At 46.9% G+C, this 140,549-nt stretch overlaps 6 protein-coding genes across 19 annotated transcripts in view; 5 read left to right on the forward strand and 1 right to left on the reverse strand.

Moving 5' to 3' along the window:
* Positions 1–14,752: 14,752 nt before the first annotated feature.
* Positions 14,753–23,306, forward strand: Tmem150b (transmembrane protein 150B). Of its 5 annotated transcripts, none has more exons than XM_087909587.1 (7): positions 14,753–14,836; positions 15,462–15,537; positions 15,706–15,824; positions 15,914–15,981; positions 16,241–16,368; positions 19,402–19,585; positions 22,868–23,306. In XM_087909587.1, exons 2-7 carry the CDS (start codon positions 15,511–15,513, stop codon positions 23,074–23,076), a joined length of 735 nt encoding a protein of 244 aa, XP_087765713.1. In that variant the 5' UTR covers positions 14,753–14,836; positions 15,462–15,510; the 3' UTR covers positions 23,077–23,306. The 5 variants fall into 5 exon arrangements, with proteins under 5 accessions (XP_087765713.1, XP_087765710.1, XP_087765711.1 ...); XM_087909584.1 differs by having other exon boundaries at positions 14,755–14,836; positions 15,765–15,824; XM_087909585.1 differs by lacking the exon at positions 14,753–14,836 and adding an exon at positions 15,022–15,219.
* Positions 23,283–50,420, reverse strand: Brsk1 (BR serine/threonine kinase 1). Of its 2 annotated transcripts, XM_048426835.3 has the most exons (19): positions 49,962–50,420; positions 48,354–48,448; positions 48,154–48,239; positions 46,323–46,463; positions 42,168–42,284; positions 42,026–42,059; positions 41,873–41,941; positions 35,833–35,979; positions 35,327–35,358; positions 34,712–34,882; positions 33,905–34,002; positions 33,339–33,498; positions 33,065–33,125; positions 32,293–32,662; positions 31,845–31,893; positions 31,626–31,749; positions 30,808–31,006; positions 28,669–28,758; positions 23,283–23,967 (listed from the first exon to the last, which is right to left on the reverse strand). In XM_048426835.3, exons 1-19 carry the CDS (start codon positions 50,089–50,091, stop codon positions 23,810–23,812), a joined length of 2,331 nt encoding a protein of 776 aa, XP_048282792.2. In that variant the 5' UTR covers positions 50,092–50,420; the 3' UTR covers positions 23,283–23,809. The 2 variants fall into 2 exon arrangements, with proteins under 2 accessions (XP_048282792.2, XP_048282793.2); XM_048426836.3 differs by lacking the exon at positions 49,962–50,420 and having other exon boundaries at positions 48,150–48,239.
* Positions 50,421–56,691: 6,271 nt separating this feature from the next.
* On the forward strand, positions 56,692–79,314 carry Hspbp1 (HSPA (Hsp70) binding protein 1). Of its 4 annotated transcripts, none has more exons than XM_048426851.3 (8): positions 56,692–56,793; positions 57,197–57,492; positions 60,201–60,405; positions 63,017–63,241; positions 75,244–75,399; positions 75,480–75,576; positions 76,214–76,325; positions 78,987–79,314. In XM_048426851.3, the coding sequence occupies exons 2-8, from the start codon at positions 57,289–57,291 to the stop codon at positions 79,059–79,061; spliced, it is 1,074 nt and encodes a 357-aa protein (XP_048282808.1). In that variant the 5' UTR covers positions 56,692–56,793; positions 57,197–57,288; the 3' UTR covers positions 79,062–79,314. The 4 variants fall into 4 exon arrangements, with proteins under 4 accessions (XP_048282808.1, XP_048282807.1, XP_048282806.1 ...); XM_048426850.2 differs by having other exon boundaries at positions 56,715–56,872; positions 57,200–57,492; XM_048426849.2 differs by having other exon boundaries at positions 56,716–56,872.
* Positions 79,315–80,891: 1,577 nt separating this feature from the next.
* Positions 80,892–106,465, forward strand: Ppp6r1 (protein phosphatase 6 regulatory subunit 1). 3 transcript variants are annotated; one of them, XM_085692560.2, is made up of 24 exons: positions 80,892–81,448; positions 90,943–91,175; positions 94,241–94,427; positions 94,513–94,650; positions 94,731–94,796; positions 95,351–95,463; positions 95,559–95,672; positions 95,925–96,087; positions 96,178–96,330; positions 96,415–96,549; positions 97,271–97,335; positions 97,451–97,566; positions 97,661–97,746; positions 97,859–97,948; positions 98,026–98,123; positions 100,953–101,010; positions 101,098–101,270; positions 104,118–104,248; positions 104,341–104,473; positions 104,601–104,671; positions 104,800–104,881; positions 105,399–105,509; positions 105,599–105,661; positions 105,740–106,465. In XM_085692560.2, exons 2-24 carry the CDS (start codon positions 90,949–90,951, stop codon positions 105,741–105,743), a joined length of 2,577 nt encoding a protein of 858 aa, XP_085548686.2. In that variant the 5' UTR covers positions 80,892–81,448; positions 90,943–90,948; the 3' UTR covers positions 105,744–106,465. The 3 variants fall into 3 exon arrangements, with proteins under 3 accessions (XP_085548686.2, XP_085548684.2, XP_085548685.2); XM_085692558.2 differs by lacking the exon at positions 80,892–81,448 and adding an exon at positions 82,224–82,298; XM_085692559.2 differs by lacking the exons at positions 80,892–81,448; positions 105,740–106,465 and adding an exon at positions 82,224–82,298 and having other exon boundaries at positions 105,599–105,665.
* Positions 106,466–106,650: 185 nt separating this feature from the next.
* Positions 106,651–110,367, forward strand: Tmem86b (transmembrane protein 86B). The gene is made up of 3 exons (XM_048426864.3): positions 106,651–108,145; positions 108,526–108,772; positions 109,667–110,367. The coding sequence occupies exons 1-3, from the start codon at positions 108,095–108,097 to the stop codon at positions 110,047–110,049; spliced, it is 681 nt and encodes a 226-aa protein (XP_048282821.3). The 5' UTR covers positions 106,651–108,094; the 3' UTR covers positions 110,050–110,367.
* A 25,097-nt stretch (positions 110,368–135,464) lies between these two features.
* Positions 135,465–140,549, forward strand: part of Ptprh (protein tyrosine phosphatase receptor type H) — a 31,847-nt gene continuing 26,762 nt past the window's right edge. For 3 of the 4 annotated variants that reach the window (XM_087909611.1, XM_087909612.1, XM_087909615.1), the window contains exons 1-5: positions 135,465–135,622; positions 136,325–136,358; positions 136,547–136,813; positions 138,565–138,831; positions 140,270–140,536. In XM_087909611.1, the coding sequence (XP_087765737.1) occupies positions 135,572–135,622; positions 136,325–136,358; positions 136,547–136,813; positions 138,565–138,831; positions 140,270–140,536 (886 nt within the window). In that variant the 5' untranslated portion in view covers positions 135,465–135,571. Of the gene's footprint in view, positions 135,623–136,324; positions 136,428–136,546; positions 136,814–138,564; positions 138,832–140,269; positions 140,537–140,549 lie in introns of those variants that run through there. The other variant, XM_087909614.1, reaches the window with a different exon arrangement.

The following is a 140,549-nucleotide window of genomic DNA, read 5'->3' on the forward strand; positions in this document are numbered from 1 at the left end:
TCAAGATGTAAAACTCTCATCTCTTTCTTCAGCATCCTATCTGCCTGCACACTGCCATGTCTTCGCATGATGATAAACCTCTGAAACTGTAAGCCAGCCCCAATTAAATGTTTTCCTTTATAAGATTTACCGTGGTCATGGTGTCTCTTCACAACGCTAGAAACCCAAACTAAGACTGTGACGTGTGGAAGTGGGAAGATCAGGAGTTCAAGGTTATACTTGACTACACAGTGAGTCTGGGAGACCCTTTGGCTAAAAAAAAAAAAAATTAAAAACAAATGGATAACTAGGAGAGAAGCAAAGAAGGGCAGCTGCATTCAGAACGTTTTTTTGTTTGCTTGTGTTTTATTTTTCGAGACAGGATTTCTCTGTATAACAGTCCTCCTTGTCCTAGAGCTCACTTTATAGGCTAGGCTGACCTCGAACTCACTGAGATCCACTTGCCTCTGCCACCATTGCCCGGCTGCATTTAGAATTCTTAAAAATGTGTAATTTGCCGGGCAGTTGTGGCTCGTGCCTTTAATCCCAGCACTTGAGAATCAGAGTTTGAGGCTACCGTGGGCTACAGGCTCCAAAGCTACATAGAGAAACCCTGTCTTGAAAAACAAAACAAAACAACAACAACAAAAAAGTAACTTGCCAAAGGTGGAGGTGCTCACCTTTAATTTCAGTGCTCATGAGTCAGAGGCAGATAAATCTGAGTTTGAGGCCAGCCTGATCTACAGAATAAGTTCTTTTTTGTTTGTTTGTTTTTTGTTTTTTTTCAAGACAGGGTTTCTCTGTCGCTTTAGAGTCTATTCTGGAACTAGCTCTTGTATTGTAGACCAGGCTGGCTTCGAACTCGCAGAGATCCGCCTGGCTCTGATTAAAGGCGTGTGCCACCACCGCCTGGCCAGAATAAGTTCTGTGACAACCAGGACTACACAAATAAAACTTGTCTCAGAAAAAACAAAGACAAAACAACAACAAAAGTGGGGCTCTTCAAAGTACAGCTCTCACATACGATAGCAACACCCTAGAGAAACGGTCACGGGCTCCCAGCTCTCACATACGATAGCAACACCCTAGAGAAACGGTCACGTGCTCCCAGCTCTCACATACGACAGCAACACCCTAGAGAAACGGTCACGTGCTCCAAAAATATGAGTGGGAGAATACTTGCTACAACAACTGAAAACCTGAATTGTCCCCCAATATCTATCACTTGAAGAGTTAGACAGATGGGCCGTTGTACACTCCCACAAAACAGCACCACCAGGCAGTGGATACAGGTGAGTCAAGGAGCATTTATCCACATGAAGACCTATATAGCACAACCTGTCCCGAGATCTATGTAGGTCAATGACACTCACAAATGTTCCTGTTATGCCCAAATCCACGAAGTCCCCCAAAGCCAACAAGGAGACCGAGTCCCGTATGTAAAAGCAAAGAGCTTTTATTTTATGCAAGTTTGCAAACTCGGTCTCTCTACACATCCAACATATTGGAATAAACGGAGAGCCCCAAACTCAGTTAGAGTTGTGTTTTTAATAGTAAAGGTGGGGGTGAAGGGTTTCTGAGGTTCAGGACTCTTGATTGGCTGACATCTGTCTAGGGGTGTCCTGGTGAGTGTGTGTGCTGGCAGGTGATTCTATCTAAAACGGTTGGAACGTTAGGCATTTCCTTTGGATGGTCTGTTCTTGGGTGGTGCTCGAATAATCTCAGTTTGTGGTTCTTCCTGCAACCAGGTATTGCTTCAGGGTAAACTACTGAGACTTATCAACAGCTGAGTCCTACTCTGGCAGGTGGCAATGGTTGGAAGTAAAGAACTTCCTTTGGGTGATCTGTTCGTATTTAGCTTATCCTGGCTGGCTCCTACAGTTCCAAACTCATGAAATAATTCTGAGGTTGAGCATTCACACTGCAAGAATGAAGACCACAGATAGAACCTGTGTCCATATGGACAAATCCCAGGGTTCAGGAAGTGAAGACGGGATTTCCAAGCAAGCTGGCTAGCTAGTCTTCAAATCCACAAGCTCCAGGTTCAAGTGGAAAACCCTGCCTTGATGAACAAGGTGGAGAGGACACAGCTCTTCGGATCAAGGCGTTTTACTGTCCCTGCAGATCTAAGTTCTGACAAAGGTGTTGTAAGCTTATATTGGAGAAAAGACAGCATCTCCAATAAATTGTGTTGGGAAAGACTTGATTTACACAAGTAAATGAATGAAATTAGATCCAGGGAGGGAGAAATGGTTTCATGGGTAAAGGTGCTGGCTTCCAAGCCTGAGGACCTAGTTGGATTCCTCAGACTCACAGGATGGAAGGAGAGAACCCAATCCTGAAAATTGTCCTGTCATTTCCACACACATTCTTTCCCCCACCTAAATAAATAAATGTAATAAAAGTGTATTTAAAAAAAAAAAAGAAAGGTGACTTATAGAATCCCAGAACACTTGGTGTTAAGACAGGAAATTACCTGCAGTTCAAGGCCAGCCTGGGCTGCATGATTGTGAAGCCAGTCTATGCTACTACATGTGGTTTTGCCTCAGAAAAACAAACAGATAAACAATCAAAAAAAGCCACATATAGTGGCTCATAACAGTAACCCTGGGTGCTAAAGCGGAAGGATCGTGGTCCCTCAGTCTGAGGCCAGTTTGGGTCACATAGCAAATGTAAGGCCAGTCCTGGTTACATGAGACCCTCTCTCAAATATACTCACACATACAATATCAGATAGCAGACTAAGGATATAGCTCAATGGTAGAAGGTAGAATACACAAGGTCCTAGGTTCAATCCCTAGTTCTGAGAAGAAGAAGAAGGAGGAGGAGGAGGAAGAAGAAGAGAAGAAGAAGGTGATGACGACACGACAATGACGGTGACTCAGTGGCTGGAGAGATGGCTCAGCAGTTAAGAGCACTGACTGCTCTTCTAGAGGTTCAATTTCCAGGGCCCACATGACAGCTCACAACTGTCTGAAGCAGGCAAAATACCAATGAACATAAAACAAACAAACAAAAGCCCTAATGATCTCAGGACCTAGGTTCAAATCCCAGAATCCACATGGCAGCTCACAATGGTCTGTAACTCTAGCTCCAGGGAATCCAGGGCCTTCTTCTGGCCTCCACAGGCACCAGGTATGCAAACGATACTCATACAAACATGTAGCCAAAGCACGTATACATTTAAAATAAAAGTAGAAATAACTTGCTGGGTGGTGGTGGCACACACCTTTAAGCCCAGCACTTGGGAGCAGAGGCAGGTGGAACTCAGTGAGTTAGAGACCAGCTTGATCGACAAAGGAAGTTTCAGGACAGCCAAGGTAGTTACACAGAGAAACTCTGTCTCAAAAGAACCACAAATAAATAAATAAGCAAAAAAAGAAAAAGAAATAATTTAAAGAAATCATTGTAGGGGATTTTTCAAATAACTACTAAGAATACATTTAAGAAAAAAAAAAGGAAAAAAAGCACAAAGTCACTTCCAGAATGTTGTTGAAGCAGATTCCAGGATAAGGGTGTAGCTTGTGGTTACAGAACAGGCACCAAGGGTGAGGCTTGTGGTTGATCTTTGGTGTGCATGGCAAACAACTGAGGCCTTGTGCCATCAGTGGGAGAGGAAGAGCCCAGGTTCACTCCCTTGAGAAGGAGTTGGGACAGGATCTCACGTGTCCAAGGCTGGTCTCTACGACCCTGAATTCCTGACCATTGGCCTCCTTCATAGTGCGGGTATCACTGTCCTCACCGCACCCATCTTACTTGGTGCTGGGTTAAACCTAGGGATTCATATGGGCTAGGAAGGGCTCTACCAACCCAATTATATCCTGGAGTTTTTGTTTGTTTCTTTTCTCTGTGTAGCTCTGGCTGTCCTGGAACTCACTCCGTAGACCAGGCTGGCCTCAAAACTAGAGACCCACCTGCCTCTGCCTCTACAGTGCTGGGATCAAATGAGTGCACCCCCCAACCCCTGTCCCTGGCACTTTTTGGGATTTTGAGAGAGGGTTTCTTAGAGCTCCAGCTGTCCTGGAAGTCACTATGTAGCTTAAATCCAAGAGATGCTTCTGCCTCAGACTCCAGAGTGCTGGAATTACAGGCTTGTCCCATTGCACCTGACGTTCGTGTACATGCTGACTATCACCCCAGAAGCAGAAATAAGCTGTTGCAGGCCCCCAGACCTTAGCACAGCCTGTGCCGTGATGGAAAGTACCATTCAGGCCTTAGAACCTAGCACATAGGTAGCAACACCTGCCAAAATGAGAACAAAGCTCCAAAATTCGCTGAAGTCCACAGTTAGGGGAAAGTCTCTAAACGTATTAACCTTGCTTTTCGACTTCTGTAGTTCTGCTTCTGGGGAACTGTTCTTGTTAACCGAAGTATGTCAAACCAGGATAGGGTTTTTGTGCTTAAAAGTTCATCCTGAGAAAAGCTTAGTGCTACACTGGGATCCCAGCCACACAGTGTAGTCCCTGACAGGCTTTTGAAGACTTTCCGGGGACTGGAAAAAAGGCTCCATGGTTATGAGCACTGACTGCTCTTCCAGAGGATCCAGGTTTGATTCCCAGCAGCCACACAGAAGCTCACAATTATCTAAGTTCTAGGGGATCTGACACCCTCTTACAGACGTTTGTGCAGGTCAAACACCAGTGCACACACCAATATCTCACAACAAAGTCAGGACAATGTAGCAAATCCCCTCTTAAATGCAGAAATGTGGGCCAGGCGGAGGCACACACATTTAATCCCTGCACTCTCAGGAGGCAGAGACAGTCTAGGAGTTTGAGGTCAGCCTGGTCTACAAAGAGAGTTCCAGGACAGCCAGAGCTGTTACACAGAGAAACCCTGTCTTAAAAAGAAAAAAAAAATGCAGAAATTTTGGCGATGCTAAGTACTTCTTGGGTCTGATGTTGTTCTAGTTAATATGTTCCTAGATTAAAATCTGACTTTCTAACAAAGCACACCCCCCCCAGCCACTCCAGTCTTTGAAGTTGTTTGTTTTCCATGATTTTTGAGACCTCATCCATATCTATTCTCTCATCAGTTCAGTGTGTAACAATCTGGTCAACCTCCCTGAGAAATGTTGAATCTGGCTTGTTTTTTTGATTTGTTTGTTTGAGATAGTGTCTCCTATCACAGGTAGTATCCTCTAATTTGTACACAAGCTGTCCTTGAAGTGGCCCTCTTACCCCTACCTTCCCAGTGCTGGGATCACAGGTGTCCATCATTGTCCTTTGCTAAAGATTTGCCGGGGTTGGTAAGATGGCTCACTAGGTAAAGGCACTTGCAGCCAAGTCTGACACACACATAAAACAAATAAGCATAAAGTTTTCTTTTAAAGATTTGCTGAAGGATGTAGTAATAAGCAATGTCAACCACATAAGAAACAAGGGAGAGGACTGGAGAGATGGCTCAGTGGTTAAGAGTACTGACTGTTCTTCCAGAGGACCCAGGTTCAATTCCTAGCACCCACATGGCAGCTCACGACGGTCTGTAACTCCAGTTCTATGGGACCCAACACCCTCACACAGACATACATGCAGGTAAAATACGAATGCACATAAAATAAAATTTGAAAATTAAAGGAAATTGAAATAAGGGAAAAAATATAGGTTAAAAGAAAACTGTTAAGCCGGGCGGTGGTGGCGCACACCTTTAATCCCAGCACTCGGCAGGCAGAGGCAGGCAGATCCCTGTGAGTTTGAGGCCAACCTGGTCTATAAGAGCTAGTTCCAGGATAGGCTTGATAGCTACAGTGAAACCCTGTCTCCCCCCCCCAAAAAAAAAAAGAAAAGAAAGGAAAAAAACTGTTATTCAGCTGTTCTTCTGGTCTCCATATGCAGGCCACGATCCCAGCGTGTTCACAGACATACACAGATAAAAGCATTTGCACAGGTGCGCACACACACACACACACACACACACACAAACATGGCCTCCATATGCACACCATGATCCCAGCGTGCTCACAGACATACACAGATAAAAGCATTTGCGTATGCACATACACACAAACATGGCCTCCACATGCACACCGTGATCCCAGTGTGTTTACACACATACACAGATAAAAGCGTTTGCACACGCACATACACACAACATGGAATAAATACAAAACAAAAAAATTAAGGTGGGGTCATTTTCTTCCTATTTTCTTTTTCCTTTCCTTTGCTGATCAATTTGAAGATAGGCTACAGGAGCCTCTGTCTCACACAGTCAACTGAGCAATAAAGTATACAGTTCAGTGACAATACGACTCTCACCTCTAACTAGTGCTAAAGCATTCCTGTCACTCCCAAAGGAAACCTCGAACCCACTACGCAATTACTATATTTCTCCTCTCCCCCCACCCCTTGACGCCTCTCACCTGCCTCCTAGCTCCTTGTGTTTGCATATGGGCAATCTCTGTGCCTCATTACCCACTGGAGCATCAGGTTCTCTCAGAAGGTCTCTGGGCTCTGAGGGTCTCTCTGCCTCCCTCCTTTCCTTTCTCCAGGGTTGGATCCACCTACACCACAGCGCCCATCTTTCCTGGCTCTTTTCTCACTTTTTTTTTTCACCCGTCATGTATGAGTCTCTTGTGTTGTCTGTAAGAACCGAACCACACAGCCATCTACTGTTCAAGGCTACCATTTACCAAGGCTGCAAAACCAGAGTTTTGGAAAGATATAAAGAATGGGCCACCAGAAGACAAAGGTGTTGAAGACACAAGACAGGCGCAGAGGGATCTGAGAGGGAAGGGCGTGCAATTGATCAGGGACATAGAGGCAGAAGTATGTCTTGAGAGGCAATGTAGGATCCCTGCACCCCAAGACAGGAGCAGGGTTTATATGCTAAGCTAGACAGAGGGCTACAGCTAAAGAGGATATCCCTGGGCTTTCTCTAAACCTATTAGCCAGTCATTAGTTAAGAAACATCCTGGAAGCTGGGTGTGGTAGTTAATACCTGTAATTCCTGAATTTGGGGGTATTGAGGCTGAGGCAGGAGCATCAAAAGGTCAAGAGTAGGCTGGGCTACATAACACTGTCTCAAAATAAATAGAGGGGGAGAGAGAGAGATTAATACCTAGCACAGCCAAAAGTGGAGAGGAATGGAGATAAAGGAAGGAAAGAACAGAGGGAGGGAGGGAGTGGTGGTGGGGTGGAAGGAGAGAGAAAGAGAGAGAGAGAGAGAGAGAGAGAGAGAGAGAGAGAGAGGAACTGACATAAAAATGCTCATCTGACTTGTTTTTGTTTTTGCTTTTATTTTGTTTTTCAAGACAGGGTTTCTCTGTGTAGCCCAGGTTGTCTTGGAACTCACTCTGTAGACTAAGCTGGCCTAGAATGCAAGAAATCTGCCTGCCTCTGCCTCCTCAATGCTGAGATTAAAGGCATTCGCCACTGCCTGGCTTGTATGTATGTATGTATGTATGTATGTATGTATGTATGTATTTATTTATTTTTGAGACAGGGTTTCTCTGTGTAGCCCTGGCTGTCCTGGAACTCACTCTGTAGACCAGGCTGGCCTCAAACTCATAAAAATCCACCTGCCTCTGCCTCTTGAGTGCTGGGATTAAATGTGTGTGACACCACTGCTAGGTTAATTTTTTGTATTTTTATTTTATTTTGTGTTTAGCCTGTATGTGTATATATATATATATATATACATATATATGTATATATGTGTGTACATATACACACACGTGTGTGTGTGTGTACACGCGCATAGTTTTAGTGGAAGCCAGAGAATGTCTCAGCTGTTGTGAAGGTACTGGGAACCCAGGTTCTGTGCAAGAGAAGCAAGTGTTCTTAACTTCTGGACCATCTCTCCAGCCCTATTTATTTTTAACATGGACACAGGAGATCAAACTCAGACATTTATGTTGAGAAAACAATTACTTTACCAACTGAGCCCCATATTCCCAAGGATCAGAAACAGAGGAGGGCAGAAGATACTGGTGTGAGTCAGAAGATGAACTTGAGGGAGGGAGAGAGAAGGAGGGAAGGGAGGAAGGAGGGAGAGGTCACAAGCCTCACAGAGATAACAAGGCAATGCATGATGGCGAATGAGTATTTGTAACCTGAGCCTTCTGGAGAAGTTCATAGTCATCTTTGGTAACATAGGTAATTGAGACCAGACAGGCCTACTTGAGACTCTATCTCTGCAGGGCTCAGTGGTTAAAGGTGCTGCTGCCAAGTCTAACAACCCGGGTTCAGTCTCCAGAACCCATATGGTAGAAGGAGAAAACTGACTCCTAATTTTCTCAGGTACAATGTGTTATGCACATCAACACACACATATACACACACAGAGAGACAGACAGATACAAACACACACAGAGATACAGAGAGATACATGAACATACACAAAGACACACACACAAACACACACAAAGAGACACACAGAGACACACAGAGATACATATACAAACACACATAAATGCACACAGAGACACACACAGACACACAGACAGATACACAGACACACACGCATAAACACAGACATACAAAACACACACAGACACACACACATATACACATACAGACACACAGACACACAAACACACAGATACAGACACATAAACACACAGAGACACACAAACACACACAGAGTCACACATACAGGGACATACACAAACACAGAGAGACACAGAGAGACACACATACAGACACACATAAATATATACAGAGACACACAAACACACACACAGACACACATAGAAACACAGACACACACAGACATATACAGACACACATACACACACAGACACACACATGCACAGACACACAAACACATGCACACAATAAAAATGTAATAATTTTTTAAATGTCAGCAAGTGGATTGTGGTTTAGAGCCTCTGAGAAGGAACCAAACAAGTCAAGACAGGACCTTAGCTTAATGAGCCCTTCTTCAGGTTGTAGGGCTCTAGTCCGTGTTGTCAGTGGTCTTCCCTGCTGGAACCACAGACAACCGCTCCTACTATTTCTGCATTAGAGATGACATCTGAACTCAGATCTTTATGAGCTGAAATTGTAAGTTTTGGGGGATCATAGTGTTTTTCTCTTTCAGTGTTAAGACAGGACCCAGCGTTGTGCCAGGCAACTCTACCACGGTACCCACTGCCTTCCACAATCTCTTGAATCTGTGCAGTTTGAGATAGTTCCAGGTATTCTGTTGTCAGGGTCACTGGGCTGTGCGTGTGTGTGAGTCACACAGAAATGAGTCAAGGAATTGAGTCTTCCCAGGGTGTGGTGCATGCCTGTAATCCCAGCCATTGGGAGGATGAGGCAGGAGGATGGATGCAAGTATGAGGCCAGGTAAGTCACACAGTAAGAGCCTGAAAACAGTGTGTGTGGGGGGGAGACAGAGAAAAGGACAGAGAGAAAGAGAGACATAGACACAGAATATTAATGTCAGACACTATGGACATTTTCATAATTCCCCCCTCCCTCCCTTCCTTTCCCCTTTTCTCTCTATTTCTACATTTCTTTCTTTCTTTCTTTTTTCTTTTCTTTTCTTTTTTTAATGTGCGCTGGTGTTTTGCCTGCATGTATATGCATGAAAGTGTCGAATCCCCTGGAACTGGAGTTACAGACAGTTGTCAGCTGCCATATGGGTACTGGGAATTGAACTCAAGTCCTCCAGAAGAGCAGCCCGCACTCTTAACCCCTGAGCCATCTCTCCAGCCCCTCTTTCTCCATTTCTTTGAGATAGGGTCTCATGTATCCCAGGATGGGCTCAAAATCCCTTGAATTCCTTCTCCTCCTGTGCCAGCTCCCCAGGTGTGCAAATATCACATCTGAAGGTGGTGCTGGGGGTAGAAACCCGGGCTTTATGAATACTAGGCCAGCACGCTACCAACTGAGCTACATCTTTAGGCCTGTTATTTGTGATTTTTTTTTTTTTGAGACAGAGTTTCTATGTGTAGCCTTGGTTGTCCTGGAAGCACTCTGCAGACCAGGCTGGCCTTGAACTCAGAGATCCACGTGCCTCTGCCTCCCAAGTGCTGGGATTAAAGGTGTGTACCACCACTGCCTGGCATGATTTTATTTTTTGAAACAGAGTCTCACTACTGAGCCCCAACAGGCCTAGCTAGAACTTTCCGTATACACTGAGCTAGCCTTAAACTTACATCTATCCTCTTGCCTCTGCTTCCTGCTTCCTGAGAGCTGGGGCTGGGATGACAGGCATGCACCAACATAGCCGTCATTCATTCCGTGTGTGTGTGTGTGTGTGTGTGTGTGTTTGCCTGCCTGTGTGTCTCTGTATGTGTGTCTGTCTGGTCTCTATGTGTATGCACGTGTATGTGTGTCTCTGTGTGCGAGTATGCGTCTATGTGTCTGTCTTTCTCTGTGTGTGTGTTTCTCCATGTCTGTCTGTCTGTGTGTCTCTCTGTGTGTTTTTCTGTGTATATGTGTGTGTCTATGTGTGTACAAGTATGCGAGTATGTGTCTGTCTTTCTGTGTGTATGTGTCTGTCTGCCTGTCTGTCTGTGTGTGTGTGTTTGTGTGTCTCTGTATGTGAGTGTCTGTCTTTCTGTGTGTGTCTGTCTGTCTGTCTGTGTGTGTATGTGTCTCTGTGTGTCCACATGTGTGTCTGTGTGTATATGAGCATGTGAATATGTTCTGTGTGTATGTCTGTCTTTCTGTGTGAGTGTGTCTCTCTCGTTCTCTTTCTTAGGTCTCACTATGCAGCCCTGGCTGGTCTGGAGCTCACTACCTACACCAGGGTGACCTCAAATTCAGAGATCCACCTGCCTCTGTCGCCTTTGTGCTGAGGTTAAAGGCGTGCGCCACCACCAGCACCAGGCACACCCAGGCTTTATTATTTGTTTCCTGGTATTCAGTATCTTTCCTCTTATTCTTCCTGGTTCAAAGATCTCAGTAGACTTCCCAATACCACAAGGAACCATGCCAAGCCTTCATGGCATCCTAGAATTTGGGTTTACTGTCTTTTCTACCGACTGCTGCCCTTTGACCTGACAGTGGCATCGCGCTTCCACGTGCCAGATTTTGGGACGGCCCCAACTCTGCAAATTCTCACACATCCTCTTTCTAAGTGTGGCTGGTAAGGTTTCTCTGTGAGCTTTTGTCTTCCTTCCTCACTTCCCTTAAACACGGGCTATAGCTACGAGTTGACAATCTCCTCTTGTGGGGCCACTGTATCCCTTATTACAACATGGTTGCTCCTCCCACCCTCCACATGTATTTATGTGTTCTTGTTTTGGGGGAGGTGCACTTATGTGTGCTAGAGTGTGTGCCACTATATGTGCATGCATGTGGAAGTCAGAGGATACCTTCAGATGTCCTTTCTCAGGTATCATCCACCTTGAATTTTGATATAGGGTCTGTAACTAGCCTGGAACTCGTGAAGCAGACCGTGGCTGGCTGGCCAGTGAGTTCCATCAGATTCTCTGGCACTGGGATTACCGGCAAGGCACCATGGTCAGTTTTTAATTTTACTTTATTATTATTTTAATTACATTTATGGGCCAGAAACATTTTTAGTTTCAGATCTAGGGAGGCAGAAGCAGGTGATTTCGAGGTCAGCCTGGTCTACAAAGTCAGTTCCAGACCAGCGAGAGAGCCTGTCAAAAAAAAATTTTAAAAATTAAATATAAATATTTAAAAATGTACATTTCTAGCCAAGCAGGGCTCATGCCCTTAATCCCAGCACTTGTGAAGCAGAGACAGGTGAATCTCCGTGAGTCTGAGGCCAGCCTGGTCTACAGAGCTAGTTCCAGGACAGCTAGGGCTGTTACACATATTTGTTATTATTGTCTGTGTAAATGTGCAAGTCTTGCATGTGTAGGACCTGTCAGAAGACAGACAGCACATGTGAGCCCCAGAGATCTAACCCAGGCTGTCAGGTTTGGTGGCAGCATCCTTACATGGTGAACCATCTCTCCAACATCCTCCAGCTTCCCCCAGCCTCTGCATGGAGTCCAGGGACCAAACTCCCGTTCTCAGGTTTACACGGCAAGGGCCTAACCCACTGATCTGGGGTTCATGGATTAAACCCGATAGCCAGGTGTGCTCAGCAAACGCTTTTACTCCTTGATCCATCTCATCGGTCCCTTAATTTTTTTTTTTTTTAAGATAGTCTCATGAAGCCCAGGCTGACTTTGAACTCATGATGCTGACCTGAAGCTTCTGAAATGCCTGATTCCAGTCCCCACAGTGCCAGCTATCTCGGCTTCTCTTCTTTCTTCCTCTGAGGGGAAGGAGCTGTTGTAGAGTGGTTTCCTCCCAAACGAAAACACTCCTTCCAGGAAGGAGGTAAACACATTTCACATGTCTAGGGAAGATGAAAGAATCAAGACTCTTCCTAAGGAAAAGTCTCACACAGCAAAGCCTAAAGTCCTAGTGCCGACACACCGGAAATCTAGCAGAGCATGACACGGCCATAAGAAGGATGCTGTGTGTGTCTCAGTCTGTGTTCTACTGCTGCAAACATGAGAGAGCATCCGAGGCCAAGAAATTACATCTGATGTCGGCCTTCTTGTTGACCAAGTCCAGAGATGGTTCTGGCAGCAGGTGGCAGGACACAGAAGGCTCCAAGAGACTCAGTTAAACTAGCACATAATTAAGAGAATCCACTAACCCAATGAGTTACTAATTTATTATATGGCTTTTTTACTTTCCTTTAAAACATTTTGAACTAGCCAGACGGTGGTGCATGCCTCCAGCACTTGGAGGACAGAAGCAGGCAGATCTTTGTGAGTTCGAGGCCAGTCTGGTCTACAGAGTGAGTTCCAGGACAGGCTCCAAAACTACAGAGAAAACCTGTCCTTGAAAAACAAAAACAAAAAACAAAAAACAAAAACAAAAAAACAAAAAAACAATATATTTTTTTTTTCAATACAATATATATTTCCCCTCCCTCAACTCCTCCCAGATCCTTCCCACTTTGTTACCCACTCAACTTCATATTTTTTCTCTCTCTCAGAAAAAAATAGGAAAAACAACAAAAATCAAAAACATGGAAATCAAAACAAACATAAAAAAGAAACAAAACAAAACAAAAATTACCCAACACACACACATATTAAAATCATGGGCCAGGTAGTGATAGCAAACGCCTTTAATCCCAGCACTCAGGAGGAAGAGGCAGGTGGATCTCTGAATTTTGGTCCAGTCAGGTATACATGGCAAATTTCCATGGTTATTCAGGGCTACATGGTGAGACCTTGCCTTTAAAAAAAGTGAATAAATGTAATTTTTATGTTTTATTTTTATTTCAAATACATTGGTGGTTTGCCTGCATGTATGTCTATATGAGGGCATCTTTTCCCTGGAACTGGAGTTGCAGACAGTTGTGAGCTGCCATGTGGGTGCTGGGAATTGAACTCGGGTCCTCTGGAAGAGCAGTCATGCTCTTAACCACTGAGCCATCTCTCCAGCCATGAACAAATGTAATTTTAAAAAATTAAAGAAGAAATGGGATGTTAAGGATACAGCTTAGGTGGTAAGGTAATGGCCTTGCACACGTGAAGCCCTGTGCTCCATCACCAGCCCTGAACTAGGCATAGTGATGTACATCTGCAATTTCAGAGACAAGAGAATCAAGAGTTCATGGTCATCCTAAGCTACATGGTGAATTTGAGGACAGCCTGGGCTACATGAGACCCTGTCTTGAGAAAAAAAATAAAGAGAAAGAAAGAAAGAAAGACAGAAAGACAGAAAGAAAGAAAGAAAGCCAGGCAGTGGTGGTGTACACCTTTCACCCCAGCACCCAGGAATCAGAGGCAGAAGAATCTCTGAGTTTGAGGCCAGCCTGGTCTCTAGAGTGAGTTCCGGGACAGGGTTACACAGAGAAACCCACTCTAGAAAAATAAACAAACAAAACCAAAAATTAAAAATAAATAAGAAAAAGAAAGGAAAAAAAGAGGTTGCCGAGGGAGATATGACCCATGAGGGTACTAAGAGGGAGCAAGACTGGGAAGGAAAATGACAGCTGGCTTTAATAAAATTTAACACAAATTAATACTAATTTATTAATAATAATTTTATTATTGTTATTAGTTATTGTTTTCATTCATTTTGCATGTGCCATGACATAAGTGAGGGCCTCAGAGGACAACTTGTGGAAGTCAGTTCTCTGTATCACGTGTCCCAGAGACTGAACTCGGGACTCAGCTTCTCCCTCAGGAGTCTTTATGCACTGCCTTCTAGCTAACCATTTATTACTTTTATCATTACCATTATTTCACTGGGGTGTGTGTGTGTGTGGCCGCGTACCATCATATGAGTGCATGCATGCAAGCTGAAGCCAAGGGAGATGTCCTGTGTCTTCTTTTCCCCTTCAGGGTATGTTTATTGGAAGGGAAGCTTGTTATCCTTTAGGCTAGGCTGGCTCTTGGGATCTGTCTGACTCTTAATGCAAGAGATTGGCACAAAAAGCCATGCCTGTGTGGTGGGTGCTGAGGATTCCAATCCAAATTCTCATGCTTACATAAAAGTTCTTTTATCCATTGATAGGCCTTTGGGCACTAGGAAGGCTGAGGCAGGGCGGTCTTGCTTTCAAGGCAGCCTCGGCTATGTGATAAGATCCTGTCTCAGAAAACAAAGAAATGAAGAATAGGTGACTGCTTGTTGGGGTAGGGACTTCAGAGGGAACTCTCATCACCACTATCCCCTTTCCCACCCACATTCTGCCTGTTTTGGGGAACTCTGTTCAAATAGAAAAAGAAAGGGTAAGGGGAGGACATCGGGTGGGGTCATCAGGATGTCACATCAAGCAACCCAAACAAACCTACAGCACCCAGGAAGCAGAAACCCAGAACCAACAACTGGCCTGATGGTGCAGGACTGTACCTCCAGCTGGGGGAGCAGAAGATCACAAATTCAAATAGCAGAATCCAGAACCAAGAAACCTGGATTCGCAGGTAGGTAAAGGTGGCTCGACTCCAGAAGAAACACATATACATGCAATTCAGCAGGCTGTGCCTAGTTTGTGGGGAGAATAACGTGCTGGGGAATTCGGATGTTGAACCCACAAAGCTGTAGGAAGGAAGTTAGGGGCTCCCTGAAGCTAGGGTGACGCTTTTGCACATCTGAGACAGGAAGTGGTGGTTTGGGTGTCCTACAGAAAGTGACTGATTAGACCCAGGGCCCAATATCTCATATACACTCAGCTTGGACTTTGCCTCTGTGGGAATGTGGAGGCTTGCCTTCCCTGGCCACACCTCGAATCACCGTCTTTCTTGATACTGGCACCCAGATCTAAACGTATCAAGAAAGTTAAGAGAACTTGAGGGACCTTGGAGAGGTGAGAGCCCTAGAGAAACCCAGAGACCCCTGAGGTGGAGGTGAAAGAGGTGAAGAACCGAAAGGAAGACAAACATCAGTTGATTAGGCGTGAGAAAGATAGGAAAAGTGCCCTGAGCAAAGGCTGGCCTATCTCAACCAGTCTTCCAGCGAATGTGGCCATAAAAGCAGGTTTCTTCAATCCTGCACACCTGAGGACTGCTTCCTGACCTGGGAGACCGAGCTTCTCCACTTTTACTACAGAGCACAGCATGTGGAGCTACCTGTTCTGGCTACCAATCATCCTAGCTCTATGGGCTATCGCTGGCATCTGGATTGTGTGAGTAGCAGAGGCAGGACTAAAGGATGCTTGGGGTCTGAGGGAGAAGGGCTGGGGTCTGGATTCTTGGGTCTGAGGGAGGATAGCTGGGTGTTGGAGGGCTGCTTGTGACAGAAGAGGAGGGGCAGAAATTTGTTAACACAGTGAAGTGTTTTGTTTGGTCAACAGAAGGGAAAGCTATCCACGAGCCCCTCACTGACTTCCTGTATTCCTTCCATCTATCTCAGTTTTGCAATTGCCGTGGTTAACAGATCTGTGGATCTCCAGAAAGGCTTCCCCTTTATCAGGTTTTTGTGGCTGAGGGGGTTGATGGGGGAGGAAAACGGAGGGCCTTACTTCAGAGGAGCCAAAAGATGACCATGTTAATCTTCTGCAGTAACTGTGGGTCTTATGCTCCTCAGAGCTGCATTTTCAGCCAAGTACTCAATACAGGAGCTGCCCTAGGTAAGTTCTTTCCTTTTACTACCGGCCCAGAGCTACCCAAAGGGTCCCTAACTCCTCCTTCCCCAGATCGGGACAACTGGCCCCTCTTCCCAAGAGAACACATCCTACCTAGCCCTCTTCCCTCAGACCCCAAAGCCCTGTACCTCCAATACCTCCAAATATCCTTTTCCCTTATCCTACTCTTATCTTCCTGTTCCAAGTCGTCCCCTTCATCTAGGAACCCTGCAGTGAGTTTAACTCTCGCTCATGGCTTTCCTAGCTATTTGGATCTGCATTGTGCGCTATCATCAACTCCGGGACTGGGGCGTGAAAACATGGCAAAACCAGTTGATTCTGTGGTCGGGACTCCTCTGTGCCCTGGGCACCTCCATAGTAGGCAATTTCCAGGTGAGATGCGCTGGGAGTCAACCTGGATGGGGGTGGTCAGCCTCCGGAAACCGAACTACAATTCCCTATGTTTCCCGCGGCTTTTGGCCGCTCTTTCTGTAGACTTGACTCGCAAGGCTTTCTGGGATTTGTAGTTCTCATTAGTCGTGGGCCACGCTGGAGCTTAGAGGGCTTTGTGGAGTGAGCAATCTGTGCTAGGTTGTGTACTCAGAACCGTGTGAAACCCTTCTTGGAGTTGGGAGTATTTTATTGCAGTCTCCAGTCACCGTTTCATTTAATCATGAAATTACTGCAATCGGTACAAAGGTTGAGGCCTCTTACTATACAGAATCTCCACCGAACTCTATGCAGTCCCCTTGACCAAACCCTAAAAGAGCAAGCTGTTTGTCTGTGGATGGTCAGAAATGAGCAAAGACTCATGGACTCTAGTCCCGGCATTTGTGAAGCTCTATAGATAATTGTAGAATGAATGACTAGGCAAAGGATAGGAAATCCTTTGCTAAATCTCCCTGGTTTATTTTGTTACTGATTTTATGTCTGTCTCTGCCGTTCAGCCTCTGGGTGGGAGAGACCATAGGACGCTCAGACTGCCTCCACTGGTCATTTGCCTAACAGTTTATTTGCGTGTTCATTTACTCCTGGGTTCCTCAACCTACTACTACTACTATGTTATTGTTATTATATGCCTTCCTTTATTTTTGCCGGCCAGTGGTGGCGCACACCTTTAATCCCAGCACTGGAGACAGAGGCAGGCTGATCTCTAAGTACTTGAGGCCAGTCTGATCTACAGAGTGAGTTCCAGGACAGCCAGGGCTGTCACACATAAAAACCCTATTTTGAAAAACCAACCAACCAAATCCACCCCCTTTCCTCCCCACCCCCACTTTCTTTTTTTCCCCCTGAGGCTCTCAAGTAGCCCAGGCCAGTTTGGAGCTCAGTATGTATTGGAGGATTGCTTTGATTCTTCCAGATTCTCCTGCTTCCATTTCCTGAGTTCTGGGAGCCCCACTCCTGTTTCATGGGGCACTGGAATCCAAACCCCAGCTCTCTATGGACTGGGCTGCCTTCTTAGTCCCTGTTGCATTTTATTGCCTTTCTAAAGAACTTCCTAGGCCTTTCTCCAGTTTTCTCCTCCCTCCATGACTTATTATTTAAGACAAGGTGATTCTCTGTGTTGACCTTGAATTTACATTCTTATCTCAGCACCCAGAGTGCTCGGGTTGTAGTAGGCCGGTGCCTCTACCCTGATCTTTCAGGACTTTTTTGTTTGGTTTTTTTGAAACAAGGTTTGTTTGTAGCTCTGGTAAACCTGAAACTTACATGTGTGTGCCATCATATCTGGCCTTACTAAAAAATATTTATGTTCATTTTTAACACGTTTTTGTAAGTAACAAACCATTATCATATCAGTGAGATTTTTACCTGTCAAGTATCAAAATCTGGGAATGTTGAGCTGGTTCAGCATGTGAAGGTGCCTGTCACCAAACCTGATAAGCTGAGTTTGATCCCCAGGACTCAATAAGAGAGACTTAACCCTTGTACCTTGTTCTCTGACCTCCACACATACTCCATGGTGTGACACCCCCTTCTTCACACAAAATAAGTGCAATTTTTTTGTTTGTTTGTTTTTTTGAGACACGATTTCTGTGTAGCCCTGGCTGTCCTGGAACTCACTATGTAGACCAGACTGGCCTCGAACCCAGAGATCCACTTGCCTTTGCCTCCAATAATTTTTTTAACCTAAATTTTGCTGGGTGCGGTATGAACCCATTCACCTAGTGCTAGGGAGGTGGAGGAAGGAGGTCTAGGAATTCAAGGTCAATCACAAATTCAAGGACAACCTGGGCTCTGTGAGACCCCGCCTTTAGGGCTGGGGCTGTAGCTCAGTAGTAGGGTGATTGCCTTGATACAGGAAGTCTTAGGTTCAGTCCAGGTTGGGGTGAGGAGGCAGGAAGAACCGGTCTCAAAAAACCTAAAACTAATAAAAATATTTCCCCTTAGGGTGTGTTTCCCTTTCTACACTTTGAGAATGCCAAGATTTTTTCTATTCCCGTTTCCTGAACACCTACTTTGTGGGCCGTGCTATGTGGTATTGAGCTTTGAGGACCTAGCAGTGAATTTAAATTTAAATGGCTCAGCGATGAAGAACAGTTGTTGCAGCTGGGCAGTAGTGGCGCGCACACCTTTAATCCCAGCACTCTGGAGGCAGAGGCAGGTGTATCTGGATCGAGCGAGTTCCAGGACAGGTTTCATAGCTACAGAGAAACCCTATCTCGAAAAAACAAACAAACAAAACAAAACAAAACAAAAAACTAAAAAAAAAAAACAAAACAAAACCCCCAAACCAAAAAACCAAAAAACACCAAACCAACCAACCAACCAACCAACCAAACAAAAAGACCACTTGTTGCACTTCTGGAGAACCCAAGTACTCCTAATCACTTGTAATTCCAACTTCAGTGGATCTGGCACTCTCCTTTGACCTGCATGCACATATACACAAATAAAAACTGATACACACTTTGTGGAGCTGCTAAAGGCCAAGGAACCTAGCCTGACAGTTGGTGATATGATGATATGATGGCAGGTTCTATGTGTGTGTGTGTGTGTGCGCGCGCACGCAGGGGTGGGAGGAAGGGGGAGAGAGGTGAGGTGGAGGTGGGAGTTGATGGTGGTGGAGGTATTTGCATGCCTCACCATGTGAGTAGAGGTCAGAGGATATTTTTTTTTCCCCTTTTCGGTTTTTCAGGACAGGGTTTCTTTGCATAACAGTCCTGGCTGTCCTGGAACTTGCTGTGTAGACCAGGCTAGCCTCAAACTCACAGAGATCCGCCTGCCAGAGGACATCTTTTAGGAGGTATTTCTTTTCTCCCTCTGAAGGTCCCTGAAAGCATTTACCAGCTGAGCCATCTCACCAGTCCTGGGCTTTGGGTTTCCAATTACATCTGTTGGACTAGTCCAAAGTCTCTACGCTCTATCATTTATCTTCCCCCACCATAATTTTATTTTCAATTCTCCCCCCCCATCCCCCAGGAGAAGAACCAGAAGCCCACACACCTGGTAGGAGCTTTCCTGGCCTTCATCCTGGGCAACCTGTACTTCTGGCTACAGTTCTTTCTGTCCTGGTGGACGAAGGGCCTGCCCCAACCTGGGCCCCGCTGGATTAGGCTTCTCCGCCTGAGTTTCTGCAGCCTCTCCACCATCCTCATTGTGGCCAGTATCCTTCCCAGGGCACTGAACTGGGCAAAAGTGCCTTTTCTTCGGGGTTGGCCCTTTCACCTTTGCTGTGTGCCATAGTGGGTGTCCCTTAGTGTCCGTCCAGGATCACAGCTCCAGCGGAAAGCAGAAATCACAGAACTCAGGCGTGGTGGTGATGCAAGCCTGTAATCTTGAATACTTGAGGGAAGATTAGGAGTTCAAGGCAAGCCTGGACTACGTGGAGGACTTTGTCTCAAAAACAAAACAAGTGTAGTAGATAGCATTGACTTCGAGGTCAGATGGGTTGCTCAGGAACCTCACTTTCTCCGAGTACGATGTAGAGGAACTTCTACCGGTTTCTTATATCCCTGAAGTGCCTCTGTTTCTACTCTTATCAAATGCAGGTAGTTGAGGCTGAGGCAAAAGGATTACCCTGAGCACGAAGCTAGCTTGGGTTCCTTAGTGAGACCTGTCCTAAAAGACAATGCAGGTAGCTAACAACCGATCTGTGTTGTGAGGCAGATAAACGCCGGCGTGAAGCAGCGGCTAGCAAACAGGAATGAGAAGATTCTGTTAATAATTGGCTGCCAGGAGCCCCAGACAGGCAGAGCCACAGTAGGCTCGGACTGGGGAGGTCTCTCGACAGGAATTAGTGACAGGTTGCAGATAACTTGTGCTGCTCCACAAGACCAGCTGCTCAACCATCTCCCAACTTGAGGGTTCATGTAAGTGACCTGGGAAGGTCTTGGTGGGAAGGAGTATTTGCCCCTGCATAACTAGAAATGCTACTAACTAGAGCCAGCCAGGTGTGTGTGTGTGTGTGTGTGTGAGAGAGAGAGAGAGAGAGAGAGAGAAAGAGAGAGAGAGAGAGAGAGAGAGAGAGAGCGAGCATGAGCAGGGTGAGGAAGGGAGAGGAAGACAGACGTGGAGGAGAGAATGTCAATCTAGCAATGCAGTCCAGGGCGGCCTCAAACTGGCTCTGTGGTCAAAGATGACCTTGAACATTTGATTGTTCTGCCCCTACTTTCTGAGTGCTGGGATTCTAGGTGTGGGGGATCACACCTATTTTTTTCTGGTTCTGAGAATTGAATTCGAGGCTTTTCATAAGCTAGGTCAACATTCTACTAATTGAGTTATATTCTTCAGCCCCACCTCACCCTTTTAAAACACTGGTTCATTTAGTGTGCACCTATGAAGGTACGTGTGGGGTGCTGGAGTGGCACAGCACTTACATGGACATCAGAGTTGGTTCTGTCTGCCATGTGATTCCTGAAGACTGAATCAAGGTTATATACAGGCTTGGAGGCAAGCCACCTTGCCTGTCTCACCTCTTGGCTTTTCTCTCTCTTTCTTTCAGATTTATTTATTTTTATTTTATGTGCATGCATGTCTGTGTGAGGATGCCCTGGAAGTGGAGTTATAGACGGTTGTGAGCTGCCATGTGGTTGTTGTGAATTGAACCAGGATCCTCCAGAAGAGCAGCCAGAGAGCTTAACTGCTGGGCCATCTCTCCAGCCCTGGAAACTGCCACTTTTAAGAAGCTTTGAAGTCCATGAATGAAGGCAGACTGGGTGCATAATTGTAATGCTAGCACCAGGAATGCTGAGGCAGGAGGATCGTGAATTCTGTACCAGGGAGACCATCTTAAGGAGCTAAAACTCAGTTGTAGAGGGGCTTGCCTAGGAGAAGTGCTGGGTTCAATATCTAGTCTCCTTCCAAAAGACTGTATTTTGCAATTAAGTTTTGGAGGGGTTTTAGAGAATAACTTACAGATGAGAAAACTCCATCAAAAAGCATGCTTAGGGCTGGAGAGATGGCTCAGAGGTTAAGAACATTGGTTGGTCCTCCAGAGGTCCTGAGTTCAACTCCTAGCAACCACATGGTGACTCATGGCCATCCATAATGAAATCTGGTGCCCTCTTCTGACCTGCAGGAATACATGTAGGCAGAACTCTGCATACATAAAGCATGCACAGAAGGGCAAATGGCTTAGCACGTAAATGTACTTGTCTCCAAGCTGAAGATCTGAGTTAGATCCCTTAGGACCTTCATGGTGGAAGGAGAAAATGGATCCCACCAGGTTGTCCTCCGAGCTCCACACAGTGCTCATGCACAAGGGCATTAATGAAAAGATGTTTACACTGATAGAAGATGATAGGGAGGGAAGGGACAGGTGTTATGAGAGGTTCCAGAAAGCAAGCACTGTCTCTTCGGGACTGGCCCCTGGAAGGTAAGAAAGCTGACAAAAGTTTTTTTTTTCCTTTCTTTTTTTCTTCTTCTTCCTTCCTCCCCCACCCCCCTTTTTTTCCTTTTTAGATAGGGTCTCACTATGTATCCCGGGCTGGCCTGGAACTCACTATGTATCCCAGACTGGCCTCAGATTCACAGAGATCAGAGATCCACCTGCATCTGCATGAGGCACCACAACCACCAAAAACCAAAGTTTTACGGAGTTGAATGAAACGAGTTAAAGCAGTGTGTGTGTGTGTGTGTGTGTGTGTGTGTGGTGGTGGTGGTGGCAGGTGGAGCAGGGCAGAAGGTGACCTGCTGGTCTAGGGATTGGAAATTCCTAAATCCCTTAAAGAGAACAGGAGAACAGGTTTGGGGCAAGGAGAATTAGTTCTGTTAAGCAGTTAATGTGGAGGAGGCTGGGGTTACACAATAGGGGAGGAACTAGTAAATAGCCTGAGACTAGTGGGCACCAGGGATATGTTTAAGGAGTTATTTACCTGGGACTGGTAATGTAGCTCAGTCAGTAGAATCCTTGCCTCGCATGCAGGAGGTTCTGGGTTCATCCCCCAGTACCAGATAACTAGGTTGTGGTGGCACGTGCCTAGAACCCCGATGTTTGGGAAGTGGAGACAGGACTGGAATTTCAAGGTCATCTTTAGCTAGGTCATCTCAAGTTCAAGGCCAGCCTGGGCTACCTGACAGCCTGTCTCAAAAAAAGCCCAAACAAAGAGGGGAAACCCAAGCAGCAATTCAGCTGGAGGTAGCAGAAATGGTTGAGAAAACAACAGGAGAGTCCTGGGATCAGGAAGGACTCACAGAATGGAAAGTGAGTTTGGAGCATTGGTACTCCATTCCTCATCAAAGTCATCTGGGAGGGCAAACCCAGGAGCAGCCGGAGAAGGGCGGGGTTTGGAAAGTACTGAGGATAACAGCTAGAGTCCCTTTGAAGGGATAGGGCTGAGGCTGGTGACACCAAAGATGGATTTTCCTGGCCTGAAGTGCCAAAGCATCTGAGGGGGTGGTCAGGGCTTTAGCATGTAAGCATGTGACCCTTGACACTGGTGTGAAGTGATCATCCTGTACTCCCAACGGATGCGTTCTGCCTCTGCTGCCTGCGAATGGGCAGTGGCCATGCTGCTCTTCGTGCTATTTGGATTCTTTGCCGTGGACTTTTCCAGCTTGCATGGCTGCACCCTGCACTTAGAGCCCCAACTGGACTCCAGCCTCCCACAGACTCCCACTGGGTCTTCAAATACACCGATGTCACAGATGCTCTGACTAGGCCCTGCACTACTGGCAGAGGAAGAAAGACAGGGCCAACCCAGGCTCACCCCATGATGAGCTGGAGGCTGAGGTGGACAGTCTGCCTGATGGCGCACGCTGAGTGAACTGGTGCTCACCACTTAGAGGGGCAGCATCATGGTACCCACCTGTCCCATGATTGGAAGCACCCCAGGAATTGAGAGGCGAAGACCAGCCAGCTGTCCCTGATCAAGGCTATTTATTAATTTTGTTGTTGTTGTTGTTGTTGTTGCCGCCGGCGGAATCAGACAGACGCAGGCAGGATCACGCAAAACCAGAACCAGAATTCCTTCCGGGAGAGCAAATCCGTACAGAAGGTCGGAGGGGAAGGGAGAAGGACTTGGTGGGGAGCAGGGGCCCAGGAAGGGGAGTGGGGGTTGGGGATGACACAGAGACAGAGGGCCCTGTCCGGATCTGCTAAGCCACCCCCAACCAGCTCCCATCCCTCCCCCACCCCACCCGCAGAGATTGATCAATAAATAAAATAATAAATTAATCAATAAATAAATAGAAACAGCTCCCACCCCCTTTTTGCCCTAGAACCTCCCCCCATTGGGCATGGCCCCTGGAGCCCCATCCCTGCAGGGCAAGGCCGAGTTTTATGTCCCCCGCCTCCCAACATACTCCTTGGGCCTTATATACAGATTCACAGTAGGGGGGCAGGGAAGGGGGGTGGAGGGGGCTCCCCTCCTTCCCTGACCCCCTGGGGTCAGGGTAGAGGGGTTCCATTGGTGGTCAGGAGCTTCTTGTCCTTAGGGGGTCCTCGGCGGGGAGAGCTGCTCAGATCAGGGTCGGGGCGGCCTGGTGGGGGCTGCAGGCTTCGGGGTGGGGTACCAGCAGGCCGGGTCTGGGCTCCGTTTTTCTCATCTGTGAAGGAAGAAGTAATTTTGTATGGGCTGACAGGCTGCTGAAACCAGGTTGAGGCTCCTGTCTGCTGGTCTCAGTCGCCCCAAGAAACCAAAGTTGGCTGGCATGATGGCCCAGTGGGTAAAGGTGCTTGTCACCAGGCTGGATGACTTAAGTCTGATCCCTGGGACCCACAGAGAAGGAGAGAGAGAATACTCCGAGCTGTCTTCTGACCTCCACATGTGCACCATGGGGCTCACTCTCCCTACACAAAAGTAGTGATAACAATCAGACCAAATTCACCACCTGTGGGACTTCAAGTCCCAGAGACAGCTGCCACAGGGAAGCATACCTTTTCTAATAGAGGTGCCTTGTAGCTTCGGAAAAACCTACCCAGCTTGTCTGAGAACCAGGTTAGTCCATCACAAGAAATTCTCAGCTCTGAGGCAACCACAGGGCTGATAACTGCAGTACCCCTTATTGATAACTAGGTAATTCTACGGGAATGGGGCTCACAGTGTTGTGAACTGTTTTTTGGGGGTCTTAGACCCTTCTGGTTCAACTGGCCCGAGGAAGGCCACACCTTGTACACATATGCTAGCACGTGTATGCACATGATTTTGTGTATACATCAAGCTCAGCATCAGAACTCAATGTAGACTAGGCTGTCCTCAAATGTACAGAAATTGCGGCTGGAGAGATGGCTCAGAGGTTAAGAGCATTGCCTGCTCTTCCAAAGGTCCTGAGTTCAATTCCTAGCAAGCACATGGTGGCTCACAACCATCTGTAATGGGGTCTGGTGCCCTCTTCTGGCCTGCAGGCAGACATGCAGACAGAATATTGTATACATAATAAATAAATATTTTTAAAAAATGTACAGAAATCTGCCTGCCTCTGCCTCCTGAATACTGGGATTAAACACCACTATGCTTGGCTTATTTCTTTTATCTATTTATTTGTTTTTCAATTAATTATTAATTTTTTCTTTTCTTTCTTTCCTTTTTTTTGTTTTTTGAGACAGGTTTTCTCTGTAACTTTGGAGCCTGTCCTAGAACTAGCTCTTGTAGACCAGGCTGGCCCCAAACTCACAGAGATCCGCCTGCCTCTGCCTCCTGAGTGCTGGGATTAAAGGTGTGCACTACCACCACCTGGCATTTTTTAAGACAGGGTTTCTTTGTGTAGATCAGGCTGGCCTGCCTTGAACTCACAAAGATCTGCCTGTATCTGACTCCTGAGTGCTGAGATTAAGAGCATGGGGAACCACTGCCTGGAACTTCCCTTACTTTTTAAGTGTGTGTGCGTGTCTGTGTGGCGTGTATGTGTTACAGCTCCAGTGTGGAGTAAGAAAGAACTTGCAGAAATGAGTTCTCCCTTCCGTCACGTGGGTCCTGGGGACCTAACTTGGGTTGTCAGGCTTAGTGGCAAGCACCTTTAGAGGAGCCCTCTTGCCAGTCCCCACTTCCTGAAGTTGCCTTTGTAAGGTATTTTGTTGCAGCAACTTGTCATTTAACTAATCCTCCTGGGCACTGGCACTGAGGCCTGAATAACTTTGTTGTGAGAAGTTTTCTGTGAGTTACAAGGTTTTTCAGTATCCCTGGTCCCCACCCACATGATGCCAGTAACACCTTCCTGCTCTCCATGTGAGAAGATCAAAAAGAATCTCCATACACTGCCAAATAACTCCCCAGGGAGGCTGAATAATGCCACCCCCCCAGATGTTCACATCATAAAGCTGGGGACCTGTGAAAACGCTGAGCTCATCTGTGTGACTCAGGATAATCCCTGTGGGTGGGGAGACTACCTGGGATTATCTGGGTAGACCCAGGTTAGTCACCCGAGTCCTTAAATGAACCAGTCATGCCAGGGGCAGTACAGTGGTACTGGCTCGAGGATGTGGCCACAGGTGTAGGTAGGAGCCGCAGAGCATAAAAGGACAGCTCTCAGGACGACACCCTGAGGTTAGCTTGAGTGTTGCGCCTCCAGGACAGTACGATGAAAACTCTGATCTGTTTCAGGGGGCCAACTTTGAGGTCTTTTTTTTTTGGAGCTGTCCCTGAACTCACTCTGTAGACCAGGCTGGCCTTACAGAGATCTACCTGCCTTTGCTTCCCAAATGCTGGGGTTATAGGTGTGTACCACTACCAGCCGGCTTGAGGTCATTTATTAATGACTCCAAGGTCAAGATGAGCCCTATCAAGAGTCAAGCTACTAGTGTCCTCCAGTGGCTGCTTTACTCATTGCTGAGTTCTCTGTGTTCAATCCCTTCTATGGGAATGGGGACAGAGGGATGTCAGGCTGATTTCACTGGACTCCTGTGTATTCAGGATGCTCCCACAAACAGAGCCTTCTTTTCTCTGTAAACCCCTCATTCACTTAGAATTCTCATCTTTGCATCTCTGGTTGCTATGGCAGACACACCTGTACTGTACTACAGGCTAAACGTTGTGTCCCCATAATTCACACGCTGGAATCATCACCCCGAAGTCAAAGGGGCCTCTGGGAGGATGATTAGATTTTGAGGGTGGAGCCTTGATTAGTGCCATGGGATTAGTGCTATGAGATTATCAAAGGCCTTAGTGAAAGCTAGATTGATGGTGCCTGCCTATAATTCCAGCAGCTGGGATGGAGGCAGGGGGGTCAGGAGTTCAAGATCATTTGTATCTACACATGGAGCCTGAGGCCAGTCTGGGATAGATGAGAGCCCATCTGAAAAAGGCAAAAAATGAACCCTAAGGAGATATAGAGAGAAGAGGTCATCTGTGCACGAGGAAATGGACTGCTGACAAACACCAAATCTCTGTGCTGCCTTGACCTGGCTAAGAGCCCTGGCCGCCCTTCCAGAGGACCTGCATTCAATACCCAGTTTACAACCCTCTGTAATTCTACTTCCGAGGGCTCTGATGCCCTCTTCTGGACTACATACATACACACACACACACACACACACACACACACACACACACACACACACCAAGCATGCACACAAAAACACCCATGCACACAAAATAAATAACACTTTTTGAAAAAATAATTTTATCTTGCTTATTTCTGAGAAAGAGTATCATGAATATCTCTCTGGCCTCAAATTTGATACATAGCTGAGAATGACTTTGAGTTTCTTTCATTTAAAAACACTTTTAAAAAAAAAAAAAAAAGATTTATTTATTTATATGTATATGAGTGCTCTATCTGCACATATGCCTTTATGGCAGAAAAGGGCATCAGATCCCATTACAGATGGTTGTGAGCCTTCATGTGGTTGCTGGGAATTGAACTCAGGACCTCTGGAAGAGCTCTTAACCACTGAGCCATCTCTCCAGCCCCATTTTTTAATTTTTTTTTTTAAAAATTTGCCAGGATGTGATGGTGCACGCCTTTAGTCCCAAACTTCGGGAGGCAGAGGCAGGGGATTTCTGTGAGTTCAAGGCCAGCCTGGTCTATAAGGAGCTAGTTCCAGGACAGGCTCCAAAGCTACGGAGAAACCCTGTCTCGAAAAGCCAAAAAAAAAAAATAAAAAAAAAAATTTATGTGTATTGGTATTTTGCCTGCATGTCAGATCCACTAGAACTTGAGTTACAGACACTTATGAGCTGCTATGTGGGTGCTGGCAATTGAATCCAGGTCCTCTGGAAGAGCTCTTAAACATTGAGCCATCTTTCCAACCCTCATTTTCTTTCTTTATTTATTTTGTTTTTCAAGACAAGGTTTCTCTTGGTAGCCCTGGTGGTCTTGGAACTCCCTCTGTAGATCAGGCTGGCCTCAAACTCAGAGAGATCCTGCCTGCCTCTTCTTCTTGAGTGTTGGGATCAAAGGCATGCATCACCATTGCTTGACTGATTTTGAATTTCTGATCCCCCACTCAACAAATGCTGCCTGAATCACAGCTGTGAGACACCTGTCTCATCACGTGGTGCTAGGACTGAGGCCGGAGCGTAGTGCACGCTGGGCAAGTGCTCTATAACTGAGCCACATCTTCCAGTCCTATTTGTTTGCTTTCAAACAGTTTTACTAAGTGACCAAAATGGCTGGAACTAGTCACCCAGAATGGCTTTGATTTCTGGCAACCTTCCTGCCTCACCTCAGCTTCCTGAATGCTGGGACTACAGGCATGCATCTCCATACCTGGTTTCCTATTGCTTAAAAAGTCACCCAGATTATGTTTTTTGCTTTTCTTTTTCTCTGTTGGGGATTGGACCCAGGAACCCTTGCTAGGTAAATGGTCTACCTCTGAGCTAACCCCAGGCCAGTTTATGCTACCCTCTTATGGAAACCTGGGTGAATTACAACCCCTCCCTGAGGCCTGGCCTCTGATCTTCCCTGTGGAAGCCAGATAAGAACTATGTCCTTCAATGCCAATGACATTTGGGTCCTGTAAAGTGAGCCACTAATATGTCCTATCTGTCCTGCTCATTGTCCCCAGTATCAGGCACACCAGAATGGCTGGTAAATATCCCACGGAACAGAGTTCCACGGCTCCCAACATGAAGGCCACTTTTTCAGGAGTCCCTTTTTAGAGCCCAGCCTCTTGTGGGAAATCTATTCCCAACAGTGCAGGGGAGGCCTCAGCAAGACACTGAGCAAAAGTTCAAGAAGTGGGCCAGTCTGGCTCCTCCAAAACGAAGAGAAGGCAGAGTTTGCATCCGGTCACCCTGGCTGCGTGGTACCCACCTGCTGCGTGGTACCCACCTGCTGCGTGGTACCCACCTGCTGCGTGGTACCCACCTGCTAGGGCCTGCACAGAGGGCTGGTCATGAGTGCTCAGCAGCTGTGCCTGGATGGTTTCTACCACTCGCTTGAACCGACGGCTGGGACCTGCAGGGCGATGGGCAAATAGGAAACACGGTCACTCAGAGCAGAGGCAGGCAAGGTCCCTCCATCAGGCAAAAGACTGTCCTCCTTTAAGGTTTAACTTTGCTGACTCTGTTGGGCCTGCGTCAATAACTGGTTCCCAAATGGATCTCTGTAGTGCACCTAAAGAATACGATTACACCCTGACATCTTCATTTGAATACAACGATAGGTGCTGGTTTCTATTTAAATAGATGTTGTTGCTCCCTTAACTTTCCTTAAGAATGTTGAGAAAAAAAATGTAAGAAAAATAAGTGAAGGGCTGGAGAGATGGCTTAGTTGTTAAGAGCACTGGCTGCTCTTCCAGAGGACTTAAGTTTGACTCTTAACACCCACATGGTGGCTCACAACTACCTGTAACTCCAGTCCCAGGGAATCTGATACCTTCGTCTTCCTTGGGCACCAGGCACACACATGATGTACAGACATACATGCAGGCAAAATATTCATATACATAAATTTTTTTTTAACGTGAAAAATAAGCCTGGTGGTGGTGCTGCACACCTTTAATCCCAGCACTCGCAAGGCAGAGGCAGGCAGATCTCTGTGAGTTCGAGGCCGGCCTGGTTTACAGAGTGAGTTTCAGGACTGGCTCCAAAGCCACACACAGACTGATGTGGGAGTGCCCTCTGTGTGCTGTGATTACCATTAATGATTAAAGAAACTGCCTTGGCCTGTTGATAGGGCAGAACTTAGATAGGTGAGGAAAACTAAATGGAATGCTGGGAGAAAGAAAGGCAGTCAGGGAAATGCCATAGATCCACCACCGGAGATTGATGTGCTAAAACTTTGCTGACAGGCCACGACGTCATGGTGAGATACAGATGAATAGAAATGGGTTAAATTAAGATGTAAGAGATATCCAATGGGCTGGAGAGATGGCTCAGAGGTTAAGAGCACTGCCTGCTCTTCCAAAGGTCCTGAGTTCAATTCCCAGCAACCACATGGTGGCTCACAACCATCTGTAATGAGGTCTGGCGCCTTCTTCTGGCCTGCAGGCATACACACAGACAGAATATTGTATACATAATAAGTAAATAAATAAATATTTTAAAAAATATTTCTTAAAAAAAACTTTTTACAAAAAAAAAGAGTTATCCAATAAAAAGCTAGAGCTAATGAGCCACGTAGTGATTTAATCAATGCAGTTTCTGTGTGATTATTTCGGTCATGGGTGGCTGGGATGAACAAGCGGCTCCTCCAACAACAGACAAACTCTATCTCAAAAAACCAAATTTAAAAAAAAGAAAGAAAAGAAAAAGAAAAAGAAAGGAAGAAAATGTGTGTGAGAAAGAAAAAACAAACAACCATGGACTGGCAAGATGGCACAGTGGGTATAGACACTTGCGGCAAAGCCTGACAAGCCCAGTTTACCCCTGGGATCACATGGTGGCAGAGAACTGATGCTCACAAACTGACCTGTGACCTCCATGTGACAGCTGTGCCACACACACTTAATGCAGCCTGCTTTACAAGCTCTTAGAGCAAACTCATCCCCTCGCCATAACATATTAAAGCTGGTGGCGAAGAGAGCAGATGAGGAATACACCTATGCATGTACTTCTAACATTAAGACCCAGGAACCAAGAATTGGAAGCAAGGCATTCCTGTGGTTTTTCTTCTGTCAGGCTAACTCCTGATGGTTATGGCTACCTGGAGTTAAAATCCCAAGGCTACAGCTGAGCTCAGGAAGAATTCCGTGGGTAGACTGGTGATGTCTGGTCTGGGTAGCATACTTATGTTTGAGGCTAGCACGCTCACACTTCTAATAGAAGATGAGAAGGTAGCACAAAGTACTCCACAGATTTCTCTCTTTGACAAATGAGTGATTACTGATATCCATAAAATAATCTCATTACACACGCCCATGGAAAGACTGGGAACGGAAAGCCTGTGGGGGAGGGGCTCATAGAATCAGAATTCCGTGATGATTTCATATTCTTGCTGTCCTCCTGTGCTGAAAATTCTATTTAGAGACCTCGAATACCCCAAGGCTGGACAGGAGAGACGCACCAGAGATGAGAGTAAAGGTGACAGAGTAGATGCCACCTCCACTACTGCCATCTCTTCGGGGTGAGGGCTCTGGACCCTCAGAGGAGCTGATGTCCACCTGGAAGCGGACAGGCTTCTGGAAGACGGAGGGGCCACCGCTGGCCTTGTATTCGGCCCTGAAGCTGGTCTGTGACAGCACACTGTGACTCAGGCTGGGGATCTAGAAGGTGAGGACACAAGAATGGGATGAGTCTAAGGGACAGACAGACAACCATCTCCTGGCTCTGGACAAGGAACAAGTCTCATCAGCCACTGGGGAAAAGAGTAACAAACAAGGCCTTGGGAGGACCCAGGCCACTGGTGCCTGTAGTTCCTCTGCCCTACATTCAGAAGAATGAATCCAAATCCATGTGGTCTCCGCTATCTATGGGATAGTTAGAATCATATGAAATACACTTCTGAACCATATGAAATACACCTTTCCCTTCCTCCACAAGTCACATGTCTTGGTAATTACAAACCCATCAGTCCTACAGCAAAGGGCTGTGGGACTGTGCTAAGTAGGAAGCGTTAATGTCCACTGAGAACGGTCTTTACCACCCTCAGATTTTGTGGCAAGGCATGGCAACTCACTCACCTTCCACTGGTACTCAGGATTCTGCTACTTAGGGTCTTATTTCAGCACTTTAGGTTTTGGCTCCTATAGTCTGTTCCTGCCTCCCTGTCCAATACGGACCAAGGCTAACTCTTGCTGGAAAACTACAAATCCCATGAGTCTCAGAAGGAAGACGGGCAGAGTGGCAGGCAGTGTACCCTGTGGTCAATGGGTGTGCTCTCACCGACAGAAAGGCATGAACAATGTCCGCTTTGATGCTGCTGAGAGGTTTGTCCTTTAGCACGAGGAATATTTGTTCTTCTTTGTCCAAGGAGATGAAGTTCCCGAACCAGGAACGTTTTGCCAGCCTGGGTGAAAGGGGGATAGAAGCAGGAGGGTCAGGAAGACGCGAAGAGATAAATCCCCTCAGTTCCCATTCGGCTCCTTCCCTTGTCGAACTCACTCGGGAGAGGATTCTGGGGTCAAACTGGACATCTCCTCAGCGGTGGGGACTGGACAGGGAGGAGAGAGAAAGTAGTCAACACGTTTTATTATTTATGGCTCTCTGGGTGCAGACACATCTCAAACGGCTAACCTTAACCCAGGAAGTCTGACCTGGCCGCTTCAGGAAAGGCAGTGGTTAGGCCACGCCTCTCAGGGTGGGTCTCAAGCCCCATGGACAGTTGAGTAGGCAACCCAGAATACATCATACAGGGCCTGTCCCCATCTCCTCCCCGAAACCCCCTCTTCGCTCCAAACCTTATCATCTCCATTTGTCTTAGGACTTAGGAAGATTGCTCTTTTCTACTTGAAGACCCCCCATGGAGATGGCTCAAAGGACATTTTGCTCCTCCTTCTCACATTAGAATTCAGAAGTTGGCAACTCGTCTTGCATCTGCTGAAACCCCTACCCTGCATCTTGCGCCGGTGGAAGCGAGGGGAGCCCAGGAAACTGTTGCGAATGGAGTTGAGACGACTTCTCCAGGCAGCTCCCCCGACACCACCGCCTGGGCTGGGAGGTGGTGTTGTTCCCGGGGTCCCAGTAGGGCTTGCTCGAGGCGTGTGCAGTGGTGAGTGCAAGGGGGTTCCGCCGGAGGAGCGTGGAGAGCCTGGTGGTCCGGGCAAGGGTGTGGAACGGGCACTGGGGGGCGGTGGCTGCTCCCCAGCGCCCCCGCCTCTGGGGCCCCGAGAAGGCAGCGTCTGTGTTTTGGAAGTTGGGGAGCCACCGCCTCTAGCCTCATCTCCAGCGCCTGGCTCCGGCGAGAAAGAAAAGACCGGACTCTGTGGAAAAACAGGACCTAGTAAGAGTTTGGACTACAATTTCCAGGATGCTTTGGAAGCACTACTTGCTCAGACTCGCTAGGGAGGGCTGCGAGGCATGCTGGGAATTGTAGTCCAGTCAGCCTCACCTACACTCAGTATTTGAGACACTGGCACTGTTTCCGATCACCATACTAAAGCTGCAACCCCAACTTAAGCAGAGACTGGCACAATGAATGTGCTCAAAGAACTTATGATAAGTGATTAAAACCCTCGGATACACTACAAATCCAAACCTAAGAAGACAGAAATGGGGTCTTTGACACTTCTGGGGGTAAGAATGACTCATGGAACTGTGTTTTCTGTTCAATCTTTTCTGACTTCTCCGTACCTGTCTCAATTCACCTGAGGGTCTAGCCTTACCCTTGGGCTGCTCAGAGGGCTGGAGGACAGACCAGTGGAGGCTCCACTGACGCTGCGGGATCTGTTTACAGGATTAAAAAAGCAAATCTGAGAGAGTTTTAAAGGGTTCAGATAGTCCTTCATTTCCATGTCCTCCCAGATGAGGGAACGAGGACCAGGCAGGGGAGTGATTTGTCCTGGGCATGGAGAACACTTGAGATTGAGCAGGGTCCAGAATGCTCTGCTCCCTCTATATTCTGGGGCTGAAGATCTTCCAGAGGGGACAGATTCTCACCTCTGACTGTGCTGGGCCATCTCCAAGGCCCGTCTGGTAGGCACTGGGGAACCACCACTCCCAGCATCGGTGATGCTCAGGACTTCCATGGACTTCCGCTCTGGCCTCCGCTTCCCATGTCTGCTCAGCATGGGAGAATCCACACGCTTCCGAGGTGGGTCTGAAGGGAGAGAGTATCAAACCCCTCAGTAGGTAAATTTGCTCAGCTGTACACAACACATACACACTGCCTTGTAAACTGATGGAGAGCTGGGCAGTGGTGGCGCATGCCTTTAATCCCAGCACTTGGGAGGCAGAATCAGGTGGATGGATCTCTGTGAGTTCGAGGCCAGCCTGGTCTAAAGAGTGAGTTCCAGGACAGGTCCCAAAGCTACATAGAGAAACCCTGTCTTGAAAAACAAAACAAGCAAACAAACAAACAAAAAGCAAACACATGGATAAACTGAGGCCCAGAGCAGAGCAAGGTTCTCAAAAATATCTAGCTGTCTAAACATGAACTCCCAGGGCCTATAGCTCCCTCCTCCCTTGGAGACCCTGGGATCTGAATGCCCAGTCTGCCTTCTCACCAGCATCATTCCGTGGAGGCAGGTCCTGGTCTTCGCAGCTGGGATACCGCTCTTTTCGATCCAAAAGCAAGTAATAGATCATCTTTTCTTGGTTTTCTCTGAGACAGAAAAGAGGGAGGCGGTTAAGAAAGGACTGAGGTCAGAAATCAGTGCCCAGAGCTGGAGAGATGAATGAAGGTGCTTGCCAATAAAGTCTGATTGGCCTGAGTTGGATCCCTGGGACCCATGTGGTGGAAAGAAAGAATTGAGCTCCTGCCAAGTTATTCTCTGCTCTTCACAAACGTGCCTTGGCACCATCCCTCCTTCCATATGTAAATAAATGTAACGGGGAAAAATGCATGTAAAATTAGGAAATTTGGGTCCTGTGGTTCCTTGAGCTCAGGCAACCTAGTAGATCTGTCCCCAGATCCAAGGGTTCAAGTCTAGACCCCACCCCTCCCACCACAATCCTTCAAGTCCAAGGCCTTCTCTCTCGGACCTAGGTGTTCAGGTCCTATTTCTCTTCTCTGACCCAGAATGCCATTTTCCTACAGTTCAGCATAGTTGTCTTCCTGTGATCAATGTACATCACAACAGTAACAGTAGCTAACCCTGGGGGCACTTACTAAGTACTTATTCTACATAAAACAGATATCGTCCATGCCTGCATTCCTCTCCAGGTCACAACTGTTCCTGTGTGCACACCAGCTCCAAGTCTTGCCTCTAGTCTGTAGATCCCCTAAGTCTGGACATGGTACACCCCCTGCAGGCAGTATAGGGAACTGCCACAGCCCACTCAAAGGGTGAAAGGATCTTGGGAGCTCTTACTCCTCGCTTCGCAGTTCTCTGTGCAGCCGCTCACGGTCTCTGAAGCATCCCAGAGACGCCATGCTCTCCAGAACATCAGGGTCCAGTTCTCCATTGGAAGGCAGGCTCCGCATAGCTACCCTGCGACCTGGGGCTGGCTCCAGGCAAGGGTCTGGTTCGTGTTTCCCACCCCTGGAAGGTTGCAGAAATGCTTTGTAGAAACCAGCATTCGTAATAGAACCTTTATCATCCTAGGCTTAGGTCCCATGCCCAGGCTACTCCTCCCAGAACCTGGAGAGTCTGGGTCCCCAGCTTGACTTCCTTGGACCTAGGAAATAAAGATTTAGCTCTCCTCCCTCAGAGCATAAGTTCAGACCTCAGTCTTCCTCCTTCAGACCCAGGGGGTCCAGACCCTAGTTCTCTCTCTGACTCAAGAGTCGTGAACCCCGAGCTCCCTTCCACCGCTGGTCCGACCCTCTTCAGCTTTGTCCTCTTCTGCCAGGACTCATAAGTCTGAGACTTAGTTACTCCCATCCTGCTCCACCCATCAGGAACACGGCATCCCACTGTCCACCCCTCCGGCCCCAACGCCCTACCTCCCTTGGGTACCCAACTGTTCAATTCCCTCTTACTCACAGGTACCAGGGATGTTTCTGAATTTGCTCCAGCTGTGAAGGGGTAGGTCACGGAGAAGCAGAAATTAGGTCATATACACAGAGAAGGTGAGCAATTAAATAAAATTGATTAGAGCTGACTCTGGGGGGGTCCCTGACCTCCTCAACCAGAGGCAGGATGGCATATCATGTTTTCCTCTGGTTGAAGTAAAGCGTACTGTATTGTGCGCCTATAGACTGACCATTATTAGACCCTGGGTGGCAGCTTTCTGCATGCACAGTGCCAGCCTTTCCAACCACTGCTAATCGGAACGTAAGCCATCCTCAAGGCCTGGGACTCCCTGGTTCAACGTTGAACTGCTTTCTCTCTAGTTTATAAGTCTGAAGTTTGGCTGGACCTTGGTCTTGTAGCTTAAGTAGTGAACTCAACCATCTATGGATTTATAGGCGGAAACTCGTCCCATGACCCCCTTGGTAATTCCGTCACCTCACGCACCACTCCTCTTCTGCCAGTCCCTACCAACTTACGCTGAGCCTTTTTTCTGGCTCCACTTCGATCATCCCCCTCAGGAGGCTCTGGCAGTCCGGGGGGATGAAGTGTGGCATGTGGAAGACCCCGCGTTTCACCTTCTCCAGCAGCTGGCGCAGGTTGTCGTCATCGAAGGGCAGAGCCCCCTGTGCAAGACATTAGCAAGACCCCTTAGTCAGGGTTCTCCATCTACGGGTCACGAACCCTCTGTGGGGGGAATCTCGGGAAACACAGATGTTTACACTATGATTCATAACAATAGCAAAATTACAGTTATGAAGTAGCAATGTAATAATTTTATGGTTGGGGGGGTCACTGTAACACGAGAAGCTGCATTTAAGGGTCGCAGCATTAGAAAGGTTGAGAACCACTGCCTTAGGAGGAGCTTAAGATTGGCCAGGTGAGGTTCCAAGCACTAATGATGCATTCATATATCTCACCGTCACAATGGACACAAGAGGCCCCCAGGGAGGACACTCTTAATAGCCTCACCTACAAAGCTGGAGATGTAGTTCAGTTGGTGGAATGCTTGCCTAACATTCAAGAAGTCCTGAGTTCGATTCCTAGTACCAGTGTAGTTGCACATGACTACAATCCCAGAATTTGGGAGGTAGTGGTCAGTTACATCGTGAATTCAGGGCAAGTTTGGGTGACATAACACACGGCCACAAACAAAAATCTCACACACACACATAAACCAGAAACAAAACAAAAACGTACCTCAAAACCAAAATAATTCTCACTTGAAAAAAAATAATTTTATTTAGGTATATCTGTGTGTGTGTGCCACATGTATACAGGTGCTTTGGAAGCCAGATCCCTTGGAGCTAGAGCTACACACAGTTGTGAGCTGCCTGATGTAGGTGTGGGGAATTGAACTCATGTCCTCTGGAAGAGCTGTAAGTGCTCTTAGCCACTAAACCACCTCTCCAGCCCATAATTCTCACTTTTGATTGGGAAATTAAGACACAAGAAGCTTGGCAATTTGGCAAGGGCTGTCCAGGGTGTAACACGTAAGTGACATAGAGATTTGCAAGGGGGAAGTGTGTCTCTAAAACACTGCTGCGAGCCTGAGGCCAGGCTACACAGTGAGACCCTGATTCAAACAAACGAACAAACAAAACAACAGTGGGGCAGTGGTGGCGCACACCTTTAACCGCAGCACTTGGGAGGCAGAGGTAGGCAGATGTCTGTGAGTTCGAGGTCAGTCTAGTCTACAGAGTGAGTTCCAAAACAGTCAGGACTATAGAGAAACTCTGTCTCAAAAACAAACAAACACACACAGAAAACAAAACAAAACAAAACAAAAAACCCTAAAACAACCATCCAACCAAACAACCAAAAGAACACGTGGAACATTTGGAGATACAGTTCAGTAGTAGTGTTTGCCTGTTGAATACCAGTCCCTGGGTTCGATCCCAGTACCGTAGAAAGTCCCACCACGCTTATCATATTTGCCAGGCATGGTGATGCAGCTTGTGACACTAACTCTTTAAGAGGCTAAGGCAGGAGGACTGATGCAAGTTTGAGGCCAGCCTGGGCTACATAATGAGTTTTATTTCAGTGTGGATTATGTAGCAACACCAAATCTGAAAGAGAGTAAAGCAGAAGGAGATTTTAGGGTGTGGTGGCTCAGCGGAAAGGAATAATAAATAAACAGGTACCAATAAAACAAATGAGAGGGTTGGTTGTGGTGTAATTTTAGCATTCAGGAGGCAGAGGCAGCTGGATCTTCTTGGGTTCAAGGCCAGCCTGGTCTACATAGTGAATTCTAGGCCAGCCAGGGTTACCAGTGAGACCCTGTCTCAAACTAACTAACTAACTAACTAACTAACTAACTAACTAACTAACAACAACTAAAGAGGGCTTGGTGTGGTGGTGTACACTTTTAATCCCAGAATTTGGCAGATTTAGGAAAGCAGTCTCTGCTGGTTCGAGGCCAGCATGGTCTACATAGAAAGACCCTGTCTGAAACAAACACCAGCACAAAACAAATAAACGAAGGAAGCAGGAAAAAATCAAATGGCTGGGAGTGTGTGCAGTAGCGTGCTTGTCCAGCAAGCACAAGCTGTGCATGATCCCCAACACTGTCTCTGCGGAGACACGGAGTTGACTCCTGTAACCCTAGCACCCAGAGGAGGTAGGCACACACACGTTCAAGGTTGTCTCCAGTGACAGAATGGGGTCAAGGCCAGCCTGGGATATATGAGAACCTGTCTCAAATAGGACCATGAAACAAATAGGCATGTGCTTCCAAGCCTTTGCAGCAGGGTTTGATCCCTGGGACCCATACGGTGAAGGAAAGAATTGCCTCCCGCTGGTTGTCCTCTGACCTCATGCCTGCCTTGGATACACATACGCACGCACGCATGCACGCACGCACACGCCCAATGAATACATAAACGCTTAAACATAGCAAAAAATAAGAGAATAAAAAGAGAAACAAAGAGAAAAAAAATCCAGGCTGAATGGGACTAAATGGGATGATGTCATAACCAGGATTGGGGACAAAATAAGGGAGTCTGGTTTGACCTAAGGAGTTTGGAGGAGGGCTCTTGGGAGAGGTGATGTTGTGTCTTTGGGTTTTTCCAAGTGTCTTAAATGGTTGTCCCTTGTATCTCAGGGGTACGGACAGAAAGGAAGATGGGGTGAGACCACCTCATTGCTGGTCTTGGATCCAAAAGGCCACCTTTGGCTCTGTCTGGGGCCTGATGTGTTGGCAGTGAGCCTCAGCTTCTCGCCTCTATGGAAGGGCTATAAGGATCTTATGGGGAAATATCTGTCATAGCACAGCTGGTCCTCATTACTCTCGGATGTTCAATTGTATATAATCACTGTGAACAGTGTGTTAGTGAGGACCGGAATCGTGAGCTCTTGCTTCTGGAGAGCCAGCTAGGTTCTTTCTACCCACTGCTGTGTCCCCTTTGATCAAGGTCAACTGGTCGCAACTCTTAAGTTGTTTTTAATGTGCTTGTCGTTGCTTGTCTGGATACAGAGCTGGATCTCGCATTTAAGGTATATCTTTAGGATTGTGGGTACTGTAATTATTCACGCTGGGCCCATAAGGAAACTGAGGCTTACAGAAAGAGAGTGACTTACTTGGCCAAGATTTGAACTCTGTCTTCTCCCCATTTGATGACAAAAGACTGAGAGGCGGGTCTGGAGGTCCAGCCCAGTCGTTGTAGAGGGCTTGCCCAGCATACACAAAGCCCTGTGTTTAACTGCCAGCACCGTATCCCCACTATTAGTATTCAGGCATCTGTACTGGCCTGCCCTTGGGGTCCTGGCAGGATAGGTCTACAGCTGCAGCCACTGAGAGCGCCCCCTGTGCGCATTCACGGCATCCCCTTATATAAGGTGCGCTTTGTCCACCTCCCATCTCTTTCTCTCTCGTCATTTTTTCTTCTGCCAGTCTTTGCTCCCCTCTCTGCCCACCTCTCTGCCCCTTCTTTCTCCTCTTCCAGTTAACCGCCCATGTGAGCCCAGTCGAGCGGTATGACTCTCTTCCTGCTGGGTTTTAAATGATAACACCCATGGCATGGGCGGTGGGGGAGGCACAGGAGTTCAAGGGAAGCTACACAGTGACTTTGGGGTCAGCCTGGATTACATGCAAATGCCTCAGACACCTAAAAACGGGTCTGGAGGGACGGCTTAGCAGTTAAGAATACTTGCTGCTCTTGCAGAGGACCTGGGTTTGGTTCCCAGGATCAACATGGCGTCTCACAATTGTCCATAATTCCAGCTCCAGAGGATTTAGACTGCTTTTCTGGCATCCGCAGGCATCAGGCAAGCACAAAGTTCACAGACATACATACAGGCAACACACTCATATACATAAAATAAAAATAAATAAATCTTAGTCCGGCAATGATGGTCTTTAATGCCAACACTCAGGATGCAGAGGCAGGTGAATCTCTGAGTCTGAGGCTAGCCTGATCTATAGAGTAAGCTCCAGGACATCCAGGCCTACACAGACAAACCCTATCTCAAAAAAAAAAAAAAAAAAAAAAGGAAAGAAAAAAGTCTTAATAACAAACAAACAACACCATTTTCAGGGTGCTAGAAAGATAGTTCAGTGGCTAAGAGCACTTCCAGAGGACCCAAGTTCAGTTCCCAGCACCCACACTAAAAGGCATAGAGCCATGTATAATTGCAGCTCCAGAGAATCTGATACTCTCTTTTTGTTTCCATAGACAACATGTACACACAGACACACATAAATAAAAAATAAATCTTAAAAAAAAAAAACTATGCTCAGAAGAAAGCCTGCTTTGAGATAGTTATTAATTCATGCTACATTAGTAGGAGGACCACGACAGGCCAACTCTGGGTCTTCAAAGATGAGTCAACAAATGTACAAAGATGAAAGCCACTGATACGGGTCCCAACCTCAAGAAGCTTATGACAGGCAAGGAAAGGAGATGGGGCTTGAGAAATTATGCAACAAAATGCATACTGAACAACCCTGACCACGGCCGGGAAGAGGAGTGCTTAACACAAGGTCTGACCTGGGGATGGGGGTGAGGGAGGGCAAAGAGCAAGGCTCTGGGAAGTTTCTGGGAGAAATGGTCACGCGGCTGAGGATATTCACTAGGTAGAACACAGGACTAGTAGGGATGGAGGAATGTTCTAGGCCTAGCATGCAAAACCCTGGGTTCAATCCTGAACACCACACAAATCAGGTATGGTGGTAGATGCCTGTGATCCAAGCATTTGGGAGGTGGAGGCTGGAGAACCAGGAGTTCAAAGCCATCCTTGTCTATATATGAGTTCAAGGCTAGTCTGGAAGATGAGATGAGACACCACCTATCTCTCTATGTCATCTGTTCTCAACCTGTGAGACACGACCCTTTCTGAGGGGGAGGAGAGTCGAAGGACCCTTTCACAGAGGTAGCCTAAGACCATTGGAAAACACAGATATTTACATTACGATTCAGAACAGTAGCAAAATTACAGTTATGAAGTAGCAACAAAAATAATTTTATTGCTGGGTAGTGGTGGTGCACACCTTTAATACCAGCATTTGGGAGGCAGAGACAGACAGATCTCTGTGAGTTTGAGGCCAGCCTGGTCTACAAAGTGAGTTCCAGGACAGGCTCCAAAGCTACAGAGAAACCCTGTCTTAAAAAAAAAATTATGGTTGGTGTGTGTGTGGGGGGGGGTCACCACAACATGAGGAACTATATCAAAGGGTCACAACATTAGGAATGTTGAGAACCACTGCTCTCTATATACATACACAAACATACACACATATATTTGAGAGATCACACATATATTTAGACTCATGGGTTCATCCACAACATACATATATGAGATATTTTCTTTGTATTTTAACAAATAAAGCTTGCCTGAAGATCAGAGGGCAAAGCTAAGCTACTAGAGAGGCCAGGCAGTGGTGGCACACACCTTTAATCTCAGGACTTGGGGGACAGATGGATCTCTGTTAGTTCAAGGCCACCCTGGGCTACACGAAATTGATCCAGTCTAATAGAGAAACAGAGCTCATGCAAAGGTGAGCCCAGCACTTGGGATCCCATGCCTTTTATTCCAGCACTAGGGAGATGGAGACAGGAATGATATGGCTGGGCGGAGAGAGGACTATAAGGCGAGAGGAGACAGGAGTTAAGTGCAGTCTGAGGATGCAGTCTGAGGACAGAATGGCCCCTTTGGTCTGAGCATTGGCAGAGGTGAGAACTCCAGTGGCTGCTGCTCTGCTTCTCTGACCCTTCAGCTTTCACCCCTGATAGCTGACTCCATCCTACTAATACCCCACACACATATTTGGAAGATCACACATATATTTTCCAGACCCCTCTCACAAAAACCTACATATGTCAAGACATCATACACACTCAACGTAGATACATATATCCATACAGTCACACATGCTTACAAACATTTGAGAGATCACATGGACACACACATGCTATCACTCCTTTGGAGGTGACGCTAGAGGTGAGGATGCATGTAAGGTTCTATGCTCCATTGGGTGACATTGTTCCAGATATACGGCGGTAGTGGCAAAAGGCACCTTACCACAAGCAGGGCAAACAGGATGACTCCACAGCTCCACATGTCTGCCCGGCGCCCATCATACTTTTCTCCCTGGAAGGCAGAAGGTATCATTTCAACTGCATCTCTGTTGCCACTCTGTCCTGTTCCCTTAACCTCCCCTCGCCCCTCACTCACCTTGATCACCTCTGGACATGCGTAATGGGGAGACCTGGAGGAAGAGAAGGAAAAAGAGAGAGTTGTATGAGGGTGTGAGCTCTGGCCAGCTTCTTATCCTTCCCAGGAACCCTGGGGGCAGGGGGCTGGGCCTCCCACTCACCCGCAGCTGGTCTCCAGGAGGCTATCCCCCACCTGCAGGGATGCCATGCCAAAATCTGCTATCCGGATATTGTTTTTCTCATCCAGCAGCAGGTTCTCTGGCTTCAGGTCTCTGTGACTAAGACAAACAGGTGAAGTTCAGCTTTGGCTGCCCCCAGAGAAGCCCATCCCCACTCACTCACCACCTCTTAGAGTGAGATACTTCTAGGATTTTTTTTTTTTTTAAAGACAAGGCATCTTGTAGCCCAAGATAGCCCTCACAGAGATTACATAGTTCAGGAGGGCCTTGAAATCCTGCCTGGTCTCCTCCCTCTTATCTCCCCTGTTCTGGAATTACAAATATGTACCCTCAAGCCTGACTTTGTGTGTTAAGTGTGTGTGTGCCATAATGTCTTGATATGTGGCCTAAGTAGACCTCAAATTTGAATCAATCCTTCTGCCGTACTCTCTCAGATATTGGGATCATAGGCATATATCACTTATGCCTGATTCTTCATGCCTTTCTGCGTGATGGGCGTGTACATACGTATGTGTATGCACGTGGAAGCAAGAAGTTGATATCTAGGGTCTTCCTCAACTGCTCTCCACTGTGCATTTTGAAACAGGGTCTCTCACTGTATCTGGAGTTCATTAATATGGCTAGACTAGTTGCCCAGCTAATGCCAGGGAGCTTTCTGTTTTTGTCTCTTAAGCACTGGGCTTGCACTGCTGTGTACCTACTGAGCCATCTCGACAGCCCCCACGAGTGTTTCGCCTGCATGCATGTGTTGGCACCATGTGAATGTCTGGTGCCTAAAAGTGAGTGTTGGAACCAGAGTTGTAGATGATTGTGAGCTACCATGTAGTGTGGGAAATTGGAACCAGGTCTTCTTGAAGAGCAGAGAGTGTTCATAACCACTGACCCATTCTACAGCTCCAATTTAAAATTTACTTATTTATTTATCGAGGCAGGGTCTCCTATGTTGCCCTGAAACTCACAAAGATTTACCTATCTCTACCTCCAGAGGTATGTACCACCACACCACGTGGCTTCTAGAGATCAAACTCAGGTCATCAGACTTGACAGCAAGGATCATTACCTGCTGAACTATCTCACTGGCCCAATTTTTATATTTCTAATAATCAGAAGCCACATAAACGAAGAACCCAAAAGTTGTCTTCTGATCTCGACATGTGGGACAAGTCACTTGACCCTCCCACAAACAAAAACGAATAAATGTTTCTGAAAAAAGAGAAATATAAAAATATAGCTAAGGTATTGGAGAGATGGCTGAGAGGTTAAGAGCACCGCCTGCTCTTCCAAAGGTCCGGAGTTCAATTCCCAACTATAATGAGACCTGGTGTCCTCTTCTGGTCTGTAAGCATACATGGAGGCAGAACACTGTATATTAATAAATAATAAATAAATCATATATAAATGCTAGGCAGTGGCGGCTCTAGCCTTTAATCCCAGCACTTGGGAGGCAGAGGCAGGCGGATCTCTGAGTTTAGGCCAGACTGGTCTACAGTGCGATGTCCAGGACAGTCAGGGCTACAGAGAGAAATCCTGTCTTAGAAAAAAAAAATACAGTGAGGTATGGTGTGCCATGTTTATAACTGCAGCACTCTGGAGGCCAAGACAGGAGGATTGATATGAGTTCCAAGCCAGTGTGGGCTACACCAAGAGACTCGGTCTTCCTTAATACCCCAATAAATATAAAAATAAAAATAGTTCCATATCAAGTAATTGTATTTATTATTTTGATTTTCAAAACAGGGTTTTTCTGTGTAGTCTTGGCAGTCTTGGAACTCACTCTGTAGTCCAGGTTGGCTTGAACTCACAGATCTACCAGTCTCCCAAGTGCTCTGATTAAAGGCGTATACCACCATGTTCAGCTATTATTATTGTTGTTGTTGTTCTTATTATCATTATTTATGGGCATATCAAATAATTTTTTTAATTTTTTAATTTTTTTATGACAGGGTCTCTTTATGCAGTTCTGGCTGTCCTGGAACTCACAGAGATCCACCTGCCTCTGCCTCCTGAGTGCTGGAACTAAAAGCATACATCACCAGCATAGGCTTCATGTAAAAAAAAAAAAAAAAAAAAACCTTGGCCACTCAGAGCAGGCAACTGGTTCCTTTTTCAGGACCTTTCTACTCCTGGACCAAACTCCTCAAGATTTAAGGGTCAAATCTGGAAGTGGGGACAGGCTGTAGAATTCTGCAGTTTCTATTTGAAGCAGTCAGTAAGTGGGTCAGACACAATATGCTGAATAGTGCCCCCTACAGGCTATAGTCTTCATTGCCAGGACTTGGTACCCTGGCTGCTCAAAAAAGTGTTGAACTTAATTTTAATAACTAGCATTTAGTTGCCTTTTTAAAAGATTTAACTTGTGTGTGTGTGTGTGTGTGTGTGTGCACATGTGATTGCAAGTATCTGGTGAAGCCAGAGGCATCCCATCTTTAAAGGCAGTTGTGAGACTTTAGATATGGGTAGTAGGACTTGAACTTGGATCCTGTGTAAGAGCATTACATGTTCTAACCATGGAGTAATCTTTTTGGCCACACACCCCCACTCTGTCTGTAAAAACAAGATTTGTGTCGGGTGGTGATGGCGCACGCCTTTAATTCCAGCACTTGGGAGGCAGAAGCAGGTGAATCTCTGTGAGTTCGAGGCCAGCCTGGTCTACAAAAGTTAGTTCCAGGACAGGCTCCAAAGTTAAAGAGAAACCCTGTCTCAAAAAACCAAACCAAACCAAACCAAACCAAAACAAAACAAAAAAAGAAGGATGTGTGTGTGTTTTGACACAGGTTTCTCTGTATAACAGTCCTGACTGTTGTGGAACTCATTTTGTAGACCTAGTTGGCCTCAAACTCACAGAAATGCCCCTGTCTCTGCCTCCCAAGTGCTAGGATTGAAGGCATGTGCCACCATTCCTGACAAAAGAGGGTTTTTCATTTAGAGGGTTTTTCTTTTTGGTGCTTTTCTTTTTCTTTCTTTCTTTTTTTTTTTAGATGTGTTTTTCTGTAGCTTTAGAGCCTGCCACAGAACCAGACTGGCTTCAAACTCACTGAGATCGTCTCTTTCTACCTCCCAAGTGTTGAGATTAAAGGCATGCACCACTACCGTCTGGCTAAAGCAGGGTTTCTCTATGTAGCCCTTGGTGGTCTAGAATTCTTTATTTAGCCCAGGTTGGCATTGAACCCTCAATGATGCTCCTCCCTCTGTCTCCTGAGTGCTAGGATTACAGGTATGCACTCCTCACGCTAAATGCTGCATGCATCATATCTTGTTTAGCCTGAAGTCATTGAGGAGTCTCTTTGCAGAGATATTCATATGTCAAAAACACAAGCTGCAATTCTACCTCATATCAAACACTACTATTAACTTGAAAGGGACCACAGGATTAAATGCAAGAGATAACACTTTACAACATCTAGAAGAAACCATAGGATCCACTCTTAGTGACCTTGAGTTGGCTTTAAATAGGACAGAAGTGCTGGCAAGATGGTTCAGGGGTAAAGGCACTTGCCTCTGTGCCTGATGACCCATTTGATTCCCTAGGATCCACAAAGTGGAGAGAACAGCCTCTTGAAAGTTGTCCTCTGACCTCCACGTGCACAATGTTGCACATGTGTGTACACACTCTCTCATACACTCCAGTAAAAAATAAAATGCAAAAAATACCCAAAACAGAACCGAACAGGGTGGTACACACCTGTGATCTTGGTATTTAGGAGGGGGAGACAGGAGATTTGCAATGAGTTTGAGGGCAGGCTAGTCTACATACAGAGGGGCTATAAGAAGCCTGGTTTCTTTCTCACACATACAAAGAAAAAAAAGAAAGGAAGAAAGGAAGAAGCTGAGGATGTATGGCAAATGGTAGTGCTTGCCTAGCACACACAAGCCCCAAACCACGCACACACAAACACACACACAATTTTTAAAAAGTTGTAAAATTACATAGCAACCATGCACAAGTGTATTTAAAACTATGAAACTGTACACTTTTTCAAAGGGTAAAATGATACTGTCTGAGTTACAATACCAGGAATTTAAAAAGGTTAGGGTTAAGGGCTAACCACACTGGTTTCTGCTCAGCCCTCCACGTGGCTGCAGGGACCTGCCTCCTGGGCCACCCTCAGTCATCTCCCCCTGCAGCTGTCCCCTCACCAGATGGAGTAGCTATGGCAGAAGTCCAGCGCTGACACGATCTGGCGGAAGAACTTCCGAGCCTCCTTGGGCGTCAGTCTACCTTTTTTTACCAGGTAGTCAAATAGCTCACCGCCAGAAACATGCTCCAGAACCAGGTATCTGAAAGACATAGACGGGGCAGAGGGCTGGAAGGGGCATGTGAAGGACCAAGGCCAGGTCTCCCTTTACCGAAGACGGTGAAGCCCCAATTTCCTACCAGTATCTGCAAGGAAGAAATGTCAACTGCTATGAGCCTCTGGGAAAGAGACTCCAATTGCCACAAGCCTCTAGAAGTGATTCCAATATCCACACGTCTCTAGGAAACCAAAACTCAATTCCCACTAGTCCCAGGTAGCATAGATTCACAAGGAAACTCTTGGTTGTTTTTGGAGATAAAGCAACTCCACTGGCACCTAAGGTCAGAAATCATAATTCCCACGGAACTCTGGGAAATAAAGACCCTAATCCCATTAGCACATTCCCCACCCCCCAGGCCAATCCTCTAATTCTCACAAGCCTGTGACTTGAAAAAAACCAAAGTTCTCCTTCATTCGTGGGCAGTAACAATGACAGTCTACACCAGAGAAACTATAACTCCCAATAATTCAAAGAAGTTTATAAAAACAACAAAGCAAAACCCCTCCCACTTCCCATAAGCCTCTGGGACATAGAGAGTCCCAATTCCCATCAGCCACCTGGATTCTAGAGACTCCAAATCCCATCAGGCTTTGGAAGATTAAACCTCTAATTCTTATCAGCTCCCGGGGAAATAAAAACTCGATTTCTGAGCTGTTGGTCGGCTAGATTCCCATGTGAAGCACAAATTCTCACGAACCCTCTCTCAGCCCTGATGGTGGAGTGGGAGTGGTAACTATCAACTTTGTAGACAATGACTTCTTGCCTCCACACCTTGGAAGTCTAAGGACTACAACTCCCATGAGGACCTGGAGCTGGGCGCTGCTTCCAGTCTGGGGAACCTGTAATACCAATCTGATGGACGTTGGAGTGACTTCATTCTACACTATGGGGAGGTCGGGGGAGCATGAGGTCTGTCCCCTCTTCTGTTGTCCAGTCCAGCTGTTCTCTGGGCCACCAGAGTATGGACAAAGAGTCATTCTCCGACGCCCAGACAGCCGACCCTCACCCCCATCTTAACAGGCCGGTAATGGACTTTGTGATACTGCCTCAGGACTTCAAAGGAGGCCCATTGTTGTGGTGGCCAGCCCTGGCCACGGAAGTGATGCTGGGATAGGAGAGACCTCAGATGTCCCAGAGTGGGAATTTAAAAGGACCCTTCAGACTTTACTAGGCTAATGCTAACCCTAAGTGCCTTAGGGAGAAAGGCAGTTAGCTGGAATTGGCACAGTCCGGTAATCCCATTTAACTCAGGAGGCTGAAGCAGAAAGACAGCAGCAAGAGACTCAGCCTCTGTCCTCCACCCAGGACCACTCCGATCCTGTTAATAGCATCAGGTCCGAGTGTGAATTACAGGGTGTTCCTGTAACCGAGGGAAGCGACTGGACCCGGTCACGTGCAACTCATCCTGACCTGGTCACACTGCCCGTAGGGGGAGAGTGACCTTGAACTTCTGATACTTCTGCCTCACCTCACTAGAGCTGAGATTACACACGCGTGCTGCCAAGTCCAGTTATGCAGTGCTGAGGGCTGAACTCAGGGCTTCCTGCATTCTACAACTGAGTTCCATCTCCAGCCCACCAGCTTGAGTTTTGACAGGCTACACTAGGTCCGGTTTTTGGAATGATAGCATGGGGAGGGAGGATAGAGGGGCTGGGCGTCTATAAATACCTACAAATATTTCTTGTTCTCGTAGACGTCATGGAGCTTGAGCACGTGCGGGTGTTCAATGAGCTTCAAGATGGCGATCTCCCGCTCCACCTGAGGGGCCAGGGACACGAGAAGGGGTCAGCATGACCTCCCTACCTCAGCACAAAAGGGCACTCCTGCTACAAACACATATTTATGCACACGCACACACACACATGCACGCACCTTCATCAGCACTGATTCCGACAACTTCTCCCTGTTCACGATCTTGACGGCGACCTTCTGACCCGTGATGCAGTGTACCCCAAGTTTAACCAGCCCTGGAGGTTAGATTTAAAATAAATATGGGGTGTTCTCCTGGCTCTCTCCTCCCTACCCTGGGTTGGCTACCCTTTTTTTTTTTCCTGAATCGCCTGCATTTGAACTGGTGGCTGACAGCAGCCATTCCTACAAAGTGAGGCTCCCTTCCAATTTCCCTTGTCCATTTCTGTCCCTTTTCATTGTCCACCCTCATCCTACCCCCTTGCTTTTACTCTGACTCTCTGACTTTCTGGTATGTCTGCTCAACTTCATCTTTCCAGATTTTCTTTCTCCCAATGTGTCTCCTTGCTCTCTCAACCAACCCATCACTCCCTTGAATTCTCTGCCTTTCAGATTTCAAAGAACACGCTCTCAGGTTTTCTTCTTTCCCAAGCCTCCCCATCCTCACTTCCTTCCAAACCCCAATCTTTCAATTATCTAAAAACAAACAAACAAACAAAAAAAAACCTCTTAAAAAATAGCTGCCATGGTCAACAGCAAGCAAATTCCAAGCATCCCCTCCCCCTACACACACACTTAGGGATCCCTGCCTATTTCTCAGAGTCCTTAACTAAAGGACTTGAGCACTAAGAGCTCAGATGCATAACCCCTTCTCAGTCCCAGGAATCCAGATCTCAACTCTCCACCCTCAGACCCAGTAGTCTTGGCCCCAGCCCTTCTCCCTCAGACCCAGGAATCCAGACTCCCGACCCCTCTACCTTCCATAGTTCATGAATTGAGGTCAACAACACTTCACACTCTAACTACCAGGATGTAAAGTCTGTCTTCCCTTTCCTGTCTCAGGCCTGGAGCTCAGCTTCATAGGAACCTGGGACCTACAGCCTGGAATACTAGAGGTCAACTCCCAGATAACCTCCACCCACTGCCCAGAAGGAGATGCTTGTGGTCACAGTCAGCATTTAGCAACAATCAAATAGAACCCTGCTTTTCAGGGCCACTCCTGGGAGCTGAGCTTCCTAGAGCCCGCCTCTCCATCCTGTTTCCACACTGTGCAGAATGAGGAGAATGCGGTCGACCTCACACCCTACCGCTCCAGCTTGCTGCCCAGAGCGCAGGTGGCCCCTTTTGAGCTTGAGAAGAGGGACAGGAAAGCAGCCTCTCTCAGGATAGGCGCACCTCCACCCTGCCAGCACCTCCACCCTGCTTGCGGCTGTACTGCAGCACCCGCCTGCCTCAGCTTGCAGAATCAGCCGGGGCCCCACACCCGCAACGGGCCTGCTTCCCCACTGCTCCTGGAGCCCCTCCAACATCTGCCCCAATTGGGTTATTTGAGCCACAGGAGTCCAGACCCCTGCTTCTCCTTCGAACCCAGAAGTCCCAGACCCCTTCCCACTCGAGGTCCCAGAGTCAAAGTCCCTACATCCGTACACCGTGGACACTTGGAACTCAGGACCCAAGCCCGTTTTCTATGTGGGACCCAGGGGTCTGACCTTTAAATACCAGTGGTCCCGCCCTCTGCCCCCTCCTGCACCCCGCCCCCGCCCCAGGTGTCCGCTTAGATTCTAGGCTCACCTGTCTGTCCTTTGCCGAGCGTCTTCTCCAGCCGATAAGGGCCCACATATTGGGCGTGCTGGGGTGGGTGTGGGTGTGGGAGGTGGTAGGCGGGGGAGCCCCCGCCACCCTCCTTGGACCCGGACGACATGGTGCCCTTGGTCCCGGCCCGACCAGTCCCCCGGCCGCCCCCCCTGCGGCCCGCAGACCCGTTCCTCCGGTGGGGGCCGGCGACACCTCCGTCCCGGCCCCCCCGGTTGCTCCCCACTTCTCCGGGGGTCCCCAGGGGGCTTGGCTGGCCCCCCCAGTCGGTGGGCCGCAGAGCTGGGGGAGGGGGGGCTGCCGGGGGGGTCAGGCCCCTGGAGTCAGCATGGTCGGGGGGGCTGCGCGGCCCCCCCTCCCCAGCCCGATCCTGGCCGGCCCCCCCCTTCCTGTGCCTCCCCCTGCAGGGGGGGTCTGAAGTGCGGGGCCGGCGGATGCTGCAGGCCGAGAACCCCCCGCCCCCCCACGCGCCCTCTCTCCTCCGCCTCCTCCTCCTCTCCGCCTCCCCCCGCCACCTCGTCCTTTCTCTCCGGCACGCTGACATCACCATCCGGGGACTCCCGGCCCTTCCCCACAGTTAACCCTTTCGGAGAGGGGAGGGGGAGTGGCAGGGGGCGGGCCTGGAAGCTGGACTGATGGAGAGGAGGTGGGAAGATGCAGGAATGGGTGGAGGGATGTAGGAATGGGTGGAGGGATGCTGAAGAGGAGGGATGCTGGAGGGGAGAGGGATGCCAGGAAGGATGGAGAGAGATACAGGACCAGCAGACAGGCAGAGATGGAGACACAAAGAGAAGTCTGACATACATTAATAGATGGGAAAATGTAGGGTATCAGAGACAGGGGGAAGAGAGAGAGAGAGAGACAGAAAGAGAAAAGGAAGGTGGGAGGACTAGGAGTTCAAGGCCATTCCAGCTATATGGTGTGTTTGAGGACAGCCTGGCTATGTGAGACCCCCCCCACCCCCCGAAAATAAAAAGGAACTGAAAGGGGCAGGGATAGGAGACATGGAGGTAGACAAAGAGAAGCAAGGATTGTCAGTGGTGCAGGTATTCACAGAAGGAGGGGAAGCTGCTGGACTTAGATGGAAACAGACTGCAGGCTGTGTGTGTTGGTGGTGAGCAGAGGAGAAAGAAGACAGAGAAGGGAAGGACTTCGGGGAGTTGTAGACCCAAGCGTGATCTATTTCTCCATGTCCTCTGAGGTCGACACTCTGTACCACTGGGGCAAAGTCTATGTTTCCACCATTATCAGAGCTCCATGTCCTGTTATTGTTTTTTAAGATAAAGTCTAGCCCAGGCTTCCCTCAAATTATGTGATTGAAGATGACCTTGAACTTCTGATCCTCCTGCCTCTGTCTCTCAAGTGTGGGATTACAGCCCTGGAGAGATGATTCAGCAGTTAAGAGAAGCAGGTTGCTTCCAGAGGGCTCAGGTTTGATTCTCAGCACCCATGTGGCAGTTCATGACCATATGTAACTCCAATTCCAGGGAACTCTGGCTCTAGGGCACCGAGTACACATGTGATTCACAGACATACTCATGGCCAAACACCCATACACATAAAATAAATAATTTTTTTTATTTGAGTTAAAGTTTCTCTGTGTAGCCCTGGCTGTCCTGGAACTCATTATCTAGACCAGGTTAGTCTCAAACTCAGAGATTCACCTGCCTCTGCATCCTGAGTGCTGTAATTAAAGGTGTACACCATCATGCCTGGCTCAAATATATAACTTATTTTTATGTTCATTGATGTTTTGCCTACATGTGTGTCTGTGTGAGGGAGTCAGAAACCCAAAACTGGAGTTACAAACAGGTGTGAGCTGCCATGTGGGTCCTGGGAATTGAACCCAGGTCCTCTGGAAGAGTAGTCAGTGCTCTTAACCAATGAGCCATCTCTCCAGCTCTAATGTTTTGTGTACCTAGATAGGTAGGCAGATAGATCACAATTCAGTTTATACTTGCTGTCTGTGCTTGTTGTTAAGTTCTTCACATAGGTCCCAGTATAATCCCTACACTCCAGTGGGGGCACCATAGATCTGCACTCAACCATGTGGAATTCAGTCTCTATTAAGACTTCCAGTGGTTAAGAGCATAGCCTGCTCTTCCAAAGGTCCTGAGTTCAATTCCCAGCAACCACATGGTGGCTCACAACCATCTGTAATGAGGTCTGGCGCCCTCTTCTGGCCTGCAGGCATACATGTAGACAGAATATTGTATACATAATAAATAAATAAATATTAAAAAAGACTTCCATACAAACCATAGCCTTCTCTAGGTCAGGTTCCCAAAGCTGTTAGACACCCATGTAATCCCCAAATTAATCATAGGGTGTGCCCAAGGAACATGATGTTCCCTGAAATTGTAAATCTATTCAACTACCTTCATTCTAGCAATCTTTATTGAATATGAAATTTGAGTCATGTACTGTTCGGAATGGTAAGGATATGCCAGGGTGCTAAATCAGCAAAATTCCTTGCCCTATAGGATTTCTGTGATAGCGGAGAAGGCAGTTGATGAACAAGGCAAAGAAATAGTTAACTATTTTAGACAGTCATGGTTTGTGCTGGAGACATGACTAAGGGTAAGAAAATTCTTCATTTCTTAATTTGTGTGTGTGTGTGAACGTGTGCATTAGGGTGTCCTTGGAAGTCAGGAGAAGTTGTTGGACCCCCTGGAGCTGCAGTTGCAGGCAGTTGTGAGCTGCCCAGAGTGGGTGCTAGGAACTGAACTCAGGTCTGTGTATGTTTGAGACAGAGTTTCTCTGTGTAACAGCCCTGGTGGTCCTGGAACTTGTTTTGTAGACAAGGCTGCCTTTGAACTCACAGAGAACTGCCTGCCTCTGTCTCCCAAGTGCTGGGATTAAAGGCATGTACCACCACCACCCTGCTCATGAACTCTTTGAAGAACAAGTGCTCTTAATCACTGAGCCATTTCTCCTGGAAAGTGTTTCTAGAAATAGGTATGAATTTCGTTAAGACGGCTAGGAAGAAAAATGAATCATACAGACAAAAGACAAGGAGTAGTCTAGGCAGAGAAAGAGTGAGTGTAGAGGTTCTGAGGCTATGACACTGAAGAAGCCAGAGTGTCCAGAGATGAGTGAGCAAAGGCAAGAAGGAAGGCTTTAGAAACCTGGTCATTATATGTATTTGTGTTATGCCTGGTATTCTATGATAAGTTTTCATCCCTTTGAAAAATATAAATTGCTTTTTGGAAATTTTATACATGTATATAATGTATTCTGGCTGCACTCCCTACATCTGTCATCTGTAATTTATTATTTGTAAGTGTGTGTGTGTGTGTGTGTGTGTGTGTGTGTGCAGATGATGTGCATACACATGTGTGATTAATGTTTGCAGAGGCCAAAGGTCAAGCTCTAGTGTCATTCCTCAGGAGTTGTCCACCTTGTTTATTTTTTAAAGTTTTTTTATTTGTTTATTTATTTTCATTTTTTTATTTTTTTATTTTTTGAGATAGGATTTCTCTGTGTAGACCAGGCTGGTTTAGAACTCACTCTGTAGACCAGGCTGACTTTGAACTCAGATATCTGCTGTCTCTGCCTCCCAAGTGCTAAGATTAAAGGCATATGCTGCCACCACCTGGATTGATTTTTGATTAAATTTTTTTTAAATGTATGACTGCTGTGTCTGTATGTATATCTGCATGCCAGAAAAGGGCACCAGATCTCATTACAGATAGTTGTGAGCCACCCATGTGGTTGCTGGGAACTGAACTCAGGCCTCTGGAAGAGCAGCCAATGTTCTTAACTGCTGAGCCATCTCTTCAACACCAACTTGCCAATTAAGTTATAAGGTCTGGCTATTGTGTCCCAAGGACTTCCAGCTTCCACTTCTCCATCACTGGGATCACAAGCATGCATCACCACACCCACCCAGTGGGTGCCAAAGATGAAATTCTTTTTTTTTTAGATTTATTTATTTACTATGTATACAATATTCTGCCTCCATGTATGCCCTCATGCCAGAGGAGGGTGCCAGATCTCATTACAGATGGTTGTGAGCCACCATGTGGTTGCTGGGAATTGAACTCAGGACCCCTGGAAGAGCAGCCAATACTCTTAACCACTAAGCCATCTCTCCAGCCCCCAAAGATGAAATTCTTAAGCATGTGCAGCAAGTATTTTACTAATGGAGCTCTCTCCCTAACTCAGTTCTCGAGATTTTTTTTTTTCTTTTTGAAACAGGATCTCATGTAGCCCAGGAAGGTCTTGAACTTGTACATAGCTGGGGCTGACCTTGAACTCTTCTTTGTCTCAAGTACTGTGATTATAGGTATATGTTAGTAATTAATAGGACCCATTTTACTCTGGAGTGTTTCAGTAGAGATGGCAAAGTTATATGATTATATTTCTTATAGATTATTGTAAAGCATTCATAGGATATCTATGTATCATATTGTAACTTTCATAGAATGCACGATAGCTTTCATCTAGGCTACCAGCATGATATGTATCTGTAATATCCATATACACATATAAATATGCTATTGTACATTTATACTGTGTGACATATATCATTACATATACACACATACACAGTCTACATTCTAATTCTAATTCTTAGAACCTGCCGGGTGGTGGTGGCGCACGCCTTTAATCCCAGCACTCGGAGGCAGAGGCAGGCGGATCTCTGTGAGTTCGAGGCCAGCCTGGTCTACAAGAGCTAGTTCCAAAGCCACAGAGAACCTCTGTCTTGAAAAACCAAAAACCAAACAAACAAAACAAAAACAAAAACAAAAAACCTAATTTCCAGAACCTGTGACTATGTGACCTTATTACCAAAAGAAACTTTGAAGATGAGATTCAGTTGAGAATTTTTTGGAGAGGGCAACGGGGTTTTACTATAAGGCCTTGGTTTGCTGGAACTAGCTAAATAGGCAAAGCTCTCCTCAAACTCATAGAAGTTTGACTGCATCTGCATCCTGAGTGCTGAGTTTAAAGTGTGTGCTACCACACCCTGCTCTCTGTTAAGGATCCTAAGGCAAAGAGAACATCCTGGTGTATCTTGGTGGGTGTGAGTCCCTCAAAATAACAAGATCCTAGTAAGAAGGATGATGGAGGATGAAGATCAGACAAGGTGATGAGAAAATGCAAGCAGAGGCCAAAGGGATGCGGCCACAGGTGTAGAAATTACGGTGACTCCTAGAAACTGTTACAGGGATGGAAAACAGCTTTGCACCAGAGGCCTGAAGAAGGACTCCGGTCTTCACCTTGATCTTAGCTCAGTGATCGTCATTTAAGACTTCTGCCTTTCACAACTGTAGTATAAAAATGCGTGTTGTTTAAGTCATCAAGATATTTTTAAACAACAGTAGTAAGAGTTCCAGGGAACAGATCTCATCTTCTGGACCACAAGGGCACCAAACACGCACATGATGTATGCGCTCATGCGCGTGCACGCACACACGCACACACACATGCACACACATACTTATACATAAAAAGAATAAAATAAGCCAGGTATGTGGATGCACACCTTTAAGCCCAGCACTCAGAATGCTGAGGCATGTGGATATTTATGAGTTTGAGGGCAGCCTGATCAAGTTGAACTTTAGATCAGCCAAGGCTACATGGTGAGATCCTGTCTCAAAATAAAACAAAACAACAACAAAAACCCAGCCAAACTCCAAAACAAAAACAAAAGGGAGTGGGCCAGAGAGAGATAGCTCAGTGGTTAGGAGCCCTGTTGTTTTACTGCTCTTGCTAAAGCCTTAGGTTCACATGATGGTTCTCAACTATCAATAACTCCAGCTCCAGGCAATCCAGCAGAGACACAGTGGTGTACACACGAGCATGAAGGCAAAGCATTCATCCAAAATAGATAAATCTAAAAAATTAAAACCTAATAATAATAATAATAATAATTTGAGGGGCTGGAGAGATGACTCAGCAGTCAAGAGTACTTAATTGTTCTTGGAGCAGACAGACCAGAGTTTGGTTACTAGCACCTATCTCAAAACCGCTTTTAATTCTTGCTCCAGGGGATTCTATGTCTCTAACTCTATAAGAAATTGCATTTTTGCGCATACCTCCATCTACATAATTAAAAACAATCTTTAAAAGAAATTTCACCCATTACTCGGGAAGCAGAGGCAGGTGTGAGTTCAAGAGCTACAAGAAACAGTTAGGCAGAGAAACCTGTCTCGAAAAACAAAAAACAAACAAAATTTAAAAAACGATAAAAAAAAATAAGGTGGAGATTGAAGGAGAAAGACACCTGATGTTGACTGTTTTCCACACACACCATGCTTAGCCTCACAGAGATACACACCACTCACACAGAGTGGTCCACACTGAAGCCACTCATAAATGGGGAAACTGAGGCCGAGAAAAAGGTGAGACTGAGTGCCACGGTACTAGGAGCAATACCCCAAGACTCCAGTAGAAACTGCAGTTTAGAGAGAGGTACAAACCCGCCTGACCTATAGCGGAGAACGGGCGTGGCCTCTGTGGACAAATGGGCCAGGTTGATGGTCCAGGTACTTAAGAAAGAGGCGGGACTTGACGGGGAAAGGCCGAAAGGCCTAGAACAGAGGCGGGGAATACGGATGTGGGCGGGGTCTATTTCTGGAAGGGGAGGAGCTTGCTTTTCTAGTAAGAGTCCTGTGTTCTCTAAGGTGCACAAAGGAGCCAGGGGGCGGGGCTTATAACAGATACGCGAATGGGGGTGTGTGGCAATGGGGAGGGGCCTAATCGAGAGAGGTGGAGCTAAGCGCCACATCCGCCGAGAGGTGCTGCTTAGAACTGGGCAAACCTCGGCGTGAGGTACTTCCGAGTGAGACCCTGCGTATTTCCGGTAAATATGGCGGCGCCCACCAGAGTCAGGTGCAGGCGAGTCTGTCTTTAGGCGTGGTGGTGACTGTAGACCCGGGAAGGTGAGATCAGCCCCACTGGGGTGCCCCTCTTCCAAGACAAGGGAGGAGACTTGTTGCTAAGGGGACTGAGAGAAGGCTTGTTGCCATGGAGGCGGGGCAGTGGAGTTGCTAAGAGACTAGGACGCAAGATGTGAAGCCTGGGGGGGCTCGTTGCCAGGGAGAGTGGGTGGGGCTTGTTGCTAGGGAGAAAGGAGGGGTATCTGGATGGGGAAGGGTCTTGTGGGTATGAAGGAGGGAAAGAGGGCTATGATTAAGGTGGCTGCAGGCAGAATGATTTGGAATCATGAGGAGGCCCCTAACACTCCCAAAACACCACCTTTTCAGCAGACCCTCAAGAGTCGACCCATCGGATGCCAGAACTGCTTTAGCGGTGACCATCATCTTCCTTCAATACATTCTCCCTTCATAAAAGGCCCATGGCAGACAAAGGCTCTGGGGGCAGTCGCCTCCCGCTTGCGCTGCCTCCGGCCTCCCAGGGTTGCTCTTCAGGGGGCAGCGGCTCCTCAGCGGGAGGCTCAGGCAATCCCCGGCCTCCACGGAACCTTCAAGGCTTGCTGCAGATGGCTATTACTGCGGGCTCTGAGGAGCCAGACCCTCCGCCAGAACCCATGAGCGAGGAGGTAAAGTATGAAGACCCAAGGGCTGGCGTGAGGGGGTCTAGGGATGTAAGTGTTTTGGGAAGAGTGGCTTAGTGAGCTAGAAGCTGTTGTCTCTCTGGATGGTGCGCAAGAGTCTAAGTGTGGCATCATGGTAGACTGAAGGTCAGCTGTGAAGTGTCTGATCACAGCCTTGTTCTGGGAGGCAGAATAATCTCGTGATGAGGGAAAAGAGGAAAAAAAAAGTTAGGGTTCTCTGGAATGAGGCAGATCTGGATTCAGCCTTGTCCCCACAAATGTGACCTTGGGTATATTATTTAATCTTTCCAATCCTCGTGTTTTCAAATTGATGGTGATAGCAATGACAGTGTTTCATAAGGCAGTTTGGACGTTCCAGCTTAGACTGGACTGTACTCAACATACAGTACGGTTGGGTTTTGCCAGTACCAACCATGACCTTGGTTGAGTAAGGCACATCCTTTCTGTGTCTCAGATTTTTTTTTTTAAATCAGTGCATCTGGAATAACCATAATAAAACCGACAGAGTTGCCTTGAAGGTTGGTAGGAATTTTACATGTAATTTTTCAGGTGACAATTGCTATACCTAGAAATAGTGTAGCAGTTCAATTACAATATAGAATAATCTATAGACACTGTATCACTAACCACATACAGCACAAGGAGGAGACAGGCACAGAACAATGAGATCGCTTGCCCAACCCCCCCCCCCCCCACTTTTTTTCCTTTTTGGAGGTTGAGGTCTCATCCAGACCAAACTAGCCAAAATGACCTTGCCCTGCTGATCCCCCTGCCTCCACCTCCAAAGTACTGGGATTACAGGTGTGTGCTGGTTGTTTTAGCCCTCTTGAAGTGCCCCTTTTGAGACAATGTAGCCTTCTAGTTTTCCTCTGTGCTCACTTGTCCTTGTTGGTGTCCTTTGTTGATTTCTTCCCATTCTCCATACTTTCTATTGTTTTTAATTTTCCAGAGGACAATTAGCAACTTAGAGCCTGCCTACCTGTATGCTTTCCTTCTTTTTCTTTTTTTCTTTTGAGACAGGGTTTCTCTGTGTAAGAGCCCTAGCTGTCCTGGAACTCACTTTATAGACCTGCTTGGCCTCACAGAGATCTGCTTGTCTCTGCCTTCCCAGTTCCGGCTGTCACAACATGGAGGAGAGTGCAGGCTGGGGATGCTCTTCAACCTCACATAGTTCTAAAGACATTTGTCATGCTCCAGAACCATCCAAGTCAGAGTGTCGGTAGAGCAGAGATGCAAAGACCTCTGCCCCAGCCGTAAGGGTACCTACTCAGTGTTTTCCTTGGTTGTAGCAGATCCTCCAACCTGACATTGTGGGGAAATGAGTGCGTCTTGTGTTTCCCCTCCCCAGCTGCCAGTTGCTCAGGACAGAACCCTGGCATCATCCTGGCTCCTCTTTCTCTCCTTATACCTTAGCTGTTCAATTGGTTCTCTTTTCACAGCCCAGAATCTGACCACTTCTCACACTGATACATAGTCGAGCTTGTTCTTGAACTTCTAATCCTCCTGCCTCCCCCTCCCTAGTGCTGGGATTACAGGCATATGCCTTCACAATTAGCTCCATTACCTTTTCTCTTGCACGGACTATTTAGTCTCCTACTTAAGCCTTCTTGTCTCTATTTTTACACTTCTCAGTCCGTGTTTCTACCTCTTTGCTGAGAACTTTGGTAGCTCCATCCACCTCATTCAGAACAAAATCTAGGCCTTTCCAACTGGCTATAGGATCCAACCTGCTCTTTTCCTGGGGTGTTTGTAGGTGAAGTTTTCCTGACCCAGCAGCCGCTTCCCAACTAACCACAAGAGAGTCTTATTAATTATAAATGCTCGGCTGATAGCTCAGGCTTATTAGTAACTAGCTCTTTACAACTTAAATTAACCTATTTCTGCTAATGTATGTATTGCCATGTGGCTTGTGGCTTTACCTGTCCTCTATCACATCTTGCTTTCTCTGTGTTTCCTGGTGACTCCTCTCTCTGCCCTCTTTCTCTCCAGTCCTTAGTTTGGTTGTCCTGCCTATAATTCCTGCCTTGCTACTGGCCACATCAGCTTTTTGTTGACAGTGTGAGCAGCCCATTTTCACAGTGTACAGGATTATTCCACAGCAGGTGTTTCTCTTTCCACAACTGTTTTCTTCCTTTGTTTAACCTTGCTTAAGCTACCTTGGCCTCCTGATGGTTTCCTCAGCCTTGACTATTCTTCCTAGTATCCACATAGTTATTCTGTGGCTGATTTTGTTGCTTACACTTCATGCTCCGTGATGACCCCATTTAGTTCTGCAGGCCTCCCTCCACTCCCTTGGTCCTCCACTGTGTTTGCCCTTACCCCACAGTGCTTGTCAGATTGTCATATCTTGTTACACACTACATGTTCTCTTTATTTTTCTCTAGTCTCTCTCTCTCTGTTCACCACCCACATCCCCTGAAAGGCACTTTTTTTCCTTTTTTCTTTAACTGTTCTGTTTCAGTACCGAGTCCCTAGTACTAGGAAAGAATTTGTGAGTAAAAACTAGCCCTATTGGCGGGTGGCACACGCTTTTAATCCCAGCAGTTGGGAGGCCGAGGCAGGAGGACTGCTGTGAGTTGGAAGCCAGACTGAACTATAGTATGAGACCGCTGTGCTTTTCTCGTATGTCACCACTCAGGTCATCGCTGAGAGACTTCTGCTTCCCCCCCCCCCCCCCTTTTCTATTTCCCTAGAGACGTCAGTGGCTGCAGGAAGCCATGTCGGCTGCCTTCCGGGGCCAGCGAGAGGAGGTGGAGCAGATGAAGAGCTGCCTCCGGGTGCTGTCCCAGCCCACACCCCCAACTGCTGGTGAAGCTGAGCTAGTCACTGATCAGCAGGAGCGTGAAGGGGCACTAGAGCTGCTGGCAGACCTGTGCGAGAACATGGATAATGCGGCAGGTACCCCACCCCCTCCACCAGAGTGCCCCATATCCCATATGGCTCAGCCCTCAGCTCTTCTCTCCTGGATCAGCATCATCTCCTCCCAGCCTCTCCCCATGGTTACCACAGCAACAAGGCCCTTCTTGCACCCTGCCAAGTTACTGTGGAGCCTGTTGGTTTAGCTACTTCCCTGTTAAGCCCTGAGATGGATTATTCGCCTCCTAATCTGCTGGCCATCTACTGCCTCTCTATAGAGGATGAGAAAGGAGGAGTTTGGGGTGGGGTGGTAAAGTGAGGCCACCTTGAGGTACAGCGTTGATCAGAGACCTGAGCAAGGGTGTGTCTTGGGATTATATCTGGTTTGGAAAAAGCATTCAAGTAGTGGTTCTGAGGTAAGATTGTGCTAGCCTGGTCAGAACAGACAGGAGTCCTGGCAAGCGGAACATGTGTGGTTCTAGGGTGGGACATGGCTTTCTGTAGGTCACAGGTCACATTCTTTTCTATTTTTAAATACATATACCTATTTTATTTATTTTTTTCTTTTTTGGGGGTTTTTCTTTTTTTTTTTTTTTTGTGACAGGATTTCTCTGTGTAACAGTCCTAGCTGTCCTGGAACTAGCTTTTGTAGACCATGCTTGCCTCGAACTCAGAGAGATACTCCTGCCTCTGCCTCCTGAGTGCTGGGATTAAAGGTGTGTGCCACCACACATGTCCTATTTTTATTATTTATTATTATTATTGTTATTATTTATTTATTTTTAATAAGACAAGGTCTCACCATGTAGCCCAGCTGTTGTTCAGGCTGGGCTCAAGCTCACAGATATTTATGGCCTTCTGCTTTCCAGGGGTTAAAGGCATGTGCCTCCTAGGATTAAAGGCAAGGCATGTGTTATGTATTTTTATTGTAGGTGTATGTGTGAGTACCTGCATGTATGTATATATGTACCACATGTGTATCTAGTGTCCTGGCAGGCTGGAAGAGGGCTTTGGATTCCCTGGAACTGGAGTTACAGACAGTTGTGGTCTACCTTTTTGTGGGTGTTAGGAACTACCAGGATCCTCTGAAGAACAAATACAAGACTTCTCAACCACTGAACCATTTTTTGTCTTGTCTTGTTTTGTTTTTGTTTCTCTAGCTTTGGAGCCTGTCCTGGAACTCGCTCTGTAGACCAGGCTGGCCTGAAACTCATGGAGATCTTCCTGCCTCTGCCTCCTGAGTGCTGGGATTAAAGACATGTCCCCCTTCCCCTGCAAAACCCCACATTCTTTTTGTTACTATTGTTGAGATAAATTCTCAGGCAGTTCAGACCACCCCAGTGCTGGGATTACAGGTGTGTGTCACTAAAAGTGACCCGAGTTCAGTTCCTGGAACTCATATTGTGAAAGGAGAGAACCTGCTCCCAGAAATTGTCTTCTGACCTCCCAAGTCGGACCATGACATGTGCATGTCTCCCCCAGCAGATAAGCAAGTGGAAAAAAGGTTGCAAAACTGAAATCACCATTTCAAGTATAAAATTCTGTAGCATTCATTTATTTTATTTTACTGATTTTTTTCTTTTTCTCTTTTTTTTTTAAAGATTTATTTCTTAATTTATGTATATGAGTGCTCTATCTGCATGTATACCTTTATGCTAGAAGAGGGCATGAGATCACACTATAGATGGTTGTGAGCCACCATGTGGTTGCTGGGAATTGAACTCAGGACCTCTGGAGTCATCTCTCCAGCTCCTTGAGGCAATCTTTCTATAACATTTTAGCTGATCTTAAACTTGTAGCAATCTTGTTTCTGCCTTGTAAATGCTGGAATTATAGGCTTGTGCCAGCACACTGGGCAGCTTTCAGAATATTCATAATACTGTGCAGCTATCACCTGGCAGGTTTCAAAATGTTTTTGTGTGTGGTATAAGGATGGAATTCAGGACCTCAAGCACGTCAGGCAAGCACATTGCTACTGAGCTATATTGCTAGCCTTTTTATTTTGCAAGCCCTCTTTTCCTTTTGCATTTTGAGGGAGGATCTCGTAAAGTTGCCAGGCTTGCCTTGAATGCCCTCTGTAGCCCATACTGAACTTTTGGTCCTCCTGTCTCAGAGGATTATAAATCATGTTCCCCCAGTTTTTCCCCATCTGTTTTGTGACCTGGCAGGATTTCTCTTTGTAGCTCCTGGAACTAACTCTGTAGACCAGGCTGGTTTTGAACTCAAAGGATTCAGAGAGATCTGCTTCCTCTGCTTCCAAGTGCTGGGATTAAAGGACTGCATCACTATCGCTCAACTTGTGACAGAGTCTTATATGTACCAGGCTGGCTTTAAACTTCCTATGTAGCTGAGGATGACCTAGGACTTCTGCTCTTCTTGCTTCCTGAGTGCTGAGTGTGCCACTAAGCCTGTTTTATGAGGTGCTGAAACTCAAACCCAGGGCTTGAGTGCTAAGTAAGCACTCTGCTAACTTAGCTCCAGACCTGTTTCACTTTCAGAATTTTTTATCATTCCCAAGTGAGTCCCCAAACCCATTTATCAGCCCTCCCTCTCATACTCTGTTTTTAAATATAGTCACATAGTAAGGCGTGAGAGGTCAGTCAGCCTGTGAACTGGGGGCTTTGACAGTTTTCTTCTCTTCTCCTGTTTGTAGATTTCTGCCAGCTGTCAGGCATGCACCTGCTGGTGGGCCGATACCTAGAGGCAGGGGCTGCAGGGCTGCGCTGGAGGGCAGCACAGCTCATCGGCACATGCAGTCAGAATGTTGCAGCCATTCAGGAACAGGTGTTGGGCTTGGGTGCCCTGCGCAAGCTGCTTCGACTGCTCGACCGGGACTCCTGCGACACGGTACGCGTCAAGGCCCTCTTCGCCATCTCCTGTGAGTGTCCAGGATTGCTGGGGGAGGGCCTGGGACTTGCTGAATCCACAAGGGATAAAGGGTTGGGTGCTTCCGTTATTCTTTGATTTCTGTTTCTGTTGGGACTCTGTGTGAGGTGCCAGAGCCAGAGAAGTGAAGTCAGAGCCAGAGACCACCAATTCCTGGGCAGTGGTGGTGGCTGACCTCGTGGTCCAGCTTGAGTACCTCAGGTATCAGAGTCTTTGTCCATGTTTGGGGTCAGCTCATTTTCTGCCACTGGGACCATCCTGTATGCTGTAGGAAACTGAGCTGTGTTTGTGGCCTCCACCGGCTGTAGACACTGGCATTCCCCAGTTATGTCAGCTAGCACTTCTTCAGACAGGGCAGAGTCCCTCAGCGTACCTCTACACTCTGTCCTTACAGCCTGAGAAGCAAGGGAACCAAAGCATGGACAGAGACATTTAGCTCGGATGTAGGTGCCAGCTTGGGAACAGAAAGAAAACCAGCATTGTAGAGAGCTTGTTTAATGTCGGGTTTTTGTTTTTATAATTTATGTATTTAGTGTATTTGTCTCTTTCCACCATGTGGTCTGTAGGGGTTGAATTCAGGTCCTCAACCCTATTTTGTTCGTAGTGTGTGTGTGTGTGTGTGTGTGTGTGTGTGTATAATAATAATAATTATTATTTTTGAGATAGTATCACTATGTATCTCTGGCTGGCCGGGGACTTGCCATATAGACCAGGCTAGCCTCAAACTCACAGAGATTCATCTGCCAACAAATCCCTCCTGCTTTCAACTTTGTAGTTTTGTTTTTTGATCCACTGCATTTAATTTGGGTTGTTCTTAAGAGCTCCAGTGGGTGTTTATTTACCTAAGCCAGGGCAACTTACCAGTGGCCACAGCACCGAGGAATATGCTTCCTCCTACCCCCTCCCCTAGCTACCATGGACTAGAGATTCTTAGGGAGGGGTGGGGCCTTATGAGTGCCGCTCCTACAGTCATCACTTCAGATTTCCTGTTACCACCTCTGGAGTGCTGAGGTGCCAAACATGTACCACATAAACCACGCTTAGTTTATGGGGTGCTGGGCTTCAAACCCAGGGCTTTGTGTAGACAAGCACTCCAAAGTACACCTCCAGCTCTTTTTATCCTTTTCTTTTGAGGCAGGATCTTGCTGTGTTTTCCTAGGTTGGCCTTGAACTCACTCTATAGTCCAAGCAAGGCTTGAACTTGTCATCTTCCTGCCTCCATATTCCAAGTAGCTTGGATTATAGCCTATACCTCCAGGCCCAGCTAAATCCAACCTTTTCGATTACACAATGTAGTATTTTTCAGTGTATTCACAAGGTTGTGCACCCCTTTCAATTTCATACCATTTATCGCCCCAGCCGGGCGCTGTCAGCCTGCAGCCCTCCCTCCCGTGTGCCCTAACTTAGCTCTTGCAGTCACTAGTCCAGTGTGTCGGGCTTGCCTGTCCGTGACACTTCCTGTAAACAGAACTGTGTGCCCCATGTGGCCTTTTGCTTCTGGGTTCTTTCATTGAGCGTGGTGTTCATCCTTGTTGTGGCCTGCGTCAGTACTTCATTCCTTTTTATGGCTGAATGACATTCCAGCACATCAACACAGCACATTTTGTTTATCTGTCCATCTGCCAGTGGGCGTCTGGGTAGTCTCAGCCTCTTGGCTGTTCTGCTGTTGTGAGCAGGGGTTGCAAGTCTTGTCTGTCGACATGTTCCCTTTCTTGGAGTATGTACCTGGGAGTGGACTTGCAAGGACATATGGGGACTCCTTGTTTATCTCTGCAAGGTCAGTTCTCTCTCTCTCTCTCTCTCTCTCTCTCTCTTTCATTTTTTCCTTTTGATTTTTTTGAGATAGGGTTTCTCTGTGTAACAGTCCTAACTGTCCTGGAACTTGCTTTGTAGACCTTGCTGGCCTAGAACTCACAGAGATCCTCCTGCCTCTGCCTCCCAAGTGCTGGGTTTAAAGGTATGCACCACCTCTGCCTGACTGACTGTTTTTTTCTTCTTCTTTTCTTTTCCAAGACTGATTTTCTCTGTGTAGCCCTGATTATCCTGGAACTAGCTAGCACTGAATTCAGAGATTCTCCTGCCTCTGCTCTCAGGTGCTGGGATTAGAGATGTGCACCACCACACCTGGCTTCTTTCCATTTTTGAGACAGGATCTCATGTATACCAGGTTGGCCTTGAACTCTCTCTATCAAAAATGACCTTTAATATCTCATTCTCTTGCCTGTATCTTTCTAGGGCTCTGAGATTCTACGCGTGCACCACCATGCTTGGCTAATGAAAATTGAACCTAGGGCTTCATGAATGCTAAGGAAGTATCCTACCGCCAACTGACCAATATCCCCAGTCTGACTTTCCTTAGCTCTAGCAGTTACACACTGTCTTTGAAACAGGATGTGTAAATCCAGGCCTAGTGACCTATACCTGTAATTCCAGGATGCAGGAGAATTGCCTTGTGTTTGAGGTGAAAGAGGGTTACAAAGCTAGACGTGGAGAGGAGAGGGAGTTGGGGAGACAGAGAAAAAAAGAGGAAGTATGTGGGAGGAGCCTCTACCCTCTCCTGTATCTTGAGCTCTGGTCCCCATGAGAGTTGCTCACAGCAGAAGGGCAGATGCTCCTGGGACACAGAGGCTGGTGGGAAGACCAAGGGAGGCTGGACAAGACAGGCTTTCACTGGGGAGGAGGCATGTTAATCTGTGGCAGGAAGAAGGTCTGGAGAGACAGACACACGATAGCCTAGCCTCGGGTAAGGAAAAGGACTTTGTGCCCCAGTTCTGCTGCAGCCAGACTTGGAGCTGGCTGGGGAGGGACATGCAAGGCTTTCTTTTAAGTTTTATCTTCTTATTTTAAGATTTATTACTTGTATTCTTTTTATGTGCATGATTTTTTTTTTTTTTGCCTGCATGTATATGTGTGTACTGCATGTGTATAGTGCCTAAGGAGGCCAGAAAAGGGTATTGTATCTTCTCGAGTTCAAGTTTCAGGTGAGTTTGAGCTGCCATGGGGGTACTAGGAACCGAACCTAGGTCTTCTCTGTAAGAGCAATAAGTGCTCTTAACTGCTGAGCCATCTTTTCAGCCCCTATTTTTCTTTTCTTCCTTCCTTCCTTCCTTTTTTGAGATAGGGTTTCTCTGTGTAACAAACAGCCCTAGCTGTCCTGGAACTAGCCCTGTAAACCAGGCTGGTCTCAAACTCACAAAGACCTGCCTGCTTCTGCCTCCCAAGTGCTGGGATTAAAGGTGTGTGCCACCACCACCCCACAGCCCCTATTATTCTTGTTGTTTGTTTGTTTTCTGAGACAGTTTCTCTGTGTAACTCTGGCTCTGTAGACCAGGCTGGTCTCCAACTCAGGGATCCATCTGCCTTTGCCACCTAAGTGCTGGGATTAAAGGTGTTTGCCGGTGCTGCTGCCGCTGCCACCACCTCCACTGCTGCCCCATTGCCATCTGACTCTTATTTTTTAATTTATTTTTATTTCTGTGTATACATATTTCTGTGTGTAAGGGCTTACACATGGATGTAGGTGCCCACAGAGGCTAGAAACATTGGATTCCCTGGGTCTGGAGTTTTAAGTGATTGAGAGCCATCTGATGGGGTGCTGGGAATTTAGCTTGGGCCCTCTGGAAGGGTAGTAAGTGTTCTTAACCTCTGAGCCATCTCTCCAACATGTCCAGTCCCATCCTTTTTTTTAGAAAAACATTAAATAAGGTGAATGTGGAATGTGGTGACTCACACCTATAATTCTGAGGCAGGAGAATTTCTATGAGTTTCAGGACAGCCTGATGTCTACAGTAAGAGTGTCTTAAGTACCCCTGCCTCTAGTGAAGACATTCTATAATATTACAAATCCAGGGTACTGAGAATGTTGGTAAACATTTGTGATTCAATATTTGGGAGCCGATGGGGGATGCCTGCAAGCTTGAGGTTAGCCTGGGCTACACCTTGAAGGTTCAAGGCTAATAAGACACAGCTGAGGATGTAGCTCAGTTGGTAGAGTATGTCCCTGGCATACAGGAAGCCCCGGGTTTGATCCCCCAATACCACATAAACTATGTGTGGGAGCATGTGCACATCACCTCAGCATTTGGTGGATGGAGAGGTGGAGTCAGGAGGATTAGAAGTTCAAAGTCATCCTTGAGTAAATAGTCAGTTCAAAGATAGCCTGGGCTATATGAGATCCTGGGGAGAGAGGAACAGAGGGAGATTCAGAGGGTAGAGGAGAAAAGAAAATGAAAACAAAACAAGTAATAGAGAAGTCTGTAAAAAGTTACATTGCTCACAGTACAGTGTCCCAGACACCTGGATGCTTTCCTGTACATGGTACATGTTTCTGTAAGTATAAGTGTGTGTGTGTGGGGGGTGTGGAGTTGGTATGTGTATCTGGTGTGGGTTGTGTATGATATATGGTGTCTGTGTTGTTTATGGTATAAGGTTTTGTGTGTGTGTGTGTGTGTGTGTGTGTGTGTGTAATATACAGACATGCACTGTATATGCTGGTAATATGCAGCCATACACACAGAAGCCCCCTCTTTCTGCTCATTTGCATGTACTCGGTAACTGACTGCCTGGATGGCTTTGTCCAGCACATCCTGGACAGCCTTGGCTCTCTTTTTTCTTCACACAGTAGTGACTATCATCTTTCACCATTTCTGTGGGTCAGGGCTCAAGAGCAGCCCACTTAAGTAGTTCTTGCTTTTGTCCTTTATGAGGCTCTGGTCATCAGGGTAGTGGACTATGGCAATGATACTGTCTGAGCCAACATACTTCCTTTGCTGTTGGCTGTCTGTCTCCTAGGTAGCCTGCTGCTGAAAGGCACATTCGAGGATTAAGGCAGGAAGCCTAGCGTGGCTTGAGTGGTCTCACAGCGTGGTGGGCTCTCCAGATGAAACAGGGGAGCTGCCAAAATGACACTGCCATTTTACTCTGAAGTAGAGTTCACATAACCACTTTAAAGTGTATGGTCGGTGGCATCTGCCCTTCATTGGGTGACTTTATAGTATGGCCCTTGTGTGGCGTCTTTTGAGGGTTCTGTGCTAGGAACCAGTAGGCTTGATCATGTGGGCTCCCACTGCCGGAGGCAGGGACATTATTGCACTCCTGCCTCTCTCTGGTGAGGGCACAGACTTGGTTGCCTTGTCACTTCATGTTTGTGAGTGGTTCTTTGTTCCCACAGAGAAAGGGTTTCAGAGACTCAGAGATGGGTCATTCGGAGTCATGTGTGTGAGGGCCTGGGGTGGGGGAAGGGACAGGGAAGGCTAGGGAGATACACATGCACTTCTGTTGCCTGATCCCTGCTTCTGCTCTCCCCTCCCCCCAAGCCAGCCTATTGGTGCCACAAGTGTTTTTACCCTCTGAGCCACCTAACTAGTCTTGCTTTCTCTCTTCTTTTTCAGACAGTGTCTTGCATGTTCCAGACTGACCTTGAACTTGCTATATAGCCTCGTGATCCTCTGCCCACCACCTAAGTACAAAGATTACATCTGGCTCTTGTTTTAGGATTATATATATATATATATATATATATATATATATATATATATATATATATATATATTTTCGAGACAGGGTCTCTCTGTAGCTTTGGAGCCTGTCCTGGAACTAGCTCTTGTAGACCAGTAAGGTTGGCCTCAAACTCACAGAGATCCGCCTACCTCCCTAGTGCTGGGATTAAAGGCGTGTACCACCACTGCCCAACTGGATTTTTAATATTCTTCTTTTTTTGCCCCCTGGTTTTTTGTTTCACTGTAGAGCCATAGCTCTCCTGGAACTAGCTCTGTAGACCAGGCTGGCCTCAAACTTGCAGAGGTTCTCGAGTGCTGGGATTAAAGGCATGTGCTACTGCCACTCAACCTTCTTTTTTTTTTTGTATGTGGGCACATGTGCCATAGTGCAAATGTTGTGGTCTAAAGGCAACTTGCGGGAGTTGGTTCTTACCTTCCAACAATGGGGTTCCTAGGATTAAACGCTGGTTATCAGGCTTGACGGCAAGTGCCTTTACCTGTTGAGCCATTTTGGTAGCCCATTGTTTTTTGAGACAGAGTCTTACTGTAACCCAGTGTATAGCTCCCCATATAGCCCAAGCAGGCCTCAGACTTGCAGCAGTCTTCCTGTTTTATTTTTATTTATGTGTATATGTGTGTATGTGTACCTGGGAGGGCAGGTACCTATAGAATCCAGAAGAGAGTATCAGATCCTCTGGAGCTGTAATTAAAGGTGGTTGTGCAGTACCCACTGAAGACTCTGAGAACTGAACTCAGATACTCTGGAAGGACAGCAAATATTCATCAACTAAGTCATCTCAAGCCCCTGTTTATTTTGTTTTTAAGACAGGGTCTCATATGGCCTAGCATAGCCTTGAACTGGCTAGGTACTGACCTTGACCTCCTTGTCCTCGACACACACCAAAATTCTCAACTTGGTGGATTTTAGACCCAGGATCACATATATGCTATGCAAGTACTCTACTGATGATGTGGGATGCAGTTTTAGATTCATAGCAAACTGGAGGTTGCGTGCCCATACAGTCTACCTCCTTGTCAGCACCCCAGCCAGAGGTACATTTGCTTCTTAGGCGGAGGCTGCTTGTTCGTTTCCCGGCTGCAGAAACTATATTAATTGCAATATTATTTGGCCAATAGCTTAAACGTATTTCTAGCTAGCTCTTACATCTTAAATTAACCCATTTCTATTATTTTATATTTTACCACAGGCTTGTGGTTTACCAGTACTGGCACATGGGCATCTTTCTCCTCTCTGACTATATGGCATCTCCCTGACTCCGCCAACTCGCTCAACCTCTCTACCCTGCCCTATTCTGCAGTGCAATAGGCCCAAAGCAGCTTCTTTATTAACCAATGGTATTCACAGCATGCAGAGGGGAAGCCCACATCATGCTCCAACTGATAAACCATATTGTTGTTGTCTAGGATCCATAGCTTTTATTGGAGTTACAGGGTTGTGTGCCCTGTGGTTTGGACAGATAATTAGTGACACATACCCATTATTATGGAACCTTACAGTCATTTCACTGCCTAGATCCTCTCTGCCCTGCTTGGACATCACACTCCTGATCCATAGTTTGACTTTTCCACAACACCACTGTCTCAGGGTTTCTATTGCTCTGAAGAGACACCATGACCACAGCAACTCTTATTAAGGAAAGTATTTAATTGGGGCTTGCTTACTGCTTCAGAGGTTTAGTCCATTGTCATTATGGCAGGAAGCTTGGTGGCATGGTATGCGGGCAGACATGGTGCTGAATGGAGAGGTAGCTGAGAATTTTACATCTGGATCCTCAGGCACCAGGAATAGAGAGTGACACTGGACCTGGCATGAGTATTTGAAACCTCAAAGACACCCCCTCCCTTCGTCCAATAAGAACACACTCACTCCAAGACTATACCTCCTAATAGTGCCACTCCCAATGAACCTGTAGGCGCCATTTTCATTCAAACCACCACAGCCACAGAGTTGGAACCCAGCGTGCAGCTTTTCTAGTTGGCCTTTTATGTAGAATGTGCATTTAACCTTCCTCTGTCTTGCCAGCTCGGTTCTTTTCAGCACAGAGTTCAGTGTAGTTTTTTTAAGGGAGAAATGTGCCCCATGGTGATGACCTTGGCTGTCAGTTGAGAGCAGTAGCAGCTGTAGGGTTCATGGAAGCTGGGAGTGAGTCAGGGGTGTGGTAATGACCTGGGTGAGAATGAGGGCTGAGGTGAGTAAGCAGGGCCCTTGTGAAAGGTGACCGTGCCCTGCAGTGACACTGGTAATGACTTGAGGAATGTCCAGTTGTTAGAGTTGGGGTCAGGGCTCTTGTCCACATCTAGGCTTGCTCCATGGCACAGGTTGGCCCAGCCCCAGATGCTTCCATATCCAGGTAGAGAAACCTTAGATTCAAGGGCCATGCTTGCTCCTGCTTTGGAGGCAGAGCTTCCAGGCTGTGTTTGTCAGTTAAATTTATGGCGCCTTGTGTCTCCTACCCATGATTATTTTCTTATTTGTTTTATCTGGTTTTATTTTGAAGTACTAATTTGTATAGGGTTGCAGGTAGTCATGACTGACCTCACTGTGTCATTGAAGATGATCTTGGATTCTGAGTTCTGGGATTATAGACATGAGCTACCATGGCCAGCTATTCTAACTATTTTCTTAATTTTTAAAAATTTATCTTACATGTATGAGTGTTTTGTCTACATGAATATCTACCACTTTGTGTGTCTGGTACCAGAGGAGGTTAGAAGAGTTGGATCACCTGGGACTGGAGTTACAGGCGGCTGTGAACCCTCATATGGGAATTAAGGAAAGGTCTTCTGGAAGAGAGCCATCTCTGTAGCCCCTATTTTCAGTTTCAAAGTTTTTATTACATTTCATTAGTATATGTATGTGCGTGTACATGCATACATGCGTGTGTACACGTGTGTGTGTGCAGGCGTGCGTATGTATATATACACTTGTAGTGTTACTTACTACCCATGACTAGAGGCCGGAGATAACGTGTGGGAATCAGCTCTGTCCTACTCTGTAGGTCAGGTTTGGCAGCATTTGTCTTTACTGGCTGGCCTGATCCGCCAGCCCTCCTTTCAGCCTCGTGAGACAGTCTCACTGCAGAGTCTTGGCTGTTTAGACCAGGGTGGCCTTGGGCTGACATTAGTCTTTTCACTTCCCAAACACTGAGATTGCAGGTGCTCATTACCACAACCCCTCTTCTAGTAAAAACAAACAAATGGGCTGGAGAGATGATTCAGAGATTAACAGCACTGGCTGCTCTACCAGAGGTCCCGGTTCAATTCCCATCAGCCACATGGCAGCTGACATCTCTAACTCCATTTCCAGATGATCCAACACCCTCACACAGACATACATGCAGGCAAAACACCAATGTACATAAAATCAATGTCTTTAAACAAGCAAACAAACAGTTCAAGTGCCCACAGAGGGCAGAAGAGGGCATTCAGGCTCCTGGAACTGGAGTTACAGAGTCATGAGGTGCCATGTGGGTGCTGGGCGCCAAACCTGGGTCCTCTGCAAGAACAGCCAGTGCTGTTAACTACTGAACCAGATCCAGGTCTTTTTTTCTTTTTTTCTTTCCTAAATGACATTATAAGTTTAGGCATGGTGTAACACATTGTAATCGCAGCATTTAGGAGATTTAGGAGAATCATGAGTTCAAGGTCATTCAAAACAATACAGTAAGTCATTATCTTAGGAAAGGAAACAAAGAAGCTGGAGAGCTGGCTCAACAGTTTTAAAAAACAAAAACCAAAGATCTGAGTTTGGTTCCTAGCATCCTCATCGGCAGCTTGTAACTGCTCATAAGGCATCTGACTCCCTCTTCTGGTCTCAGTGCGCACATGTACTCACATGCACACATACAACTAAAACAATATTAAAAAAGAGAACAGTAAGAGGTAACTATTTGTAATAATTGGAGCACACAGTGGATACTGACCATTTAAAGTTTTTTTTTTTATTTTTTTTATGTGTATGTAATATGTGGATGGGTGTTCTTCATGTATTTATGCATGGTAACTGACTCCTCAGAATGAAGAGGGAGGGCATTGGATCTCCTGGGATTTGAGTTATAGGTGATTGTGAGCCACTATCTGGGTGTTGGGAAGTGAACCTGGGTCTGCTGTGAGGACAGCCAGTGTCTTAAACACTGAGCCATCTCTCCAGTCCCTGCATATGGACTACTAATGAGGTGCTTTAAATCTTTTTGCCGTGCTACATCTTCAGAAGTACTTGGTATGCGTTTACACTCAGTACTTCTCAGGTTAGGTGTAGAATTTCAAGTGTTTAATGTATAGTTTTACTAAAACAACAGAGTTGTGTTTAATGGAAAATTTTACACTCTTTCTGGTTGTTGGCTTTACATTTCAATGAACTTGAAAGAACAGCCCAGTTCTTTAGTCACACTTGTCACAGGTACTTAGTGGCCTTGAACTTGCAGTGACTCCTGTCTGCCTGAGCAGTGAAGGCTTGGAGCTTGTCCAGGAGTTGGCCTTCCTGTAGATGCATCCCTGGTTGGCTCTTGCCCTGCTTGGAGGCTGCACAGAATCGTCATTGCCTTCAGAATAAAGATCGTACGTGCTCTATAGCCTGGCTCTCTTGACCTTGGTTTTCTTGTCTGTAAAATGGGAATCTAAGCCATGTGTGGGGTGATACCTGTAATCCCTGTACTTTGAAGGTGGAGGCAGTTAAGACTAAGAAGAGTTCAGGGTCATTTTTGGCTGCATGAGGGAGTTGGAGGTCAGACTGAGACATATGTAACCTCATCATAAGACCTAGTTAAGGTCTGGGGAAGCAGTTCAGTTGGTAAAGTGCTTGCAAGCATGAGAGCCTGAGTTCAGATCTCTAGTATCCATGTAAAAAGCCAAGTATGGAGGCTTGTGGCTGTAATCCCAGATCAGCTCATCCCTGGAACTCCCTAGCCATCCAGCCTACTCTAACTGGGGAAGCTACAGGTTCAATGAGAAGCCATGTCTCAAAAAATGAGGTGAACAGTGATTCTGGATAGCAGTTGACATGACTTCTGGCCTTCACATGCATGCACACAAGAACACATATATACACATGTGTATCATGTACACAAACAGAAAAAGACCAAAGTAAGTAGTGAATGAATGAGTAAATAGCTAAAATGGGAACCCAAGAGTGCCTACCGAAGGGTCCTTGTGAATAGTAAAAAGGAATAATGCATAAAATGTGGTGTGCCCCTACGGCAGAATAGTGCTCTGTTGTGAGAAGAAATGAAGTGCTTACAGGATTTTTAACACGAGAACATTTGTCTAAGTGAACAAAGTCAGTTACAAAAGGGCCCATATTGTTTGAGTCCATTCATATAAGATATTCAGGGTAGGTAAATCCATAGGGAGAGAAAGTAGACCCAAGTTGGCAGGGGCTGGAGGAGGGAAATGGGTGTGGGTACAGGCATGATGTAAATGCTCTGGAGTTAAGTGATGGTGATAGCTGCTTAGTGAACGTCCTAAAAACCACTGGGTTCTATGCACTACAGGGGTAAACTATATGGGTTATGATGAACTTTGTGTGATGTGGTACTCATAATACTGGTGATGGTGATTGCTGTGATGATGATGATGTGAGTGGTCATGGTGACGAGAGTACTGAAGGTGCAGTAGTGGTGGCGGTGATTGTGCATGGCTGTAGTAATGGTGAGAGTGGTGATGATGGTGGTTGTGGTAATGAAATGGTGGTGATAGTCATAGTGATGATGGTGGTATTGATGATTTTAGTAATAGTGAGGTCGTGGTACTGGTGATGATAATGCTAGTAATGATAGTGCTGATTGTACTGATGTAATGGTGATAATAGTTGTAATGAGTCATTCTGTCCCACCAGCTAGCTCCCAAATAGTGACATAGAGACTTCTTAATTATGAAAACTTGACCTTAGCTTCAGCTGTTCCACTAGCTCTTAAAACAGAAACCATTTATAGTAATCTACGTTTTTACCTTGTGGCTTTTTACCTTATCTCTGTACTGCCCATCTGCTTCCTCCATGCATCTCGCTTCCTCCTGCATACCTAGATTCTCCTCTTCCTTTCTCTCCCCAGAAATTCTGACTATGCCTCCTGCCTAGCTTTGGCCACTTAGCTTTTTTGAGACAGGGTTTTTTTGTATAACAGTTCTGCCTGTCCTGACACCTGCTGTGTAGGCCAGGCTGGCCTCAAACTCGCAGAGATCCATTTGCTTCTGCCTCCTGAGTACTGGGATTAAAGGTGTGCACCACCACTTCCTCGCGGTCATTTAGCTCTTTATTAAGCCAATCAGAAGGAGCCTTGGCAAAGGCACATCTTCATAGTGTACAGAAAGATTATTCTACCACAAATAGTGATGGATGGTGTTGATAGTTGTAGTGATTGAGATGGTGGTGATGGGCATAGCAGTGATGCTCATGATACTAGTGGCGTTGGTGGCTGTGGTGGTAATGATGGTGGAGGCCATGGTGACTGGGACCTCAGAGCTCTGCCCCTCCCTCCAGGTCTCGTCCGAGAGCAAGAGGCTGGGTTGCTGCAATTCCTCCGCCTGGATGGATTCTCTGTGCTGATGCGGGCCATGCAGCAGCAAGTACAAAAGCTCAAGGTCAAGTCAGCATTCCTGCTGCAGAACCTGCTGGTAGGCCACCCCGAGCACAAAGGTAAGGTGGCTGAGAGGGACCTGTGGGGGATGCAGGCTGGTGTGGGAGCCTTCCTCCTGACGCTCACAGCTCTTCCCCAGGAACCCTTTGCTCTATGGGAATGGTCCAGCAGCTGGTGGCCCTTGTGAGGACAGAACACAGCCCTTTCCACGAGCACGTGCTTGGAGCCCTGTGCAGGTGTGCTGGGGCCCCTGGAGGAGGGGGCCTTGGATGGGGTTCCCACGACAAGAACAGCTCAGGCACTAGCTTGCTCCTATGCTGGGATTCTACCCTGGAAGAATGGGAGATGAAGAGTGTAGGCCAGAGAGGGGCAGGATCACACAGTGTGTTTCCTTCCAATGCCTGGGAGGGAGACTCCCTTTTTTGTGGTTCCCACACGGTGGACAAATTCGTATTGTGGGTTTTTTCAACCTGCAGGCCTTGTGCCACATGTGCCCAGGGTTGCTATGAATGCTGCCCAATACATAATTGTAAATGTACTTAAAACATTGTAAGGTTTCTTAAAATAATTCAGTCATACCATTCTCCAGCATGAACTTTGTAGATGACAACATCATGTCACAGTGTCAAAAGGTTGGACACACCTGGACCATGGTGGAGCCTGCATAGACATATGGCAGACACATCTAAACTTTATATTCACTACCATGATGTGTAGCAGCTGGAGGACTGTTATCGAGATGGGGAGCCAAGACCCACTATAGGACCATGGCATACCGTGGCCCCCACAGGAGCATTGGTAGGGGGTTTGGAGCTGGGCTGTGGTCTTTGTTGTAGATGGGATCCTAAGATCTGCTCTCATGTTCTCCTGTAGTCTTGTGACAGACTTTCCCCAGGGTGTGCGTGAATGCCGGGAGCCTGAGTTGGGCCTGGAGGAGCTGCTCCGCCACCGCTGCCAGCTGCTGCAGCAGCATGAGGAGTACCAGGTAAAAGGGGTGGGGAGGGTCCTGTGATGGCCCTGTGGCTTGTGGGCTCAAATTGTCCCTGCCTTCTCTATTGTATATTTTCCTATTAAGCAATGCTGTGGGCTGCATGTTGTGTCAGTGGGGAAGTGAGAATTATTTTATAAACCAGTTAAAAATGATAATTAAACTGATTAGTTATTTTGTACAAAAAAAGTGATAAACATCCTTAAATATCTAATTAAATAGGTGAATAAATTAAGTAGATAAGAATGGCTAACTCAGCCTGGCAGTGGTGGCACGTGCCTTTAATCCCAGTACTCGGGAGGCAGAGGCAGGTGGATTTCTGTAGGTTCGAGGCCAGCGTGGTCTACAGAGTGAGTTCCAGGACAGCCAGGGATACACAGAAAAATCCTGTCTTGAAAAAGATTTTTTTTAACTTACATTTCTGTTTTGTTTGTTTGTGGAGTACCTTTGGAAGCCAGTGGAAGGCATTGGAACCCCTTGAGCTGAGATGGTTGTGAGCTGCCTGATGTTGGTGCTGGGAATTTTAGTTCAGGACCTCTACAAGAGCAACAAGTGCTCTTAACCACTGAGCCATCTCTCCAGCTTTTGTTATTTGTTTTTTATCTTTATATGTGTGTTCATGTGTATGTGTGATGACACTTGTGTGGAGGTCATGTTTTGACATGTGAGTACTAGGGTTCGATGTCAGGTTGTCACTTTTACCTGCTGCGACAAGACCCTGCCAGCCTTGATTATTCATTTTGCAAAGTGCCTGCTGCTTCAATGCTGCCACTCCTAACAATGCTAAGCATAGCAGATGTGCGCTGGCGATGTCCACTCTGTTGCCTCTATGCCTCTCTGGACACACCTGATGTTACAGAGGGAGATTGGTAAGTGGGAGAGGTAGGACACCTGCTAGCAGCTGTCTGTCTGACCTCATCCCAGGAACCTGTGACCTTACTACCTGTCCCCATGGAGTATGGGAAGCTGTAGTCTGTTCTGGCCTGGTGTCAGGTGGAGGATGTAGGGGACCTACCTGCTACGTTTGTATTTATCTCCCAGGAGACCCTGAGCTGAATTATTCTAGGACTCACCTTAGAGGTGCCTACCATCCTCAGGTGGACAGACCAATGCTTATTATTTTTTAAATTTTTCTCAAAAATAAAAGCAAGACTGGATATTTTTTCCTCATAACTAGAACAAGGTAGCACTGAGGCCGAGGCCGGCAGATCTCTGTGGGTGAAGGCCAGGCTGGGCCATGCGGAACATTCCAGGCCTGCTGCTGGGGAAAAGTGTGCAGCACAGAAGCTTATTTTGACTCCTGGTGTTAGAGGTTTTCTCTTTCATTACAGCGCTGTTGTGTGGAGTGTGGACGGCTTCATGGCCTCATTGATTTAACTTCCTCTGTTTTTTATTTTTATTTTTGTGTTTTTGAGACAGGATTTCTTTGTATAACAGCCCTAGCTGTCCTGGAACTAGCTCTGTAGATCAAGCTAGCCTTGAACTCACAAAGATCCGCCTGTCTCTGCCTCTGAGTAGTGGGATTAAAGGCGTGTGCTACCACTGCCCGGCTAACTGCCTCTTTTTTTCTAAGTTTATGTTTTAGGTAGGTTCTCACTGTGTTGGCTCAAAGTAGTCTTGAACTTGAAATCCTGAGGTAGATGCTTCTTAAAGGAGGTGTGGGTTGTCCCCAGTTTCTCACTACTACAAACACTACTCTTAAGAACAGGTTTTTGAGGCAGAGAACATTGCTCAAAGAGATGCTGAGCTCAAATTCCAGGTACACACAATCCTAGCACTCAGGAGGCAAAGAGAGAAGATTCCTTGGGGCTCGTGTGTGACCAGTGTAGTAGAATCCGTGAACTCCAGGTTCATTGAGAAACTGTCTCAAAAACAGATGATGACGCACACCTTGAATCCTAGCACTGGGGAGGCAGAAGCAGACTGATCTCTGTGAGTCTGAGACCAACTTAGTCTACGTAGTGAGGTCCAGGCCAGCCCAGGTTACATTGTGAGACCTTGCCTCCAAAAGAAAAGAGAAAGAGATGGGGAACAGGTGAGGAAGATACTTGTTAACCTCTGGTGTCCACACCCATGTGTATACACATGCACTCATATCTGCACACATGTGCACACACACAAACAAGGTGGATGACTTCTGGGAACTCTAGTTTTTATACACATGCACACATGTGAATGTATACATACTGACATAAAAAAAACCACTCTCCATCTCGGCCCCCCCATAAAAATACCGCTTAAAAAATGTCTACATTCATCTGTTTATTATGTGTGTGGGCACATGTATGCCATGGTGCATGGATAGAGGTCACAGGACAATTTGTGGGAGTCTGTGCTTAACTTCCACTACATGGGTTGTGGAGATTGAACTCTCTGATCCTAAGGCTTGATGGTCAGCACCTTTACCTGGGGTGAATATATGAGAGCACAGGGCTGATGCTACGACAGACCAATTTGGGTGGCCCCAGGCTCTTTTCTCCAAAGCTCAGAAACCCATGAGCAGGGCAAGTGAGCGTGATCTGAGCCATGGTCACTCGGAAAGCCCAGTGGCTACTGGAGTGGGCATGTGGTAGACAGTAGGAGGGAGGGTTGTTTTGGCTGCTGAATGTGCGGGAGGCAGATCTGCCCGTGTTCAGGATTTCTCTTCTCCTGATCCAGGAGGAGCTGGAGTTCTGTGAAAAGCTGTTACAGACCTGTTTTTCCAGCCCTACCGACGACAGCATGGATCGGTGAGACCAGGTGGCTTCTTGCATTCTCTTCGTGGGAACCCCAGGCCTCCTGCCTCCCTCCTTCCCAGGCGCCCTTTCCCAAGGGACTGCCAGGCCTTGTTCAGGCCTGGGCCTGGGCCTGCCAGCCCATCTCTGGGCAGCCCCCTGGATGGGGTCCCGAGAAAGGTGCTGGCCCCTTGGATTCCCCCTCCCTTGCTTTCTGTTATCCTTTCCTCTCATGTCCACACTGCTCTTCCAATAAAAGCATTTCTCCAGTTCCCCTTCCCCTGTATTGCCTTGCTTTTTTTTGGAAGGTTCTTATGGAAGGCAGGAGGGGTTGAGCTTAGAGGACTTGGGTGGTCACTAAAGGGATAATAAAAGTGTTGCTCTTATTCTCAGAAGTACTGTCTTCCCTTTATCTTCCTGCCTTTGTTATGCTGGGACCATCTGTCCTTTTCAAAATTTTATATATATTTATTTTTTAAAAACACATTTATTTATTTATTTGCGTGTGTAAGGAAGGGGACATAGCCTTTGGGTAGAGGTCAGAGAACAACATGTGGGGAGTAAATTTTCCCCGTCTACCATGTAGGTTTTGGGAATCAAATCTAAATCAATAGGTCATGAGGCTTGCACAATTAAGCCCCTTTACCCATGGAGCCAGTTCACCATCTCTAAAGGAAGTTTTATGTGAAGGCTAATCTTCACTGTCAAGTTGGCTGATTTAGAATCACCATGGAAACACATCTTCAGTGTGTCTGTGAGACTTTTTCTATGAAGGTTTAACTGGGAGAGGAGACCCACTCTGAATATGGGTAATAGTGTCCCATGGGCTAGGGTCCCAGACTGAAAAGGAGGCGGCATGGGGAGCACAACTAATGTTAACAATTTTCTTATGTGCAGGTGACGGTTTGTTACACAGAAGTACAAGGATCAAACGAACACCACAAGCAACAAATAAATTAGAAATAGCACACAGCCCAGAAGAGACAAGACAGAAAAAAAAATTACTGACAGGTTTTAATCCGTGAAAGCAGGTCCATTAAAGCCATTTAAGAATTAAGGGGTGGGAAAAACAACTAGGTCCCCCGAAAGACAAGACAATACACACAAATATGACTCAATATAACTTCCGCGAAATATAAAGTGCCAACCTGTGGCTTTCAAGAAGGAATAGCAAAGTTTCTTTGCACTAGTCTTTACAGCTGACCTCTAAAATAGGCACGAAAGGAGGCATGAAAGTTGGGGTAAACTGAGGCCCAGCGCTAGAAAAGGCCCTTAAATGACTGAAATGCAGCGTGAGGGGTTCCTCCCGGTTGTTACAAGAGAAAGCTTTGTGTGGCAACTGGCAACAGTAGACGCCGCTTGGGCTTATGCCTAAGCGGGGACTGAGGTCAGCCTAAAAAGCCCGGCGAAGGCAGCCGCGACGAACCCGCCTGAACAAAAGCAACCAGCTTCGGGTGGGGACGAAAAGTCGGAATGGAATCTTCAGGAGTTGGCACTTGAGTCAAAGCGGAAGTATGGCTGGAGGAGACCTAATAACAAATGGATTTTCGAAGGTAGCTGTCAAGGCGAAAGATCCTGAAACAGAATGTAGTCTTGGGCTTTGGAATGTAGTCACAGAAAACCGGGTTCTGGGTGCAACAGCGCCTGCGTAGTGGGCCCACCGAGTTTATCCAGGAAGAACGATGGCAACGGCGGGCCCAGGCGGCGGTGGAGTTCCGGAGTGGGCGTGGTCTGGGCACCAGGGTCCAGTGCGCACGCGCCTCGCCGGCGGACCTAGCGGCCTCTCGCGCACCTGCGTACGGAGGGCGACCACGAGAGGGCGGAGCCTGTCTTCTTGGGTCCTCCCGCGCTCGGGGCATTGTGGGACAGTGGCGGAGCTGGCTGTGCGTTGGAGGCCTTCAGCTGGACGGCTGGGCCGGGGAGAGCCAGCCGCTTCAGGGGACACTGAGTGAGGAGACGGTCGTCGGCTCTCAGTGTAGCTCTGCGCCCGTTCGGGCTGCGGAGGCTTGGTTTTTGTTTGTTTGTATTTCCTGTCCCTCGGTTCCGGCGTGTCTGTGTGTGTGTTTCTGTGTGTGTAACCCGCGGCGACTTCCCTAGTCGCCCCTGCTTCGGAGGTGCCTGCGCAGGCCTCGCGTCTGCCTCGAAGCTCTGCTGTGGAACGAGCGCGCCTACTTTGTCGCGAAGCCCCGAACTCGTCGACGCTCGGCGGTGAGGCAGGGGATTCCCTGCGACCGGAGGGCGCTTGCGCGGCTCCGCGAGCTCCGGCCCGGGCGCCTGCGCGAGCCCCCCGGCGCCGCCCCCGCCCCTCATAGCCGGCCCCTCGGCAGGGCCGGAGCCGCCGGCGGCGGGGCGGCGGGGGCGCCCCGATGAGCCCCGAGTGCGAGGAGCCGCCGCCCCCCCGCGCAGGTGAGCAGCACAACCACCTTCTCCGAGTTCCTGCCCCAGTCCCCTTGAGCGCCCCCGAGTCTCTTAGTATTCTCCCTTTTACTCCCCAAGTCTCTCAGCCACTTGTCAGTGTCGTCAAGTCTATTTCCTGTCGCCGGCCCTCGCTGTCATCATTCCCACCCCATCTTCCTCGTGAGTGAGGGTCCTCTCTAAGTCCCGTAGGCTCTTCTTCCTTCCTTAGCCTCTTCTCCCTGCAGCCCACCACCCCCATCTCTTCCCACTGGGGTCTCCATCACCTCCACCTGTCATTCTGACTCAGCTCCCTTGGGACTTCTCGGGCCCACTCCCCCGTCGTAGTCTTCCTTCCTCCTGCCTGCCCTTCTGTCTCCCCGTTTCGCTCTCATCGGCCTTCATGGACTCTTGGCCTTTCTGGTTCTCACCCTCCGCTCAGGAAGGCAAGATTAAGCAGGTTTTTCTTTCCCCTTGACTGGGACTGTCGTGTCCCTGGCTATCCCTAGCTTCCTATGGTGAGGAGGCACTTGGAAGCTACTGTTCTTTGGTGCACTACTGGATACTAGTGTGAGATGAGGGCCTGCCTGGTGCTGGGTTCCCGAGGGGAGTGCTCAGCGGAGGGCCCTGGCACTTTGTCTACTCAGGGAACCAAAGACAGAGTTGGACGGTCACAATTGCAGTGTGTTGTGATGGTGGTAACCCGGGGTGCTGTGGCAGCAGGCCACAGAGTGGGAGAGACTGGTGAGACTGGCCGGATGGGTCGCTTTTCTCTCGAGGAAGGCTGAGTAGGAGTTAACAGATGGAGAGTGGGAAGAAGGGCTTTCCAGGTGGAAGAAGCAGCACGTGCAAATATGTGAAGGTGGGAACACTGCAGGAGGCAGGAGTCCCGTGGGATGAAGTGGGTTGAAGTGTTGAGAGGGCAAAGGGCAGAATGTCTTGGCTGGTACGTTTGTACAGGACCTTAAGTGACCTGGTTAGTGATCCCTTCTTTTTCCTCCCTTCAGTGGTGGTGCTGAGGCTCAAACCCAAGGTTTCCAGCTACTGGGCAAACAACTCTTACAATACAGCCTAAGCCTCCCCTATGACTTTTAAGTTTTGAGACAGTATCTAACTACATTTTTTAGACTTGCCTTGAACTCTGCAGAGCCAGTGGGATATTGATTGAACAATCTTTCTGTCTCAGTCTTCTGAATAGCTAGGGTTACATATTTGTTACCAGGCTACGGTGGTTAGGGTCTTTCTTGATCACACTCTTAATATACAAAGGCGACTTTACTGAGAACATATTGCCATTAACATCTAGCTGGAAGACAAGAAGTTTCTGGAAAGGAAGCCACATGGTTTGCCAGATGCGGTGTGGGGTTGAGGGCTGTAAAACTGCAACAGGGTTGCTTCCATCCTAAAGGAGAGGTTCTGTCAGCACCAAGGCCAACGCTGCAGGGACTGCATTGCTTGAACAACACACTATGAATTGTTTTCTGTGTGCATTTTGTATACCTAATGGGGACTGTTTACATGGGAGCACTTGCCATATTCTGCCACATACACTTGGAGTTGTCTTGTGTTGTTTAAAATTGCTACTGTGGATTTTTTTGTTGTTTATTTTCTGTTAACTTTTGCCTAATTTGAATCATTTTCCCAAGTTCAGTGACTCGAGACCTTTAGCTTTGGGATTGGGATAATGAGAAATTGTTTAGAGCAGGATCTTTTGTGAGTTCTCAGTTTGAGTCCTGGCTCTTGCCTTTCCAAGTGGTGAGTCCTTGGAAAAGTTAGGCAAGTGTTCTGTACCTATTTCTCGTGTAAGTGGGCTAATAGGAGGGCTCTCTGTAGGGTGGCTCTGGGGATTGAGTTAAATGTTTGTCGATGCCTGTCACAGAAGGTAAGGCACAAGTGCACCACATCAGGACCTCAGATTTATGATCTGATCCTCGAAGTCTTAGTAGTTCTCAGTCAGTACGATGTGCCCTCTAGGTGACATTTGGCAATGTTTGGGGACCCTTTGGTTGTCGAAACTACAGGAGATAGGGGGAAGTCTGCTTCCTACATCTAGTGTATGTATATCCCACCCAGGGATGCTATTGCTTGTCTTTCAGTACGCAGGACAACTTCACCACAAATAATTTTTCGGTCCCAAATGCTATTGGTGCTGATTAGGGGAGATAGAAGGGAAACACTGCTACTCTGCTTTATTGCTTGACTATCTTGTATACTTTGTGCTTCTGTGTGATGTGAGCTGTTGTGTATTTTCCTTTATATTCATCCTCTTTGATTGTTTACTTTTGTTGGGTCATGTGGCATTTTCCTTCCATTGAAGGAGAGCAGCCTCATTCCCCTCTTCTACTCTGGCCAAGAGATCACTTTCTTTTCTCTCTGGCTTCAGTTTCCATTAATCAACAAGTACTTTTACTTTTTATTTTGAACCAGAGTCTCAGTAGATCCACCTGGCCTCAAACTCACTGTGTAGCCAGGGATGACTTATTTCTGATCCTCCTGCCTCTACTTCCCAACTATTAGGATGGCAGTGGTGGTCCACTATTGGGATTCTAACTCAAGGCCTCGTGCATGCTAGACAAACACCTTGGCAAATTAACTACATCCCCAACCCGCCAAGAAACACTTTGGATTTTTTTATCTGGCAGTATGTTAGATCCTACGTGGCATCTCTAGAGAGTGACAGGTACCTGGGCAGACCTGTCTTTTCCTTACAGCCGAGACTTATGTGCTTTCATAGAGTGACCAAAGGGATGCTTTGGAAGGAGGTTTGCTGGGGGTGGCTTCTTGGAGGAAGTGGTGTCAGTGTAGAGGCATCAGTCTCAGTTGGTGTACATCAGTCTCGAGAGGAGGTAGTCAGACTCAGAGCTTGTAGGGCAGGTGGAGGGCACAGCCCCCATCCTGAGAGCAGCCAATTTGGCACAACTGTTGAGTGCTTCTGCCTTTAGACTTGCTGCAGGAGAGAGGTAAGAGGCGTGGGTGCTAGGAGTCAGTGCCTAATACTAGTTTGGTGGGAACACACCAGTGCCAGGCCAGGGTTTTTTCTTTGCACACCAGTTTTATGAATTCTCCAAGAAGGAATGCTTTACAGTAATCTCATCTGTAAGATATTTCTCAGATGAGAAACTGAGGCTCAGTGGAATTTGGTCCTTGGTTTTCATTTTGGAGAGATAAAATTCCAGCCCTGGTCAAGTATAGTGATATATTCCTATAATCTTAGCTTCTTAGGAATCTGAGGCAGGAGGATCACTTGAGCTTGGGAGTTTGAAGCCAGTCTGGACACACACTTGAAGATTTGAACTTTTGACAGTCTTTTGAAGTTTAGTTTAGTTTAATTTTGATATAGGATCTTTCTTTATATATAGCACAGGCTAGCTTCAACTTCCCAAGTCTGGTCCATCAATCCTGGTTCCCCTCTGTTTTTCTAGGGGCTATTTCACATCTATTCAGTAGGCTGTTCCTTTTTCCATTTAACCCTGTGGCCACTCCAGGAGATGAATACTGAGTATAAACCTTCAAGTCTTTTCCTAGTCCTTGGCCAAGTATCCTTAGACTGTTTTCTAATTACTCCTCCCTTCTATGGGGTTGGGTCAAAGTTTCTCTTTCCTCTGTGAGGAGGGTTGTAGGTTCTGAGGGGTAGGCCCATGGTTTGTTCTCTCACTCACACTTCTACCCCCAGGCTTTCCTAAGCCATGGGAAGCCCCGGCTCATTGTTCATGTGGCCAGACCTTTCTAGCAGTGGTTTCTTCTCTAAATGGTTGTCCCCCTGTGCTTGCTTTGCTAGGGTGATGATACGCTCTGAAGGCCACATTGCAGATCCTACCCAGAGGTGGTTAGGTTGCTGTCATTGTCTCCTCATCCCTGGTATTAAGTGTCCCAAACCCCTTTTCCAGATTTGGCCAGGAGCTGGCTGTGGCATTAAAAAATAGAGGCATGATCCACCCAGCCTTTTAAGGAGCTAGCAGGCCTGCTGCTGGTAGCACAGCTTCCTTTCCTCCGAGAACTGCCAACTGTCCTGAGGGTCTGTTGTAATGCTGGCACCTTTGAGCAGCTCAGGTGGCTCTCCTGAAGGCCCTCCTGAAGGACTCTCTGCTCTCACCTCCCAAGGTGGAGGGGTCAGGGGGTGGTTTGGGCAAGTATGGCAGGATTGGCAGATAAATAACCTGCCCATGGGTTTCCTGGTAGGCAGTGTTTAGAGTTACATTGGTGGCTGCAGCAATGGTGGGGACAGGGTGGGGACCACCCTAAGTTCTGGGCCAGGGAAGGAGAAGGTGCAGCTAGTGTCAGAGACCTTAGAATAACACAACAAAACAAGAAGCCAGAGCTGCTGATGTTAGAGCTGGCAGGAGAGGCAAAGCGACTTTCGTTCCTAATGGCTTCCTTTCTCATTTATAATTTCCCTTCCTTCCGTTAGCAGCCAGTCTTGGTTTTCAAACCGTCTCTAAAACCAGTGCTTGTCACTTCCGTTTTCTTGAAGTTGCTGAAAGTTACACAGGGTGGGGGTGGCGGGGTATGTGGTGTTAAATATCTGAGTGATCTGAAGAAAATACTTAAGTCACTTGGGCAAATGCTAAGAGTTCCTGCTTTTCTGTCACCCTTGGTGTAGTGACTGTCTCCTGCCTCTCTTGCTTGAAAGTGTCTAATCATGGTCTCTGGACAGTCTGGGGGAGGAATTTGCCTTCAGGATCTGCCTTCAGTCAGCACCTCTCCCTGATAGTCTGGGTTTTCCAGACTCGCAAGGCTGTTGGACACTGCATGAACCCTATACTAACCATTACCTCTAGCCTTGTTCCAGGGGCACCCTGCCCAGTTCTCTGGGAAGCCAATTTGGGGAGAGAATCCCAACCTAGTCATTGGGACAGGTGGTAAGGTTGGAGTGGGGATGGGGATTTTGAGGGACTGTGAACTGTGCCCTCTAACCAGGTGTCTAGAAGTGTGTGGTGTGAGTTTTTGTCAAAAGACCAGGGCATGTCATATGTATTCTGATTCTCTCTCTTGGTGGCTGTGTGGTTCTCTTTCTTCTGACCCCTTTTCTAAATAGGATTCTGTTGTCAGATGGAACTGACAGTGATTCTTTCCCTTCTGTTTTGTGTGAAGACAAAATACTAAAAGGCTAAGTCCAGGGATTGGCCGCAGATGATGGCTTGGCCTTTGCCCCTGATCTGTCTTCCACTGTGGGAGAGGTTTTTTGTGTTCTCCAAACAGCTTCACTTTATCACATTTGTTTATTTTGTATGTGTAGTGTACATTTTTTAAAAAAAATTTTTTAAACCGCAGTGTGTATAGAGGTCAGAGGACACTTGTAAGAGTTAGTTCTCTCCTTCCACACGTGGGATCCAGGGATTGAACTCCTATTGTCTGGTTTGGCAGTGAAGTGCCTTTTCCTGTTTAACTAGCCATCTCACCAGCACTAAGCCCCACTTTATTACAATGGGAAGTATGTGACTAGCACATAGTAGTGAATCTGCCCACCACCCTCTGCATGGCATTCTGCTGGCCACACTGAAAAAAGCCTTCATCACTACACTCAGTGAAACTCTTCCACACTTCTAAGAGTCTACCTGGCCCTCTGTTCTCCCCTGTCAACTCTCACACTGCATATGCTTTCTCTGCTTGTGAGCCTGCAGACTGGTTTACTTGGTGACTCTTCTCCAACTAGGCCTGGCCCAGGAGTTGACTCTTAGCTGTAAGATAGGCAGTTCTCAGTGAGAGTTGTACTGCAGGCCTACGTGGGCAGTGAGTATGAGCCTCCTGCCCCTGAGGAATGCCTCTGTCCCATGCCCAGAGTGGCGAGGACTACCTACTGGATGTAGGCCATAATGGCCATCTCAGTGTGACTCTGCACTATTAATGCTCCTTAAATCACATGCCCTGCCTCTGCTATCTTCTCACTGTGCAGACTTAACAAGGTGACTTTCTTATCTCAGGGATGAGGAAAGGGGAATCTTGAAGGGGTGAGGTCTATCGGTAATTAATGATCTGCCAGACTAGCTTACAAAAGATACAGCTTTAATAAAACAGAAGAAAAACTTACACCAGAATCCCAACTGTCTGTCTGGAAGCTGGAGCCAAGCGAGAGAGTGAGGGGAAGCGCACCCGCCAGGTTTATAGGTAAATTTTTGCCTTAGGGCAACATGCCCCACGGACAGAATGTGATTGGCTGAACTCCCCTATCAGAATCTGCTTGAGCTCTCCAGTCTAGTGGCCCTGAGCAGGTTTTGGTGGCTTATTATTTGCTGTCCAGTTTATCCGTTTAAAGACTGCAAGTCAGTGGTTCTGAGTACATCTGTAACTTTGTATAGCCATCACCCAATCAATTTTATTTCATGCTTTTTTTCTCAAAGTTTTTTTTTTTTTTTTTTTTGAGACAGGTAACCGAGGCTAGTGTTGAACTCGTTTTGTGGTAAAAATTGATTTTATTTTGTTTGTTTTTATTTTTGATTTTTCAAGACAGGGTTTCTTTGTGTAGCTGTGGCTGTCCTGGAACTAGCTCTGTAGACCAGGTTGACCTTGAATTCACTGAGATCCACCTGCCTTTGCCCCCCCTGAGTACTGGGATTAAAGGTGTGTGTCACCACTGCCCAGTGGTCAAAATTGATTTTAAACATCTAAATCCTCCTGCCTCAGCTTCTCAAGCGCTCAGATTGCAGTTAGGCATCATTGTTCCTGGCTCAGTTTTAAAACATTAAGAAAAAAAAAATCACCTCACAAGGAAACTGTCTCCTCAAGCAGTTACTCCAGTTCCTCTAGTTCCTTAAAACACCTAATCTCTTTTCTGTCACTGTGGATGGTTGTCTGTTCCGAACACTTCGTAGTGTCTTCTCACTGCTGTGTGAAACAGCCTCCCGTGTAGAGAGGCTCCATGTTCACCAAGGCGAACTTCTTGTCACTTTACACCACATGGTCTCCAGCCGGAAATCAGCAGAGTCATGATTAATGTGGCGGTTGCGCCTTGAGACTATTCTAGACCTACGTATATGCAGATCAGGAAACCTGTCTGCCTCACCCCTGCTCTCTGTCTGTTCTTCTGGGCTGCTGTTCCCCTTTGCAGTGAATGTCTTCTGTGTCAGGTGCTCCATTGACCCGTGAGAGGCTGCCATTGAGTGAGGAAGTAGGAAAGGGTCCCCTGAGGTCTGCACAACATGTGTTTCTTGTGAAGCAGAAGTTTCTTCACCCTCACCCCACATCTAGAATAACACCTCCAGCACCTGCATTGGCCTTGGGACTAATCTGTCCCTTCCCAGCACATGTTGAGTGATCTTGTGCCTCCTCCTCCCTGGACTTCCTCCCTTTGGCGTTGGTGGAATTGGAATGGGGCCAAGGGTTGGGAGTGATTTTACTTTATCAATCCCAGACCAGTAGACCCCTGCCTCAGGAGCTGGAACCTTGTGATGTCATTTGGCAGTGTGTGCATCTTTCAGCTAATATTTGTGAGCATTTACAACTAAAGGGTAAGGTTCTGTGTTAGGTGGTATCCCTATGGTATACCATAGGGATATGGTATGTTAGGTGCTTAGTAACATAGTAAGATTTTGGAAGAATAGTCTTACAATTTTTTTTTTATTTTTTAGATTTTTAAGTTTTATGTGTTTGGGTGTTTGGTCTTTGTGTATGTCTATGCTTCACATGTCTGCCTAGTGCCTTTGGAGGCCAGAAGAGGGTATTGGGTCCCCAGGAACTAGAGTTTACAGTCAGTTGTGAGCTGCCATGTGGGTGTTGGGAATGGAACCCGAGTCCTCTGGTTGAGCAAGTGCTCTAAACCACTGAGTCGTCTTCAGCCCCTGCAGTTTTTATTTTCAGAACACGTAGTTTAAGTGCATTGTTACTATGTGTTAATCTTCTTTCTGGATAGCAGTAAGTGAGCTCTGTACAGGTCGGATCAAGTGGATCAAGACTAGGCCAGGGGGCTGACTGGTTCCAGCTAACTGGTTGGGAAGGCGGGTGGGAAGGCCCCTGTGCAAGGAAAATGCTTAGTAAGAGACCCTGAAGAATGAGGAGACACCGTCATTCTGGGACACAGCCACCAAGGTAAACCAAAGCTTAGCTTGTTTTAGAAACAAAACAAAGTGGAGTGTGTCCAGGGTAAGTGAAGAATGCAGCATGAAGAAGGCTATAAAAGTGGGATAGGTTTCCTGATAGTTCTTCAGGGTATCTGGAGTCCAATATGGGCTTTGACTATCTCTTCAGAGAGCTCTTCCTGGCTGGCTGTAGTGGAGGAGGTCTTTTCACCTGGACCAGACTCTAGGATGTAATCAGAAGGTCTCAGAAAGTCATGAGGTATGTGCAAGAGACCAATTGGGGTCTGGTGTCTGTTTGCTAAGTTGTAGGCACTCCTGGCTAGAACTGCTTTCTTAGCTTTATCCAGTGTGGCCTGGGGCAGCAGTGGCCTCTGCCTCCGGTAGTTGGCAGACCATCAGGAGACAAGTGAAGAGCAGAAGTTGTGGTTAGGCCCTAGTTGTAGCAAGAGTTCCACAGATGCTGTCCTTGGGCCAGATGGCCCCTGAGGTCAACGGGAAGCATCCTAACTTACTTCATTTTGTGTGATATGATGGCAGCTTCTGTGGCTGTGGCTTGGATCTGTGTACCCAATGCATGTTGTTGAATACGTAGGTGGTAGCATAGGCTGGGTCTGATGTTGGTCTCTGGAGCTTTGTAGTTGTCTTGAGAGGAGCAAGGCATTAGTGCAGGGCAGGGATTCAGGACAGCGCTGCGAGCTGATTAGTACCAGGGTATTCTAGTTAAAGCTAGTTACTGGAGTCAGGACTTGATAGCTCTTTATTCTCTTGCTGAACAGTTTATCCTCACAGGTTTCTTTGGGCCCTGCTTTAGTTTAGTGACTGTCTAGGAGCCCCGACCCCAAGTTTTCCTCTTCCCTGTCCCAGGCCTGGGCGTGGGGTGATGAGAGTATAGTTGGGCTGTGTTTATGTGTGTGTGGTGTCCAGGCAACAGCCACAACCTCGAGATGAGCATACTTCCTCTTTTCCGGCTGCCACCACCCCACACCTCAACAGGCAGCCTTGGGTGATTTGCTGGGACAGGCAGCAGCTGTGCGCTAGAGGTCATGGGAGCCTTTGAATTTGTTCAGCAAATAAAGTGAATCTGAAGCCAGAAGTTCAAATGATATCCTTGCCCAGATATAAGACAGTGGATACAGGCTCATGGGGATGGGTCAAGGTCACTGCAGGCTGTTTAACTTTTCCATGCAGGCTCTGGATACGCCACACTTAGGACTTCACCAGGCCTTAAGCTGAGAATGATAAAGTGGCATCTTATACTGCAGGGGAGGCAGTTTGAAGGCTGAGATGGTGGGCTCTGGGTTCCCTGGCAGGATTGGGTGCTGGTCACAGTGCTGAGCGTATGTGATGTACCTGTGGAGTTCCTGTGCAAGGCAGACTTGTGTGGAATCTTTGTCTGGGGCCTAGAAAGGGTGTTTGTGCTTGGTCACTGAGACTTCCTTATCCAACAGGGGTTGCTATGTGTGTATGACAAATTGATTATGCCCATGCTTGTAGGGCGCCATGTTTTGGAAGTTTGACCTCCACACGAGCTCTCATCTGGACACGCTGCTGGAAAAGGAGGACCTGAGCCTGCCTGAACTTCTGGATGAGGAGGACGTGCTGCAGGAGTGCAAGGTTGTCAACCGGAAGCTCCTGGACTTCCTGCTACAGCCATCCCACCTGCAGGCCATGGTGGCTTGGGTCACCCAGGAGCCTCCAGCCAGTGGTGAGGAGCGGCTACGCTACAAGTGAGTCCTTCACTCTCCCTGTTCTCAGTAACTGAGCTTGGGCATGAGGAAGTAAGGCAGGGAGGGTCAGGCCCTTTACAGAATCACAGCTTGCCTAGTGAATACTCTTCATGGTCCAATTCTTTTAAAAGTTTTGTATGATAAGGTTCTCTACATATGCTAAATACAAGGCTTTGGGATAAGTCTCATTCACCCTTTAAACCCCAACAAGGAGCCAGGTCTCCTCACTTCCATTTGCCTTTTTTTCTTGTTGTTGTCCTTATTTTGTTGTTTCTGATATAGGGTCTCAGGTAGCCCAGACTGACCTTGAACTTGTCATGTTGAGGACCACTTTGAATTCCTGATCTTCCTGTTCCCTTCCAAGTGCTGAGATTATAGCATGCTTTCATCATGCTTGACTTCTTTCTATGTGCGTGAGAGTGTGTGTGTGTGTGTGTGTGTGTTTTCAGAGGACAAATTGCAATAATCAATCTTTTCCCATCTCTCCTTGATCATGTGAGTTCTGGCAATTGAACTTAGGTTTTCAGGCTTAAATTTTACCTGCTGAGCCAGCTCACCATTCCTCTGCCTTATTTTTTGAGACAGAAGCTACTGAATCAGAAGCTAACCAATTCTATTATCTTGTCTCAACAAGCTCCAGAGGTCTGCCAATCTCTGTCTTCCTAGTTCTGGGAGTACAGACACAAGCCATCACAGCCAGCATTTTACGTAGGGCTAGGGATCTAAACTCAACTCCTCATGTTTGCATAGCAGTCACTTTTACTGACTGAATTATCTCCCCGGTCCCTTCCCAGTGATTCTTTGTTGGTGTTTGTTTGATTTTAAAATTTGTATGTATTTATGTGTACCTGTGGTTTTTGTGTTAACCACATGCATGTAGATTTCTAAGGAGCTAGTGGATGTTGGATCCCTGGAGCTGGAGTTATAGAAGGTTGTGAGCCATCTGATGTTGGTGCTGGGAACTAAACTTGGTCCTCTGCAAGGTTTTGTTTTGTTTTGAGACAGGGTTTTTTTGCGTAACCCTGGCTGTCCTGGAACTCACTCTGTAAACCAGGCTGGCCTTGAACTCACAGAGATCCTCCTGCTGCTGTCTCCTGAGTGCTGGGATTAAAGGCTTGTGCCATCATCACCCCTTCTGAAAGTCTTTAAGCATGCTTAACTGCTGACCTTCTCTCATTCTTCCTGGTGTTTTTAATCAATTAAGAATTTTTCTCAGGATATGATGTAGACTTGAACATAGCTGTAAGAACTAGTTGAGTGATCCCAAGTATATGTTGCTGTTTTCCCAACTGGTGATATTTTGCCTGACTTTATAGGGTTTCACACTGAGATAGTGACATGGACATAGCATGCCTGGTCCCTGCCTATCCTGATGAAAGGAAGTTTTTGACCTTCCTTGTACTCTTCTGAATATGTGTAGGCTTTTGTGTCTGAACCACAGCAACATCTTGAGCACGTCCATCACCATACAGATTCCTTCTGGCCCCTTCATGACATGCTCCCTCCTTCTTAACTCATGCTACTAGTCTGTCCTCCCTTTACCTGTTGTATTACTGGCTTTTCTCAACATAGTTTCCTGGAGGTTGATTTAAGCCCCTCTAAGTATCTTTTCTTTGATCCAGAGTAAGAGGATCCTACCAGGACTGACTTTGGCTCATTGCATTCTGAATGCAGATACTGTTGTGGGGCTCCCATGTGGTGTACAGCCAGCCCCTGGCTCCAGACTGCCTTCTTTTCATTTGAGATTTTTTTATTATTGATTTCTCTTTTGGATTTTGAGCTTTGAGAGTACAGTGTCTGCATCTTTTTGACCATTCTTGGTACCTGGCACAGTGCATGGCATGAAGAGCTCTGTGTAGAGGGAGGAAGCAGGATGCAGCACCAGGTAGTGAGGCAGGACCAGGCAGACAGGACACTGTTGCGGCGCAGCAGTTGTGTGCCATCTTACTGCTCTTGCTCAGTTGCTGCTTGTGCGTGATCCTTCCCTGATCTTATATCTCTACCTCCTGTGTCCATCCTGTTCAGTGTGCTGTCCTCTGACTTGTTCTGTCTTCCCGTCATGGGGACTTTGAGCCAGACAGATGACAATGAGTGCCACTCCTTAATTTTCCTCTTGCAGACTCAGCAAGGCAGTGTCACCTGGAGAGCCATGCCTGTTTGGTCTTGCTGAGTCTGTTTTCTAGATGATGGGGGCTCTTGGCACAGGTCCCCACAAATTTGGGCTAGACTAGGAGCAGTTGTAGTCTCTCGGGGCCTTTGGTGGCGCCCGTAGCAGTGATGCCCTTGGAATGTCAAGTATCTAAATATGTCTAAGAAGAGGAGCGAAGGTTGGAGGTTTAGAAAGATGACAGCAGGGCTAGGGTGGCCTGAGCTGGAATAGCATGTGGGACTGGCCTTTACATTAGAAGAGATGGGAATTAGTGGTGGGAGGGGATCAGGAAATGCTAAATCAGGAGTTTTAGGACTAAGTTCAAATCAAATGTCATTTTGTGGTGGTGGGAGCCCCAGTAGGTTTTTTTTCTTTGTTTGTTTGTTTTAAGACAGTATCTCTCTATGTAGCCCTGGCTGTCCTGGAACTCCTATAGAACAGGCTGGCCTTGAACTCAGAGATCCACCTGCCCCCTGCCTTTTGAGTACTGGATTTAAGGCATGTACTACCACAATGGGTTCCCACTAGATTTTTGTTGTGTTTTTAGTTTCAATTTTATTTTACATTTAAAAAATAGATTTATTTATTTTATGTATATGAGCGCTGTATCTGCATGTCCAACTTTATGCCAGAAGAGGGCATCAGATCCCATAGTAGATTCCAGCCTGGTCAACGTAATGAGGTTCATGACAGCTAGGGTTACATAGAGAAACCCTGTCTCTAAAAATAAAGAAGACTGGAGAGATGGCTCAGGGGTTAAAAGCACTGTTTGCTCTTCCAGAAGTCTTCAGTTCAATTCCCAGCAACTACATGGTGACTCACACGGAACCCCCTGAGCCCAGTGTTGGGTGTGGGGGTGAAGGTGGGACCTCCACCTTCTTTCAACACCCACACCTATCCTGCATTCACTTCCCAGGTACCCTAGTGTAGCCTGTGAGATCCTGACCTCTGATGTGCCCCAGATCAACGATGCCCTGGGTGCAGATGAATCCCTCCTGAACCGGCTTTATGGCTTCCTGCAGAGTGGTGACAGCCTCAACCCACTACTTGCTAGCTTTTTCAGCAAGGTCATGGGCATTCTCATCAATCGCAAGACAGACCAGGTGCCTGCTGACTCTCAACATGTGGGTGAGGAGTTGGGAGGGTGGATGTCAGGACCCTATGCTATGACACAGCTTGTGCCCCCAGCTTGTCTCCTTCCTGCGCAAGAAAGATGACTTTGTGGACCTGCTGCTGCGGCACATCGGAACCTCGGCCATCATGGACCTCCTGTTGCGCCTGCTTACTTGTGTTGAGCGGCCCCAGTTGCGGCAGGATGTCTTCAATGTGAGGAGCCTGCTCAGGAGGTGGAGTGGTGGAGTGGGATAGGCTGGCATATGGTTTAGGAACTTACCCTCTTCTTTCAGTGGCTCAACGAAGAGAAGATTGTCCAGCGGCTAATTGAGCAGATTCACCCATCAAAGGATGACAATGTAAGTGCTGGCTGACACTTCCAAACTCTTCTTCAGACCATGTTCCATATCCCCTTTGTGTCTTAAGAGATGGGTATTGAGGCTGAGGATATGGCTTAGTTGGTAGAGTGCTTGCTTAGGATTCATGAAGCCCTAGAACCACGTAAGCCAGGCATAGTATCTCACAACTATAATCTCAGTTCTCTGCAACTGAAGGCAGAAGTTCAAGATCTTTCTTCGATTTCTAGAAAGTTTTGGAGTAGCCTGGGCTACATGAGATTCTGTCTTTGCAGGGGGTGGGGATGTTAATTATTATTATAGCATGGGTCAGTACCTCATTCCTTTTCATGGTTATATAGTAAATACCCCACATTGTGGCTGTACCAAGCTTTGTTTTCCATTTAGCAGTTAATGAGTATGTGGTTGAGCAGTGCTGCATGTGCATGAATGTCTCCTTTTGGGAGGTTTTGGGTACTGGCTTCCTCAGTATAGTATGTATCCCCCCAGTGTCTGTGTGAGTGCTCTTTTCTGTCTGAAAGGGGCTGGTGCATTCTTACTTGTTTCTACTCCCCCAGCAACATTCCAATGCATCCCAGTCCCTGTGTGACATCATCCGCCTCAGCCGGGAGCAGATGATCCAAGGCCAGGACATCCCGGAGCCAGACCAGCTGTTGGCCACCTTAGAGAAGTGGGTTTGCATGACCAGTGCTGAGGCCTAGGGAGGGACTTGTCCTGGGGGAGTCCTGGCCCTTGGCCCTTTACTCTTGATTCCCCTTCCCTCAGGCAGGAGACCATTGAGCAGCTCCTGAGTAACATGTTTGAGGGAGAACAGTGCCAGTCTGTCATTGTCAGTGGGATCCAGGTGCTGCTGACCCTCTTGGAGCCTAGGAGGCCAAGGTATAGGGGTGCCAGCCTGAGATGACACACTGTCCCTGCCTGCATCTGCAGTTCCATGGGTCTGGATGGCCATTGTGCAAAGATATGGCTAGTCACATATATGGTCCTTCTCCAATTGGGCCTGACCTCAGCCCTGTGTGTCTGACTTGTCAAAAGAGCTCCAGATGTCCAGGGTATAAGGCTGTGGGGTCCCTCTAGCCCATTCTTGTGGCTTGTATGGCTCATTTTGCCTTCCTCTTGCTCTCTCCGCAGGTCTGACTCTGTGACCATGAACAATTTCTTTAGCAATGTGGATGGGCAGTTGGAGCTCCTGGCCCAGGGAGCCCTGGATAATGCAATATCCAGTATGGGTGCCTTGCATGCCCTGCGTCCCCGGCTTGCCCGCTTCCATCAGCTCCTGCTTGAGCCTCCCAAGGTGGGAGATGGGTTATTGTGATTCTAGAGGAAAGTGGGGGTAGAAGAGAAGTATTACCCCGTGTGCACTAAGCATCCCTTGTTCTTGTAGCTGGAGCCTCTGCAGATGACATGGGGCAGCTTGGCCCCACCACTGGGTAACACAAGGTTGCATGTGGTCAAGCTCCTGGCCAGTGCTCTGAGTACCAACGCTGCTGCCTTGACACAGGAACTCCTGGTGCTGGATGTGCCCAACACCTTACTGGTATTTGGGATGGGATCAGAGGCCAGGGAGGTGGAGATGTGGACAGAGCATTTTTGATATTAGCCTATGTCCCCACTTCCTCAGGACCTTTTCTTCCACTACGTATTCAACAACTTTCTGCACGCTCAAGTGGAGGTGTGTGTGAGTGCCATGCTGAGTTCCGGGCCCCCTCCAGACAGCAGCTCTGAGACACCTATCCCAAATCCTATCTTGAAACATGTAAGTTGGTGCTCCTGTTCCCCTCCCTCTGGGAACCTGGTACCTGAGGACATACCCTCCCAGAGGCCTCCCACTTGGAAGCATCAGTATCTAGAGTGGGTGTGGAGTACACAATTGGGGGAAATTGGGTATATACTGAGGGCCAGTGAATGCTGACTTGGCAGTGGAGAATGAGAATACTAGGAGCAAGTGAGGGGCAGAGCGTTGTGGGTATCTATGTACATTCCATGTGAGAACTCAAAAACTCATACTAGGTATGGTGACCCACACCTTAATTCCAGCCGTGGAGATGAGGATTTCAATTTTTGTGTCTAGCTTAGGCTACATAGTGAGACCCTGTCTCAGGAAAAAAAAATAGGGCTTAGGATGTAGCTTACTTGGTTAGTGTATGCCTAGCATGCATGCAGTTGTGGATGGTCCCTAGCACAACATAACAGCAGGTGTGATAATGCACTTGGGAGGATCAAAAGGTTATGGTTATTTTTGACTACATTAAGAGTTTGAGGCTATCCTGGGCTGCATGAGACCCTGTATCAAAACCAGGGGTTGGGGAGAAATCTAGATTTAAAGCAAGCCAGAGACACTGGCTCCCACCTTTTCTTCCTCTGTTCACAAGCCTGGGTCCTGGTGTAGTATGTTTGTTGAGTAAAGGCCCCATCCCCAGCTGCTGGATTCTGAAAGTGTAGCTATCCCCAGGCCAACTCTCTCTGTTCTCCTGCAGCTCCTGCAGCACTGCCGCCTGGTGGAGCGTATTCTGACATCCTGGGAGGAGAACGACCGTGTACAGTCAGTACTCACTGCCTTCCTATGGGACAGATAGGGCAATGAGAAGATGGGTTGGGGACCTGGGTAACCCTGGTATCCAGCCTGTCACCCAACTGTGATCTCCACTCTCAACCAGGTCTGGAGGGGGCCCAAGAAAAGGCTATATGGGCCACCTGACCCGGGTGGCCAATGCTGTGGTGCAGAATGCAGAACAGGGACCCAATGCTGAACAACTGGGGCAGCTACTAAAGGGTGAGGCATGGGGTTGGCTGGAGGTGCAGCTTGGAGAGATGGGTGTTGGAAGCTGAGGTTCTCCTACCTCATACTCCTTTATCCATATACTCAGAGCTGCCAGAAGATCAGCAGCAGCGGTGGGAAGCATTTGTGTCAGGACCCCTGGCCGAGACCAACAAGAAGAACACAGTGGATCTGGTGAGGCCTGATCTGGTATTTTGCTCATGCCCCTGCTTCCTACAGCTGTCTGCCTTGCCCTTGTTTGGGGCCTTGAGCAGGCCCTGAGTATTCTCCTTCATCCTGTCCCCAGGTGAACACTCACCACCTGCACTCCTCCAGTGATGATGAGGATGACCGCCTCAAGGAGTTCAACTTCCCTGAGGAGGCTGTATTGCAGCAGGTGGACCTGGGCCTGTGGAGAAGGGAGGAGCTGGGAGGGGCAGCTTCCTTCCATCCTGACCTCCGTGCCTCTTGTAGGCCTTCATGGACTTTCAGATGCAGCGCATGACCTCAGCCTTCATTGACCACTTTGGCTTTAATGATGAGGAATTTGGGGAGCAGGAGGAAAGTGTGAAGTAAGTGTTTCTCATGAAGTTGGTGCTCTGCCTTGTGACAGCATATGCTTTGCCTGCCTGTGTGTGTCCCTGTGTGAGGTTGCAGGGCTGCCTAACCTCGTGATGGTTTATATCTTGCATCTTTTCTTGACTGTTCATCTGTTTGTGCACCATGACCCAGCCAGCAACCTGTTTCTGGGCATACTCCAGCTAGTGTTCACCTCTTCTAGATGAAGACCCAGCTTTGTAGTCATTTCCCCTTTACAATGAAGGTCATGGTGAAGATGAGCACAGTGTAAAGTGTAGGAATGATGCCTGAGTGAGAGATGACAGTTTTGATGAAGTCTTGATGTTTCTGCAAAAAAAAAGAACATGGTTGTCAGATGGCCAAACTCTTGAGACTTTTTGCAGTTGGGTGGAGGAGCTGGCCTTAGGGAGCATGGAGTGGTCACCTGTGTCACTTGTAGATGTTATCTCATTGGATGCCACCCTCTGAGCAAACTTATCAGCTATATACTGTCAAAGAGACAAAGTCCTGGAACCTAGCCAGACAGAGTGAGAGCCTTATGCTGTAAATCTTTGGGAGTATTATGGTGGACTGCAGTCTGCTGTAACTTCAGTGTTCCTTTAGATACAACCATGGAATCCTGTGTTTGCTGCTTCTCAGCTTAGTGTCTGGCCTCCGATTAGAACTTTTTATTTGGTCCCATTGGGGAAGATGACTCCATCCTGATGGGAGTAGGGCTGGTTTCTTGGTGGATGGAGTTGGGGTAGCTAGTTGTGCTTTTGAGACAAAGCTCTGATCTTGCTTTTCCACCAAGAAAAGTTACAAGAAAAACTAAGCTATTTAGAGTTAGAGTAGGGAAGGTAGCTGGTAAACAGTGTTGAGGGAAGGTGTCCTGCAGTGCTGCTGTTGAGGGAAGGTGTCCTGCAGTGCTGCTGGGGGAGACACCAAGTCTGCTGAGGTGGGCAATGCAGTATAGCAATTGGCTGGTCTGCTCCACTCTTGACTTGCTGAGAGCCTTAGCTCCTGGCTTAGGGGAATTAAGGATACTTCCTTTGTAGTGTGGTTGTAAGAATGGAGTATATTGCTGCTGAGTATTTCATGAACTTGAGACAGTTAGCCCCTTGGGAAATAACCCCAACTTGTGTGCACAATGTGGATCTGTATATAAAGTGTTCTTACCATGTAAGGGTAGAAAGACATCTCAGTAGAAAAAGCAAGAAGCCGACGTGGTAGCACATTCTTTTAATTCCAATATCTGGGAGGTAGAGAAGGAGAATTAGGAGTTCAAGGTCCTCCTCAGCTACATAGTGAATTCAAGGCTAGTCTAGGTAGGCTACATGAGACGCTATCGCAAAACAAAAATTTGAAAAGGTGGGTAAGCAGGCAGCTGTTAGAAAGTCACCGGCTCTGTTATGAGGAAAATAAGCTGATCAGTCCTTTTGGAGAGCATGTGGGTATTTCCGACATGCAGGTTTAATTTCTGTGGGGCTGTCTGAAAGAGAATTAAGCAGAGATGCATGTGCACAGTGCTAAGGTAGACATGGATAGCTTGTCATGTGCCTGCTGTGAGGTGCTACTCCCACCAGTAGTACCTCCTAGGTAGTTCAGGCAGTTAAGTTTCTACATGATTGGAAATGATGGGACCCTGGCAGCAATGTGTTATTTAATCTCCCAAAATGGTTATGTCCCCATGTTTAGCATTTGAACACCATACTGTAGGCTTTTCACAGTCATGTGTTAGCTACTGTAGCCTGTACCTATACTCTGGTGGGATCTGGCTGGGGTGGTCTCCTTGAAGCAGTTTGGCTCATTGACTCTCAGTGTCATATATTTTCCAGGAGTGTAGTACTGGCCTAATGCCCTTCCCACTAGCACTTGCATTCTCACGAGAAAGAGTAATGATCACAAACTCAGGGCCACAAACCCTGAATAGAAGTGATAGGTCTCCCTGCATTTCTGTTAGCAGTAAATGGTACTGGTGTACTTAGAGCCCTTTACAGAGTGGTATTGGGATAGGGTGTGTCTTGTTGATGCTTTTTGGTGGTTTGCTTTGTTACGTGGTAGTTATAAACAGCAGGTTGCCACAGCCAGAGTTGTCGTTACCAGGAAACATGGATGGGTGTATAAACTCTTACATAGGTTGTAGGTAAATTCTTAAAAAATCTACCCTTCAAGGTAGATTCTGTTTCCTTGATTTTATATTGTTTTCCTTGATGTAGTGAGATTTAGAAGTGCCAAGTGAGTTGCTGAGGCTACTCCACAGATAGATTAGGATTCAGACCATTCTGCAGAGCTTCCTGCATGGCAGGTCACCTGAGTCCCTGTCCTCTGAGCATCTGAAGGAAAAAGTGTTGTTTTTGTCTTAAGATTTATTTTAATTTAATGTGTATGAGTTTTACCTGCATGTGTGTATGTATCACATGCATACAGTGCCCGTGGAGTCCAGAAGAGGATGTAGATTCCCCAGAAATTGGAGTTATGGATGGTCATGAGCTACCACATGGTTGCTGGGAACTGAGTCCAGGTCCTCTGCAAGAGCTGCAAGTGTCCCCCCCACCCCCCACTGAACCACCTCTCCAGCCCTAGAAAGTTTTTTGTTTAGGGAGGAGATGAAGACACTTTCCTTTAGTGTGATTTTGAGAACCAAGTGGAATGTGCTGAGAATGTGTATGTTAGGTGGCTTATTTTTCTTCCTTCTGTGACCTTAGAGTGCTGTGAACACTGGATTGAGGTTACAACACTTTAGGGAGGAGGTGAATTTGAACAGTAAAGAGGGTTGCTGTGTGTCACATGGACGAGCAGAGGGGTGAGCGTTATGTCTCACTGCGTCTCTTTTCTCCCAGTGCACCATTTGACAAGACTGCCAACATCACCTTCTCCTTAAATGCTGATGATGAGAATGTGAGTGCTGCCTGTCTTGGTTGTGGTGGGTGAAGGGGTGTGGAGGTTCATAAACAGTACAGCATATCCCCCTGCCCTGCCCTGTAGCCCAATGCCAACCTGCTTGAGATATGCTACAAGGACCGGATCCAGCAATTCGATGATGAGGAAGATGATGAGGAGGAAGGCCAAGGCTCAGCAGAGTCAGATGGCGAATATGGTGCCTGGCAGGGCAACCAGCCAGCAAGGGCATCCCATGTAGGCCAGCCCCCTGGTGTCCGGTGAGTCTCCCTCTACCCTTCTATCTCTTCAGTTCCCACTGCTTGGGGTTGTATGTACACTTAAACACATATATGTGTCTGAGTGACTACTCACACACACCAAATGCTTATAAATGTGTTGGACTGAGGCTGAGTGCATGAGAAAAATCAGAGTGAGTTGTATGTTAGTTGGGTGGTTTCAATCCCAAGTGGTAGAAACTCAGTTCGAATTAATCAAGTTAGGCACAGAATGAAGAAGACTCCGTCATTCAACAGTGCTCCTGAGTTCAAATGGTACCACACACAGTTTTCCTTTCTCCTCTTTTTGGAATGGCAGATAAAACCTCTGTCAAACTAGATTGTTCATCAGCTTTCTATAGATAATTTTTGTCTTCCTTTTTTTTTTGTCCAATACTCAGTGTGATCAAATTAATTCATGTCAGAACTTTTGCTGAGATGAACATCATCTCAAGTATGTATGGTCTGCAGCTCCAAGCTTTTACCTCATGATTTGAAGAAAGCTATTTGTGTTAACTTTATAATTGATGTGTAGCATGCATACAGACATAAATGTACAGACCCTGTGCTTGTAGCCAGATGAAAGCACTCAGTCAAAATCTAGAGCCAGGAGCAGGACCCACTTCTTCTGTCCCCTACGTGGCTTCTGTCTTCCCTGCCATGGACAGAGGTTTCCTGACATCTTGCTCACTCTTTATAATCATACAATATAGGAAAAGGGTCCTGTGTTTGAGATTCTTGTCAATAGACTGTTTTGAGGGAGCCTACTGACCCTAGGATTACAAGTGTGTGCCCCAACCCAGACTTTTACTGTGTTTTTTACCATTTATTTTATGGGTGCATGAGAGTCCCTTGGTGGGGCTGGGGGGATTGGTCAAAAGACAGCTTGTAGGAGTTAGTTCTCTACTTCCACAATTTGGGTCCCAGAGATTGAATTCAGGTGGTCAGACTTGGTGACAGGTACCTTTGTTTGCTAAGCCACCTTGCTGGCTTGTGTGTGCATACTTCCACACTCAAGTGAAGTGGGCATGAACACATGTGCACATATACACGCATACACACACACAGATTTGTACAGGTTCAATGTACAAAATGATAGATTTCTTAATGATATTTTAATATGTTATTAACTCTTCTAACCCTCTCCTAATCCCCCTCTCCTCTTCCCAACTAACTGTCCTCTTGTGTCTTTGTAAGCTAGCTTATTTCCCTTAACATGGTGGTCTCTGTTAGCCTGCAAATGTTGTAATTTTGTTGTTTATGACTAAAGAAAACTCAAACCTCTTTTTGTGTGTAGATCACTTTTTTTGGTCTAGTTTTCTGTTGATGGACACTGAGACTGATGTTATTAACTTGACATTGTAAATAGTATCTTAATAAACAACTGTGCAGGTATCTTTGCTCTATGCTGACTTAGATTCCTTATGTGTATACCCAGAGCCACCTTACAGAGTGTAACAGATCTAGTGTTAAGTTTTTAAAGAAATTCCTTTTTTTTCTCAAGGTTTTTTTTTTTTTTTTTTTTTTTTTTTTTTGAGATATCATATAGCCTAGCCTGGCTTAATACTTGTATACTTCTGGTCCTCCTGAGTTTTAGGATCACAGGCATGCACCACTGCACCCTTTTATGCTTTTTGTGTTCTTATATTCTTCCTTTCTTCTCTTTATTCTGATGAACTCACAAATAAAAGCATTACACAGCTGATTGAAGGAAGTCACTCAGTCCCAACTCTGTACATCTCAGTGAAGTTCTTCCATACAGCACGTAGCTTTTCTGAAGCACTGGCATGTCGCTTAGGGTTTTACACTTACTGCTATCACTGGTTTATGGTTCTTGCTACTTTAATACCCAGAACAGTGAATTCACTCACCTGCTGTGGAGTAAAAGACAAACTATGGCAGACTAGGCAAAAATAGAAAGATTTGTGTTGTCTTTCTGACTCACGTCCTTTTGTCCTATATTCTATCTTTTTTGGGGGGGTGTGGTTGGTTTTTTCAAGACAAGGTTTCTCTGTAGCTTTGGTGCCTGCCCTGGAACTAGCTCTTGTAGACCAGGCTGACCTTGAACTCACAGAGATCCACCTGCCTCTGCCTCCCACTAGGATTAAAGGTGTACACCACCACTGCCTGGCTTCTACATTCTATCTTCCCCTCATTACCTAGTGTTCCCCCTTTTGGTTTCTTTTCTAAATGTTAGACTATACTCACAGCTATACATACATACATACATACATACATACATACACACACACATACATATATATAGACACACATACATATATGTATACACACACAACACACATACATATATATATTTTAAGGAGACAGGCTCTGCATAGATGGGATAACATGGTTATTGTTTTTGAGTTTGGGTTACCCTAATCCTTCCTTCCTCCTTTGTGTGTACAGGCGGTTGGGATTTCCTTCGTGGTTACCCACTGTTTGTCATAAGCAGTCAGACTATTTTTAGAGCAGCCAAGGGTGCTAGGTGGTGTTCTCAGGATGCGACAATTGTGATTCCTGTAATTTCTAGCTGGAGGGAAAAGCAAAGGAAATCTTTTATTCTGGGGCTGAGTCGCAGGTGGAGAGGTCTGTGTGTGTTTGGTGGCAAAGGTGACTTGAGAGTTGGTGCCCATCGCTTTTTGTGGTTGTGGCTTAGTCTTGTTCTCAAGTAACTCAGACTCCGCTTGTTTGCTGGCTTCTCCAGCATCTTCACATCCTTGGGTTCCCTGGGCCTCTCTGGAGGCCTCTGTTCCCTGTCGTCTTTTTGTTGTCATCTGCTCTGTGGTTGGGGAAGTGGGTCAGTAGGCTGTCCTACATGGTCTCCTGATGAGTTGGTATCTGAGGCAGGAGTGGAGGAAGCACAGACAGCGAGGAGGACGAGGAGGATGAGGAGGAAGAGGATGAGGATGAGGGGGCTGGCCAGGCAGCCTGTGGAAGGACCAGCCCTTCCTTCCCCAGCCCCGGCCCTCAGCCTTCAGGTAAGTGTTTGGTGGCTTGTGCTCAGGTATACATGGAGTGTCTACCTGCTTTCAGCTTACCGTCTGTCCATGTTCTTTCACCTCTGCCACAGGCCCAAGTTGGACAGCCACCTTTGACCCAGTGCCTATGGATGCCCCAACAGGACCCTCAGTTTCCAAGGAGGCAGACATGTCCTCTACCCAGATCCTGACCAGCCCTCCAGCCCACGATGCCCCACAGCTCAGGTGTGAATGGGCAGGGCAGGACAGTTGGTTGTGACTTTCGTCTGGGAGATGCTCCCATATCCTAATTCTCCCTTAGGTTTGGGTGTTGACCACAGCCACACCTTCAAACTCCTCTCTTACCTTCTAGGTCTCAGGACCCTATACCCCCCTCAGCACCTCAGGAAGTCACAGATAGCAGCAAAGTAGCGGAGCCTTTGGGTAAGTCACACCATACCTTTCCCATAAGGGCTCTGAACTCTGCTTCAGGCCCACATGTGTGAAGACAGCATCAGTCTCAGCTTGCTGGAAGGTAGCAGCTGAGATGTGACCCATCTCTCCTTCCACAGCCCCCTGCCAGGCCTTGGTTAGTGTTGCGGATGTCCAGGCCACTCTGCATGGGATGCACTCTGCCCCCAGCTCCTTGGACAGGTGACCATTGGTATTCCATCTGAACTGCTTGCTAGAGGTGGTGTAGGGGAAGCCCATCCTCCCTGCTGAAGTGGGTGTTGGACTCTTTGTCCCTCTCTAGTTGTCCTTAGCACCACACTCTACTTTGAACTCCTATGCCCCTGTAGCTATTCCTTTTAGTAATTAAATTTTTTGGACAATGGCACGTAGGGCCCTTGTGACTCCAGAGGTGAGAACAGCGTCTCAGAAGATCAGGGACTACATGAAGCAGGAGTGTGCATGGCATCACAACCATATTTTGCAGGGGGATGGCCATTGAAAGCTGCCAGCTGTAAGGCTGAGGAGGCCTGGCTCTCCCCCCGCAGCTCTGCATCCCCACCATGCTCTGTAATCAGTATGCTCATAGGCTTCCCTGATCTGAGGTCTCTCTGCTCCCCAGCCCTATCTTCACCTAAAGCCCCTCCTGGAGAGACGGGTGGCCTCAGGCAGGCAGAGCTCTGGGAGCATCTAACAGTAATCAAACTGGTTTCTCCTACAGTGCAACCAGAGACCCCTCTACCTCTGTCCCAGCCTTCGAGGCCCATCTGTCTCCCCAGACTGTGGAGGGAGAAAAGAGCCTAGAACCTTTGGGGCTTCCCCAAAGCCAGAGGTGAGTTAGCCTCTTTGGTCAGTGTTGGTGGATGGGGCAAGACGGATGGGGCAAGAAGTAACCTCCAGTTCTCCTTTCTTCCCTAATAGTGCCCAGGCCCTTGAGATACCCAATGGCTCTACCCCAGGAGAGCCTGTTTCATCGAGTTCCCAGTGAGTGTGCCTACAGCCTAGGGTGGGTGGACAAGATGGGGTCACTGGACCCTCACAAGTGTCTCCCTCTGTTTCCAGGTAGCTGCCTGGTGGCAGTGGTGGCCAAATCTTCTGTCCTCCCCATGGAATCCCCCAATGGGGCAAGATGGGTCCTTTGGTGGACCTCTGCCCCATTATCCCATATCCTACATTCTCTCCTCTGGACTCCAAAGGAGGCTGGTGCCAGGGAGATGCCCTCACCCACCCCCATTTGCACTGAGAAGAGAAACTATGGAGCCTTGTCTCCTAGAATAAAGATAGAGAGTCACATAGAGAGAAAGGAGAGAGAGAAAGACGTATATTATATATTATATATATAGAGAGAGGGAGGAGTAAGAAAGGAAGCCAACACAATAACTGGGTCAGTAGCGCTGAAGCACAACCTCTCCGCCTGTCCCACCAGGGACTGACGCTGGGGTTTGAGGCTGCTGACCTGTGCTCTGGTGCAGATGCTTAGACCCAGCCTTTCACTCAGGACCACCTTGGGGTGTAACAGGGCATTAGACTTGGATGACCATGTGTTTGTTTAGACCTTGCACTTCGACCAGGCATCTGGCCCCTGGCCCTGGGGAGCAGGGCTTCTCTGGCAACATCCCCAGAGACCCAGAACTGGGGATTCTGGGTACCCAGTGCCCTGAGGGTCCCAGCACTGCTGCCAAGTGGCCTTGTCCCAGCTCCTTCCCCCAGGCTGGTGTGAGTGTGCAAGTATGTATGCAGAGCTTGTGTTTCATACTGCAAATATAAATAAAGGAAGACAGCTGAAGATTCCTGGTGTCAGAGCTCGAGTTCTGGGTTCAGGGTTGGGTGAATCTGCTCCACATGGCCTAGAGAGAACTACATTCTACATTCTCTTGGGAATGTACTGGTGAGTGAGTGTGTGGGGGGGGAGAGGGAGGGAAGAGAGAGAGAGAGAGAGGGAGGGAGAGAGAGAGAGAGAGGGAGAGAGAGAGAGAGAGAGAGAGAGAGAGAGAGAGAGAGTGTGTGTGTGTGTGTGTGTAGTGGGCTTAATGCTTACCAGGCAGAACGTCAGGAAAGAGCATTGGTCTTGCTGAGTTAGCACTTTGGGATCCTTCTCATCCTGATATGCACCTCCTTGATCCTGTTTTGAAACGCAGATCAGGCTAGGAGCTGTGCTGTGTCAGCTCATAGCCCTATCCTCCTCTAGTTGAGATCTGCTAGGAAGAGCAAAAGGTCCCTGGACCTTGGAGCTGGGCTTCCTGCCACTAAGGGGATAGGAAGTGCTGGGCATGTTGGTGCATGCTTTTAGTCCCAGCACTCAGGAGGCAGAGGCAGGCAGCTGACCTACATGAGTTGGAAGCCAGCCAGGTCTACAAAGTGAGTTCCAGGACAGAGAAACCTTGTCTCAGAAAAACAGTCCACAACAAAAAAGTGGGATAGGAGGCAGGGAGCTGCCTTGGGAGTAGGTACTATCTACATGGGAAGGCTGCAGAACAGTGAATATACAGTGGAGTAAAAAAATGTGTTTGAGTGACATCAAGCACAAGGCAAGATTTTTTCTTTTTTCTTTTTTTTTTTTACTTTCTGCTTTAATTGTTTTTTTTTGTTCAAAGTTTATTAAATTATAAAAGTTTCCATTTCCGCCCCTCCTCCCAACACCCTCCCACTCCCCCCACTCCCTCTCCTCCTTCCTCTCCATCCCAAAGAGCAGTCAGGGTTTCCTGCCCTGTGGGAAGTTCAAGTTCCTCCCCCTTCCCTCCAGGTCCAGGAAGGTGAGTATCCAAACAGACTGGATCCCAAAAATCCAGTATATGCAGAGGAAACAAGTCCCAGTGTCATTGTCAATGGCTTTTCAGATGAAATCAGCCCGCGAGGGGTGCCATCACCCACTGATACAAGGGGACTGATCTAATGAGAGTTCACCAAGGCCAGTTGGACTGGGATTGAACGAGCATGTGATCCAACCAGATTCTCTGAATGTGGGCGGGTTCTCGGAATGTGGCTGGCCTGGAGTCTTTCTGAAAAGATTTTTTCAATTAGTTCTTGTGGCAGGACTCCTCTCTGGAGTCTTTCCTGCCTCCTGTTCTTCAGGGTTGGTTGTTGGGCATAGGTACCCCTCTGTGGAACCCTGCATTGTCCCTTCTGATTGACTGGGCAGAAGACAATGGGAGGTCCACTAGTGGGGGCTCACCTATGGTGGTCTATAAGAGGAGTAGGTGGCCAGGTTTTTAGGGGCTGTGAAGGGGCTGTGAAGGGTGAAGGGACCCTTGAGCCCTGATGGGCACCTTATCAGCAAGTGCCAGACAAGAACAGACCTTGGGTGAGCCCTGTTATCAGTCCCAGAGTCCACAGGACACACTTGGATTAATGTGTAACCTTACAAGGCTTCCTCTCTGCCCTCTGAAGCCACTGGTTCCTAAATAGACACCATTCAACATGGATGCTAGAAAAGAGGGGCTGCTTCTGAAGACACTCTTCTCAGACCAAGTGAGAACCTATGTGGTGGGCGTGGGTTCAGGCCTGGGAACGTGGGCAGGTTGGGTTCCCCTAGCCTTCCAGGAGTTTGGGTTCTAAGGTACTGTGGTTTTGTCCTTGCAGGATACATGAGTGACAAAATTACCAAAGTGGCTAAAGATCCTGAAGTCCAACCGGGACACAACTTGGGTCCTGGCATGAGGGTGGTATGGGGGGGGGCAGCTGTTAAAATAGACCCTCACTATGTATCCTAGACTGATCTTGAGCCCAGAGTCCTCCTGTTTCCATCTCCTAAGTATTGGAATTGCAGGCATTTCCCACCGTCCTTGCTGTGACTCCTACCTGAGGACTGTGCTGAGTGTGGGAGACTGAGCAGTTTCCCTCTCCTGAAGCACCCACAGGTCCGCAGGTGGCTGGTCCCCTTCATCCTTGCCTGCTCCTTCTACTTCTTCCTTTGGATTCCTGAGGACCAACCGTCCTGGGTCAGTGCCCTGGTCAAGTGCCTGCCCATCCTCTGCCTGGTTGTGTTCCTGTGGGCTGTGACCCCTGGTAGGAGCTACTCCTGGCTCCTCCAAGGAGCTCTTATGTGTTCTGCTGTGGGCGATGCCTGCCTCATCTGGCCTGAAGCTTTCCTTTATGGTGAGCAGGGACCCTTTGACAGTACTTCTAAAAAGGGCTGTTGTGGAGTTGAGTCAGTGCTGGGACACAACTTGGGTTACAAGGAGCTTCCCCTAGAATCCACTGAGCTGAACCAGGCTGTGATCCCAAGACACCAGGAGGCAGTGATGAGTGGCAGCCAGCTCACAGTTCATCCAAGGGCTTGGGGTCAGGCTATTTGGTTGGAAGGTGTGGGATTATCTGGTTGGAATGAATGGTGTGGAGAAAATTAAAATGCAGCTTAACCGAAGAGGGTAGGGATGACAGGGTATTGTTTTTGAGACATCTGTGTAGTCCAGGCTGGTCTGAATGGCCTCAAATTTAGGCTCCTGCCTTAGCTTTCTCAAGTGCCAGGATTACAGGAATATACAGAAATTTCACTACCACATGTATTGAGGCATTTTTTTTTCAAGAATGTGTGTGCATGTGGGGAGATTGGCCATCTTGGGCATGGGGATAAGTGGGGGGCCTGGGGTGATAGCAAGTGAGTTATTTTGCCTCAGTAGGCCAGTCTGGCTGGAGTAGAGTTGGTGAAATGAGGGTATAGGGCTTCTTAGAACACAGTGTGAAGTTGATGGACCCTTGAACAGAGCAAGCACATGACATAGTGTGAATTTTAAAGTCATTCCCTTTGCTCTGGGAACTGATAGAACACCCAAGAATGGAATGAAATTGGAAACCCACCAGGAAAAGAGGTACTTTAATCTCAGTAGAATATGATAGTACCGTGGCCATGGGGGAAGGAGCTGGCACTTTGATGTCATTGTTCCTTTAGGCCTTTGGTGGCCAAGGCAACAGTGAGAAGCAGGAGGCCAACTTCTGCCTCACTGGGCATCCACCCCTACCTCACTGGGTGTCCATCCCTCTCTCCCTCAGGCATGGCTGCCTTCTCTGCTGCCCACTTATTCTACCTCCGGGCCTTTGGCCTGTCCCCTCTGCAGCCCGGATTGCTGCTGTACATCATGTTGGCCTCTCTCATATACTACAGCTTCCTCTTGCCACACCTTGAGCCGGACATGGTTTTTCCTGTGTTGGCCTATGGGCTGATCCTGAGCTCCATGCTGTGGCGCAGCCTTGTCTGGGGTGGGAGTGCTGGCTGGGGTGGTGTGCTCTTCACAGTCTCCGATGGTGTGCTGGCCTGGAACGCTTTCATCCGCTCCTTGCCTTTTGCTCGCCATGTGATCATGACCACCTACTATGCAGCCCAGCTCCTTCTCATCCTGTCATGCCTCAGGAACCCAGGGCTCAAAACCCACTAATGCAGAACCCAGACAACCCAGCGTTCCCTCCCATAAGGACCTTGGTTTTTCACGTTAACCCAACCTGCAAGTGGATGCTCCGGTCATGTGTCTGCAGATACTTACTTGGCCATCGAAACATCAGTATACTGTTGACAGAATTTCAAATCAACCAAGACCAAGCTGCTGTCCATGGCTTTTGATTGTGAATTCCAGGCCCTCGACTCAATCTACATCCTGTCTTCTCCCCATGCTTGCTTCCTTTCCCCAGTCAGCCACCTGTCCCTTCACACTGCTCCAAATCTGGTTCTAGCTGCTTAAGTAAAATGAATGTTGGAACATCAGTGTCATCCTTATTTGGGAGGGATATGTAGGGATGATAACAGTTTATAACAACAAACTTGGCTTTTGTTTATTTTAAAGCTTACTTGGGTGTGAGTGGGAATACATGTGTGTGCGGATATGCATACCCATGTGCTCCCACTGAATTCAGAAGAGGACATCTGATGTCCTCTCAGTGTCCACCTATTTGAGGCAGGCTCTCTTTCCCTGAACCTATGGTTTGCAGTTTCTTAACTAGACCAAAAATCATCAAGCACCAGTAATCCTGTCTGCCTTCTTCAGAGCTGGAGTTAGAGGCTTGTGATCCCCATGATTTTGCAGCAAGTACTCTAATTTTAAATATATGTGTATGTGTATACACACATATATACACCCATATACATTGAATTGTATATAGTTGTGTTTATCTGTGTGTAGGTGTGTACATGGGAGTGAAAATACCTGAGGAGGCCAGAGGTGTCATGTTTCCCTAGATCTAAGTTACAGGCAGTTGTGAGCTGCTTGATGAGGGCTCTGAGACCTTTGCAAGAGAAGTTTGCATTCTTTTTCTAAGACAGGGTTTCCCTTTAAAGATTTGGAGCTTGTCCTGGAACTCGCTCTGTAGACCAGGCTGGCCTTGAACTCACAGAGACCTGCCTGTCTCTGCCTCCTAAGTGTTTGGATTAAAGACATGTGCCACCACTGCCTGACTGAAAAGTATGCCTTTTGTTTTGTTTTGTTTTTCAAGACAGGGTTTCTCTGTAGCTTTGGAGCCTGTCCTGGAACTCACTCTCAAACTCACAGAGATCCGCCTGTCTTTGCCTCCCAAGTGCTGGGATTAAAGGCAGAATTAAAGGTGTGTACCACCACCACCTGGCTGAGAAGTAGGCATTCTTAATCATCTACATCCTGCACACACTCTCCCTCCTCTCTTTCCTCTCTTTTCTTTCTCGAACTCAAGAAATCAACCCATAACAAGCAATCTAGACTGCTAGGTCATTTAAATTTAATGCTCCAGTCCTTAAACGTCTTTCGTCTTTCCAGACAGGATTTTATCATGTAACTCATAACCCATGCTGGTCTCAAATTTATTATCCTGCCTTAGCACATGAAGCAAATGTCTTGATTAAACCCTGTGATTCAGGCCTGGTGTCTGATTCTGTGTGTGTGTGTGTGTTATTCAGTTACAGATGAGGATTACAGAAGTGAGACTAGAAAAGTTTTATTACTATTTGTGTGTGTATACTGGGATTATAAGTGAAGTGTGTGTGTGTAGGCCAGAGGTCAACCTCCAGTGACATTCATAACCCACATAAAAACTCAGGTATGGTAGCATGTGTTTATAATCCCACTGGCTTGATGGTCATTGATCCCAAGGGATCCTCTTATCTACACCAATGGGCTTGTAAATTTAGGTCCTCATGTTTATATAGCAAGTACTTTACTAGCCTATCTACTTACCTGTCCCACCCTCACACCTTTTGACACAGTAGCCCAGGCAGTATTTGAGCTCATCGTGTAGCTAAATATGACCTTGAACTTAATGGTGCTCCTACCTTTACCTTTCAAGTGCTAGAATTAACCTGTGTGTACAATTGTGTAATGTTGGGATGGAATCGAGGGTTTTGTGCATGCTAGGCAAACACTCCACTATTGAGCCACGTGCTCAGCAAGATAACTCTTTAGGGAACAGAGCCCACTATAGTCACAGTGTCATAGAAGTGGGAACAGAAGGACCTTGGAGAGGACAGGTAACAGGTGGGTGTAGAGTAGGGAGTGAGAGCTTAGGGATTGCCCTCTGCAGTGTGACCTTGACAAGCCACTTCCCACATCTGGTGCGTGATGAGGTCCGGCACCTATCTCTACCACTTTGTCCATAGTGTACTTTTAGTGACCATGATAACAGAAGCATGCATGGCTCCTACATCCATGACACACCTTCAGGAGCTCAGAGGAAAAGTTATTACTGTCATCACAACAGATAATTTCCAACACAAAAGTTGCTGTGTGTGATGAATACTTGTAGTACAGCTTTTTGAGAGGCTGAAGCAAAAGGGTAGGGGGAGTAGGATGTCAGCCTACTGACGACATAGTGAATTCCAGGGCAGCCTGGGTTATGGATGTACCTTAGTAGAGTACAATTTCTGGCACTGTATAAACTTGGCAACCATAATCTTAATACTTGGAGGGTGGAGATGGGAGGGTCAAAAGTTCAGCTCATTTTTGACTACATAGCAGATTTCACCTCAAGTGGAGCTCAAAGGACATCTGCAGGAGTATGCTCTTCCCTTCCACTGTGGAACTCGAGTTATTAGGCTTGCTAGCAAGTGCTTTTTTCACATTTTTATGAGTATGTGTGGTGTGCAAACGTGTGTATGTATGTTCACATGTATAGATGTGGGTTCATGTGCAACCTGCATGTTGAGACCTGTGAGGGTCTGCAAACACTATGAACAGCAGAGTAATGATCTACACGAAACAAGAAGAAAATCTGGTCCAACTCAGCAGCAGGTATTGGTTCAAACTTCTAGAATCTGACCCCAGGCAGTTTATTTTAGGCATATTTAAGTACAGTACAATTTGAAAAGTTTCCTGGTGCAGCAAAACCCCTGTGCACAGGAGGCATAATTACATTGGACTTTTCATAAAAGTACACGGCATTTCTTTCATGAAGATAGATTGTAGGCCAATATTCCAAAGCCTAGGGGAAGAACTGATATGGTCTGTCATTACAGATAGTGTAGAGGTTATTTATCTGGGCTATTATCCACCTGACTGGGGAGCTCCTTGGCCATAACACAGAGGTCACCTAGACTGTTAGCTGCCTCTGATCCTGCCTGTGGGGGTTTGGTATGACCTGGCCCTACAGATAGCCCAAGGACACTTAGGATATTAGCCACCTCCATTCCCAGTGTTCTGGGCCGAAAACAGGTTATACTTTTCCTTGAAAAGCTAACCCTGTGTTTAACATTCCTGTTTTCCCTGGTGCTATCTGTGTGTGCAAGACCTTTGTGCTCCCACCAGAGGCCCAAGGTCCTAGGCATTGAGTGTCCTCAACCACTGCCAACCTGAGGTGGGATCTCTGGCTGAGCTCAGATTGGCTGTTCTGACCCCTGGCTAGCCAACTTGTTACAGATATAACCTATCTCTGCTTCTTGTCTGTTGGAATTACAGTCAAGCTGCCATAACCACTAGAATTCATCTTTTCTATGGATTCTGAGGATCTGAACTCTGGTACTCATACATATGTAGCAAGTGCTTTACCTCTTGAGCCATCTCTTCCCCTGTTGTGTTTAAGACCAGATCTCACACTCTAGCCCAGGCTTACCTCACATTCACTGTGTGGTCCATGTAGGCCAAGCTCACAGCAGTTCTTTGTCTCAATTTCTAAATGCTAGGGTTCCAGGTATGAGCCTGTAAGTGGTCAAAACTGAAATTCTGTAGCCATTAAATAGTATCCCGTTCCTCTCTCCTACCTTTGTAAATTCGACTATTCTAGGTACTTCACAGAAGTACGGAAAATTTTCTACATTTTTGGCAAAATAAGCCGTTTTTGTCTCTCATTATTTGACAGTTTCATACATGGGCATTCTACATTCTTAACCTCATCCACCCCGGACGTCTGCAGTGCCAGCAGAAATCAGAAGAGGGCATCAGATTCCCTGGAACTGGAGTTATAGGCCTGTGTGAACCACTGTGTGATTGCTATGACCAGAACCCCAGTCTCCTGCAAGAGCAGTAAGTGCTTTTAACCACTGAGCCAGCTCTTGAGCTCATCCTTCATCTCATTGAACATAGACGCCACGGTTTAGACTGACTGGCATCAAGCTCCAGAATTCTCCTGTCTCTGCCACTCCAAAGCTGGGGTTACAGGTGTGTATGTGGACTCCTGTGTGTGCCACCTGCTTTTAGTGAGTGCTGGAGATGGGACTCGGGTCTTCATGCTCACACAGCAGGCAATTTACCACTGACCCTCCCCAGCCTGTTCAGTTTCAGTTCCATGATTCACCCACTAGCCATAAACACTTTACCTTTCTACCAGTGTGCAGGGTGCCAGTTTCCCAAAGCCTGCCTCCCTATAACTTATCTGTGAGTCCCCGCCCCATTCCTGTTTTTCTTTTTATTCCTGTTTTTCTTGTGTGTGTGCGTACATGTAGTGCAAATGTCCAAAGATGATCCAGGCAGTCACTCCATGTACTGGGAACCATACTCAGATCTTTTGTAAGAACAGTACACTCCTTTAATCCCAGCACTTGGAAGGCCAATGCAGGTGGATCTGTGTGAGTTCAAGGACACCCTGGTCTACGTATAAACAAAACAAAAAATCAGCACTCTCTTTTTATTTTATATTTTTATTCATTTTACATACCAGCCACAGTTCCCCTTCTCACCCTTCCTCCTGTTCCTCCTCCCACCCCAGCTCACCTCCCATATACTTCTCTGAAAGGGTAAGGCCTCCCCCATGGGAAATCAACAAAACCTAGCATATTAAGTTGAGGCAGGACCAAGCTGCTCCCTGTTGCTTCTAACAGGTGGGCTGAGTAAGACATCCCACCACAGGGAATGGACTCCAAGAAGCCAGCTCATGTACCAGGGACAGATCCTGGTCCCACTACCAGGGGCCCCTCATACAGACCAAGCTACACAACTGTCTCCCACATGCAGAGTCTCATGCAGACTCCACAGCTGTTGGTCTAAAGTTTATGAGTTCCCACGAACTTAGTTCAGCTGTCTCTAAATTTCCCCATCATGACCTCAACTTCCCTTGCTCATATGATCCCTCCTCCCTCTCTGACTGGACTCCCAGAGCTTAGCCTGGTGCTTGGCTGTGGATCTCTGCATCCACTTCCATCAGTAACTGGATGTAGGTTCTATGATGACAATTAGGGTATTCAGCAATCTGATTACAGGGGAGGCCAGTTCAGGCCCCCTCTCCACTGTTGCTAGGAGTCTTAGCTGGGGTCATCCTTGTGGATTCCTGGAAATTTCCCTAGCACCAAGATTCTCCTTAACCCCATAATGACTCTCTATCATGATATCCCTTTAATTTCTCTCCCATTCTGTCCCTCCTCCAGTTTGACCATCCTGTTTCCTAATGTTCTCACCCCCATTCCCTCCTCTCTACCCCCTCTCCCCCAGTTTACCCAGGAGATCTCTTTCCCGTTCCCAGGGTGATCTGTGTGTCCCTCCTAGGGCCCTCCTTGTTACCTAGCTTCTTTGGGGTTATGGGTTGTAGTCTGGTTATCTTTGCTTTACATTTAGTATCCACTTATGGGTGAGTATATACCATATTTGTCTGAGTTTGGGTTACCCCACTCAGGATGATTTTTTTCCTAGTTCCATCCATTTGCCTGCAAATTTCAAGATGTCATTTTTTTAATAGCTGGGTAATGCTCCATTGTGTAAATGTACCACATTTTTTTTATCCATTCTTCAGTTGAGGGGCATCTAGGTTGTTTCCAGTTTCTGGCTGTTACGAATAATGCTGCTATGAACATAATTGACTGAATGTCCTTGTAGTATGATTGAGCATCCTTTGAATAATATGCCCAAGTGTGGTATTACTGGGTGTTGAGGTAGATTGTTCCCCATTTTTCTGAGAAACAGCCATACTGATTTTCAAAGTGATTGTACAAGTTTGCACTACCTCCAGCAATGTAAGCGTGTTCCCCTTACTTGGCTTGTCTTAAATCGCTTCTGAAAGGTATTTTGAAAAAGGGATGGAAAAAGTAACTAACAGGTATCTTAATGGATGTGTGGAGATATTTAAGGTTTTTTTTTTAAGATTTATTTTATGTGTGTAAATGTTTTGTCTGCATGTATGTCTGTACCACATCCATGCCTGGTGCCTGTGGAGGTCAGAAGAGAGCATCTGATCCACAGAATTGGAGCTACAGACAGTTGTAAGCCACTGTGTGGGTCCTAGGGGTCAAAGCTGACTCCTCTAGAAGAACAGCCAGAGCTCATAACCACTGAGCCCTTCTCTGTAGGTCCCTGTTCAGTGTGGTTTTGAGTTCTGTTCTTCTCATGGCTGAAGATGCTGAGAGACTGTTGGCACACTCACTGGACACAATCACTAAGATTGTTCTTACAGCCATTTACCCATAGTCCTGTGTCTCACAATTTGTTTTCATGTACTCTCTGGCTAGCCCAAAAGTTAGTCAGTCTCTCTCTCTCTCGTGTGTATATGTGCATGAGTGTGTGTGCATGTGTGTGTGTGCACTTTCTCCTGTATGGAAGTGCACATGCATGTGTATGGAGTCTAGAAACTAATGCTGAATTTCCTCTATTCCTTTCCACCTTGTTTTTGAGACAATGTCTCTCACTGATTGAGTAAGTCAAGTGCTGAAATTACAGGCAGACCGCCACACCCAATCCAGCATTTATTTGGGTGGTGTGGATTTGAATTCTGGTTCTCAGGATTGTATAGTAAGCATTATATACTTCGTGCCACCTCCCTAGACTACTATGTGTGTGTGTGTGTGTGTGTGTGTGTGTGTGTGCGCACACACACACACACACACACACACACACACACATACATGCACAAGTCTGTATGTATCTTTTGTATCCCAGGCCAATTTGAACTTTTGATATATAGCTGAAGATGACGTTGAACTTCTGGTTCTCACTTTGTACTTCCCAACTGCTGAGATTATAGACACATATTATGGTTCCCAGCTTACGTAGTGCTGGGAATTAAATCCATAGCTTGGTGCATGTAGACAAGCTCTCTGCCAACGAAACTGGATTGTGAGTCCAAGGCCAGCCTGAGCTATAGGGGATCCTGTCACAGGAAAAGAAAGAAAGAAGGAAGGAGGGAAAAGGAGGGAGGGAAAGAAGGAAGAAAAAAAGGAGAAACAAATAAAATAACTATATATGGTGGTGCATGCCTATAACCTCAGCACCCAGGAAGCAGAGACAGGAAGATTGCCAGTGAGTTCAAGGTCAGCCTGTTCTACACACAGAATTCCAGGACTACACATTGAGACTGACAAAATACAAAAATGAAAACTCATTGGGTAAAGGTGCTTGTTGCTCAGGCATGACAGTCCTAGTTTAATATCTGCAGGCCCCATGAAGGTGAATAAAGAAAACTGTCTCTACAAAGGAGTCTCCTGACTTCCACAGCCGTGCCTTGGCAAGCACGCCTATGCAGAAGCATCACACGTATGCGCACAGCAGTGCTTTTTCCTTTCTTAAATATCTTTTCAGCTTTGATAGTAGTATATCACTTTACCCCTTTCATTGCCTCACTCTCAAACTGTAGACTTTTCCTTTGATTTGCATTGTTATATGCATTGTTATATGTACCTGTATGCACAAATGTAAAAATATAACCTCCTAGGGCTCCTTCTGTGTATATGGTTTCAGGGGTGACAATTTTGTATTCTCCCTCTCCCAGGAGTCACTACTTACCTATAGTTCTTTGTCTAGGGGTGAGATCATGTGACATGTCCTGCCTTTGGAATTAACATATCTATTGATATTACCAATGTTCTGGTCTTACGAGCCATTTCTCAGAGACTCTCACAGCAGACTTCCTGGTATTCTGGCTTACAGTCCTTCTGCCCCATCTTCAATGATGTTCTCTGAGCTATACATAGATGGAGGAGCTGTGATTTGCAGTTTTATTCATTGAGGCTTCGCATTGTAGCCAGCTGTGGTCTTCTGTGATGGCCACTGACCAAGTTTTATGTATCCCAGATTGACCTCAAACTTGCTGTGTTTGCTGAGGCTGGTCTTGAACTGCTGGTCCTCCTGCCTTTACCTCCCAAATGGTGGAATGGATGGCAGGGGTATGCTACCATATCTGCCTTTAAATGTCTTGTTTGTTTATTTTACAACCTGACTGCTGTTTCTCCTCCTTCCTCTCCTCCCAGTCCCTTCCCCCACCTCGTCTATGCCATACTCCCCATCCATTGCTCCATTTTTATTCAGAGAAGGGACAGGCCTCCCACAGATATCAACCAAGCATGGCATATCAAGTTGAAGACTGGATGAAGCAACCCAGTATGAGGAATAGGGTTCCAAAACCAGCACAAGAATCAAGAACAGCCCCTGCTCCCTCTGTTGAGAGTCCCACAAGAAGACCAAGCTACACAACTGTAACACATGCAGAGGACCTAGGTCAGTCCCATCAGGCTCCCTGGTTGTCAGTTCCGTCTCTGTGAACCCTTATAAGGCCCTGTTTAGGTTATTATATGGGTTTTCTTGTGACATCCTTCACTCCTCTGGCTCCTAGAAGCCGTCCTCCTCCTCTTCTCCAGGACTCCTCGAGGTCTGCCTAATGTTTAGTTGTGGGTCTATGCATCTGTTTTCATCAGTGGCTGGATGAAGCCTCTCTGATGGCAGTTGGACTTGGCACTAATCTTTAAATGTCTTTACACTGGAATGCTTACCAACATTGGGCCTCCCACCTTCACTTTTGCTTCCATGGAGAGTGAGGAGAAATGAAAGTGACATCAGAAGTATAGAAACTAGTTGGGCCTGATGGGATAGGCTGGTGATCCTAGCTAATTAGAAGACTGAGCCAGAAGGTTGCATGCAAATTCAAGGCCTGGCTGGGAAACTTAGTGAAATCTTATATCAAAAATATCAGAAGAAAGCAAAACAAAACTAAAGGCTGGAGGGACAATTCAGTGGTTAAGAACACTTACTGCTTTTACAGAGGACCTGGGTTCAGTTCCCAACACCCACATGGCAACTCACAAATGTTCACAACTCTGGTTCCAGAGGATCTGACGCCTTCTTCTGACCTCTACAGGTGCCAGACATGCATGTGGTACATATACACACATGTAGGCAAATACATAAAGGATTAGAGCATGGCTCAACTGTAGTGCTCTTTCTTACAACTCACCACTGAGGGCCTAGTATCATGGCTCAGTAGTAGAGCAACTGCCCTAGCATCTACCAGTAAGGGTCTGGGGTGGGAGTTAGCAGTACAGTGCTTTTGCAGCTCTAGATTCAACCCTCATTTTTATACATTACAGTTTATAGGGAAATATCTTGACTCAGGATTTTTCCAACTCTGTCAAGAGAAATAAGAAGCAGGGTGTATTGGGTTCTGTAAAGGTACAGACGCAGTAGAATGGTGCATATGAAAAGGGGACTTATTGGGACCTCCTGGAATTGAAAACCTTCTGTAAGCAAAGGATACTATCAATAGGAAAAAATGGCAGCCTACCAAATGGGAAAAGATCTTCTCCAACCCCACATCTGACAGAGGACTAATAGCCAAAATATATAAAGAACTCAAGAAACTATACATCAACGAACCAAATAATCCAATTAAAAATGGGGTACAGATCTAAACAGAATTCTCAGCAGAGGAATCTCAAAAGGTTGAGAAACATTTAAAGGAATGTTCAACATCCTTAGCCGTCAGGGAAATGCAAATCCAGCACCTGTCAGAATGACGAATATCAAAACCATAAGTGGCAACTCATGCTGGAGAGGATGTAAAACAAAGGAAACACTCCTCTGTTGCTGTTGGGAGTACAAACTTGTACAGTCATTTTGGAAATCAATATGGCAGTTCCTCAGAAAATTGGGAACTGACCTACCTCAAGCTCTAGCTATACCACTCTTGGGCATATATCCAAAGGATGCTCAATCATACCACAAGGACACTTGCTTAAGTATACTATGTATAGCATGGTGTGGGTTCATGCAGGTCTGTGAAATGAAGACTCAGAGACACCTTGAGAATGAATTTAGCTTTTGTGGTGGCCACAGGGGACTCTGCCTCTGTGGACTGAAGCACTTTTCTTTAGCCCTTTGGCATTTTTATTTTTCCTATGTTTACACTTTAGCTAGTAGATTTCCATATCTCAAAACAACCTGAATGAAGCTTCCAAAAGTACAATGGCAACTGCAAATACCTGATTCATGAGGTACCATGGTTTTCCGGGTTTCCTCTGACCAAGTTTTGCATAGGCTTTGTATCCATGGGAAACTCTCAGACAAGGTTCACATAGGGCAGCAAAAGGTGTCTGTAACACAGAGGATGAACTAGGGCTGTGTGCTGACTCTGGAGCTAGGCCGGGTATGGCCCAGCAGTGGTTCATGGTTAGCAGAGGTTGCTTACCATCCCTCTGGTGCCAGGCCGGCAGGTAATTCTGTCATACAACTATGTTCATGGTAGCTTTATTCATAAGAGCCAGAACCTGGAAACAACCTAGATGCCCCTCAACTGAAAAATGGATAAAGAAAATGTGGTACATTACACAATGGATTATTACTCAACTCTTAAAAGCAATGAAATTTGCAGGCAATGGATAGAACTAGAAAAAAATCCTGAGTGAAGTAAACCACACCCCAAAAGACAAACATAGTATGTACTCACTTATAAATGGTTATTGGCCGTTAAATCAATGATAATCATGCTACAATCCACAGACCCAGAGAGGATAAGTAACGAGGAGGGCTGGAGGGGGGAGTGACACTTGAATTTCCCTGAGTGTTGATTGAGTTTTCTGTCCTGTCTGGTTTCTGCAGTCATTAAGTGCCAAAGAAATTACATGGGGGGGGGGCCGCTGGAGAGATGGCTCAGCGGTTAAGAGCACTGCCTACTCTTCCAAAGGTCCTGAGTTCAATTCCCAGCAACCACATGGTGGCTCACAACCATCTGTAATGAGGTCTGGCGCCCTCTTCTGGCCTGCAGGCATACACATAGACAGAATATTGTATACATAATAAATAAAAAAATAAATATTAAAAAAGAACTTCCTTTGGGAAAAAACACACACAGAGGTCTACATTAATTATAAACTGATTGGTCTAGTATCTCAGACTTCTTACTAACTCTTATAACTTATATTAGCTCATAATTCTTTTCTGTGTTAGCCACGTGGTTTGGTACCCCTTTTGGCAAGGCAGTCACATCTTGCGTCCTCTGCATCTGGATCACAACTGCAGACTGCATTTTCCTCTTCCCAGCATTCTCATTGCCCCACCTATACTTCCTGCCTGGCTACTGGCCAATCAGCATTTTATTAAAAATAATACTAGTGACAGGATAAAAGACCATTGTCCCACAGCACCTGAGAAGGGGAAATAGAATAGATTTTGCATGGTGTGTTGGGGGCAGGTGGGGATGGGAACAAGAGGGATCAGGTGGGTGAGTGTGTGTGGGAATGACAGAGTATTGGAAGAGACGACTGGATTTGAGGGACTTTGTGTGTGTGTGTGTGGGGGGGTGATGTAGAAACCTAGTGCAATACAAAACAAATTCCCTGGAATCTATAAGAATGACCTCAGCGAAGTCTCCTAATAATAGATCTGGAGTCCAAAGTGATCATCTATAACCAGGAAAGACACCTAGCAGTGAATGGGAATGGGATATAAATCCATCCTCAAAACCTTCAACTTACAAACTGCCCTACCTGCAAGATGTGCTGGGATAAAGGTGGTGCAGATCTTGGAGTGACTAACCAATGACTGCCCCCACTTGAGTCCCTCGCCATGAGAGGGAGTCCATGCCTGTCACTACTTGGATGGCCAGGATCCAGAGCTGGATAGCCCAGAAACCTAGGATAGAACCAAACATAATTGGAAAAAGCAAAAACGTCAATGAAATGATTCCTATTGATATTCCACTATTCTCATAGATCTGTATGTAGCCCAGTTGTGACCAGAGACTTTCTCCACTAACAGATAGGAACAGATGCAGGGAAGCACAGCCAAACACTAAGGAAAATCAGGGGAATCACACATAGGAGAGGGAGGAAGGATTGTAGGAGCTAGAGGGGTAGAGGATACTACAAGAACATGACCCGCAGAATCAACTAAGAGGGCCCAGAAGTGCTCATAGAGACTGCAGTGAAAAACATGGACCCCAGTGGGTCTGAGCTAGATCCTCTGCATATATGCTATGGTTGTATATCTTGATCTTCTTGTGGGACTCCAGAGAGTGAGAGGTGTTTCTGACTCTTTTGCCTGTGTTTGGGACCCTTTCCTCCTACTGGGTTGCCTTTCCCAGCCTTGATACGAGGATTCGTGCCCAAACTTACTGTAAGTTATTATGCCTGGGAGGCTTGTTCTCTCTCTCTCTCTCTCTCTCTCTCTCTCTCTCTCTCTCTCTCTCTCTCTGGAAATAGAGGAGGAATGGATCTAGGGGAGATTGGAGGGAGGGGAAACTGTGGCCAGGATGTAATGCATGAGAGAAAAATAAATAAGAAAAGAAAAAGGAAGGATTTACCAGTTGGGTGGTGGCACACACCTTGAATCCCAGTACTTGGGAGGCAGAGGCAGGTGAATCTCTGAGTTCAAGGCCAGCTTGGTCTACAGAGACTCCCAGGACATTCAGGGCTACACAGAGAACCTCTGTCTCAAACCAAAAATGAAGAGAATAAATAAGAGTGGCACAGAGATTGTGGGACTGGCCATCCAATGGCTGGTCTGGCCTGAGACCCGTGCCATTAGAGTAAGCCCATCCCTGACACTGTCTGGAGCTCCGGGACCCAGAGGCTGGATGACCCAGAGACCTAGGAGAGAACCAAACAGCACTGTTAAAAAACATGTCAATGTAATGATGCCTAATGATATTCTACTACTCATAGATTGGTACCTAGCCCATTTGTCACTAGAGTGGCATCATCCAGCAACTGATGGAAACAGATGCAGAGACCCGCAGCCAAACATTATGGAGAGCTCAGGGAATCTTGTGGAAGATGGGGAGGAAGGAGTAAATGAGCCAGAGGGGTCAAGGACATCATCAAAAACCCATAGAATCAACTAACCTGGGCTCATAGGAGCTCACAGAAACTGAACCAACAACCAGGTAGCCTGTAAGGGTCTGACCTAAGTCCTCTGCACACATGTTAGAGTTGTGTAGCATTGGAACCTGCCCTGGAACTCACTTTGTAGCCCAGGCTGGCCTCAGACTCACAGAGATCTGCCTGCCTCTGCCTCCTGAGTGCTGGGATTAAAGGTGTGCGCCACCATTGCCCACTTTAGTCTTACTGGGGTGGGCAGAAGGGAGGTAGAGATGGGGTTAGGAGGAGAGGAGGGAGGAAAAACTGTAAAAAAATAAAAATGAATGAATGAATAAAAACAAATAAATAAAAGGGAACTTATCTATTTGGCCTAGACAGTGTGGTTTGGGTAGTCCAACGATGGCTGCCTTCATGCTGGAGAAGCTCAGAGAGAACTCAGCGGCTGACTGGACTGAGACTGGGTGCCTCAGCAGTCCCAGTCTGGTGTTGAGGGATGTGAGGAATCCTAGAGAGCTACTGGTCTCCAGTATACACTGTAGGGCTGACGAAACTCGTGTCAGTGAAAGAATGCTGTGGCACCAGAGTAGATGAACTCTCCAATGAGACCCAAAAGCAAGCAGGTGAGAAACGGAAGCCTTTACCCTCCTGCCTCTGTATGTCTGTGCTGTCAGTGGAAGGTGTTTCCCACGTTTAGATGTGTCTTCCCACTTCAGTTAATGTAATCAAATAACCCTCAAATAGACATTCTCAAAGCCGACCTTAACCTAGATAATCCCTTGACGGTGTGCCATGGAGGCTTCTACCTCAGTTGAGTTCAATTCTAGTCAAGTTGGCTACCAAGATTTGCCATCAGAGGGGACAAACAGTGGCTTTTCCGGAGTCTCAGGTAAGGCATGCAGGACTCAGAAGAGCTGAGACTGGTTTTGGAGATAGCCAGAGCCCTGATCTTACTGCCCAGGCAGGCTAGTCACTCAGTGAATTCTGGATTCATTGAGAAACTGTCTCAAAAGATAAGGCAGAAATAGATAGACAAATATACCTGATGTCTGCTGTTGGCCTCCACACACAAATCACACATGCAATATGCACACACTCATAAAGAAACAAGACCGGACGCTGTTGGTGCACACCTCTAATCTCAGCACTAAGGAGGCAGAGGCAGGCAGATCTCTGAGTTCAAGGCCAGTCTGGTCTACAGAGATAGTTCCAGGACAGCCAGGGCTACACAGAAACCCTGTCTTGAAAAATCAAAAGAATAGGCAAATAAGAAAGCAAAGTGGATGATGATTGAGGATTGAAAGCTGAGGTTGTCTTCTGTCCTATGTGCACACACACACACACATACACACACACCTGCACACATGCTTAAATATGGATATTAAGGCAACTTTCTACAAATCTACCACAATGGCTGTCCTTCATTTGATAAATCTCAAAGTCATAGGCCGCTTATCTCTGGATCTTTTTGGCAGCACTCACTAAGAACCTGTGCTGTGCTCTCTCCTGAGTTCTCCAGGAGCAATGCCGGCCATCTAGACTCTTGCTTCCAGAACCACATCAGCACCATGGACAGCACCAGGGAGGCTTAACGCCTGGGCAATCTTGGTGCCTGAAGCCTTGAAAGGTCTCTTCCTTATGCTCCACTGTTTTCCCGGCTTCCTAGAGGATGCTCAGTGAGGGTTGTATCGAGTGAAGAACTGAGATGGTTACTGTGGTCCATCACAGACATCTGCTAGGTTACCTGATTCAGAGTGCAGCAAGGTCCAGGTATGGGAGGCCATCCCCATCACTAGGATCTGAGGGCTTCCACATCCTACCTACATCTGTACATGTACATCCTCCAGCATACACAGGCAAGTTGCTATTCCCAACACACTGTGGCCAGTCTACCATAAGACTCCCAGCCCCAGGCTTCCTTCCCACAGCATCCTTTGCTTCCTCCTCCAGTAGTAAGGAGCTAAGAGGGCCTGCTTTCCACAGAAGAGTAAAGCAGGCTGCATTCATTGCTGCGGTCTTTCAATCCTGGTTTTCACATGGATATATCTAGATAGGATAGTGCTAGCTGGATTGGGGGAGGGGTTAGCCTCAGAAAGGAGCAAGAAGGCAAGTCAGGAATGACGTACTAGAGTGAGATCATGGGAGTTCTAACCCCGGAGTGGAGTCATAGGGAGCGCGGTGGGAGGGGGTTGGCATGAAAAAGGTATGTGGATCCCAAGTGCAGATTAGGTGGCCTTTCCTGAGAGTCTGTGGACTTTCAAGAGTGGACATGTGTCTATCCAGAAGATGTTCTCACTCTGATGAAGGGCAGGGAACGATAGATAGTGTTAGCAACAACAGCAATAAGAGATCTACTTAAGTTCCAACCGTGGGCCTGGAGAGATGACTCAGTGGCGAGCTGCTTGCCTCTCAAAGGTAAGGATCAGTTTGAGTTCCAGAATTCGTATAAAAAGGCCAGGCTCTTCTTTACTTGTAAGCACAGTACTGGGGAAGTAGAGACTGTTAAATCCCTGGGGCTGATTGCTCAGCCAGTCCAGCCTAATCAGTGAGTTCTAAATAAATGAGAGACCCTGTCTCAGCAAGGTTGATGGCTCCTGAGGTATAACACCAACATTTTCCCTCTGGCCTCTATACAAATATATGCACACACATGTAAATTTCTCTCTCCTCTATACAAATATATGCACACACATATGTAAATCTCTCTCTCCTCTATACAAATATTTGCACATATATGTAAATCTCTCTCCTCTATACAAATATATGCACACACATATGTAAATCTCTCTCCTCTATACAAATATATGCACACACATATGTAAATCTCCCTCTCTCTCTTTCTCTCTCGTTCACACACACACACACACCACACGCTGGGACTTCAGTGTAGGCAGAGTAAAACTAGAAGAGGAAGTTTGTGATATTGTCAGAGAATAGATCTAAACAGAGCCTGAAGTCATTTGTGTGTATGTCAACAAACGTTTACTGAGAAACTATGTGCTCTAGTGAAACTTCTGAGTTTCAGGTCTATGATCCCAGATAATTGGGAAGCATAGGCAAGGAATAGCAAGTTTTAGGATGGCCTGGGAAACTTAAAATGAGGCTGTGTCTCAGAAGGTAAAAAGAGGGCCAGCAAGATGACTCAGTGGGTAAAGGCATTTGCTGCTGAGGAATCCTCTGAACCAAGCCATGTGGTAGAAGATGAGAACTGACTATTGCAAGTGGTTCTCTGATGTCCACACATGTACCATAGTATGCTTGCATGCGTGTACACACACACACACACACACACACACGTACGTGTGCACACACATGGAGTAAATATAAGCCTGGTGGTTGTGACACACTCTTAATTAATCCCAGCACTTGGGAGGCACAGGCAGGTGAATCTCTGAGTTTGAGGCCAGCCTGGTCTGCAGAGCAAGTGCCAGGACAGCCAGGGCTACACACAGAAACCCTGTCTCAACCCCCTACCTCCCCAAAAAGAAAGAAAGAAATGAATATAAAACTAAGTTAAAAGTAAAAAGAGCTATATAACCACAGAGGACTGTAACCACTGCATTTGGGAGGTAGAGGCAGGAGGATCAGGAGTTCAAGGCTGGCTTTGACTGTAATGAGTCTTTCTCTGTCCCACCAGTCAGCTCTCATATATAGTGACACAGAGACTTATTATTAATTATGTAAGCTTGGCTTTAGCTTAGGCTTGTCCCACTAGCTCTTATAACTTAACCCATTTATATTAATCTACTTTTTGCCTCATGGCTTTTTAGCCTTATCTCCACACTGCCCACCTTGCTTCCTCCCTGCATCTTGCTTCTCCTCAACACCTAGATTCCTCCTCCCCTTTTTGTCTGCCTGGAGGTCCCGCTTATATTTCTGCCTAGCTATTGGCTGTTCAGCTCTCTGTTAGACCAATCACAGCAACGTATATTCACATAGCATACAACTATCCCATAACATTTGACTACATAACAATTTCAAAGCCAGCCTGGGTCACATGAGACCCATCTAAAAATAAAAAAAGAACTGAGTGTGGTGACAGCATACTCCTTTAATTCCAGCACCTAGGAGGCAGAAACAGGATCTATGTGAGTTTAATGCCAGCCTGGTCTACATAGGGAGTTCTAGGGCAGCCAGGGATAAGAAGTGAAGTCTTTCCTCAAAACAAAAACACCAAGTAAAAGAGAGATGGGGATATAGACCCGTGGTTGAGCATCTTGCCTAGCGTTCACCAGTGAAGAACTGGGCATGTATGACTACATATTACACCAACTTGTCTTGCATGCAGGAGGCCCTAGGTTCAGTTTCTAATATTGCATAAGCAAACATGCTATAAAGTTGTGTCTGTCCCTGTAAGCATATATCACTACCTTAGTGTGAGGGCAACCATTGTGATGGCTTGTGGGTTGGCAGGATGACCAAGATCCCCGGGAGACCCTCAGTAAAATCATTATGGATCTTGCCTCTGTTGAATGAAGGAAAACTATTTGGGATGATTGGAATTGAGGTAAAAATGCATTTTTTTCAGGTTGTTAGTCAAATAATAAATTTCAGGGCCAGGATTATTTTGGAAAGAAGACCCTATACTGAGAATACCAGCTGCCTCTGAAGGTGTCACCCTAGACAGTTGTCTGTCTTCACTTTCATTTTCCAGGGTCCACCACCCCCTGCACAGATTAATCACGTACACCCAAGGAGAAAATTAGGATTATAGATGTAGGTCAACTGGTAGATGCCCACCTAAGAAGGCACAAAACCCTGGGTCTGATCTTCAACACTGATGTAAGCTGAACACAGTGGCATACACCTGCAATCCCTGCACTTGGGAGATAGGGTGTGGTGGTTTGAAAGAAAATGACCCCGAAGGAATTAACACTATTAAGAGGTGTGGCTTAGTTGGAGGAAGTGTGTCACTTTGGGGGCAGGTGGTGAAGCCTTGTTAAAAAATAATCTTTTAAGAGGTGGGTCTTAGTTAAGGCGTGGCTTCTCTGGGACCCAGGCATAAAGGTGCGCACCTTCGTGTGCGTGCTCTCTGTGTCTTTCCCCGTGGGACATTGCTGTGCTTGGATTTCTCATTTCCTGTTCTGTGAGTTTTCCCCTTATAATGAATAAAATATAGTTGTTTTATCCTTAGTTAGCCTGGTTATTTCAACACCTGGCGCCCAACGATTGGATATAGAATTCCCGGACCTGAGTGCTCAGCACATGTCCTCCCTCAGCCTGCCTCAGCCGTGGCCTGTAGGCAGAGCCAGCAGTACATTTGGATGTAGAATTCTTGTGCAATGGCCTTTCTTGCTACAGATTGGCCTCAGTTAGTTATATTTTCTCATTGTGTGCCTCAGAGCGCTTCAAGTCCCTACACGCTCTCCCGGGTGCCGGTGCCTGTGCCCCGCTGCCACACACTGTGTGCGGGGACATGGGCTTTCTTGGGTGCCTCTGTTATCTTGTTATGACTGTGCTTGTGTGGTTGCTGACTAATCAGTCTGTGATTTACACTAAATAACCATTTTTAATCTGAGCATTGGGCATGTAATGGTTTGATCCATAGGCTCCTTTATTTGAATAGTTGGTCCCCAGTTGGTAAACTGTTTGGGAAGGATTAGAAAATGTAGCTTGTTGGTGGGGATATGTCATTAGGGATGGACTTTGAGATTTTAGAAGCCCATGTCTGTAAACGGAGGAGAAACTTTTGTTTCCTGGCTGTGCAGTTTCAAATAATCACACAGAGCTTAATATTAACTTACAAAATACTTGGCCAAACAGCTCAGGCTTATTACTAACTAGCTCATACTTTTAAACGAACCCATTTCTATTAATCTCTGTATTGCTACATAGCTCATGGCTTCACCTGTGCTCTAGCATGTCTAGCTCCTCTGGCAGCTGACTTGCGTCCTCTCGATTCTGCCCTCTTTTTCACTGTACTCAGTTTGGCTTTCCTGCCTAGCTATATTCTGCCTTGCTATAAGCCAAATTAGCTTTATTTATCATAAAACATAATCACAGTATACAGAAAGACCATTCCACAGCACATGCCGTCCCCAGTTAGCTCTCTCTACCTCATGTTTGTTCATCAGGATGTTAGCTGTCAGCTGCTGCTCCATTGCCATGCCTGCCTGCTGCCACACTCCCCACCATGGTGGTCATAGACTCACTCTCTGTAGTGTAAGCCCCAATAAACTCTTTCTTCTCTAAGTTGCATTGGCCATGGTGTCTTCTCACAACAATAGAAAAGTAACTAAAACAGGGCAGAAGGATTAGGAATTCAAGGTCTCTCAAAGAGAGCTTGAGGCTGGCCTGGGTAGTGAATCAAAAACCAAACTGGAGCCTGCAGTGGTGGCGCACACCTTTAATCCCAGCACTTGGGAGGCAGAGGCAGGTGGATCTTTGAGTTTGAGGCCAGCCTGGTCTACAGAGCTAGTCTAGTTCCAGAACAGACAAGGCTACCCTATCTTGTAAATGGAGACAGTGGTTTCGTTTCCTAACTGCCCACACCCAAATAATCACACAGAAACTATATTAATTCCAACACCATTTGACCCATGGCTCAGGTGTATTCTTAGACATCTTAAATCAACCCATTTCTATTATTTTATATTTTATTACAAGGCTTGTGGTTTGTTCCCTCTTGTTTCTTGGGCAGCTACATGACATTTTCGTGCCTAGATATATTCTACCCTACCATAGGTCAAACAGCTTATTTATTAACCAACGGTAATAAAACATATTCATAGCATACAGAGGGGAATCCCACATCATCATCTTGCATGCCACCATGTTCTGCCATGATGATAATGAACTAAACCTCTGAACTGTAAGCCAGCCCATTTAAATGATTTCCTTTATAAGAGTAGCTGTGGTATTGGTGTCTCTTAACACCAATAAAACCCTAACTGAGACATATTCCACCATGAAAACCCTCATACTATAGATTGGGAAAGCCAAAATGTCATGCCTACTATGTCATGAAGCTTCCCCTTTCATTGACCTGTGCAGGACTTAAGTGTGGAATTTTCCTTTACACTGTGTGAATATGTCACTATGGTTGGTTTAATAAAGAAGCTGACTGACCACTAGCTGGGCAGGTATAGGTTAGGTGGGACTTTCAGACAAAAAGAACTTGAAAGAGAAAGGAGGAGTCTCAAAAGTCTCAAGGAGATGTGGAGAGGGATGAACTTGCTGTACTGAGAAAAGGTACCAAGTCATCTGGCAGAAAGTAGATAAGAAATATGGGTTAATTTAAAATGTAAGAGTTAGTTAGTAATAAGCCTGAGCTATTGGTCATGCATTTATAATAATAAGTCTTTGTGTGATTGTTTGGGAACTGGTTGGCAGGACAGAAAAGACTTTCTATACCTAAGAGCAAGAAACACATGGGGCATCTGTCCACTCTTGATTTCAGCAATTAGTACTGTTTGGGGACCTTCAGAAGGCCGTGCCTACTTGGCTGAAGTGGATTGCTGGAAAGCCAGTCTTGAGGGTTCAACTTTCTGATCTCAGATATGTGAGCATATCTTCCACTACCATGCCTTCCTGGATATGGTCTGTACCTTCTCTAGCCATGAGGCCAAAGCACCTTGTTAAGTTGTTTCTGTTAGGTATTTTAGTAACAGTGTAGAAAAAAATTAACTAATAATACATTGGGTCTTAGCCAGACCTGGAGATACAGTGACCTTTTACATTAAATTATTTTTTTAATTTAATCGTATGAATGTTTCTTCTGTGTGTGTCTGTGCAGCATGTGCATGCAGTGCCCACAGAGACCAGAAGAGGGAGGTAGATACCCTAGAACTGGAGTTACAGATGGTTGTGAACCTCCATGTGGGTTCTGTGACTAGAACCTGGATCTTCTTGCAACAGCAACAAGTGCTCTTAACAGTGATCCCTCTATCCAGCCTTCACAGTGACCTTTTGTGTTACCCACCACAGGGTAATATTAAATCAGAGCGAGGGCCTAGTAACTGTAATTCCTTTTTCCTGAATCTTTCAGGACATTGAGAGTTGGTCTCTAGCAGAAGCGAGGTGGAGGATCACTACTTAGGCTTTGGTTGGTGTCAGTAAGCCCCTGAAGGGAACATGCCCCAGATGGAGGCATCAGTAAGCCCCTGAAGGGAACATGCCCCAGATGGAGGCATCAGTAAGCCCCTGAAGGGAACATGCCCCAAATGGAGGCATCCATGTCTAAAACTTGCTGGGAGCTGGAAACTGATGCTGTGTGGGTGGTTGTGTTGGTACCTCATTGACCTTTTTTCCAGGAACTGAGCTGCCACTCCATTTGGTTACTCACAGATACCTGTCATTAAGAGACAGTAGTGTGTGGTTGTATGTATGTATGTGTTACTTCAGATGGCCTCGCCCTATAGCCCAGGCTGCCCTTCATCTCACAGTGGTCCTTCTACCTTAGCCTCCCAAGTTCTGGGATGACAAACCTGAACCACCATGTCTGATGAGAATTGCTTTGCTTCGTCACCATGCCTGCTTGCTGGCCTGTTTGCCTTCACACTCCCTGCCGTGATAGTCACGGACTCACCTTCTGACACTGCAAGCCCCAAATAAAGTCTTCTATAAGTGGCCTTGGTCATAGCGTCTCTTCACAGTAATAGAAAAGTAAGCTTGCATTCCCTTCAGTGACAGGGTCTGGGTGGGAGTGGGGGTGTGGGTGGGAATGTGTTCTGCTCTGAAGGGTCAAGGAAGAAAAGGAAAATTCTACATGTCTTATTTAAGATGTGTTTGCCCTGCATGGACACCTGCTCCATTAGCCATCCAGAAGCCAGGGGATGTAGACAACACTGGAGAAGATGTGTGGCTGGGCAGTGGTGGCGCACACCTTTAATGCCAACACTCAGGAGCCAGAGGCAGGCTGGTCTCTGTGAGTCTGAGGCCAGTCTGGTCTACAGAGCAAGTTCCAGGATGGCCAGGGCTGTCACACAGAAAAAAACCTTGTCTTGAAAAATCAGAGAGGGAGGGAGGGAGAGAGAGAGAAGGGAGAGAGAGGAGAGAGAGAAGAGAGAGAGAGAAAGGTGTGTGTGTGTGTGTGTGTGTGTGTGTGTGTGTGTGTGTGTGTGTGTGCATGCGTGCGTGCTCGTGTGTGTAGCCTAGCATATTCAAACTCCAAACCCCTGGGTGTGATTCCCAGTACTGCAGAAAATGTTTATTATCTGTAAATACCTAGGTAGAGCTGGTGAAATGGCTCAGTGAGTAAAGTGTTAGATACCCAGCAGGGATATAAAGGCACCTGAGGTGGGGGAGAAGAAAGAGGACCCTGGGAGCTCACTGACCAGCCTATTTAGCTAGTCCATGAACTCCAGGTACAGTGAAAGACCCTGTCTGAAAAAAATAAGGTAGAGAGAGAGCAATAGCAATAGAGAAAGACATCCAGTGTTGACCTTTGCCCTCTGTGTTTCTGTTCACAGGCACGTGCACCATTATACACGTGTATATTAAACACATGCTACGTTCCTAGGTAGTGAAAAATAAATTTTTTGAGACAAGGTTCAGGCTGTCCTTAAACTCAAGTCCTCTGGCTCCAGGCTCTCAGTGTACAGCTGTAGGCTATGAAGTACTGCAATAACTAACATTCCTTTTGTATTGTTTGTGACAGGTCCTCATCATATAGCCCTGGCTACCCTGGGACTGGCTATGGCCACCAGGCTGGTCTCACCTGCCTCTGCCTCTGGAGTGCTAGGATTAAGGGCATGTGCCATCATGTCTGGCCCTCCTTTTTTTTCCTAAGGCAGACGCCTCTATGTAATTGAGGTAGGCCCTAAACTCATACTGTGTAGATCAGGCTGACCTTGGACAGGGTTTCTGCCTCTCTAGGGCTAGGATGACAGGTGTGTGCCACCATATCCACTTTGTCGTGAAAGTTTTCAACCAAACCCCTCCAAGTAACAAAACTAAAATTCCCTGTGGTTCTAATGGTGGAACATTCAGGAAGGCCCTGAGGGGTTCAGATAACTGCATCCTCACATCCTAGGAGATGTGGAAGAGAGGGGAACTGGGATGGGATAGGGTGGGAGTGGGAGGGGATTTGAGATAGGGTAGGAGTGAGGTGGGAGGAGATTCGGGATGGGGTAGGAATGAGGTGGGAGGGGGGCTGAGGTGGGGTAGGGGTGCGGTGGTGGAAGGGGGGCTGAGACGGGGTAGGAGTGCGGTGGGAGGGGGCTGAGATGGCGCAGGGGTGAAGCCTGGAAGCTTGGAAAGTGAGGTCCTCCTGGAGGTCAAAGTGTAGCACTGGCATTATGACCCTTTTGAGGCCTACTTCCTCCTCTCTGACTCAGGAACGCTGTCAAAGGCTGAGATGGTTTCAGGATGGGGCAATAAATGCTAGTTCTCTCCCCACCCTTCCCCTTTGCCACTCTGCTCCATAAGTGAGAGAGGTTACGGAAAATGATGAAAAGGTCAAACACTTATTGTGATCCAATATGTCATAGTAGATGATGCCACCCAGGATGGCCCCTATGACCTTTACCTCCTGCTTTTTACACTTTACAAACGGTGTCTTTCAGCACTTGAGAGGAAGAAGCATTAGTGGACAGGTGTGAGCCTTCTAGACAGGGAGAGAAAAGACACAATGGCGTTTGGGGGAAGTCAGTCAGGTGGACAAGAGCTTCTACTACATAGTGAGTTCAATCCATCCCAGGCTACCTGAGACGCTGTCCCAAGAATAAAACAGACAGGTGTGGTGGGGCATGCCGTCATTCTCAACACTCTGGAGAAAAACCACTGACAGCGGGGCGAGTGTAGAACTCCGTGAGTTCGAGGCCAGTCTGATCTACATAGCAAGATCCTGACCAGACAGAGCTACATAGCGAGACTGTGCCTCAAAAAAACAAATGAAATACAAATTGTATCAGGGAATGGAACCCGTTGATGATCTGCTTGTGTAACATGTACAAGGCCCTGGCTTTGATCTCTAGTGCTGAATAAGCCAGAAATCCTGGAGGTGATTATAGTCCCAGCTCTCTGGAGGTGGACCTGGGAAGAGAGGATCAGGAGCTGAAGGTCATGGGGAGTTTGAGGCCAGCCTGGGGTCTAAACACAGGGTCCTATGTAGCTCCTGCTAATCTCTCTGACCCTTGATCTTCCTCAATGCCGGGATGACAGGTTACACACCTTGCTTTGATATGGAGCATACCATCCTCCCAGCTCAGCTTCTTGGGCACAGGGATAAGTATGCAAAACCACACCCTTTGTGGCGAGATTTTTCCAGAAACCATTTCGGTAATTCTTCGTGGCTTGTTTACAAGTAGCTGTGACCATTTTTCATAGAGGAGAAATCTGAGTCACCATGGATTGAAGTCACACTAAGGTCACAGAAAGGCCCTTGGAGGGAAATATGCAAATGTAAATAGTCTGCCAGGATGGATTGCAGCTCAGGGCTTCCTGGTGTGGACTGCTTCTGAGTCAAAGCTCAGTGGGGGCACTGGAGTGAGCCTGCTGGAGGGCAGGGGGAGGATGCGCTGTGGTGGAGACACAATATAGAAAGGCCAGGGCATGAGGGACATGCAGGGCTCACCTGAGAGAGCTGCAAAGGTCTGTGGGAGACAGGAAGAGGAAACGGAATCCAGAGACTGTGTCAGGTGTAAGCTCTTCAGTGGGACATGAGAGACAGCTTCCAGGCTAGTTGTTCATTGGTGTGTGTGTGTTTAGGTAGGCATGTATATGCATATGCATTTACGTGTATAAATGTGTGAAATATGTTTGTGTACATATGGGTATGTATACATGCATATATGTGCATATGTATATATATGCATGTGTGGATGGATGTTGTGTGCCTATGTCTATGTGCATATATGTGTGTAAATGTATGTGTATGTGTTTATGTGTAGATATGTGTGTGTACATTTGGGTATGTACTCATGCTTATGTATATATGTGGGTACCTATTTATATGTATTTGTGGCTATATGTGTGTAAATGTATATGTGTTTGTGTGTGTGTGTGTGTGTAGTCCTGATTTGCTTGTAATTTACAGTAACCCTGATCCAGCTTTCCCTCTCAAGCTGGGATTACAGGTGTGAGTCAGCACACCTGGCTTCGGGATGGCTGTGATGTGCTCCATCCACTAAGAGAGGACAGTCAGACGGACATTTGTGCCTTTGAAGTCTGCAAGGTGCATTCACACAGTGGGAGCCGACCTCTGCTTGCCTAGGGGCTCTGAAGGCAGCTGAGTGGAGAAGAAGCTTTTGTGGTATAAAATCGTGGCGGGGGAGGGGGGTAGCTGAGCTCTGAGCATTCCAGATAGGGCCAAAGAGAAGATGCCCAGGATGTCTGTTGGTGTGGGGTACTGGGAAGGAAAGGAAGGAGGGTGAGGGACAGGGACAGGGCAGGGCCCAGCTGGGCTCTCAAGCTTAGAGCTTCTACTTCCTCCTCCGCCCATTCCAGTGCTAGCCTCTGGCCTCACCAATGGGCTGGCAAAAGAAAAAGTCTTAGGTTTAAAGTCCAACAGGTAGAGGTTCCAGACCTAGGATTCCTGTGTTCCCTGCGCAGTATCGGGACACATGGCCAGAGCTGGTGGGAACCTGGGGGTCTGGGGGAGCTTGGTGCTACTGGTAAGTTCTTTCATGCTCAGGACTGAGCTTGGAGCCAAGGGAGGGAGGGAGGCATAGGAAGGGGCTAGAATCTCCATTCCCAGAGATGTGGAGGAAGGGCCCTCGGATGGTCTTTAACCGAGGAAAGGAAGGAAGCTCTGAGACTGGAAGAATCTAGACAAATCTGACCATACTGGGTGTTTTAGGTCTGGTATGACAGTGAACATGGGATCAGGCTGTTCGCACACACAGCCCAGCCCTCCTCCTCAGAGACAGAAGCCCAGAGCTACCCGCCTTCCTCCACACCCGGAGATCCACAGTGACCAAGCTCTGACCCAGCTCTCTCTGCCCACAGTCTGTCTCCAGAGTTCAGTTTTGTTTTCCTCTAGTCGTCCCTCTTGGTCCCTGGGCGCCCTCCCCCAGGGCCTCTGCTTATATTTTTCAGAAAGTGAAAGCACTCACAGTGTCTCTTGTCCTTATCCGGGAAGCAACCTTGGTTCCTGCTTCCCTGGAGCTCCACCTCTGCCATGGGTGACCAGCTTCCTAACCAACAGCACCAGTGTTGGGGTGCCCTTATCTCACCCTGTCCCCACATTTCTCTCCTCGGTCAAGGTGGGAGGAAAGGTTGGGGGCAGAGATCAGGACAGTCTTGAGAAGCCTGTCAGCCCCACCTCCCCAGTCTCACCTAGCTCAGCTAATGTCTTCCTACCTGGATCCCTCTAGGGTCTGAGCAGCTGCACTGTGCCCTGGGCGGCTGGTGAGTAAATTCCTACCTTTAATTGTTGTCCTTGCCAAGAGAGAGATCCTTTGACTCTGATGGACCCTGGTGAGCTGAGGACAAGGGTAGCTTCTCAATTTGGGGAGGAGGGAGGTACAGGGTGATAGGAGGGGGAAAAATGGTTGACCTATGCTTTTCTAATCTGAAAGCCTCACTCGAATTTTCAGCTCTAAATGCAGTGAGTAACCTGAAGGCAGAGGCCCAGACCACCAGCTCCATCACCCTGAGCTGGGAGGCCCCAAACGATCCGGACCCTGAAAACCTGACCTACTGGGTTCAGTGCCGTAGAGATGATAACATACATAAAACTATAAACACCACAGACACCATCTTAACGGTAGATGGACTTGCTCCGGCTTCCTCATACGAATTTTCCGTGTGGGCAGAAAAAGATGGAACCAATAGCACCCTGAAGACCATCAATGCCTCCACAGGTGAGAGGCAGACTCTTTGTATTCTTTCTTCCTTTGAAGGGACGGTTTAAGGGGTGACCGAAGACTCTGGTGGTGGTGCACACCTTTAATCCCAGCACTTGGGCTCAGAGCCAGGCAAGTCTCTTTGACTCTGAGGTCAGGCTGTTCTACAGAGTGAGTTTCTCAACAGTCAGAGCAACACAGAGTAACCCTGGAGAGAGAGAGAGAGACAGAGAGGGAGAGAGAGAGAGAGAGAGAGAGAGAGAGAGAGAGAGAGAGAGAGAACAGAAGGTGGCAGAATCTACCAACAAACTGAACTAGACTGAAACACAAACACGTGAATATCTGGGTTTTATCACCCACCTTAAACAGATGAAACTCAACACAGTCGAAGTGTACCCTCACAGTTTTGTGACCCAGTGAATCCGAGAGGACCCTTTCTTAATATTATGAGCATAAAGGGAGTACGACACCAGCATTCCTAATTTCATAGTAAACTATTCCTAACTCCATGGCATGTGACTGGCCACATCCCAAGAGTTCCCCCATCACACAAAACTTGTACCTCCGTATTGGACGTCCTATTGTTCTCAGCCATCTCATCCCATCATGGGGTCCTTGGCTTACATAAATGAGAGGACAAAAACAGTTAATCTCCCCATTGGTCCCTACTTAGAGCCCCAAACCTGAGCAATTAAAGGACAGGTGATCAGAGGAACAACTGCATTGCCTTTTGTTTTTATTTTGTGACCTGGGTGTGAGTATGGAGTTACCCACTGAGGTGGCTGTGTCACTGAAGACAGTGGCTTCCTCTCAGTCAGCACTCCTGGACTGTAAGGTCTCATGAGGGCCTCCTCCCTTTATGGCTGAGTACTTAGGGCATTAATCTTGTGTAGGCTTCATACCTACAAGCACAGCTGCTGGATTCATTTGTACTATAGCCTTGTCATTCCAAAGACAGCAATGCACACCTCCTCTCTGTCTTCTGGTTCTTACATTCTGTTCACTCATCTTTCGTTACAATCTCTAAGCCTTGGAGGTGCTCACAGATATGACTTCAACATCGCAGCCATCCCCGAGTCTCCTTGTTAACCACCATCCCTACAGACAGCAGCTTCTTTGACCAAGGATGAGGAGCCATGAACGTCCCTGGTACCAGTCCATGCACTGGCTCCCGCTTGTCCCTGGAGGTCTGTGGGCTTGTGCACGTGCACATCCTGGCTCATTCTTATTCTGATTTAATTATTTATATTTTATCTATCTATCTAACTATCTTTTTATTTACTATCTATATAATTTTTATTTTGTTTTTCAAGACAGAGTTTCTCTGGGTAGACCAGACTGTCTCGTAACTCAGTCTGTAAACCTGGTGGATCTCAAACTGACTACCTCCCACATGCTGGTATTAAAGGCACAAGCCACCACACCCGATATTTAGTATTTTGTATGAATGTGTGTGTGTGTGAGGATTTGTGTGTGTGTAGCCAGAGCTTATTGTCAGCTGTCTTCTTCTGTGGCTCATTATCTAATTCATTTCTTTTTCTTTATCTTAATCTATTAATTGCTGTCATACATCTGTGTTTTTGTGTGGATATGAGTCCATATCCCCAGCCTGGAATTCACTATGAAGCCCAGGCTGTCTTTGAACTTATGAAGTTCTCCTGCCTCAGACTCCCAAGGGATGGGATTGTATTGTTGGCACAACTCACTCTGGTTTCACAGGTTGAGTAAATTTGGGGACAAATCGTTCTCCCTTCTGCCCTTGTTTTCAGCTCCAAACCCAGTAAGAAACCTGAGTGTGGAAACTCAGACCAACAGCTCCATCACCCTGAGCTGGGATGAACCAGATGTTCATGACACAGTTAACCTGACCTACTGGGTCCAGTGGTCTGGAGATAATGGCACAGATGTAACTAATAGCACAGCAAACACCAATGTCGTGGTGGATGGCCTTGAACCTGCTTCTACTTATGAATTTTCCGTGTGGGTGGAAAAAGATGGAATCAGAAGCACCACGGTGACCCTCAACGCCTCCACAGGTGAGAGGCAGATTCTCTTGTATTCTTTCTTCCTTTAGAAGGGACATGATTAAGGGGTGACAGGAGAGCCTGGTGGTGGTGGTGAACACCTTCAATCCTCGACTTGGGCTCAGAGCCAGGCAGATCTCTTTGTCTCTGAGGTTAGCCTGCTCTACAGAGAGAGTTTCTGAACTGTGAGCAACACAGAATAAGCATGTCAAAAGAGAGAGAGAGAGAGAGAGAGAGAGAGAGAGAGAGAGGAGAGAGAGAGAGAGAGAGAGCAAGAGAGAGAGCAGGAGAGAGAGAGAGAGAGAGAGAGAGAGAGACAGGAAGCCCCAACCCAGAGCAATTTAAAGACAGGCAATCTGAGGAACAAATGCATTGCTTTTTGTTTTTATTTTGTGACCTGGGTGTGGGTATGGAGTTACCCAATGAGGTGGCTGTGTCACTGAAGACAGTGGCTTCCTTTCAATCAGCACTCCTGGACTGTAAGGTCTCATGAGGGTCTTCTCCCTTTATGGCTGAGTACTTAGGGTTTAATCTTGTGTAGGCTTCATACCTTCAAGCACAGCTGCTGGATTCATTTGTACTATAGCCTTGTCATTCCAAAGACAGCAATGCACACCTCCTCTCTGCCTTCTGGTTCTTATATTCTGTTCACTTATCTTCCGTGACAATCTCTGAGCCTTGGAAGTGGCTGACAGATATGTCTTCAACCTCTAAGCTATTCCTGAATCTCCGTGTTATCCACCATCCCTACACAGAGCAGCTTCTATGATCAAGGATGAGGAGCCATGAAGGTCACTGGTACCAGTCCATGCACTGGTGCCCACTTGTCCTGGAACTCTGTGGGCTTGTGCACGTGCACATCCTGGCTCATTATTATTTTGATTCATTTATTTATATTTTTTTATCTATCTCTTTATCTTTCGATCTATCAATCTATCTCTTTATTTGTTTATTATTTTGCTTTTTAAGACAGAGTTTCTCTAGGTAGCTCAGATTGTCTCGTAACTCAGTCTGTATGCCTGGCTGATCTCAAACTGACTGCCCTCAAACTGACTGCCTCCCACATGCTGGTAATAAAAGCACAAGCAACTACAACCAGCTGATTTAGACTCTGTGTGAACGTGTGTGTGAGGATTTGTGTGTGTGTAGCCAGAGCTTATGTCAGCTGTCTTCCTCTGTGGCTCAGTATCTTATTTATTTCTTTTTCTTTATCTTAATCTATTCATTGCTGTCATACATCTGTGTTTTTGTGTGCACGTTCATGTGTGGATATGAGTCCATATCCCCAGCCTGGAATTCACTATGAAGCCCAGGCTGTCTTTGAACTTATGAAGTTCTCCTGCCTCAGACTCCCAAGGGATGGGATTGTATTGTTGGCACAACTCACTCTGGTTTCACAGGTTGAGTAAATCTGGGAACAAATCGTTCTCCCTTCTGCCCTTGTTTTCAGCTCCAAACCCAGTAAGAAACCTGAGTGTGGAAACTCAGACCAACAGCTCCATCACCCTGAGCTGGGATGAACCAGATGTTCATGATCCAGTTGACCTGACCTACTGGGTCCAGTGGTCTGGAGATAATGGCACAGATGTAACTAATAGCACAGCAAACACCAATGTCGTGGTGGATGGCCTTGAACCTGCTTCTACTTATGAATTTTCCGTGTGGGTGGAAAAAGATGGAATCAGAAGCACCACAGTGACCCTCAACGCCTCCACAGGTGAGAGACAGAC

This window comes from Myodes glareolus, chromosome 1 (assembly GCF_982192425.1).
Source record: "Myodes glareolus chromosome 1, mMyoGla1.1, whole genome shotgun sequence".
NCBI classification, from domain to species: Eukaryota; Metazoa; Chordata; class Mammalia; order Rodentia; family Cricetidae; genus Myodes; species Myodes glareolus.

Bases quoted from the DNA above. Each gene is read 5' to 3' on its own strand.
- Tmem150b (XM_087909587.1), top strand. From the start codon at position 15,511: ATGGGCTATCGCTGGCATCTGGATTGT. The intron at 16,369-19,401 runs GTGAGATGCGCT...CCCATCCCCCAG, and splicing joins CCATAGTAGGCAATTTCCAG to GAGAAGAACCAGAAGCCCAC. The intron at 19,586-22,867 runs GTATCCTTCCCA...ACTGGTGTGAAG, and splicing joins CACCATCCTCATTGTGGCCA to TGATCATCCTGTACTCCCAA.
- Brsk1 (XM_048426835.3), bottom strand. From the start codon at position 50,091: ATGTCGTCCGGGTCCAAGGAGGGTGGCGGGGGCTCCCCCGCCTACCAC. The intron at 32,663-33,064 runs GTAAGGCTAGAC...GTTTTTCCACAG, and splicing joins GCCCTCTGAGCAGCCCAAGG to AGTCCGGTCTTTTCTTTCTC. The intron at 23,968-28,668 runs GTGGGTACCACG...CTTCCTTCACAG, and splicing joins CTCTGTGCAGGCCCTAGCAG to ATGAGAAAAACGGAGCCCAG.
- Hspbp1 (XM_048426851.3), top strand. From the start codon at position 57,289: ATGGCAGACAAAGGCTCTGGGGGCAGTCGCCTCCCGCTTGCGCTGCCT. The intron at 57,493-60,200 runs GTAAAGTATGAA...CTATTTCCCTAG, and splicing joins CAGAACCCATGAGCGAGGAG to AGACGTCAGTGGCTGCAGGA. The intron at 76,326-78,986 runs GTAAAAGGGGTG...CTCCTGATCCAG, and splicing joins AGCAGCATGAGGAGTACCAG to GAGGAGCTGGAGTTCTGTGA.
- Ppp6r1 (XM_085692558.2), top strand. From the start codon at position 82,239: ATGGAGAGTGGGAAGAAGGGCTTTCCAGGTGGAAGAAGCAGCACGTGC. The intron at 104,249-104,340 runs GTAAGTGTTTGG...CCTCTGCCACAG, and splicing joins CCCCGGCCCTCAGCCTTCAG to GCCCAAGTTGGACAGCCACC. The intron at 104,672-104,799 runs GTAAGTCACACC...CTCCTTCCACAG, and splicing joins CAAAGTAGCGGAGCCTTTGG to CCCCCTGCCAGGCCTTGGTT.
- Tmem86b (XM_048426864.3), top strand. From the start codon at position 108,095: ATGGATGCTAGAAAAGAGGGGCTGCTTCTGAAGACACTCTTCTCAGAC. The intron at 108,146-108,525 runs GTGAGAACCTAT...CCTCTCCTGAAG, and splicing joins AGACACTCTTCTCAGACCAA to CACCCACAGGTCCGCAGGTG. The intron at 108,773-109,666 runs GTGAGCAGGGAC...TCTCTCCCTCAG, and splicing joins GCCTGAAGCTTTCCTTTATG to GCATGGCTGCCTTCTCTGCT.